The sequence below is a fragment of the Canis lupus genome, chromosome 6 (assembly GCF_003254725.2).
Source record: "Canis lupus dingo isolate Sandy chromosome 6, ASM325472v2, whole genome shotgun sequence".
NCBI classification, from domain to species: domain Eukaryota; kingdom Metazoa; phylum Chordata; class Mammalia; order Carnivora; family Canidae; genus Canis; species Canis lupus.
In genome coordinates, this window is record NC_064248.1 from 38,026,974 (window position 1) to 38,148,869 (window position 121,896).

At 58.1% G+C, this 121,896-nt stretch overlaps 12 protein-coding genes and 3 long non-coding RNA genes across 64 annotated transcripts; 7 read left to right on the plus strand and 8 right to left on the minus strand.

Moving 5' to 3' along the window:
* The first annotated feature begins 8,325 nt into the window (after positions 1-8,325).
* On the plus strand, positions 8,326-17,838 carry BICDL2 (BICD family like cargo adaptor 2). 4 transcript variants are annotated; one of them, XM_049111449.1, is made up of 13 exons: positions 8,326-8,368; positions 9,141-9,217; positions 9,311-9,437; positions 9,592-9,667; positions 11,764-12,059; positions 14,470-14,685; positions 14,818-14,934; positions 15,011-15,157; positions 15,977-16,168; positions 16,269-16,418; positions 16,801-16,931; positions 17,075-17,195; positions 17,293-17,838. In XM_049111449.1, exons 5-13 carry the CDS (start codon positions 11,778-11,780, stop codon positions 17,452-17,454), a joined length of 1,518 nt encoding a protein of 505 aa, XP_048967406.1. In that variant the 5' UTR covers positions 8,326-8,368; positions 9,141-9,217; positions 9,311-9,437; positions 9,592-9,667; positions 11,764-11,777; the 3' UTR covers positions 17,455-17,838. The 4 variants fall into 4 exon arrangements, with proteins under 4 accessions (XP_048967406.1, XP_048967405.1, XP_048967404.1 ...); XM_049111448.1 differs by lacking the exon at positions 8,326-8,368 and adding an exon at positions 8,510-8,871 and having other exon boundaries at positions 8,988-9,217; XM_049111447.1 differs by lacking the exon at positions 8,326-8,368 and having other exon boundaries at positions 8,510-9,217.
* On the minus strand, positions 17,802-20,585 carry THOC6 (THO complex 6). Its single transcript, XM_025416785.3, has 13 exons — positions 20,445-20,585; positions 19,769-19,884; positions 19,596-19,660; positions 19,402-19,505; positions 19,280-19,317; positions 19,141-19,189; positions 18,960-19,031; positions 18,767-18,869; positions 18,630-18,679; positions 18,474-18,536; positions 18,266-18,376; positions 18,048-18,182; positions 17,802-17,958 (listed from the first exon to the last, which is right to left on the minus strand). The coding sequence occupies exons 1-13, from the start codon at positions 20,481-20,483 to the stop codon at positions 17,878-17,880; spliced, it is 1,026 nt and encodes a 341-aa protein (XP_025272570.1). The 5' UTR covers positions 20,484-20,585; the 3' UTR covers positions 17,802-17,877.
* On the plus strand, positions 20,511-22,218 carry HCFC1R1 (host cell factor C1 regulator 1). Of its 2 annotated transcripts, XM_025416786.3 has the most exons (5): positions 20,511-20,645; positions 20,885-20,993; positions 21,293-21,349; positions 21,467-21,595; positions 21,833-22,218. In XM_025416786.3, the coding sequence occupies exons 2-5, from the start codon at positions 20,899-20,901 to the stop codon at positions 21,966-21,968; spliced, it is 417 nt and encodes a 138-aa protein (XP_025272571.1). In that variant the 5' UTR covers positions 20,511-20,645; positions 20,885-20,898; the 3' UTR covers positions 21,969-22,218. The 2 variants fall into 2 exon arrangements, with proteins under 2 accessions (XP_025272571.1, XP_025272573.1); XM_025416788.3 differs by lacking the exon at positions 21,293-21,349.
* A 240-nt stretch (positions 22,219-22,458) lies between these two features.
* On the minus strand, positions 22,459-24,493 carry TNFRSF12A (TNF receptor superfamily member 12A). The gene is made up of 4 exons (XM_025416789.3): positions 24,337-24,493; positions 23,515-23,619; positions 23,154-23,288; positions 22,459-23,072 (listed from the first exon to the last, which is right to left on the minus strand). Exons 1-4 carry the CDS (start codon positions 24,428-24,430, stop codon positions 23,017-23,019), a joined length of 390 nt encoding a protein of 129 aa, XP_025272574.1. The 5' UTR covers positions 24,431-24,493; the 3' UTR covers positions 22,459-23,016.
* Positions 24,494-24,627: 134 nt separating this feature from the next.
* Positions 24,628-28,135, plus strand: CLDN6 (claudin 6). Of its 3 annotated transcripts, none has more exons than XM_035717424.2 (2): positions 24,628-24,912; positions 26,892-28,135. In XM_035717424.2, the coding sequence occupies exon 2, from the start codon at positions 26,915-26,917 to the stop codon at positions 27,578-27,580; it is 666 nt and encodes a 221-aa protein (XP_035573317.1). In that variant the 5' UTR covers positions 24,628-24,912; positions 26,892-26,914; the 3' UTR covers positions 27,581-28,135. The 3 variants fall into 3 exon arrangements, with proteins under 3 accessions (XP_035573317.1, XP_025272576.1, XP_048967422.1); XM_025416791.3 differs by having other exon boundaries at positions 24,629-25,241; XM_049111465.1 differs by lacking the exon at positions 24,628-24,912 and adding an exon at positions 25,759-26,164.
* Positions 28,136-28,341: 206 nt separating this feature from the next.
* CLDN9 (claudin 9) lies at positions 28,342-31,743 on the minus strand. Its single transcript, XM_025416793.3, has one exon. The coding sequence runs from the start codon at positions 29,508-29,510 to the stop codon at positions 28,857-28,859; it is 654 nt and encodes a 217-aa protein (XP_025272578.1). The 5' UTR covers positions 29,511-31,743; the 3' UTR covers positions 28,342-28,856.
* A 2,056-nt stretch (positions 31,744-33,799) lies between these two features.
* LOC118354951 (uncharacterized) lies at positions 33,800-35,397 on the plus strand. The gene is made up of 2 exons (XR_004816442.1): positions 33,800-34,135; positions 35,086-35,397. It is a non-coding gene; the product is annotated as an uncharacterized LOC118354951 (long non-coding RNA).
* A 4,019-nt stretch (positions 35,398-39,416) lies between these two features.
* GREP1 (glycine rich extracellular protein 1) lies at positions 39,417-51,087 on the minus strand. Of its 19 annotated transcripts, none has more exons than XM_035717366.1 (32): positions 50,995-51,087; positions 50,758-50,790; positions 50,169-50,198; positions 50,022-50,051; positions 49,413-49,448; positions 49,066-49,098; positions 48,909-48,968; positions 48,605-48,637; positions 48,448-48,501; positions 47,795-47,827; positions 47,668-47,709; positions 46,757-46,789; positions 46,607-46,666; positions 45,754-45,786; positions 45,400-45,429; positions 45,286-45,318; positions 44,663-44,698; positions 44,198-44,227; positions 43,098-43,151; positions 42,930-42,962; positions 42,804-42,839; positions 42,536-42,571; positions 41,816-41,860; positions 41,488-41,517; positions 41,361-41,393; positions 40,927-40,974; positions 40,825-40,854; positions 40,679-40,738; positions 40,473-40,556; positions 40,131-40,175; positions 39,982-40,032; positions 39,417-39,761 (listed from the first exon to the last, which is right to left on the minus strand). In XM_035717366.1, the coding sequence occupies exons 1-32, from the start codon at positions 51,059-51,061 to the stop codon at positions 39,754-39,756; spliced, it is 1,299 nt and encodes a 432-aa protein (XP_035573259.1). In that variant the 5' UTR covers positions 51,062-51,087; the 3' UTR covers positions 39,417-39,753. The 19 variants fall into 19 exon arrangements, with proteins under 19 accessions (XP_035573259.1, XP_048967408.1, XP_048967415.1 ...); XM_049111451.1 differs by having other exon boundaries at positions 45,640-45,786; XM_049111458.1 differs by lacking the exon at positions 49,066-49,098 and having other exon boundaries at positions 45,640-45,786.
* On the plus strand, positions 43,099-54,392 carry LOC112640498 (uncharacterized). 3 transcript variants are annotated; one of them, XR_004816423.2, is made up of 5 exons: positions 43,099-43,387; positions 43,951-44,132; positions 50,290-50,659; positions 51,492-51,565; positions 51,892-54,392. It is a non-coding gene; the product is annotated as an uncharacterized LOC112640498 (long non-coding RNA). The 3 variants fall into 3 exon arrangements; XR_003124058.3 differs by lacking the exon at positions 51,492-51,565 and having other exon boundaries at positions 43,103-43,387; XR_003124059.3 differs by lacking the exon at positions 51,492-51,565 and having other exon boundaries at positions 43,104-43,387; positions 43,951-44,118.
* A 2,323-nt stretch (positions 54,393-56,715) lies between these two features.
* On the plus strand, positions 56,716-66,787 carry PKMYT1 (protein kinase, membrane associated tyrosine/threonine 1). 14 transcript variants are annotated; one of them, XM_049111466.1, is made up of 11 exons: positions 56,717-56,890; positions 57,204-57,310; positions 58,115-58,273; positions 58,955-58,996; positions 62,544-63,051; positions 63,863-64,356; positions 64,965-65,071; positions 65,197-65,369; positions 65,455-65,612; positions 66,263-66,460; positions 66,545-66,787. In XM_049111466.1, the coding sequence occupies exons 5-11, from the start codon at positions 62,701-62,703 to the stop codon at positions 66,654-66,656; spliced, it is 1,593 nt and encodes a 530-aa protein (XP_048967423.1). In that variant the 5' UTR covers positions 56,717-56,890; positions 57,204-57,310; positions 58,115-58,273; positions 58,955-58,996; positions 62,544-62,700; the 3' UTR covers positions 66,657-66,787. The 14 variants fall into 14 exon arrangements, with proteins under 14 accessions (XP_035573242.1, XP_048967423.1, XP_048967425.1 ...); XM_049111468.1 differs by having other exon boundaries at positions 62,547-63,051; XM_049111469.1 differs by lacking the exon at positions 58,115-58,273 and adding an exon at positions 61,816-61,880 and having other exon boundaries at positions 62,547-63,051.
* A 17-nt stretch (positions 66,788-66,804) lies between these two features.
* Positions 66,805-70,101, minus strand: PAQR4 (progestin and adipoQ receptor family member 4). Of its 2 annotated transcripts, none has more exons than XM_025416837.3 (3): positions 69,746-70,101; positions 68,219-68,440; positions 66,805-68,078 (listed from the first exon to the last, which is right to left on the minus strand). In XM_025416837.3, the coding sequence occupies exons 1-3, from the start codon at positions 69,909-69,911 to the stop codon at positions 67,645-67,647; spliced, it is 822 nt and encodes a 273-aa protein (XP_025272622.1). In that variant the 5' UTR covers positions 69,912-70,101; the 3' UTR covers positions 66,805-67,644. The 2 variants fall into 2 exon arrangements, with proteins under 2 accessions (XP_025272622.1, XP_025272621.1); XM_025416836.3 differs by having other exon boundaries at positions 66,805-67,707; positions 69,746-70,099.
* Positions 70,102-71,188: 1,087 nt separating this feature from the next.
* KREMEN2 (kringle containing transmembrane protein 2) lies at positions 71,189-75,027 on the minus strand. 2 transcript variants are annotated; one of them, XM_049111474.1, is made up of 9 exons: positions 74,535-75,027; positions 74,160-74,334; positions 73,326-73,417; positions 73,102-73,226; positions 72,743-72,896; positions 72,332-72,664; positions 72,112-72,252; positions 71,966-72,047; positions 71,189-71,760 (listed from the first exon to the last, which is right to left on the minus strand). In XM_049111474.1, exons 1-9 carry the CDS (start codon positions 74,626-74,628, stop codon positions 71,550-71,552), a joined length of 1,407 nt encoding a protein of 468 aa, XP_048967431.1. In that variant the 5' UTR covers positions 74,629-75,027; the 3' UTR covers positions 71,189-71,549. The 2 variants fall into 2 exon arrangements, with proteins under 2 accessions (XP_048967431.1, XP_025272624.1); XM_025416839.3 differs by lacking the exon at positions 71,966-72,047 and having other exon boundaries at positions 72,130-72,252.
* A 4,649-nt stretch (positions 75,028-79,676) lies between these two features.
* FLYWCH1 (FLYWCH-type zinc finger 1) lies at positions 79,677-116,781 on the minus strand. Of its 8 annotated transcripts, none has more exons than XM_025416843.3 (12): positions 103,013-103,277; positions 101,051-101,168; positions 95,512-95,594; positions 94,340-94,441; positions 92,856-93,299; positions 92,136-92,597; positions 90,651-91,100; positions 90,280-90,543; positions 87,074-87,337; positions 85,942-86,214; positions 84,272-84,344; positions 79,677-82,186 (listed from the first exon to the last, which is right to left on the minus strand). In XM_025416843.3, exons 5-12 carry the CDS (start codon positions 93,187-93,189, stop codon positions 82,147-82,149), a joined length of 2,160 nt encoding a protein of 719 aa, XP_025272628.1. In that variant the 5' UTR covers positions 93,190-93,299; positions 94,340-94,441; positions 95,512-95,594; positions 101,051-101,168; positions 103,013-103,277; the 3' UTR covers positions 79,677-82,146. The 8 variants fall into 8 exon arrangements, 7 of the variants coding, with proteins under 7 accessions (XP_025272628.1, XP_025272631.1, XP_025272630.1 ...); XM_025416846.3 differs by having other exon boundaries at positions 84,266-84,344; XM_025416845.3 differs by having other exon boundaries at positions 84,276-84,344; positions 92,136-92,600.
* Positions 103,407-109,362, plus strand: LOC112640505 (uncharacterized). Of its 2 annotated transcripts, XR_007411298.1 has the most exons (4): positions 103,407-104,112; positions 105,180-105,367; positions 106,859-106,932; positions 107,067-109,362. It is a non-coding gene; the product is annotated as an uncharacterized LOC112640505 (long non-coding RNA). The 2 variants fall into 2 exon arrangements; XR_007411297.1 differs by having other exon boundaries at positions 103,409-105,367.
* On the minus strand, positions 111,780-121,252 carry FLYWCH2 (FLYWCH family member 2). Its single transcript, XM_025416847.3, has 3 exons — positions 121,034-121,252; positions 114,477-114,926; positions 111,780-113,029 (listed from the first exon to the last, which is right to left on the minus strand). Exons 2-3 carry the CDS (start codon positions 114,835-114,837, stop codon positions 112,932-112,934), a joined length of 459 nt encoding a protein of 152 aa, XP_025272632.1. The 5' UTR covers positions 114,838-114,926; positions 121,034-121,252; the 3' UTR covers positions 111,780-112,931.
* Positions 121,253-121,896: the final 644 nt, after the last annotated feature.

Consider the following 121,896-nt stretch of genomic DNA (forward strand, 5'->3'; position numbering starts at 1 on the left):
CTTCATTGTTCACTTTCCTGCTTTCAGGAGCCAGATATTAAAAACTAGAACATTCAAAACAACTGCATATAATAGAGACAGAGACTAGAGTAGCATGGCCGTAACCAGGGGCGGGAGGTGGGGGAGTGGGGCTGGGAGATGCTGTGTAAGGGCACGAACTTGCAACTAGTGGATTAGTAAGTCCTGGGGAGCTAATGTCCAGTACAGGCACAGGCGTCAACAGTCCGGCCTTACAAACTGCAAAGCTGCCAGGTGACGAGATCTGACGTGTTCTCACCACCTGAAAAAATGATCATGATGTGGTGTGTTGCAGGTGTCTGCTAGCGCCACAGCGGTAGCCCCGTCGCTGTGTATTAATGTGTCAGATCCACACGTTGCACACTTTCAACTTACACAGGTCAGCTAAAAAAACACCCCGCCCCCGCCCCCAAAAAACCACACTGACACAAAACAATTGTGTGTGTGTGTGTGTTGGGGGGGGGTTTGCTGGTGAGAAAGCGACTGCACCTGTCCAAGGAAGGGCTCAGACAAGACCCAAGTGTACCCCGCAGGCTGCTCCCAGGCACAGAGACTGCCCGCGACACCAGCAAAAAACAAAACCACTCAACAAGCACAATAACAAAGGGGGAAGGAGACTCTGGTGTCCAGATCTATGGCATTATTAGACTCAAATGTCTAGTGTGCCACCAAACAATCACAATGCCGGCTGGCTGGCTCAGTAGGTGGAGCAGGTGACTGTTTTTTTTTTTTTTAAGATTGTATTTATTTGTTTGTTTTTAGAGCACGCAGTGGGGAGCGGCAGAGGGAAAGGGAGAGAGAATCTCAAGCAGACTGTGTGCCGAGTGCCAGGTGGGGTTTGATCTCACACTGAGATTAGGCGCCCCAGCAGGTGAGTCTTGATCTTGGGGTTATGACTTCAAGCCCCGCGGTGGGTGTGAAAAAAAAAGGGGGGTGGAGGGAAAAAAAAGGTGGAGAGAAAAATAAAAAATAAAAAGGGTGGAGGTGGCACCTGGGTGGCTCAGTCGGTTGAGAATCTGATTCCGCTCAGGTCATGAGCCCAGGGTCTTGGGATCGAGCCCCACATTGGGCTCCCTGCTTGGTGGGGCATCTGCTTCTCCCTCTGCCCTTCCTCCCACACTTGTCCTCACGCGCTCTCTCTCTCTGTGTGTGTCTCAAATAAATGAAATCTTAAACAAACAAACAAAAAGCAGGGGCGCCAGGGTGGCTCGGTTAAGCATCCACTCTTGACTTGGCTCAGGTCACCCTCTCAGGGTCATGAGACCCAGCCCTGTGTTGGGCTCCATGCTCAGCAGGGAGTCTACACTCCTTCTTCCTCTGCCCTTCCCCCACCTAAAAGAAACATATCTTTACCCAAAAAAGGCATACAAGGAAACAGGAAAATGTGGCCCACTCAAAGGGAGAAAAAATAAACCAACAGAAACTATACCTGAAAAGACCTAATGGCAGACAAATACTGTAAGATTCTACTTTAATGAGGTATTTAGTGTCATGAAAACCACAGGGACAGGGAGTAGATGGTGGGTACCAGGGGCCAAGGGACGAGAGCGGGGAGTCGGTATTTAATGGGGTCAGTCTCCATGTGGGAAGCTGAGGAGGTATCCGGGGGTGATGGGGCTGATGGCTGCCGCAAGATGTGAATGGCATCAGTACCACAGAAGAATGATCGAGATGGCAGGGCTCATGCGTGTGTATTTCACCTCAATGATAAAAAAAGACTGATGTGGAAAACCAACATAAGTAGCCAGACAATGGGGACACCTGGGTGGCTCAGTGGTTGAGCATCTGCCTTTGGCTCAGGGTGTGATCCTGGTTTGGGGATCAAGTCCTGCATCAGGCTTCCTGCTCCTCCCTCTGCCTGTGTCTCTGCCTCTCTCTGTGTGTTTCTCATGAATAAATAAATGAAATCTTTTAAAAAATTTTAAATTTCATGCAATCTCTTATATATGGGGCTTAAACTCACAACCCCAAGATCAACAGTCTCATGCCCTACTGACTGAGCTAGCTGGGTGCTCCACATTTTTACTTTTACCCATGAGAGGAAGTAGAGACAGCAAATGTAATAAGATTTCCCAAACTGCCCTATCCAAAAGGGCATCCCTTATTTTTTTTTTTACAGTTTTTAAATTTAGATTCAATTTGCCAAAATATAGTAAGACACCCAGTGCTCATCCCATCAAGTGAAGGGCATCCCTTAAACACAGCATTTACCGTGTCTGGGTAAAAAGCATATTCAGTGGGTGAATGTCCCTGCTAAGGCCGGTCCCGAGTGGCTTATGTACAGAGCTCATCCGCTGCATCATCTGGGGTGCTCCACTTGGCGTTTGTAGGGGGAAGCGGACAGCCCTCCTTGGGGCAAATGGACCTTACAGTGGCTTTTATCCCACCTGCCAGGCTGGCTCTTCCCTCCCGCGTGTCTGGATCATGTGCAGCCATCTGTGATTGTTTAATAGAGAGCTGTAGGTCCTGACTCACCCCAGCGTGCTCTTCCACTCTGCAGCATCCACAGCCAAAGGCACGGCCCCCACATGAATCATTCTCACAGTTGTGTCAGTAAGGGCTCCTCAGCCAGCCGATGATAGTGATCTATGAAACGAAACAACCCCTTCGCGCTGACCCCTGGTTTCAGTGGCTCCTCGGTTCTGCCCTCCCCTACATCGACTACCTCCTCGGCAAGCAGTGGTCTCGGGGTACTTTCTGTTGTCGCTGGGTAACTTCTCCCTGGGGGCGTGGCTTTTAAGCAATGGGCCAAAGCTTAGACTCACCAAAGTCCGAGCTTGTCTAGCACCAAGGGTTGTCCCAGCCTTCTCTTTTAATTGCATTTAACCATTACGAATAACCAAGGGATTGAATCTTTTGTCTTTTTCTTACTAGTTTGCATTTTCTTATGCATCCAGTGAACCAGCTCTCAGGGAGCTGGATGGATCTCTACATTCCTTTGGTAACTTTTACCTTGAGTCACTGGATGCAGAAAAGCTGCTGCTCCCTACCACATGGGGGACCACATACCCACTAGGACTCAGAGGCTCCTCATCACCCACCTTTTCCCCCTTTCTCTTCCCAAACCATGTTTCTGTCAGTAAAGTCCATTCTAGCAAATCCTATTTCCCTGACACCAACTGTAAGGAGAACCACGTGTCCCTGGCACCCCTATATACCCTACTTACAAGGGTTTTAGGAGCTTTGTGTCAACAACCAGGGGTCAGTAATAGATATATAGATATACATAGTTTTTTTTTCTCTATAATTTCACAGCATGTTTGCCATAAGACTGACAGAAGGTTTAAAGTCTGATAATGCCAAGTTTTAGCCAGGTGTGAGCCAGGTGCAATTCATGTGCTGCTGTCAGGAGTGTGTTTTGTGGTTGCCCCACTATGGGGTCAAATCTTCACTTAAAATTTGATTCAGATGTGAAGACTGATGAGGCTGCCCACACCAAGAGACTATGACAAGATTGATTACTCACATAATGAGGATTTCTATGGGGAGCAGGGCCAGACCCCAAGCAGGTCAGAAGTGGCTTGAGAGAGTAAGGAGGGGTTTCATTATGGTAAAGGGGTGAGGCTGGGCTGAGGGCCCCTCCACACTGGACAGGGGTCCCCTAATTTATTTTTTTTATTTTTATTTATTTATGATAGTCACAGAGAGAGAGAGAGGCAGAGACATAGGCAGAGGGAGAAGCAGGCTCCATGCACCGGGAGCCCGACGTGGGATTCGATCCCAGGTCTCCAGGATCGCGCCCTGGGCCAAAGGCAGGCGCTAAACCGCTGTGCCACCCAGGGATCCTGGGTCCCTTGATTTAAATTTCCCTCTAGTGCCAGAGAGAGAGAGCGTGCACCAGGGCCTTGTTATCAGCTTGCCCAGATGTGGAGCACAAGGCAAGAGGGAGGCATGTGGCTTTAAGGCTGTCAACCACCAAACATCAAGAATGGAGTCAGATTCTTTATTACAGAGTGTAAATTAATACCTACACTTTGCAAACCAGTTTGGCCATATTTCATAAAGCTAAAGAGCATAACCTCTGTGGTAGATAAAAGACGGCTGCAAATTCTTTGTTACTCCTCCCATTGAGAGGTGGAATCAAACCCTCTCCCCTGCAGCCTGGATTGGCCCCAGTGACTTGATCAATAGAATGCCACAGAAGTGATGCTCCTTGAGGTTGAGATTCTCAACCTCCAAGGCCGAGTCTTAAGAAGCATTGCAGCATCTTCCCAAGCCCCTTGGATCCTTACGCTGGGGAAGCGGCTACCATGTAGAAGTCTGGGATAGCCATACTGTGAGCACATCCATGCAGGCCACAGGCAGGGGCCATGTGGTGAGGGAAATGCTGACTGGCTCTAGTTGATCCAGTGACCCAACCATCCAGCCCAGGTGCCAGATGTGGGAGCCAAGAAGACTTCTGATTATCCTGGCCCCAGCCACTATTTACATACAATTGCATAGGAGCCCAGCAGAAAGAATCCCCAGCAGAACCCTGGCCGCCCTAAAACCTGTGAAACAGAAAATCAAATAATTGTTTTAAGCCTTCTAAGTTATGGGATGGTTGTTACACAGCAGGGGAACAATGGAACACCTCCCCTCTACTGATTCCACTTCTGGTTGGGTAAGAGCATAAGAATCCCATTCATGTTTCCATGGAAGTCTGTGTACAAAGATGTGCATTAGAACGTTGTTTAAACATTGAAAAAGTGCCAAAAGACTAAGTCCTTCACTGATAGAAAAGTAGAGAAATAAATTGGGCATAAACATTGGATGAAAAAAACCATACAGTTAGTAACAAACTACATCCAAATGCATCTTTGGGGATAAATCTTAGAAACATTCTGGAAAACAGCTGCCTGGAGTTTTTTTTTTTATTTTAGATGCTTTTATTCTTAAGTAATCTCTACACCCAACATGGGGCTCAACTTGACTCACAACCCCAAGATCAAGAGTCACACAGTCCATTGACTGAGCCAGCCAGGTGTCCCGTGGAGTCTTTAAAAAAAGAAAAATCAGGGCATTTTAAAAAAGATTTTATTTATTTATTCATGAGACACACACACACACAGAGAGAGAGAGAGAGAGGGAGACACAGGTAGAGAGAGAAGCAGGCTCCACTCAGGGAGCCCGATGTGGGACTCATGCCCTGGGCCAAAGGCAGGCGCTAAACTGCTGAGCCACCCAGGGACCCACCCATTTTTATTTTGGGGAAATTTCTTATTTAAAACAATCCTATCATTTTGGGGTGCCTAGGTGGCTCAGTCGGTTAAACATCTGCCTTCTGCTCAGGTTGTAATCCCAGCGTCCTGAGACTGAGCCCCACATAAGGCTCTCCCTCTGCTTCTGCCTCTGCCTTCTACTCCACTTGCTTGTGCTCTCTTTCTGTCAAATAAATAAATAAAATCTTAAAAAAAAAGAAAAGAAAAGAAAAGAAGAAAAATCAATGTCCTGAAAGACACATAAAAAAGTAAGTAGAGGGACGCCTGGGTGGCCCAGCAGTTTAGCGCCTGTCTTTGGCCCAGGGCCTGATCCTGGAGTCCCAGGATCTAGTTCCACATCAGGCTCCCTGCACGGACCCTGCTTCTCCCTCTGCCTGTGTCTCTGCCTCTCTCTGTGTGTGTCTCTCATGAATAAATAAATAGAAGCTTAGAAAAAAAAAAAAAAGGTCAAGTAGACTCTTTTTACTTTTGTTTTTTAAGGAGGCTTTACACCCAACATGGGGCTCGAACCCATGACTATAAGACCAAGAGTTGCACACTCTATAAACTGAGCAAGCCAGGCGTCCCAACAAGCGGACTATTTTTTTGTTTTAAGTTTGTGTATTTATGGGACACCTGGGTGTCTCAGTGATTGAGGGTCTGCCTTTGGCTCAGGTCATGATCCCAGGGTCCTGGGATTGAGTACCACATCGGGTTCCCCACAGGGAGCCTGCTTCTCCCTCTGCCTGTGTCTCTGCTTCTTTCTCTGTGTCTCTCATGAATAAATGAATAAAATCTTTTTTAAAAAGTTTATCTATTTATTGAGAGAGAGAGAGAGGGAGAGAGAACAAGAATGCAAGCACAGTGACGGGCAGAAGGAGAAAGAGAGAAGCAGACTCCCCATTGAGTGTGGAGTCTGATTGCAGTTGGGGAGGTGGGGGCGGGAGCTCTATCTCATGATCCTGAGATTGTGACCTGAGCTGAAATCAAGTCAGGCGCTTAACTGATAGAGCTACCCAGGCACCCAATGGACTATTTCACAGTAAAGAAGACTGAAGAGAAATGACAGCTAAATATAGTATGTGGTCTTCGATTTCATCCTGGATCAATGAAAACATCATCTAAAAAGGGCATTAAAAAAAAAAAAAAAGGGCATTACTGGGAACATTAGAACATGGGCTGTGGGCAGCCCCGGTGGCGCAGCGGTTTAGCGCCGCCTGCAGCCCAGGGCATGATCCTGGAGACCCGGGATCAAGTCCCATGTTGGGCTCCCTGCATAGAGCCTGCTTCTCCCTCTGCCTGTCTCTGCCTCTCATTCTCTCTCTGTGTTTCTATGAATAAATAAAAATCTTTAAAAAAAATTTTTAAAAACCATGGGCTGTATATTAGGTAGATTATTGTATGTATTTTATCACCGTTCAGTTTGTCACATGTGATAATGGTACATGATTACATAGAATATCTGTGCCCTCAGGAGATGACAGTTGAAGTAGCCAATTGGTTTAGAAAAATGTGTGCGGGTATGTGCCATGTAAGAGAGAGATAAAGCATATGTGGCAAAATGTTCACAATTGTGAGCCTACGTGGAGGTATTCTTTATATAATTCCCGCAATTTTTCTTTAGATTCGAAATTTGTCAAAACTATTGATTTCACTAATACATACAACATGGATGAATCTCAGAAACTAAGAGTTCTGCTAAGTCAAAGAAGCCAGGTGCAAAAGACCATGTACTATACATGATTCCATTTAGAGAGCATTCTGGAAAAGACAAAATGGTAGGGACAGTAAGCCGACCAGTGGTCGCCAGTTGCTAGGTATGGGAGAGAGGTTGACTGCAAAGGGTCATGGGGCTCTCTGGGATGAAGAAAGTGCTCCCTACTATGATTGTGGGAAGAGTTATACCATCACAGACATTTGTTAACTCATCAAATGAGGACACTAAACTTGGTGAATTTTATTCTATAAAAATTACTCCTGGGCCGCCTGGGTGGCTCAGCTGGTTGAGTGTCTGACTTTTGGTTTCAGCTCAGGTCATTCATGATCCTAGGGTCCTGAGATTGAGCTTGTGTTGGGCTCCTTGCCCAGCAGGGAATCTATTTGGGATTTTCTCTCCCTCTCCTGCTGTCCCTCCTTCCTGGACTTACATTTGTGTTCTCTTGAAAAAAAAAAAAAGAATTTATTCCTTGTAGTGGGTTGAATTGTGTTTCCAAACACAGATGTCCTAGTCCTAATTTCCACTCCCCGAGAATGTGCCGTTGTTTGGAAATAGAGGTTTTGCAGTTGAAAGTTAAAGATCTCAAGATGAGGGATCCCTGGGTGGCTCAGCAGTTGGGTGTCTGCCTTTGGCTCAGGGGTGATCCTGGAGTCCCAGGATCGAGTCCCACATCGGGCTCCCTGCTCCATGAGGAGCCTGCTTCTCTCTCTGTCTGTGTCTCTGCCTCTCTCTGTGTATCTCTCATGAATAACAAAATAAAATCTTAAAAAAAAAAAAAAACCAAAAACTCAAGATGAGACAATCGTGGGCTTTACATCAAGGGGTAGTGATAAGAGAAAGTAGAGAGAGATCTGAGACACAGAGACACAGAGACGACCCGGAGGGGGAGGCCAGGCCATGTGAGGAGGCAGGCAGAGATTGGAGTGCTGCTCTTCCTGGCCAAGGAACACCAAGGACCCCGGCAGCCACCGGAAGCTAGGAGAGGCATGGGACAGATTTCATCCTCAGAGCCTCTAGAAGGAACCAACCCTGCCCCCACTTTGATTTTGGACTTTTGGCCTCCAGAGCTGAGACAATAAATTGCTGTTGTTTCAGCCACCCGGTCTGTAGTACTTTGTCACAGCAGCCTTAGGAAAAAAATACCTACTTGAATGAAGCTGAATTTTTTTTGTGCGTTTTTCGTGATTTTTTTTTTTTTTTGGATGGGAAGAAACTTGGAAACATCAGGTTAAGTGGAAAAAGTAAGCTGAGGAACAACGCATCCAGTGTGAAACATTTTATATAGAGGCTTAAAACACTCCAAACAATACAACTAATTGTTGGTGGACCTTGTCTCTGTGTAGAAGCCTGGAGGCGCCTGGGTCTGGACCTGGGCCATTCCCACAGGCTTGCCTGCGTGGCAGGGTCCTTCTGCCGGCCTGGATGCCAGCCTTGGCTGCCCCAGCTCTGTGAGGTCTGTGAGGGCCTCCCGAGGCCGGAGGTGCTGGAGCCAAGGCTTGGCATGGCAGTGGCCCAGCAGCTGGGGGGAAGGGTGCTAGGGTGGGCATGGGCCCAGAGGCTGCAGGAAGCTGGATGCTTGAGCGCGGGCCTGGAGACCTGTAAGGCTGGGTTATCTCCCCTGCCCTCACTGGACGTGTCCCAGCCCTCCTAGGGCCTCCCTGGGGCCACTCTGGCCCTTCTATACATTTCCTTCCTGGAATGAGCAGGGAGGCTGGGGGAAAGGGGGTAGGGAGCAGGCAGGGAGGCCAGGCCTCAGGTCCAGTCTGGGCAGCTGGGTCCAGAGGAGGCAGGGCGCTGATCCAAACGACCAAAGAGTGACTGGGGCTGCCAAGCGGGGCTGGGGCCTCCGGTGTGGACACAGGTAGATCTCTGGGTCTCCATGAGCTGGTGTCTGCTCTGCGAACCATCGGACCTCACAGGGTGGCTGTGAGGAGGAGCTACACCAGAGCACACGTGGTGAGTCACCTCCATGGGCCTGCTCTGGCCCTGCTGAGGGCCACCACCAGGACTCGACCCTTCCTTTAGCCCCACAACCCTATAAGCTAACAATTATTATCACCCCCATTTTACAGACTGGTAAAGTGAGGGCTGCAGAGGTTAATCAGCTAACTGACACAGGTGTGCGACCAGACTGGGATTCAGCCCAAAGCCAGGTGATGCCAGTGCGCACGAGCCAAGCTCCTTTGCTGTGTGTACTGCTTTATCGGTCTGTTTCTGGTTTATAGATCTATGCCCCACCCCCACCCCAGCTCCTGGGTGGCTTTGGAACCTGGGAGTAAGGCCTTGACCACTTCATCACCAGGTGAGTCCAGCCCCCTACCTGGCAGAAGGGGGGTCAGGGAATGTGTGCTAAGAATGGGTGTGGGTGGGACTCACGGTGATCCTTGCATTTCAGGGGGTCAGATGGTGGTACCAAGAGGAGATGGAGGCATCCCCAAAGTCCACCCGGCTGTCGTCGCAGGTGCTATGGGAAAACATGGTGGCCTACCTTGGCCCTGCAGCCCTCAGACCTCTTTGCAAAGGTAACTGGCACCCCTACTCTATGTTGGCAGGAAACCTTGTCCCAGCCCTCCCAGGACCCAGAAGTCCCAGCCCCTAAACCACACGTCCAATGAGTCCTTGCACCGTTTTTCCCCAGGTCGGGAGTTCCAACTCCCATCTTTCTTATTTCTCTAGGACCAGGCAGCAAGGCCCCCAGGCCCCCCAGACTCGGGAGTCCTGGTGCCAGCCAGGGGTGTATGGGAGCCAGCCAGTAAGTACTAGCTGACAAAAGCCATAGTACACATCTCTGCCCAACTTCATGTTCCATAAGGTCATGTCCGTAGCTTGAAGTCAGCCATGCAGGGAGTCCTATACCTCGATATTGCCAAGTCAACAATCGGGGCTTTCTTTTTCCCCCTGAAAGCCTGCTATTAAAAACCAGCACACCACTGTTCCTTCCAGCCTTCCGTGTGCCCCGCCCACCAGGCCAGGAGGCCCCCCCCCCCCCCCCCCCCCCCCCCCCCCCCCCGTACCAGCCCCAGGGAGCCCTGGGAGTCTAGAGACTCCCCACCAGCCACAAGGCCATGGCCGGGGCAGCCCCACACATGTCCCGGCTGCCGGCCCTGAATCCTCCAGTCCTCTGTCCTTGGACGGGAGCATGGAGTCCAGCCTCGAGTCCAGTTCAGAACCACACAGGCCAAGGCCTCAGCGAGGGAATCTGCATAAGAGCATGCACCCCAAAGTCACACTGCTGTGGTTCCCATTCAAGTTCTGCCCAGTGAGCCCCAGCAAGTTAGGGCACCCCCTAGCCTCGGCTTCCGCACCTGTAAAATGGGGATCATAGTTCCTGCTTCATTAGGATGTTGTAAAAGTAAAGTAGTTGTGTCTATAAAAGAGCTTCCTTAGCAGGGTGCTTAATATGTTCTATTCGTCCCTGTCGTTCTCATGCTGTCCGATTCCGCAGGGCAGTGGGGGGGAGGGGGCGAAGTCTGTGCCCCGCGCGGGGTTCGCACCCTGCAGGCGCTCAGTCCACGGGGCGTGGCTTCCGACCGCAGCAGGTCGGTGGGTGCGGGGGAGCCCGCGGGAGGCCGCAGGCCGCAGCCCGGCCATTCGGGCCGCCAGGGGGCGCCCCAGTCCCGCCCGCGGCACCGCCCCCTCACCTGCGCCGGCCCGGCACCTGGCACCGCCTCCGGAAGAGGGGATTGGGGACCGCGGGGACCTTGGAGGGAGCGCGGCGGCGGCGGGTGAGAGCCTGGGGGGCGCCCCGGGCTGGCAGGGTCGGGGCGCGGGCGCCGGGGCACGGGGAGGCCCGGCCTGACTCCTGGGCCCCGCCAGCGGGGGCGGCGGCGGGAAGGCGGTGGTCGCTGCGCTTCAGGCGCGGGGGGGCTGGGGGCTGGGGGCTGAGGGGTCGAGGAGCTGGAGGCCCAGATGCCTGGGTCGGGGTGCCCACCGGCAGCTCGGTGCCGGAGGCGGGGGACAGGGGTCGCCCCCGGGACTCCGGAGCGGGTGGGGTCCACAGGGGCCGCGTCAGGGAGACTCGGGGTCCCCGCTGGGCTGGGACTACCCGGACCACGGGTCCCGCGGGTAGGGCTGGGCTCGGACACCTGGAGAGGCGAGAGGAGGAGGGACAGGTGTGTGCGTGTGTGTAGGGAGTGGGGGGCTTCCAGAGGGCTGGAGGGGGGCCCTGCCCTGGAAGTCTGCTGTGTGGTCTCCCCCTGAGACCCTGGACCGCTGGGCCCTGAGCAGCCCCCGGAGAGTGCCACCAGGCTGCCGTCCCCCGGGGCGGGCCGGGAAGTAAACAGAAACCTGGAGTGGCCGGGCAGCACTCTGCTGGCACAACCTGTTACCTGGCCCTGCCCTGGGCCTGCCACCTGGGCCCCGGAAAACTGGGGCCAACACTCCAGAATGGGAGGACCGGTTCTGCCCACCTGCGTTCCCAAGGCCGGTATTCTTGGGAGGGGAAGGGGCTGCGCTCATCTGAGTCCTGAGTCCCTGAGAACTTGGTTTCTAGGAAGAGTTTCCCTGCTGCTAAGGAGCTGGGAGCCAGAACAGCTGAGGCGTGGGAAGTGGGGGGGCACTCTCAGCACGGTGACCTGAGGTCCTGGGGCACCGGGGCACAGTTACCTGGGGGCAGAGGATGTCTGCCAAAGGCAGCTCGTTTCCTTGTGCTCCCTGCCTCAGTTTACCCCGGGGACATTAACGGAGCTGGGTGGCCAAGATACAGATCATTAACCCTTCGTGGCCCAGGGAAGCCCTGGCTGCAGGACGGAGAGGGCCAGGTCTTGACCAGCAGGGGGCAGGTCCCCCTGGCTGCAGAGTAGAGTGTGCTGTAGCTACCTGTCCCCACTGACCCACCTGTGCCCACAGACGCTGCAGGTGCCATGAGCTCCCCCCAAGGACCAAGCTTCCTGTCGGGGCTGCTCTCAGGAGGTGCCTCCCCCAGTGGCAATGAGGGCTTCTTCCCCTTTGTGCTGGAAAGGAGGGACTCCTTCCTGGGAGGGGGCCCAGGGCCAGAGGAGCCTGAGGACCTGGCCCTACAGCTGCAGCAGAAGGAGAAGGATGTGCTGTTGGCCGCGGAGCTTGGCAAGATGCTTCTGGAGCGCAATGAGGAGCTACAGCGGCAGCTGGAGACACTGAGCACCCAGCACGCTGAGCGTGAGGAAGTGAGCTGGCTGCAGGGGCAGGGCCGGGCGGGGGTGCGGGGAGCAGGCTGTGGACAGGGAGGAGGCTCCTGGCCGGTGGGCAGGGGGAGGACAGCCAGGCAGGGGGAGGACGGCCAGGCCGGGAATGCCTGCAACCACGTTCAGGACTGGACTGTCTTCCCGGGAGTATTCTCCGTGGTGTAGGACATGGGCTCTGAGGTCAAGTCCAGATGTGGGTTCAGACTCTGCCTGGCTGTGTGACCCTGGGCAAGCCACCGGCCTTCTGTGAATCCTGGGTCTGGCTCCTCAGCAGGATGGCAGAACCCCAGCCAGCAGTTACTGAACACCCGCCCTGCCTGGCTCTGGGTGAAGCCCTTTCCATGCATTACCTCCACCGCCTCTCACCTAATCCTGTGATGTAGGAAGAAATCCCCCCTCTGCCCAGGCTGTCCTCAGCCACAAAGTTATTCTGGGGGGTCACATCTGGCCCCCTAAACACCCCGGGCACCACTGATTCCAGCATCCAGGTAGCCCCAACCACTGTCCCGAGATGGGCCTGGGGAGCTTATGCCCCACACCCCCTCCCCAGGCCACCTAATGGGCATCTCAACATAAGCTGCAATCTTGATTCTCTGCCCCCATCACGTGTGGTCCTCATCCTGGCTTCCCACCTCAGGACCAGAGCCCGAGCAGCTCATGACCTCGCTTCTCCCGCGTGTGCAAGCGCTGTGGATCTTGCCTCTAAACTAGATTCTTTTTTTTTTTTTTAATTTATTTATTCATGAGAGACACGGGGTGGGAGGCAGAGACACAGGGAGAAGCAGACTCCACACAGGGAGCCCGATGTGCAACTCGATCCCGGGTCTCCAGGATCACGCCCTGAGCTGAAGGCAGCACTAAACCCCTGAGCCACCCGGGCTGCCCCTAAACTAGATTCTTAATCCTCCCACTTCTCATGGTCTCTCCAGCTACCAAGCTAGCCGCAGCCAACATTGACCCAGCCCCGCAGCCGCCTCCATAATTGTCCCCCCCTTCCACTCTCTGCCCCCTGGAGCCCATTCTCCGTGCTCCATTCTAAGGCAGCCAGAAGGATCTCCAAAAATTGCAAATATGATCACTTCGGTCCTTGCCTAAAATCTCCCGGCAGCTCCCCATCACATTTACAATGACACTGAGACTCTTCATCAAGGCCTGACAGTCCCCAAGTGCGGCCTCGGCTGCTGCGCCACTGTCCTCCCACAGGACCTCTTTGCAGGGCCTTGAGTAACCTGCGTGTTTTCTCAGGATCTTTGCACTTGCCATTCCTCGGTGTAGTCCTCTTCTTTCCTGTGCTTTAGGTGTGAATTCGAACATTGCTTCTCTTTAAAGGACCCCAACCTACCCCTGTCCGTTTGCCTGTGACTCTCTAGACTCAGCTGCTGGAGGCAGGGAGCTTGGTGGTCTCACTGACTGCAGATAGCCAGACCCCACAACAGGAGGAGCTCAGGAAACACTGGGCGGGTGGCTACATGGCTGGAACCTGGAGACATTAGGGGAGTTGTCTAACCACAAAGCAGCAGCAGAGCGGGGTACCGTCCAGGACAATTGGATCCTGACCCTGGGGAGTCCAATCCTAGAGCTGTGTTGCTCCCCGATATTTGCTTAAGAGTTTGGCCACCTGGGTTGGAATCCCTGCCTCACTAATTTACTGTGTGTCCTTGGGCAGGGCCTTCAACCTCTCTGAGCCCCAGGCTCTTCATATATAAAATAAGCACATTAACGATTCTAACTGTGGTTGATTAAATGAAATGATACCAGGAAAACAGTAACAACTGGCCCAGCAGGAGCGCCTGCTAATAATTGCAGCAGCGATATGGTCAGTACCACCTTCCTGCTTTGAGAGTTTATGGGGGCAGGGGCCGAAGCTGCCCCCCCACTTGCCGCCTCCCCAAGCGGGGGACCTGGGTGTGCCAAGAGCGTCCCCCTGCTGGTTGGACAGGTTTTGGAGAGGGCATGCAGAGGCACGGAGCCCAGGCGGGGCTGGCCAGGGTTAATTAGAGGGAGCTGGCCAAGAGGCGCTGGGGGTGAGGGGCTGAGCAGAGGCTGAACCTCCAGAGCCCCTGGAGCATCGGTGTGCGAGGCCATGGGCCGGGGCTTCCATTCTGCCAGACTCAGACGCCAAAAACGGCGCCTGCGATCTCGGCTCCAGAAGCCCAGGCAGCAGCCAGAGGTGAGTGGGCATCGGGGAGCCCCGCTCCACTCCGGTCCCGGTCAGCTCCTCCTGACCTGGAAACCCACCTCCCCGAGACTCTGCCTTAGGCTCCCTGCCTGCTCCTCCAGCTGGCTTCCCTGCATGGCGTGTCTGCGTGTCTCGGCCCGCTCGGACGCCCTCTGGGTCCGCGTGCTTACTGCCTCACCTCCCTGTCCCTGACTCTGTGTTGCGGCCCCACAGCGGCTGCAGCAGGAGAACCATGAGCTCCGCCAGGGCCTGGCAGCCCGGGGAGCCGAGTGGGAGGCCAGAGCGGTGGAGCTGGAGGGGGACGTGGAGGCCCTGCGGGCCCAGCTCGGGGAGCAGCGTTCAGAGCAGCAGGACAGCGGGCGTGAGCGGGCACGGGCCCTCACTGAACTCAGCGAGCAGAACCTCCGGCTCAGCCAGCAGCTCGCCCAGGTGGGAGCATGCTGACCCCACATCCCCAGGCAGGACCAGGGCAGATGGCTGTGTCCCCGTGTGGGGGTGGGTGCACTGGGCTTGGTGGTAAGGCTTGGACCAGCGAGGCCTCCCCCGCCTTCCCCTCTACAGGCCTCCCAGACTGAGCAGGAACTTCAGAGGGAACTGGATGGCCTTCGGGGGCAGTGCCAGGCTCAGGTCCTGGCAGGAGCAGAGCTGAGGATGCGGCTGGAGAGTCTGCAAGGGGAGGTGAGTCCCAGCTGGGGCTGGGGGCCGTCTGGGGCTGGCCCAGCACTTCCCCTCCAGCCCTGAGGTCTTTCCCCAGAACCAGATGCTGCAGAGCCGCCGGCAGGACCTGGAGGCCCAGATCCGGGACCTGCGCGAGGAGGTGGAGAAGGGCCAGGGCAGGCTACAGGCAACCCATGAAGAGCTGCTGCTGCTGAGGCGCGAGAAGCGAGAGCATAGCCTGGAGGTGACCAGTGGGGCTGGGCGGGGTGGGTGCATCTGACCAGGGCATTGACCACTGCCTCAGGGCTTCCTGGGAGATGAGGCCAAGCTGGATCACTGGGAGCCCCAGAAGCTGGGCCAGGAGAGCCTGGGCATTAGCCAAAGGGCAAGTGGGAGCCTCAGAAGGGTATTGAGCAGGGGTGGTATGCTTTTAGAGGGCATCAGAGCCTGGCACTTGGGAGGCCAGGGCGGAGGCTGGGGCCAGAGATGACCGGGACTTGGACTAGGTCTGGGGCAGTGGAGATGAGCAAAAGGAAATGACAAGAGGCAGCATGGGCCGATGTTCGAGGTCTTTGTGGTCAAATAATATGGGCTCTTATCCCAACACCCCTTCTTACTATTGTGGGACGCCCAGCCTCAGTTTCCTTGTCTGCGAGATGGGATGGGAATGGTAGAGCGCCGCGGTGAGGGTGAGACACGAGTAGGGCGCTGGATGACCCATTAACGATTTGGGCCAACAGGTCGGGGGAAGGGGAGGGACTCTGCCAGGTGACCTGATGGGGCGGGGCTGGAGGGAGGGTGATGGGAAAATTTAAAGCGAGGGCACCTGTCCGCACCCTACTTTATAGATGAGGAAATTGGTATCCGCCAGGGGCAACTGCGCGCCCAAGGCCGCCGGCCGTCGGCCGTCCAGAGAGGAGCCAGCTGCTGGGGCGCCACGGCGCGCGGGCTGCCCGGCTCTCGGTGGCGCGCCGGCGCCCCCAGCAGGTCGAGGCGGGATGAGGCCGCCGGGCGCACGGGGCGGACTGCGCATGCTCCTGTCCGCCTGTCTGTCCCTCCGCAGCTGGAGCGCGCGCGCTGCGAGGCGGGGGAGGCGTTGAGAGCGCTGCGGGGGCTGCAGAGGCGCGTCTCGGAGCTGGAGGAGGAGTCGCGCCTTCGGGACGCCGACTTGTCGGGAGCCTCACTGCAGTCGGAGCTGGCTCACAGCCTCGACAGCGGCCAGGACCCGAAGGCTGACGCCCGCGGAGCTGCCCCGGTGAGCTGGCGCCCCCCGGCCCCCGTGCCCTGCAGACTCCGCCGCGCCCCCTTCGCGCAGGAGGTCCGACACCTCGCTGACCCATCCCTTTGGTCAACAGAACACTCCGTCCCCCGAGATCCAAGAAGCGTTCAGCCACCAGCCTTCGCCCCAAGAGGAGAGCTTGGAGCCTCCCAAGAAGCGAGCATCCCTGAGGCCAGGGGATATACTAGAGGAGAAGGAGGCCGAAGTGGCCGGGCTTCAGGATGAGGTGTGGGAGTGGGAGCATAGCGCTGGACGCGGAGCCCATTCCAACGCCAGTTTCTCTTGCCCATCTACACCTCTGAGCCTGCGCCCCTCTACCTGGATCTATCTTCATCCCAACAAACCTGTAGTCATGCTTCAAGAGCTGGCCGTACGCCACCTCTTCCAGGAAGACTTCCTGGACCACATTCCCCTCCTTGGTCCCACCTCCTAGTGCTTCCACCAGCATCCTTTCTGCAGACTTACACCACCCAACCGACCCTGCCCCACCTCACCCTGCGCCAGCCCGGGGGCTCAGCTTGGTCTCCAGCACAGGCTGCGGCTGCGGGGAGGGTCTGTGGGGCTGGCGGAGGGCCTGGCTGCCCCTCCTCACCTTTCCCTGCCCACAGGTCGCGCTGCAGCGGGCAGAGCTACAGTCTCTGCGGGAGGAGCTGCAAAGGCAGAAGGAGCTGCGGACGCATGGCGACCCCGACGAGGCCCTCAGCGGCGCCCTCTCGGACCGGGACGAAGCTGTGAACAAGTGAGCCTCTCCACCGTCCACCCCGGCCTCCGCACCCACCAGCGGCCCTCCGACCCTGTTTTCGGTGTTAGCCGCACCGCTCCCGTCCGGGTCCGGCAGCTCCCGCCACCCCCGGGCCCACTCTCTGCCCCTCTTGCCCGCAGGGCGCTGGAACTGTCCCTGGAGCTCGGCCGCGTCTCTCTGGAGCGGGACTCGCTCTCCCGGGAGCTGCTTCGCACTATCCGCCAGAAGGTGGCGCTGACGCAAGAGCTGGAGGCCTGGCAGGTGAGGGGCGGGGCCGGCGGGGGCGGGGCCGGGGCCGGCGTCTGGGAGGCGCGGCCGACACGTGGCCACGCGGACCGACTGAGCCGCCCGCCCGCAGGACGACATGCAGGTGGTGATCGGCCAGCAGCTGCGCTCCCAACGACAGAAGGAGCTAAGTGCGGCGGGAGCCGTCCCGCGCCGCGCCGCCCCGCGCTTCTCGCTGCGCCTGGGTCCTGGGCCCGCCGGCGGCTTCCTAAGCAACCTCTTCCGAAGGACCTGAAGGCCGGGCCATGGGGGCCGCCGGTGCCTTCTGGCTTCCTTTCCTCTAATGGTCCTGAGCGTCTTCCAGAGGGGCCTGGTGCCCTCCCCACCCCGGGAAGCTGGGCAAAGGCTCGTTGGGAGCAGGGACCAGCTTTGGGGGCCAAGGGCCCCAGGTAGGTGGCGGGGCAGGTGAGGCAGAGCTGAGTTTTGAATCTCTATAGGTCTATATTTTCTAAGGGCCTGGCGCGCTGCAGGGCAGGGATGAGGGTGGGTATTTATGTATCAAGATCAAACAGAGTAATATATAAAAATCATGACACCAACTCAGCCTCCATTCTTGAGAAGAACATGCATGGAACAATAGCCTAAAAATTTACTTATTTAATAAAATAAAAAAAAGCAATCTAAATCCCTGGGATGATGGAAGGGGTGTTGCCAGAGGTCAGAAGGACAGGGAGAAGGCGCGGTAGCCGAGATTGGTGAAAACATCCACTCGGGAGCTGTTACCTGCGGCTGTCAGGACCTGGAAGCAGGAGGGCAGTGGCTGGCATGTCCACACACACGTGCCCTACCCCCCCCCATGGACCCCCCACAGCCCCTTGCAGGACCCACCTTGCACTCGGGTGCTGCTGGCTGCTGGTTGAGACTAAGGCTAAGCAGCCCTGGGGAGGAGCCAGGCACCTGCGCCTTGAGCTCCCCACTCAGCTGCCACTGGTTGACACAGCGGCCCTGGCCAGCTGACAGAATCTGGAGGGCAGGGAGGGAGTCGGGAGTCAGGATTGGAGAGGGATACTGGGCAAAGGTGGCAGAAGCAAGACAGAGGGCCTCACCAGGTCCTGGTAGAAGGTAACATGTTTCTGTGGCACCCGTATGGGGAAAATAGTCGTGGGTGTGGAGGATCGGAGGTGCCAGAGGGTGAGCGCTGGGCCTCCTCCGCAGACCTGGGCAGAAAGGTGGGGGGCCCCAACCACTGTGAGCATAGTCCCTCAGTTGGCAGGGCCCGGAGTGGTCACCCATTCTGCACCTTGCCCCGCTTACCATCCAGTCTGAGTCAGTTGCCAAACAGCTGATCCAACGCCCATTGTGTGGCCTCGAGCACTCCTAGGGGTGAGGAGGAGAAGAGAGGAGGAGATGAAGACACAGGGGATGCCCAGGGCGGTGAAAGGGAGGACGGGGCCTGGTACGTGCCCTCACCTCATGCTTATATACCTCGATGGTCTGGACTTCCTTGGCTGTGCGGAGGTCTGTGCGGGAAGAACCATGAGAAGCATCCTGCTCGCCCCAGTCTCCGTTGCCATGTTTCCCTCCAACCGGACACTACGCTAACCTACCCCAAAGTCGCACAGCTCCATCCTCTCCACCTGACAGCACCTCGGGACTCCGCTCCCGCAGCGCCAGGCAGTGGACATAGTCTGTGTGGCCCCGGAGGGCCCGCTGCAAGAGGAAGCCCAGTGTCAGGAGATCCAGGAAGAATGACCCTACGACCATCCAGCCCTGACCACCCCAGCTCCATGGCCTTCTCACTGTGAAGGTCCCAGTCTCAAGGTCCATTGTATGCAACTGACAGTCTCCCCCTGCCAGGATGAGAGAATTCTCCTGCAGAAGAGGGAAGGGTGGAATCGCAAGTCAGCATCAAATCAGGACAGGGAGAGGAAAAAGGCTTTAAGTTTGGGCAGGGCAGAGCCCCGGTACAAAGGGCTCAGACCTTGGGGACGAGAAGCAAAGCATTGATCTCAGGCACTTCTAGGCTGGTCCTGGGAGAGAGAAAACGAGGTGAGCTCTGGTGAGGCAGTCCCTTCACCCCCAAGTACCTTCTACCCATTACCCACATGGCTCTCACTCACCTGTATGGGGGCTGACGCCGCCACAGCTCCTTACAACCCTTGGTGGAGGGAAATGCTACATGAGGTCAGAGGCTCTCTGGGACCAGGCACCCCAGCCCATCCCCCAATTCCACACTCCTTACCTTCTTGAGGATCTCTGCCCAAAGCCAGGCCTTCACTTCCCCATCCCCAGCACTGAGCAGATGTCGATCTGTGGAGACCATGCTGTAGACCGGTCCATCATGGGCTAGATGGAAATGAAGACCCTGAGTGACCCTGTCCTGCTGCCCTCCCCTACCTGGGGGTTCTCTAAGCCAGACACAATGGCAGCACCCACCTTGGAATGTCACCACTGGCTTCTTACTTTCTTCTTTGGCCTCAGAACTCAGAGCAGCAGACAAGCTGAAGGAATAGGGGAGGGGAGCCTGAGAGTCAGAAGCCGAGGGCGCCAGTCCCAGAGAGTACAAGTGCTAGAACTACTACTGTGTGGTGAAGCAGGGGTGAGGGTACCTGAAGATGGCTATCTGCCCGTAATTGTTGCCAGCTGCCAGGAACTTCCCGCAGGGGGAGACACTCTGGGAAAAAATGGTCATGTGGAGCCGCTGCAGAGCCTGAAACACTTCCATCTGTGGGGAGAGACTGGATGAGGGCCACGTGGGATATCTAGGACTGGAGATTCTGACTCCCTCCTGCCTGCTCGGCTCTCCCACAGCCCAGATCTCACAGCCGGCCTTTGAGGTGCCCCACCAAGTGGGTGCCTGCCCGTATGGCCCAGGGGTTGGTCCAAGAACAGGGTGAGGAAGTGGGCAGGTGAGGCAAGACTTCTACCAGGACCCTGGCAAGAGCCCAGGCTGGCCCCCAAGGTTCAAGGTCATATGGAGCTCCCAGGGGACTTGGTCACAAGTGTCAGAGCTACTGCACCTAAAGCTTCGCAGACAACTGTCTCATACAAAGCGCTTAACACATGGCTCCGTTTCCCCAGAACAGAGAAACATACTGACTTCTAATCCCTACCCTCCCACTTTCATATTAGGTCCCTAAGATCCTACTGGGTTACCCTCCCGCTCCCGGGTCAGAGTCCGAGTCCCGCGCAAAACAGGGCTCAGGGCACAACTCCCTGCCTGCCCCTAACGAGCCGGGCATGGACTACAAACCCAGAAGGCGCCGCTCACCACGCCCGCCTCACCTGACCCAGAGGTACCGCGTGTGGCACAGCGCGCTCCATCTCGAGAACTACAAATCCCAGAGTGCTCAGCGCGACGTAGCTTCACGAGTCCGAACGTGCCCGCGAGCGGTTCCCCTTCTCGGCGCCACACGGCCCCAACACCGCCAGCCTGTCCGGCGCGAAGGCAACCGCCGAGTACTCCCCAGAGCCTCAGGAGCCCAGGTGACCGCCGCGAAAATTCCCAACACTAAGTGGGGCCCCACCACAGCCCCGCTACGCCAGATTCCCCTCCCCCACCCACCAACCCGAGCCGAGCCGATCCGCCTTCCAGCCGCGCGTCGCTCGTCTTCCGCGCCTGCGCGGAAGCTCGCCGTTGCGCGCGCCAAAACCCACGCCCCGCGCGCTGGACCACGCCCTCTGAGGCTCCGCCCTGTCCCCCGGATCCCACCCTCTGTTCGCAGGACCCCGAACCCAAATGATTCTGCAGCAACCCCTGGAACGAGGCCCCCCGGGCCGGGCCCAGCGAGACCCACGGGCCGCGTCGGGGACGCCCCGAGCCCAGGACGTGAGGTGTGTGTAGGGGCACCGGGTGGGCCTGGCTCAGGGACCCAGGAGCTTTGGCAGGGGGCTCAGGGCTGGTCTGCGAGATGACAGGCGGTGGGGCAAGTCGGCAAGGCTTGGGCATAAGCCGAGACTGGGCTGAGAGTTCCAAGGCAGGCTGCTGGCAGGCCTGGGAGAGGGAGGTGACTAGGTGTCAACTGAGACGAATGGCCTGGGGGCTTCTCGGCTTAGAACTGCAGGCACTGGAGAGCAGATCCTGGGGATGGGGCCAAGAGGGTGGGGTGCACCTGGATTTCTTTTCTTCCCAGCTCCCCTCTCCGAGGAGCTGTGCCCATGAGCACCAAGCGGCGCCTGGAGGAGGAGCAGTGAGTTTGGGGGCAGGGAGGGACTCCCAACAAGACCTCTGTCACCTTAGGTCCCCATCAGACTGTCACCCATGTGAATATCCCAGCCTGCCTGTCTTCCTTCCTGTCTCTCCCCAGGGAGCCCTTGCGCAAACAGTTTCTTTCTGAAGAGAACATGGCCACCCACTTCTCTCGACTCAGCCTGCACAATGACCACCCTTACTGCAGCCCCCCCATGGTATTCCCCCCATCTCTGCCCCCACTCAGGTAGGCACCATCCACTGACCACCGCCTGGGCCTTCTGGAGGATCACACCCGATCTTTGGAGCTAATGTCTAGGCCCTGCCTCATCCTGCTATTTTTAGCTTCTAGCCAACCTCTGTTGTTTCCCCTCTTGGCTCCTTGGAAGGTGCTGGCAGCCCAAAAGCTCTTAGGGACCTGGACCTGGTGGGAGGTGGCTCTTCCAGGCCAGCCTCAGCCCCATGCTGTTACTTCCTTTAACAGGAGCCCGTGCTCTGAGCTGCTTCTCTGGCGCTACCCTGGGAACCTGATCCCTGAGGCCCTCCGGCTGCTGAGGCTAGGGGACTCCCCTACCCCTCACTACCCTGCAACCCAAACTGGGGAGATGATGGAGCTCTGAGTGCTGGTGGACAGAAATACTGCCCACCCTCCCTCCCCACAACAGAGAAGACCAGCATTCCCACTAAGGGATCAGCTGTTCCGTATATTCTCCAGACCAGGCCTCTGGGCCCCAGGACCTACCCTCAACAGAGGAGGACACTGAATCCCACAGAGCCCTGGGGTGGGAGGGGCAGAAGGGACAGGAGCATGAGAAGGGGAGCACTCCCCCCCCCCCCTAGAAACTGAATAAAGATTGCTGAGCAAATAAAGGCTTCAGTCTGGAACCCTGGGGCCTTTGGGAAGGAAGGTGGGAAAGCTGGAGTGCTGATGGTTGGGGTTTCTCAAAATCTTCCCTGGAAAAAACGGTCAGGGCCTGGCCAGGTCCTGGCAGGCTGGGCTCAGGCATTGAGAATGTGTGAGTCAGAGCCTCACCCCCGCCCCCGCGGCTGACTCACTCCTCCCTCCAGCTCTGGGAAGTCGGGCTGGGGATCATGCCACGCTCCGAACCATTTAAAGTTAAAGATTCTTTTATTAATAAATTCTCCCTCCCCTCCAAACTCTCTCCCCAAAATAAATATTTCCCCCCCTTTGGGGGTTGGGGGGGACAGTGTCTTAGGGCCAGCCCCCCTAGAGGGCCAGCCCCCTAGTGTTAGCAACAGGTCCCTAACCCCCCAGACAGAGACCCCAGGGTGGAATTTCAGCACATCTGAGTGGGTGGGGCCTGGTGTTGTCTGGCCCTCAGGTCAGCCTGGCCCTGAGGCCATGGGAGCAGAGGGACCCTTTGTGCAAATGCTGCAGTTCCTTAGTGTCAGCTGTCTGGTGAACCAGGTGGTCTCCTTTCCTGTCCTAGAGCCAGAGACAGGGCAGTCAGACACCTTGGAAGCCTCCTCTGAAGCCTGGGCCGAGGCCTCAGAGAGGTGATTCACCAGTCCCCCATCTCCACACCCCTGTGGTTGGAAGAGTCTGGCTCTGTTACTGGGGTGAGGGGGCTGGCTCCAGAATGAATGAATCAATTAATCAATGAATGATGAGTGGGTGGGGCCTGGTGCTGGCAAGGGCTCTCACTGTCACTGGATCAGTGCGACGCCAGGACAGCCCTCACCGCCGGTCTCCTCGATGGGGGCTGCAAGATAAGAAGAGAGGTGGTCAAGAGCAGGGGCGATGTTGAGGAATGACGGGGGGTGGGGTGGGCTGGCACACTTACTGGTAAACTTCTCTCTCCTGCGGCACCGTCTCCAGACCAAGAAGCCAGAAAGCAGTCCCAGCACGAGGGCGAGGCTCAGAGCACCCCCCAAGATGGGCCACAGCAGAGGGAAGGAGGCTGGAGGGGCCGCAGCGCCTGGGGGCGGGGCTCCGAGTTAGACCTCGCCCCTATCGGTACCGGCCCCGCCCCCCCTTGAGCCCCAAGCCTTTCCCCGCCGCGGCTCCCGCCCGGATTCGCTCCCCACCCCACCCCGCCTCCCACCCCCCTTCCCGATTAACCCCCCAGATCTGAAGCCCACTGTTCCCCGTCCACCCTCCGCTCCCATCTGCGGCCCGCCTGCCCCGGACCCGCCCCCACTCACAGCCCAGGCAGAAGTCGCTGTGCGGTCGCGCCGGGCACGACGCGCAGTCCATGCACTTGTCGAGGTCCGCGCTCCAGGAGCTGCCGCGAGAGCAGGGGGTGGTGCCTGGGGAGGGGGCCGCGGGTCAGAGCTGGGGCGGGGCACGGCTATTCTGGGGGCTGAGGTCAGGGTCGGCCGGCTCGAATAACGTGAGTCACCGGCGCTCTCCCCGCGCATTCCTCACAGGTGACCGCACGGCCCGACCGGGACTCGGCAGCGCAGGGGAGAGGGGGGCCCAGCGCGAGACGCTGTGGGGGGGCGGTCAGGTCCCCGCACACACCCCCCCGCAGCCGGCGGGTGACTCACTCCTGGGCACCGGGCCCGACCCCGGTCCCTCCCCCCGCATAGCTGGGCACTGAAGTCACCGGATGGAAGGGGGCACCCCACATGGTATAGGGGGTACAGACCCCCGTGCTCTTCGACCCCTGGGGCTACACAGATCAGGCACTGAACAGGCTGGGGGCGTGCTCTCTCACCCAACGAGACGTGCCGCCCTCAAACTTTCTCCCGCTACTTCCGAGTCTGGACTTAGGACAGAAGCCGCCCCCACCCACCTCTGAACAGGGGGGAAACTGAGGCCAGGACTGCGGATGAAGTCCGGAGCAGGATGAGCCTCTCCTGGCCGGGGAGGCGGTGTCTGAAGACCGCCCAAGCCCGGATCCGCATGTCCGCCCAGTTCGCCCCAGTTCAGTCCAGTTCTCCGGCTCCCTGGCCCCGCGGCCTCCCGCCCGGCCCGGGCCCCGCGCCCCGCGCCCCGCGGTCCGCACCCCGCGGCCCGCGTACCTGGCACTCGCTCCCCGGCGGCCGCGCCCAGCAGGGCCAGCCCGAGCCCCAGCACCAGGAGCCGCGGTAGCGGACGCAGCGGGCCCAGAACCATGGTGCGCGTCCGGCGGCCGCGGCCGTCTGAACCCGCGGCGCGCGGGCCGGGACGGACAGCGGCCGCCCCGCCTCCGCCCCCGCCTTCCGGGGCGGCGCCCTCCCTCGGCCCGCCCGGCGCCCGGCTCCTGGACGCCCCGCCCCGCCCGGCAGGCCCGCTGCGTTCAGGCATTCGCTCAACAAACGCTAGCGCGGTGCGCCAGCGGCTGGGACCCCGCAGGTCCGCAGGCCCTGCCCTGCCCTGTGGATGCTGAAGTCCGGGAAGTTGCGGGGGGGGGGGGGGGGGGGGCTCGGGAATCAGACACGAAGCACCCGCCTCAACGATAACTGCAGCTTTCTTAGGGGCCCCGGGATATGATAACAACATAACCAATAATAATAATAAGGTCTTTAATTTCTACCTTAGGACATAGCTACACAGTAAAATGTGGGCTTGCTGTCTCCAATTTTGCCGAGTATGAAGCTGAAGCTTGGGCGGGTTAGGTGAGTTCCCGGGGTCCCCACTAGGAAGTAGCAGAGTCCGGAGCCAGCTCCGTCTGGCTCCAAGCCCCGGGCCCTGGGCCCTGAGCTCCTGCGGGCCCGGCCTCAGCCTGCTGAGGTCCCCGAGCCCGGGCCACAGGCAGGCGGGGCGGGCCCGGGCTCCAGCGACCCCAGCTGAAGAGGTTGGGATTCGCGCGCCCGCGGTCCGGAATGGGGTCTCTGCCCCTCCCCGGGGCGGTGGTCCAGTGACGTCACTGCCTCTTTAAGACCCCCGCCTCCGCCCGGGCCACACACTCGGCGGCTCCTACGAATCCCGGTGGGCCTCTTCGCAGGTGAGCCTGGGGGTGAGGGGAAGAGGCGGACTCCGCGAGGAGTGGGGTGCAGGGGGCGTGGCGGCGTGGGTGGGGGTGCGTGCAGAGAACCTAGACTAACCTGGTGGCGGACACCGGGCACAGCCCCCGGGCGGGGTCTGCCTGGAGCTGCGGAGCTCCTCAGGTCCTTCTGCAGCCACGGAAGGGTTAAACGCCCCTCCCCCCCGGACAAAGGCACCGAAACCCGGGCGCCCCTCCCCCACCTGCGCTGCTCTCCGGGGCGGGGCTCCCCTCCCCCTCCCCTCCGGGAGCGGACCCTGCTGATCAGGCGGCCATTAAGCCCGTCCCGCAGCGCGGCTCCGGGGCTGGGGGCTCGCGGACCCTTCCTCTGGTCGGACTCGCAAAGGAAATAGGGCTCGAGAGCAGGAGGGGGCGCCGTCGGCGCAAGCCGACCCCGCGGTGTGCGGAAAGAGAAGAGGTCGAGGGAAGGGGTAGGGTCTTGGAGGTGCGGGGCAGGTGCGGGGCGCGTGCGGGGCGCCTGGGTGGGCCTAACCCGGCCGGAGGCGCGGAGGGCCGACCCCAGGGTCGGGATGAGCGGGGTCTTGCCGTCCGATCTCCCCCGAGGTCATTACCGCGGGTTTGGGCGGGATGCACAGGAGGCGAGCCCGCTCCGGCCTCTGGCCACGCTGCTGGGACCCGCGCGAGGTTAAGTCCAAATCGTGCGCGGGAACTTTGGGTAATGGAGAGCCACAGCCGGACCCTGAACAGAACCGCCCCGAAGCCAGCCAGGGCACTAAGTGGGATGTGAGGGGGCCCGGGGCTGCCCCAGAGGGACCGGTTCACTGGACACACTCCAAGGGTTTAGGTCCTTTTAGCAGAATTGAGTCCTGAGACGATGGCATTTGGGGCGAGAAGGCACAAGAAAATGTTCCCAACTTTGGAGGGTATGCTCATTGTGACCCTGGGGGCGGGGGGGGGGGGGGGGGGGGGAGCACACAGCCTTGGGGAAGGAGTGATTTGGGGGGTGTTTTTTCCCTTTGGGGTGCTTTATTTCTCCTGCTTCTCTAGAGTTTGACTGCAGCAAGGCCAGGGAGGCAGGGTCACCTGAGACACAAATGTCCCTACCCGCCTGGGGATACAGAACCAGTGACGGGTTTGGACACTGCTATTGGGTAGTGGAAGGAAGCCTGGATCTCTGATCTTGATGTTGAAACTGACAGGTTTGGAGCCTGACAGTCATGGCCAGAGCCAACCCACCGTCTGAGTCCCAAGGAGGCCATCTGGAAATTGCCCTCTGTTGTTTCATCCTTTTTTTGCTACTTTGCTGTCTGATAAATGTACGCAAAGTGCAAAGTGGCTGGGGCCATGGACTAACATGGGTAAAGGCTTTGTGTCTCATTTGCCCTCAAAACGGCCAGGACTGGGTGACAATCGCATAACCAAGGTAAAAATTACACGCTAAACATTAAGTGTTCGTTTTGCCCATGAGAAAATGAGGCTCAAGGAGTGTGCCTTGCCCATGGTGTCCTTACTCCCTGGGTTTGTACTCTCTCGGTGCCCTGTGCGGTGGCCACGGCGTGTGGCATGAGAGTTAGCACTCACTGGGAACAAAGGGTCTGGACCAGCCTGTCCTCTCTCTCATGAATCTGCTTCCTTCGTCTCTCAATGCAGCTCCTGTCCCCCTCCACTTTGCCATGGCTTCTGCCGGCCTGCAAATCCTGGGGATCATCCTGACGCTGCTTGGCTGGGTGAATGCCCTGGTGTCCTGTGCCCTGCCCCTGTGGAAGGTGACGGCCTTCATCGGCAACAGCATCGTGGTGGCCCAGGTGGTGTGGGAGGGGCTGTGGATGTCCTGCGTGGTGCAGAGCACAGGCCAGATGCAGTGCAAGGTGTACGACTCCCTGCTGGCGCTGCCCCAGGACCTGCAGGCTGCCCGCGCCCTCTGCGTCGTCGCCCTCCTCTTGGCCCTGCTCGGGCTGCTAGTATACCTCGCGGGAGCCAAGTGCACCACCTGCGTGGAAGACAAGGACTCCAAGGCCCGTCTGGTGCTAGTCTCTGGGATCATCTTTGTCATCTCAGGGGTCCTGACCCTGATCCCTGTCTGCTGGACGGCCCACGCCATCATCCGGGATTTCTACAACCCCCTCGTGTCAGACGCCCAAAAGCGGGAGCTGGGAGCCTCCCTCTACTTGGGCTGGGCAGCCTCTGGCCTTTTGTTGTTGGGTGGGGGGCTGCTGTGCTGCACCTGCCCCTCTGGGGGGGGCCGGAGCTCAAGTCATTATATGGCCCGATACTCAGCATCTGCCGCACATGCCACCTCTCCGTGTGCCCCCGAGTACCCCACTAAGAATTATGTCTAATTCTCAGTCTAACCCCCTGAGCTGGAGAAATCGTGATGGTGATTTAGACAGCTTTGGGCTTGTTTTTTATCTTTTTTGCTTTTTGGGAGAGGGTTTTCTTTTCTTTTTTTTTTTTTTTTTTTAATTCATTTGATAACCAAGAAACCCAAGTCTCTCATGGGCTCTGCTGTTGGTATTTCTCACCTTTGGATGAGGGAACCAAGGAGGTGATGCTTCAGAGTTTCTGGATATTTCTCCGCCCTGGACATCCCCATCGTGGAGGCCAGCCTGGAGCTGTGGTCCAACATAAAGGCTGCCTGCTGTTCAGGTGCTTTCAGCCTGTCCCTTACTGGTTAGGCCTCTGGCTCTTGAGCATTTAGAAGAGCAGATGATAAGTCACCAGAGAACTGCCCGCCTTCAAGTCTTCTGACCTCTGACTCCACTATCTTGAGCCCTGTCCCAGCTGTGCTGTAGACCCCTGACCCTCTCACCTTCAGCCCCTGCACACTTCTGCCGTGCTTCCCCCACCACACACACGCACCAGTTTTGCTAAATAAAGCTTGTCTTATTTTGTTGCTTGCCTTGGGTGTTGCTGGGGGGCTGCTGAGTGCCAGCCTGGCAGGGGGAGGAGGGAAGCACAAATGACTCACCCACCTTATCTTTGGACCCCCCGTGGCAAGGGAGGGAGGGCACCCACTGGACAGGTCCTGGAGCGGGCCTTGGACTGACAGCCCAAGGGAAGACCACCTGGTCTTCCCTGCCTGACCACAGATCAGAAGAGCCAAGGTACAAAATTCTGTTTATTTCCAACTAGCAGGTGAGCAGAGAAGGTGGGGCAGGTGACTGGCTGGGACTCCTGGCCTGGATCTCTGGATGCAGGTGGTGGCCAGGCTGGAGAGGACCCACCCCAGGGCAGGGATCCCCTCCTTGGTTTGGAGCCAGAGACCTGCTGCCCTTGGGGTGAAGCCCAGGTGACCTCAGAGGAAGAGGAGGGCCAGCCCAAGTGTGGACCATGGAAGAAAGTAATCTGTCTGGGGATGGAGGCAGGGGCAGGCCAGTGTACCCCATCAGCTCTGGCTCTGCCTGGGTGGAGGCAGGAGAAGGACTTGTGGGAACCCCATTGGAGAGGGTCAGGTTTCAGCTCTGTAGTCAGGCCTGACTGGAGCTTCAGGGAAATGGGTTTCACCCGCAGGGGAATAGGTTGGCAGAATGGAGCCAGGGTGACAGCAGGGCATCCAGCACGAGGCCAGGGCTCATGAGGTCAGGGCTGGAACAGCGGGCTTCCAGGGACACCACCTCACACGTAGTCCCTCTTGTCCAGCCCAGATGCCCCTGAACGGGAGGGGATGGAGTAACCCAGCCTGGGGCCTCGGGGCCGGTCCATCTGGGGTGGAGGGCACGTGCAGCAGAGGAGGCCCCCACCCAGCATGAGCAGGGCGGCAGCGGCCCAGCCCAGGTAGAGGGAGGCCCCCAGCTCCCGCTTGAGGGCCTCGGCCACCAGGGGGTTGTAGAAGTCCTGGATGATGGCGTGCGCGGTCCAGCAGACAGGGATGAGCACCAGGAGGCCGGAGAGCAGCAGGAGGACCCCTGCGGTGAGCACGATTCGGGCCTTGGCGCCTTCATCCTCCACGCAGGTGGTGCACTGGGCCCCTGTGATGGCCACGAGCAGCCCGAGCAGGGCCAAGAGGAGGGCGACGACGCAGAGGGCGCGGGCAGCCTGCAGGTCCTGGGGCAGCGCCAGCAGGGAGTCGTACACCTTGCACTGCATCTGGCCTGTGCTCTGCACCACGCAGGACATCCACAGCCCCTCCCACACCACCTGGGCCACCACGATGCTGTTGCCGATGAAGGCCGTCACCTTCCACAGGGGCAGGGCACAGGACACCAGGGTGCCCAGCCAGCCCAGCACGGCCAGGGTCATGCCCAGGAGTTCAAGGGCTGTTGAAGCCATCTGTCCCCTCAGGTCTTCTGAACCTTGAACAACCTGGCTGACTCAGGGGTGGGTCGGATCCTGCAGGGTGGGCGTCTTGGCGCCCAGCGCAAGGAGAAGTCCGCGTCCTCGGCCGGACAGTCCTCACATCTGTGGGCCTCTTGCAAAGCACATCTCTCCAAGCCCCTCACGGGTGTCTCTCTCACCCCGACACGCACAGGTCAATCTCACAGTCCTGCTCCAGCCAAGTCGCAGTGTCCCCTCCAGGGGCCCGTTGCCTATCCGATGCCCAGTGGCTGCTGCTCCTGCCACCCTGCTGTCACGTCCTGGCCGCCGCCCGCCTGGCCCAGCTTGCAAAGACCCTCCAGACCCACCTTCAGGCTGAGGTCCCGCTGGCAGGTGCAGCTTCACACTGAGCAGCGCACCCTCTGTGGGTGTCACCTGGGGACTCAGCGGGCTCCCAGGTGCAGGCGGGGTTTTGAGGTGGAGGCAGAGGGAGGGGCGGCGAAGCGGAGACTGGCGGAGGCTGAGCTACTGGGAGAAGGAGGGGCTGGGGATGGGATGGGGAGCCTGGGAAGGGGTACTGCCACCGGGAACCAGACGAAAGGACATCCGTGCTTGTGGGGATGCAGGAACAAAAGAAAGGAGAGGCTGAGGACCAGCTGGGGAGTAGGCAAGGGTGAGGGCAGGGCTCCAGTCGGCGCCGAGAAGAGAAGGGAAGTGGAGGTTCAGCTGCCTCCTGAGCCACCGCCTCCGCCCCCAGCAACTCCTCCCTGTGGGCTTTTCATTTTGTGTTGCAAACACACCCAGCTCCCCCAGTATCCACACCCCCAGCCCAGCTCCCGTCCCCCTGCCTGCCCCAGGAACCCGATCTGTCTCCAGTCTCAGCCCAGTGGCCCCAGTTGCTCTCAGGGGACGGCCCCGCCCGCACTGTTCCCCTGGCAACAGGTGCCTGGCGCCCAGCTCAGGTAGCATCGCCCAGGCAACGGCCTAGAAACCCCCCCCCAACTTCAACCGCAGCTCAGGTGTGCCCTTCCTACCCCCCCAGATAATGAAACTGAAGGCTGAGCCGCCGAAGGTCTCCAGGGGCCGAGGCATAAAGAGTCGTCTGTGGAAGTAGGGGAGGGGCGTGCAGGGGTCTGTGGTGAAGGGAGGAGTGGCGGAGACAGGAACCCCAGATGGGGGTGAAGCCCCCAGGACCCAAGTCTTTTCCACGGGGAGTAAGTGATCGCTCTGCAAGAGACCCCACAGAGGAGGGCAAGGGGGAGAAGCCCAGGTGAACCCTGCCTCACAGTCCTCAGGAAAGACCCCCTCGGAGCCTGTGACTCCGTTTGTGGGGAGCAACCTGAGACTCATAGACGTCAGTTCAAATCCTGCCTCCAACAAGGGACAGATTATGGAAGGTCAAGGTCCTTAACCTCCTTAGGTCAAAGACCCTCTGTGAGAAACCTGATGGGACCCACAAACATGGGCCCCTCATTTGGGGGGTCATGAACCCCCTCAAGCCCTTTCCTAGGTGCTAGGAGCTGAAGGAAAAGGAATGAGGGGTAGGGGACACTCATGACAATTCCTTCCATTCATATACTTTCCTGGGTGGCTAACAGACTCTTCAAGGAGCTGGGCCCTTAATCTGGAAGAGCCTCTGGCCTCTACGCCTCCCCCAGGAGGGCCCACAGCCCATCTGCCCTATGAGGAGACAGCCCCTGATGGCCCGGGGGTTCCCCAGGCACACCTCATTCACTGCACTGCTCTAGGGCCCTGGGAGCCGTGCACACCGGGTGCCTCTTCACCTGCTCAGTGGGGCTTAGCCTATAAGAGATTTTCACTTCCAGTGCTTGCCTGCTTTTGGGAATGGGTTTTAGCACTTTTTGGAAGAGAGGCTTCTACTCTCATTAGATTTGCAAAAGGGTCAGTGACCAGAGGAAGCGGAGAGCCGCTCCCCCTAAAATGGAGACGGAGGCCAGCACCACGGAGTAGGACTGCAAGGTGAACTCTGGTGGCCCGGGCTCTTCCTGCACACACTACCTCCTCCAGGGCCGGGAGTGGGGGCGCCACTGGCAAGGGGCCGAGCCTAGATCTCTCGGAGGGGAGGGGCGGCTGAGAGGAAGGGCAAATAGAGGCAAGCCTGGGGCCTGGAGGAATCCAGACACACAGGTTCCAGCAGGTGTCAGGAGGCAGCGGCGCCCCGGGGGCGAGGGGCCCAGCGAGCCACCCATGGGGCCTCCAGCCGGGTCTGCCTCGGCGCCCCGAGGTGCCGGCGGCCGCTCAGCCTGCAGCGGCCCCCAGTCGCACAGGCAGGTGTAAACCCCCAGTGCCCGGCCCGGAGGAAGTGTCCTGCCCGGGGGCGGCACCGGGACCGTCGAGGTTGGAGATCCCAGTTGTCTTGGGCTCTGCGCTTGGGCCCTGCGCTCCGCGACATGGCCGCCCCTGGAGCCGCTGCTAGGGGGCCCACACGCGGCTGTCACCAGGCCTGTCACCCGCCTGTCCCCGCCGGCCCTCTGGGGGCCGCTGCAGCTTCCCACCTAAGTCTATTCTTTTCCGTGTTTGTAAGAGGAGGCACCGCGCGCCAGGCCCCCAGGGCGGCTGAAAGTGGGACAGGCCGTTGGGGACAAGGAGGGACGGCCGGCAGGAGGGGGCGGCCGCGGAGGAAGAGGCGCGGGCAGCCGGCAGGACGCGCGTCCCGCCCTCAGCCCTGCTCGGCCCTCCCGGGTCTCGGTCACCTGGACGCCGCTGGATCTGGGAGCCGAAGGGTTAAAGTTGGGGCCTGGCGGGGCCTGTAAATGGGGCTGGAATGCCATTGATATGGAGAGGTGGGGACTCCCTCTGCGCGGTCGCCGCCTCAAAGGCACTTCAACACGTCCGTCCGCAGGAATCCCCACCCCCACACCTCAGCCCGGAAAGAGGTGGGGGAGGGGAACCTGTCCCGCTGCACTGCTGTGGAGGGAAACTGAGGCACGGGGGAAGGGCCGCGCCCTGTTCACTGCTTCTGGTTGGGGCGAACTGGACGTGACCTTCGTTCTCTGGGTGGGGGGGGCACCCATGGGGGCAGAGGAAACCCGGATGGGGCTTAGATGGGGGAAGGGCAGTTGTGGGTTAGCTCTAGTCCTCACGTCCACCACGCTTTTATTTAAAAAAAATTTTTTTTAAATTTTATTTATTAGAGAGAGCACGCCAGAGAGCACAAGCAGGGGGACCGGCAGAGGGGGAGGGAGAAGCAGGCTCCCTGCTCAGTGGGAGCCCGATGTGGGGCTGGATCCCAGGACACAGGAGATCAGGGTCTGAGCCAAAGGCAGACATTCAACGGACTGAGCTGCCCAAGCACCCCTCTACCATGCTTTTAGAGAAAAGTGTGGCCCAAAGATAAAGGAGGGGAACTGAAGGTCGGGAGAGCCACCATGGTGCCAAGGAGTACAGGGGTGCACTGGGGAACAACCAGCCTCTGCTTTGCAGAGGTGCCCAAGGCCCCAGACTTTGTGGGTAGAAAAGCCAGATCCCTGGGCCCCTGAACCAAAAGGTGTAGATGAATCCTCAAGGTCCCTTGACAGTTCTTACTGGGTTACTACCCATTCTACATTTTACAGACAGGGAAACAAGCTCAGAGAGCTATGGGAACTTGGCCACAGGTACTTGTGAGAAACAGGACAAGCCTGAAAGAGCCCCAGACCCTGACTTCAAGGCCCAGAGCCCAGAGCCACAGGATGAGCTGGGCCTCCTGGTGCCTCTTTCCCCAAAGGCAGCCCAGTAGCCACCGCCCCCCACCCCCCAAATCCTGCCCCATTCCTCCCCAGCCGGCGATCCCTCCATCCCACACCAGGCACCCGCACAGGACTGCATCTGGATCTGCTTTCACCAGGAGCCACCCCCCACCTGCTGCACCTTCACCCTGTGTCCCGGGCACAGACCCACAGATTGCACCATCATTGCTCACCATCTGCTCTGGGCAGCCTAAGAGACTCTGGGCTAGACCTTCCTGGGCAAGTGACAATTGCAGTCATCTCAGGTGCCTCTTGGCTGGAAAATGAAGGAAGCAGTCTGCCTCGCCCACCTCCAGGGTCACTCTAAGAATTTGTGCAGGCAGGGAGCACCCCACGCACCTTGGGATGACTATAGGTATTGACTTGGCAGGAGAGTATTTTGTTAACAGTATCGTGGTGGTTTCACCTGTAAACCTGATCAGACTCCATGGATTGAGTAGCAAGCAATTAGCTTTATTATCTGTCCGGGGTTCTGAGGGTGGGGTCGCCCTTCCCCTCACTGTAGTGATGTCCTTCCTGTTTACTCTGATTTTTTGCAGGGAGAGGAGAGGAGAGGGAGAGGAGAGGGAGAGGAGAGGGGAGGGGAGGAGAGGAGAGCTCCGGAATGTAAAGGGGGTGGAGGAAGCAAGCCAGCATGAGTGGGAACTGGGCTGTGATTCAAGAAAGGGGAAGGGGAGTCATTAGTAAGGTACTTAGTGCCTTTGGCTCCTGCCCAGGACTGCTGGGCACCCAAGGCTCCAGGTCAGTGAGAGACAGGGTTTCAGACACAGTAGGAAGAGACACTGGGAAGACCGGTCTGGAGGTGGGCCAGCGCCCCAGGGGAGAGGACACTGCCTGTATGGATCGCATGGTGGCCCCCAACAGTATGCCTGGGCTTAAACCCTGGAATCTGTGAGTGTGGCCTTATTTGAAAACAGGGTCTTTGCAGTTGTAATTACATTAAGATAAATTTAAAACCTCAAGATGAGATCCTTCTGGATTCAGGGTGGACTCCACATCCAATGACAGGTGTCTGAGAGGGAAATAGGAAGATTGGAGACACAGGGTAAGGGCTGGTGAAGACAGAGGCCAAGGCTGGATGCCAGGGGCCACCAGAAGCTCCGAGAGGCCAGGAGGGATCCTCCCCTAGAGCCATGGGACAGCACAGCCCTGCAGCGCCTTGATTTGGGACTTCTGAGATGATAAATTCCTTTTTACTTTAAGCTGCCCAATTTGTGGCGATTTGCTACAGCAGTCACAGGAAATTCATATACTGCCTTTCTTGCTGATGGGTTCTCAGCTCTCAGAGGTCCCCCAAGGTCATGCTGGCTTCCTGATACCACTCCTGAGCTGCTGCAGAAGAGCACACTGAGATAGGGCTTGTGCCTGGTTACCTGAGCCGGAGCCACCTGAATAACAAAGGAAATGTTTATTCTGACTTGCACAGGCTGGGGAGAATCTGGCAATGTGGGGGTGGAGGAGAGGCCAAGCAAAGGTGGGGAGAGCAAAGGGGCTTCCTTTCATGAGTCACCTTGGGCGCTTTCCCAGCGGCGGGGGATGACCTAGCCCTTGCCTGTGATGCTGTGGCTCCAGGGCCCAGTATCGGTCGTCCATCAGCACCGCGGCTTTTCCGGGGCACCCAGGCCTGCAGAACCCTGGGCTCTATTTCAGTTCAGTGTGACTCAAGACTTGGAAGGCAGCGTATGGGTCTCGCAGAAGCCATCCACACATAGTGGGTCAGGACCTTAGTCATGCATCCAGACTCTTCGTTTTATAGTGGAAAATGCGACATTTTGCGAACGCAGACAGAGCATTTTATTTTATTTTATTTTTAGAATTTTTACTTATTTACTTATTCATAGAGACACACACAGAGAGGAGAGGCAGAAGCAGGCTCCACGCAGGGAGCCCGACGTGGGACTCGGTCTCCAGGATCACGCCCTGGGCCTAAGGCAAGCGCTAAACTGCTGCGCCACCGGGGCTGCCCAGACAGAGCATTTTAAACGCTTGTTTTAATTTCCTGGAGCCAAGTGCGCCCAACCCCCGCCCGCCCCGGCGGCTCTGATAAGCGGCCCACTTATCAGCACAGGGGATGAGTTACATTCTCAAATAACCAGGCAAGAGGCTTGCTGTAGGGCAGCAAAGTGGAATAAAGACCCTATTCTTAAAATGAACTTATTTTTAGACTTGCTCCCCCCCCCCCACCAAAGCTGGCCGGCTCCCCGGACACCGCTCCCGCCTCCCCAGCCCGGGCTCCGACCCTCGCTTTGCGCATCGGCCGGCCCCGCGCCCCAGGAGGCGCTGCTTACTCAGCCGCCCGCAGCCCGCCGGGGTCCAGACCTCGGAAGGGCCGGGCGGTCAGCAGGGCGGCGACAGGAAGAGGTGCGGCGGCGGCGGCGGCGGGAAGGCGGGCAGCAACCAGGGCGCGCGGGGCGCGGGTGGAGCCAGCAGGCCGGAGGGCGAGGGCCGCGCGGGCAGCGGCGGCAGCGGCCGCGGGGGCGGATCGGCCAGCAGGGGCGGGCGGCCGCGCGCGCCCACGGGCCCGGGCGTGGCGGCGACGGCGGCTGCGGGCAGCGGCGGCAGCGGCAGGTGCGCGGGCGGCGGCGCGGGCGCGGGCAGGCGCGGCAGGTCCTGCAGGGCGAGCGCGGCAGCGGGCGGCGCGGACACGCAGGCCTCCGGCGGCAGCTCGGGCAGCGCCAGGTGGGCGCCGGGGCCCCAGGGCGCCAGCGGCTCGGGCCGCAGCGGCAGCGCCGGCAGAGGCGGCAACTCCGCCAAGGCGAGCGCCGAGGGCGGCGGCGGCGGCGCGGGGGGCAGGCCGGGCGGGAGGCCGGGCAGCGGCGGGTGCGGCAGCGACGGGGCGGGCGGCGGGGTCAGCGACAGGGACGCACGGGCCTGGCCCAGCCGCGAGTGGGCGCGGGCGAGGCGCGGGCTCGAGCGGGAGCGGGGAAGCCGCGCCGCCAGCTTGGCCGCCGCTGCCACCCGGGGGCCCGGCGCCCGCCTCCAGCCGCTACCCGGTCCCTCCCCTCGGCGGCCACGCGCGGCGCGGGGACCGGCCCAGCCAATCACGGGCCGACGCGCCCGCCGCCTTCGCGTCCGTCCCGCCAGGCGGCACGAGCTACTCCTGGCGGCCAATCAGAGGCGGCAGCGCTTCTGTCAAGCTCTTCCTCCCGCCCTCCCGTGTCCCCAACCAATCACGGCGTCCCGCGGAGCGCAGGCCCCGCCCCCGCCGGCCCGGGGACCAGGCGCTGCACACGCGCGGTTGGCGCCCCCACCTGGCTGCAGGGCCCGCTGAGCCGCCGCTCCGCGGCCAACCACGATTGACCTTAGTGACTCCGGGATGAGGCGCCTGGCCTGGGTCAAGACCTGTGCAGGTTCTCGTTCAGTTATCTCAAAGAAAAAATAATTCGGAACCAGAATTTGATGATATGGAGCATTTACGCTATTGTTAACGGAGGATATAAACGATAGATGGGTGACAATTAGAAAAAAGGAGAGAATGGTCCATCTCTTTATAATCGGAATATAGGGGGCACCTGGGTGGCTCAGTGGTTGAGCGTCTTCTGCCTTTGGCTTCCCGGCATCCTGGGATCGAGTCTCACGTTCAGGCTCCTCGCAGGGAGCCTGCCTCTCTAGCTCTCATGAATAAATAAATAAAATCTTAAAAAAATAAAAATAAAATCGGAATATAGAAACTTTTATTAGAATATTAGAGGGGCACCTGGGTGGCTCAGTGGTTGAGCGTCTGCCTTCGCCTCAGGGGCCTGAGATGACCCACAGGGAGCCTGCTTCTCCCTCTGCCTGTGTCCCTGCCTCTGTCTCTGTCTCTCATGAATAAATAAATAAACTCTTTTTGAAAAAGAATAATATTAGAACATTTTTAGGTGGGTTAGGAAGGATATCACCCATCGCCCTCACTGAGACAGTCTGCTGGGTGGCCCTTGTGTCCAGAGGTTGGATTTTTTTCTTTTAAGATTTTATTTATTTACCTGATGGGTGGGGGAGAGAGAGAGAGAGAGAGAGAGTGCGCGTGCGAGCGCACACAGCAAGGGGAGGGGCAGAGGGAGAGGGAGAAGCAGGCTCCCTGATGAGCAGGGTGCTGGTTGACACAGAACTCCATCCCAGGACCCCGGGATCACGCCCTGAGCTGAAGGCAGACACCCAATCACTGAGCCACTCAGGCGTCCCCAGAGGTTGATTTCTAATCCTCTTTTCCAGAGTTAAAGAACAAAAATTCAACTGAGTAAATTTGCAGGTTTAATCGGCTTTAAGGATTCATGAATGGGGCAGCACCTGATCCACCAAGTAAAGAGAACTGCAAGTTGTGCAGCATGGAAGGTTTTTATAGGGAGGAGGAGGAGGGTGCAAGGACGTGATTAGCAAAAGAAAAGATTGTTGCAGGCAAGGTCACCTTGTCTTTAGGAGGTATGTGTGTGGGGCGTCTTAGGTGGTCTTAGGTGGATTACCTCATCTTCCTTTGGGGAGGGCAGATAGTGAAGGCCCATGTGACATCAACTCATTGGTGCTGACCTGAAAATTCTTAACTGACACCTTAAGACTTTCTGGGGGAGGTGGAAATTGTGATTAACTTGGGTGTTAAGCCTTTCATTTGGGGACTTGGCCTAAGTGGCTCCATTTTTGGCCTGTGGTTTTCTAACACCTGTAAAAAGACATAATTTATTCTATTATCTTGGGACAGAGAAAGGTGAGACTATTTGGACTTTTTTTTTTTAATTTTTATTTATTTATGATAGTCACACACACACACAGAGAGAGGCAGAGACACAGGCAGAGGGAGAAGCAGGCTCCATGCACCGGGAGCCCAACGTGGGATTCGATCCAGGGTCTCCAGGATCGCGCCCTGGGCCAAAGGCAGGCGCCAAACCGCCGCGCCACCCAGGGATCCCCTATTTGGACTTTAAAAAATTTTTTTAATATCTTATTTATTTGACGAGAGCTAGAGAGAGCCAGCCAGAACAAGTGAGAGGAATGGGAGAGGGAGCAGCAGACTCCCCACAGATCAGGGAGCCCCACGCAGGGCTCCATCCCAGGACCCTGAGGTCTGACCTGAGCCAAAGACAGATGCTTTACCCACTGAGCCACCCAGGCAACCCTATTTAGAGATTTTAAAACAATTAGTAGTTCTGTGAAAAAGGAAAAATCCAGGATTCTCAAACAGAGCAAATCAAATGAGGTTGGCTAAGAAAAATCAGGCTGGAATTCCAATGTGCACAGAATCTCCTACAAGCTGACAACCTTAAGCCTTGTGCCTATTGCACTGAGGTTTTGGTCTACACCTAAATCCCATCTTTGTAAATCAGGCTGTAAAAAAATGAGGGTTCCTCATAAGTTACCCAATCCTATCAAACTGGAAATGTCCACATAAGTACTTCTGTCAGGTGGCAAGAGGTATGGGCTTGGGAGGGCACAGGGAGAGAACAGAGGCCGAGAGGGATGGTTCTGGGCCTGGCCTGGCTCTGAGTAGTTCAGAATAGCAGGTCAGTCCCCAGTTGTGCAACTACCCCCACCCCTGAGCTCCCCACCCCCCTTTCTGGAGGAGGGCGGGGAGGATTTTGCTTCTGCATTTCTGGGAAAGCAGGATAAGAAAAAGCAGCCATCTAGTAGCACTAATATGGATACTGGATTAGTCACTGGCTTTTTGAGACGTTTGAAAGCGTTCAGTAATCTGAGCTATTATTATTATTATTATTATTTTTTTTTTTTTTTTATGATAGTCACACACAGAGAGAGAGAGAGGCAGAGACACAGGCAGAGGGAGAAGCAGGCTCTATGCACTGGGAGCCTGACATGGGATTTGATCCCGGGTCTCCAGGATCGCGCCCTGGGGCAAAGGCAGGCGCTAAACTGCTGCACCACCCAGGGATCCCCCAATCTGAGCTATTAAATGACTGATTTATTAATTTCCAAGAGCCCCTTAAGTGCTTAGGAAGAAGTAACTGGTTGGATTTGTAGATCAAGGAGATTCCGTGTGTAATTGAAGCGTATAAGGAAATTGAGTTAATCAGGTTTGTAAGGTGCGCTGAATGTTCAGGGGGAAGTCAGAACTGTTAAACTCATAATCTTTTTTTTTTTTCAAACTCATAATCTGAGCATTAATCAGAGAATGTGAAAGTGAGTTTTATATCCTAATTATAAAATTAATCAGTACAATAACACTGGGAAGCACGTGGAAGGCTTAAGAGAAAAAGATTTTTTGCTTTAATAGGTTGATTATAAACATGGACATCAATAATGCACAGGTCCCCTAACTGGGATGTGGCTCCCCCTCTGGATGGTGACAAAGCGCTGCCCCGTTAGGGAACAGGTGAATGAGGTGACGGCCCGCAGCAGCACACAGCACGCAGCCAAACAGGGAAGCACGTCGCCTTCATTAATACTTTCAGCCTGCAGGAGACCCCAGGCCAGAAGCACGCACCCGGGTCTGGGCGCCCTTGCCCAACACCCCAGGCTGCGTCCAGGGTGCTCAGGAGGGGTCAGCAGCAGGGCCTCAGGGCTCAGCGCCTCCCAAGAGGTCAGGGGCCTGGGGAGAGGCAGGGCGCTGGTGAGGTCTGGACCCCTCCTCGTCTCCCAGGGCCCCCAAACTGTCCCTCTTCCTCCTCTGGTCTCTAAGTCACTCAACAGATACCCACAGGCGACCTGAGAGCCCGCTGTCCCTCCAAGGGCTGGGGAGCCAGCCTGGAGGGGCAACAGTGGTAGCAGAGGGCGAGGGGGGGCGGGCAGGGCCACCATGACTGTCTCACCTCCATAGCCGTTTCCCAGGCCGCTGCTGCCTCTCTTCGCATCAGGGCTGCCTAAGGCACAGACAAGCCGGGGCGCCGGGTCATAAGGGACGTCAGAGTCCTTCTGCCCTGCCCGGCTTCACCCCAGGCCCTGGGAGACCACCACTCACCGAAGGGTCCGGGGCCCAGCTCTGGCCTCAGCTGTCCATAGGTCGCTGGGGGGAGGGACAAAAGGTGGGAGCACTGAGTCCCCGGTGGCCCTCACCCAGGGTCTTCACCGCCCCATCCTGATCTCGTGTCCAGGCTCCTGCTCAGGGTCCCCTGCTCTACCTGTCTCTCCTCAAACCCCATCCCTTCCCACCTAATCCCTCCTGTCCCTGTTCTACTCCTGCTCTCCGGGGCACTGGGTGGGCCTAGCCCAAGCCCCTGCTCCCGACAGGCACCCCTACAAGCCCATGATGCTCCTCCATGCACCCCATTACCTGGCTGGCTCCCGACCCCTGGATACGCACCTCCAGCCCCATATCCAGGCTTTGGGGCGAGGCCCCAGGGCTGGACAGAGGGCCAGGAAGAGCTGCGGAGGGCCCCGGCCTGACCTGCAGAGGAGGGCTGCTATGAGCACCCCGGCCCTCCGGAGCTGGACAACCAGGATGCCGCAACCTTCCCGGGACCTCAGAGGTCCCAGGCCGCAGTTCATCCCCTAAACACTCGTTCCTACCATTTCCTTCGGGGCCTGGAACTGCTGCTTTGGGGTAGGCAGGTGCTTCCTCCCCGTAGCCTGTAAAAGATCCAAGAGATTCCGGCCTGGCCCCTGGACATCCCTCTCCCTCATCCCCTGCCCTCTGCCCTCTGCCCCCCACTCACCGTTCCTAAGGCCATTGGCCCCAGGGAACTCTGGAGGAGGGAGGAGGAAGTCAGACAGGAGTAGCCCCTGGGCCCCCACCCCACCCCAGCACCCCCAGGCACCTGGCTGCAGGAAGACCCCGGCTCCCAGACCATTCCCATAAACAAAACCTGCAAGACAGAAGGAGAGGAGGGCTGGGTGGGCGGCGGGGGTGGGGGCTCAGGTGACCAGTTACTGGAAAGACAGGAGGCGGCAGGCAGACAGACAGACTGGCTCAGAGGCAACCCGGAGAGGGCCTCACACACTGTACCGCTCAACCAGCTGACCCTGTGCAAGGCCTACCTTCTGGAAGCCTCTCCTGGGCTCCCTGGGGGCAGCCTCCCTCTCGCCCAGGGCTGTATGTCAGTCTGCCCCTGTGCCCTCCCCAGATGCCACACCTGTCCCTGGCTGACCTGCTGGCCCAGTGGCGTGTGCCGGCTCAGTAAGGAGAGCCAAGCACAGGAGGGCTGGCCATGGGGAAGACAGCAGCTTGCGCCCAGGGGCCCAGGGGACTCACCGACTTTCTGAGGCTTGAGGCCACCACCAAAGCCTGAGAGGGAGGAATGGCAGAGACCGGGTCGGAGAGAGCTGAGCAAGGGCGCGGGAAGGGGGCAGGGGAAAGGCCTCCTCACCCAGTTCTGTACCTACTCCATAGCCATTCGGGAGCTGGGACCCTGTGAGGGGAATGGGGATCAGCTGAGAGTACCCAGACTTTCCCTAACTCACCAGGGAGCAAGTAGGAACCTGAGGGGTTGGGGGTGGGGGACAGAGGGACACCCCCTACCGACAGGGAATAGAACAGGAAAAAACAGACTTCGCATTCAGCGAGAGAGCCTGCGGGTAGACTGGGGGAGGGACTTCCTGGCCTTGAGGAGCCTGAGCAGCTAAGCCTACAGGGGCCCAAGGACAGTGGAGGAGTGACCCCAGGAGTGCCCCAGTGTCCTAGGACGTGGGGACAGAGAGCAGTCACACCTGCTTTCTGAGGCTTCAGTCCCCAGGAGATGCCCGGAGTCGGTGCTAGGAGGAAGGCCAAGGGACAGGAGTGAGCCAAGGGCCAGGAGGAGGCTGTGCTGCAGCCTGCCCTGGGGGCCGGGGCGGGGGCGCTGCCAACGGGGGTCACCCAGGGTCTCAGGGCCAGAGTCAGGCTTCCCCTCAGCTCGCTGTGACCTCAGTCCCGCTAGAGTGGCTGTGGGGGCTTCCGAGCAGCCCAGCTAGACCCAGCCCCTCCTGTGACCAGGCATCCCTGGTGCCACTCCTGGTGCCCCCCAACCCCCCACACTGACCTGGGAACTTGCCATTCTGCACTGGGGGAGAGGGCTGAGATTTGGGACCCCAGTTGCCCCCTTTATCAGAAGGGGCCCCCGAAGTGGGAGACTTGGGGAGAAGCAGTGGAGGGACCCTCCCATTGCAGGGACCTAGATCGGGGAGGAAGCGGGAGGGCAGTGAACCCAGGCGGCACCTTCCCCGGGTGCTCTCCTGGCCTGAGCCTGGCCAAGCCAGCAGCCTGCAGCGACCTCCAGGGCAGACAGCTTCCAGGGGGGCCACTGGCTAGGCCACACAAAGCCCCAGCCCCGTGGTGCTTGGGGACAAGGTGACCCCGCCATCTAGCACGGCTCCTCTGCCTTCCAACAACACCCTCCGGCCTCTCCTGATGTGCCTCCCTTCACCCCCAGCCCCACCTGGGAGCCTCACCTGACTGGGCCCTCAACCCATTTCCGTTGCCATATCCTGCAGAGAAAAAGCAGGGACGTGAGGGGGAGCTATACGGGGAGGGGTGGGTCCTGGAGGGAGGCAGGAGGAGGTGCAGGACCACAATGGGAGGGTTCTCACTTGCCTGGCTTTTGAAGTTTCACACCCCCTCCCAGAGCTGCAGGAGACAGGCGGCTTCGGACTTCAGACCTCAAGCCCCGGCAGAGCCCCCCCCCAGTCCCCCGTCCTCCCCAGCCCCCACTGCACTCACCTGCTGGGAGCTGCAGCCGGGGCCCTGGCAAGTATCCTGGGGGGAAGAGCAGGCATGAGGGCAGAGGCTGGGCGGCAGCAGCTGCAGGGCAGGGCAGAGGAGGGGCATGGGGTGGGGGGGGCTCACCTGGCTTTGGAGGGCTCAGGCCCCTTCCCAGGCCTGCGGAGAGACAGAAACAGGCTGAGTGACAAGTGGGCCTTCCCCAGGACCCCACTCTGCCCCAGGAGGCCCTGTGCCCCCTCCTCCCCCCGCCCCCTCTCCCCAGCACCCCAGGGCCCCCCCTGCCTCTCTCACCTGGCTGGGCCCCCTCTCCTGGGAAGGTTCCTGCTCCCAGCCCGTTCCTGTAGACTGGGAGACAGGGTGTGGGTTGTGAGGGGGAAAGGAGGGGTGGGTGGAGAGTTTCCTGGGGTAGAGAAGAGTAGGGCCCCATCCTGACACCGACCCCAATTCCCAAGTTTTCCCACAGCACCAAGTAATTCTCCCGACATCAGCTGGATGTCTGACTATGTCACTCAGTCCTGGCACCAGCCACCTGCAGACACCGGCACTTCTGACCCGCTGGCTATGAACCGCACTCCCTGGGGGTGAGTGATTTGCTACAGCAGCTCACAGAACTCAGGGAAACAGGTTACCTACTAGAACATAGGCCTCTTACAGGGCCAAGAGCTCAGGACCGGCAGATGAGAGGCATGCAGAGGGCAGACTTGGGGGAAGGCCTGAGGGGCCTCAGCCCTGCCCTTGGGTCCCCCCCCCCCCCCCCCCCCCCCCCCCCGCCTCTCCGCACCTCCAGGGCTCCAGGGGGCACCTCCAGGGGGCACCTCCAGGGGCAGCTCCGGGGGGGGGGCACCTCCAGGGGCAGCTCCACGGGGGTGGGCACCTCCATAGGAGGACAGCTCCATGGGGGCACCTCCAGGGGGCACCTCCACGGGGGGCACCTCCAGGGGGCAACCGTCCCAGTGGCTCTCCCAACCCAGCCCTTCTCAGGGTTTGGGGAGGCTTCCTTGCACTGGCCCGCTGGTGACTCTTTCAATCTCCAGCCCGCCCCCTCCCTAGAAGTCAAAGGGTGAACCCGGATCACAAGGTGGGTTCCCCTGGCAACTAGCTCCCCCCTTAGGTGACTTAGTTGCTCTGCAAGTCACTTCACTAGCCACAAAAGACACCTGCACCCCCTCACTGAGGAGAGTCCAAGACTGAGGAGCTCTGCGGGAACTAGAGACCCCACAGTTACTTCCTACTAGAAGTCACGGTATCACAGGGAGAGACTCCACCTGGCTTCAGCTTCCCGCCCTCACTGATGCCTGGAGAGATGCAGCAGGTGAGCCCCCGAAGGTGAGCGCCTGCCCCCATTTTGGCCCCTCCCCAGAACCCCTGGCGTCTGTCTGCCGCCTCCCTACCTGGTCTGTAGCCCATGGGAACCACAGGGCCTGTGGGGACAGGAGAGGCCCAGTAGGAAGGCCAGGGCTCAGACAAGGAACCCGGGCCTCCTGAGCCTCCTGCCACCTCTGCTCAGTCACCAGCCCCGCCCTTGCCCTTTCCTGGTCGGGCAGGACGCCTGATGGCAGCGCTCCTCTCCCCTCAGCACCTGCCCTGGGGCTGTGGGGAGCAGGGGGGCCCTGGGGGAGGAGGGATGGATGGGGGGTGGGGGGAGGCTGGATGAATGGGGGGTAGGGTGGGGGATGAGCAGGGGGCTAGGGTGGGGGAACCGCCTGTGGTCCCCCCTCAGAGTTTAGCAGAATCAGGGGTCCTGGAGGCCCTGTCAGCTGCTCCTAAGCCTTCACCAGCCCTGCCCCTGCAAGGCCTGGAGGGAGGGGGGTGAGGATGCCCAGACTTGTACCCCCCAGGCCCCTCCAGTCTCTCACCTGGCTGGGCTCCCAGCCCGTTGCCGTTCCCGAATCCTGGGGGGCAGATGGACAGGGGATGTAGTGGGGGCAGGGGAGCTCAGGTTTGGGGGAGGTGCAGAAAGGCAGGGGTGAGGCTGACCTGGCTTTGGGGTTTACTGCCCCACCTTGGCCTTGGCCGGGGGAGGTGGAGGCTGATGTTGCCCCTGCCCTGACCTCTCCTCAGGGTCCCCTATGCACCCCCCACACTCTGTTCCTGCTTTTCTCCCAACTCCTGGGACCCAAACCCAGCTATCCTCACATGGCTGGGCTCCTGGTCCATTTTCGTTACCACATCCAGGGAGGAGGAACAGACAGTGTTTGAGGGGTTCAGGAGGAGGCAGTGGGTGAAAGGCTGCCTCCTCCCTCCCCGGGTTTCAGGGGCTTCCCGCCCCTCCCGGCCACAGGCCAGGCTCTGCCCCCCGCACCACATGGAGGCCAGCCCTCTGCCTTCCTCTGGCCCCGGGAGAAGCCTGGGCCCCAGCCCTGGGAAGGCCATGCCCCGCAGCGGTTCCCAGACCCTAGGGAGTGACAGGGAGGCTGAGGAGGGGGTGCTCTGGCTTCAGGGGGTTCATGGATATAAATGAGTCCGGGGCAGGACCCACCTGGCTTCTGAGGCTTCGTGCCCACCCCAAAGCCTGGAGAAGACACAGGAGCAGGTGAGGCACCTGGGAGTCCTGTCCCAAGGCCTCCCCAGGGCCTCCCCACTTTGCTCCTACCTGCTCCATATCCATTCTGGGTTGCTAGGCCTGTGGGAAGAGGAAGGGTGGGTTGGGGTATTTGGGGTCCAGCTGAGGTAGATGTGAAGGGGCCCCCTTCAGAGCCAAGCCAGAAAGCTGGAATCCCAGAGGCCTCCTCTCAGCACTCCCTCAATTATTTACCAATCCTACCCCAACAAGGCCTGGAGGGAGGCAGGAGAGGAGCCCAGAGGCGGCTCCCCAGGCCCCCCAGTCTCTCACCTGGCTGGGCTCCCAGCCCGTTGCCATTCCCAAATCCTGGGGGGCAGTTGGGGGGCTGTATGAATGGGGTGGAGCTTAGGTTTGGGAGTGGAGATAGGCAGGGGCGAGGCTCACCTGGCTTCTGGGGCTTCATACCCCCTCCAAAGCCTGGTGGAGACAGGGAGCAGATGAGGGCCCAGTCCCCATCTCTGGGTGTCCCCAGAGCCCTGGGAAACCCCTACCTGGTCCGTAGCCATTTTGAGTCACAGGACCTTATGGGAGGTAAGAGGGGCTCTGGGCCAGTGTCTCTGAGGCTCCCCCTGGAACCTGGACCCTGTGGCTCTAAATCCACTGCCACCCCCACCCAGTTGAATCCCTGACCTGGAGCCCAGCTCCCTGGGGAGCCTGAATGCCACCCCCGCCGCCTGGGTCCCATCTGGTGGGGTGTCACGGCCACCACGGGCATCAGCCAGCCAGGGAGACGGGCTCTGTGCCACGGCTTCGCCTCACGGAGCACAGGGTTAGTGCAAGCTCCTGCCACCTGGCCTCTGAGCTGTTCCAGTGCCTGCGCCCTCTGTCCTCTGTCGGAGGCCCCAGCTCAAGGACCCCCAGATTTTTCAGTGGGCCCCAGCCAGCGGTCTTCCCCAGCCTCCTCTCCCCAAATGCTCCTGGCTCCCCCCAGGGGGCACCGCGGCCCCCTTCCTCAAGCTCCTTTCCCATCCCCCATCTCAGCGCACCCCAGGTCCTGCAGGTCTCCCACTCGGCTATGCTAGGGCAGCTCACAGCAGGTGGGAGAGGAGGCAGTGGCAAGGGGGTGTCACGTGGCTTCTGTGGCTTTAGTTCTCCCAGGCATGGGGAGGGCCAGGAGGCCAGCTGTGTGTCCACCTGGCCCCTCTTCCTCCCTCGGAACTGGGGGCAGGCCCCGAATCATAACTAGGCCTGGGCCGCCTCAGTGACCCCCCACGCACCTGGAACCCCAGAGCCTCACCTGGTTGGGCTCCTGCTTCTGGGAAGGCACCGCCTCCTAGCCCATTCCCATTCCTGAATCCTGGGGAGACAGAGCGAGAGGGAGTAAGGGGGTGTGGGGCTCAGGAGCACAGATGAAGACAGCTGACAGGGAGACAACTAGGGGGCTCACCTGGCTTCTGTGGACTTACACCTGCTCCCAGGCCTGGGGGAGAGGAGCCGGTGAGGGACCCAGAAGCTCAGCCCTGGCTTCCAGCTTCAACCCGCCCCCTCACTACCCCCCACTCCCAAAGCTGCATGATTTAGTGGCCAGGGGACCAGGGGGTGACACAGAAGAGCTGGGTGCCGCTGAAACAGGCCCCCACCCTCCTCCACTCTGCCGTCTGGATCCCAGCCCTCCCCTCACACATCCGTCCTCTCAGCCTGGCGACCAGAGTCGGGCAGGGGGTCGTGGGGCCTGTGACAGGAGAGGGGCTGAGGAGGTGAGGCAGCGAGGGACCCACCCCCCAGACCTGTCCCCACAGCTGCCCTCCATCCGCCTGGCCCCTGCCTAACCCCTGGTCTCCCTGCCACTGTGAAGCCAAGTCCAGCTTCCTGGAGCCCAGGGTGGTTCACCCCGGCTTAAAACCCCAAGGGTGTGCCCACTGCAAGGTCAGAGCCCCCCAGCCTCAGGCGGCAGGCTCCATCCTCCCTTACCAAGTCCCGGGTTGGATTCCCCAGGACGGGGCGTGGCCCAGGGCAGCTACTGGGGTGCTAGGGGAATGACTGGGCCCCTAAGAGCCCCTCTGCTGGGAATCAAGGCCGGGGATCCTGACCTCTCCATCCACGTGACACCGTCCCCCCCCCCCCCCCCCCCCGCCTGCCCCAGCTGCCCCAGCGATGGGCCCCCTGCATGGCCAGCTCCATGGCCTGGAGAGGAGAGGCTTGGATGGAGGACAGAGTCGGAGGGACAAGCCACATGTGGGCGTCATCCCATCCTATGCCCCAGACATCTCCCCTCCCCCCAGAAATCAATCTTCTGCCCTCCAGTCCCTGCCCTCCCTAGCTCCTCCCCAGACCCCAGCTTGGCCCAGGTGTCCTCACCTGGCTGGGCTCCGACTCCCATTCTGTTCCCATTGCCGAATGCTGGGAAGACAGCAAGAGGGAGTGAGGGGGAGGCCAGAGGCTGGGAGGAAGACGGCAGGTTGGGACAGAGGGGCGCGCGGCTCACCTGGCTTTTGAGGCTTCCCGCCCCCTCCAACTCCTGAGAAAGGGTCAGGGACCAGCTGAGGGGGCCTGGAGCTCCCCTGAACCCCCACACCCGTGCACATGCCCCGGCCCCCGCCCTACCTGGTCCCTGGCCGCCATTCTGAGTCATGGGGCCTGGGGAAACCAGGGGAGCAGGGCTGGAACAGCACAAACGTGGCTGCTCTGGGGAGCCCTCATCCTCTCCTGTGCTGCCCTCATAGGACCCCGTGTCCCTTAGCTGCTCGGAAGTCCCTCCCCCAGATGGCTCCCCCGCAGGAGTGACAGGGGCGTCCCTGCCCCAAGCCGGGGCCCCCTCTCCCCTCACCTGGCTTGAGGAGGCCTGGGGAGAGGCAGAGGCTTCCCCACCCCCTGCCCTGCCCCCCAACTTTCTCCCCCATTCATTCCCTCCTTCCTTTTTTTTTTTTTTAAAGAGTTTATTTATTTATTCACGAGGGAGACAGAGACACAGGCAGAGGGAGAAGCAGGCTCCCTGCGGGGAGCCCCAGTAGGACTGGATCCTGGATCCCAGGGTCATGCCCTGAGCCAAAAGCAGACACTCAACCGCTGAGCCACCCAGGCAGCCCTCCTTCCCTCCTTCCAACCCCACCCCCGGGCTCAGGCTCCAGGTGTCCTCACCTGGCTGGGCTCCCAGCCCTGGGAAGGCACCCATTCCCAGTCCATTTCCGTATTCTGGGGAGACAAAGCCAGAGGGAATAAAGAAGAGGGAGATGGGCGTCAGAGGGAGCCTGACAGAAGGCAGGCTGGGGGGGGCGGCATGCAGCGGTCATCTCACCTGGCTTCTGGGGTTGCACACCACCTCCAAAACCTGGGGACAGAGATGTGGTAGGTGAGGGGGTCCCAGGGACCCAGCCTCTTTCCGGCTCCGTAGCCATGCTGGGCTGAGGAGGAGGGCAGAGGGCTTCTGGGGTCCCAGCTGAAGTGGGGGTGAAACAGGGGTGCCCTTCCCCCCCTCCCCAAAACTTTTATGGCCTTTCTTTTCCATTTCCAAAGAGTCCCCAGGTCTGCCCTAGGGGAGCCTGGGAGACCTCCCAATGCTGACCCAGCCTCCTCAGCAACCCCCCCTTCCCCCGTCTCACCTGGCTGGGTGACAGCACCCGGGAAGGCCCCTGCTGCCAGCCCATTTCCGTTCCCAAACCCTGGGGAGACAGAGCGGGAAGCTGTCAGGCTGGAATAAGGGAATAATGCGGGAGGGCAGCAGAGCAGAGATGGGGGGTGACAGGGCGGGAGGCTCACCTGGCTTCTGGGCTCTCACACCCGCTCTGATGCCTGAGAGGGACATGGGGATCGAGTGGGGGTCTCAGCTCCCATTTCACAAATACCTCTGGCATCCTGACCCCAGCTCCCAATCACCCCGAGCCCACCTCTTCCTGTGGGTGGAGGACCCACGGGGAGAGGGAGGGATGAATGGGGTGATTTGGAGTCCTAGCTGGAGTGGGGGTACAGGACCCTTGGACCCAGCCAGAAACAGCAAACTGAAAAACTCCCTACCTGCCCCTCAATCATTAAAAAATCCTGATCCTCCCCCCTCAGGCCGGGGAGGAAGGCAGAGAGAACCAACCCCCAGAGTCTACCGATCTCACCTGGCTGTGTTCCCAGTCCATTCCCGTTCCCAAATCCTGGGGGGACAGATGGAGATAAGGGGTGTGAGAGAAAGGTGGGGAGCCAGAGCAGAGCTGGGGTGTGCCCACCTGGCTTCCGAGGTTTAATAGCCCCTCTGCAGCCAGGGGGTACCCAGGGAGTAGGTGAGGGTCCCAGGATTCCCTCCTGCGGGGTCTCCCGGGACACATCCCCCACAGCCATTCTGGCTCCGGTAGGTCCACCCCAGGGGGTGGAGGGCCCCGCTGGTGCCGGGCAGGGGCCCTGGAGCCCACTTCTAGCCGGCCCAGAGGGCGCGCAGCGAGCAGATTTGCGCCCCCCCCCCTCCGCACGGGGCCCCACGGGGTGGCACGGAGAACAAGCAGGGACAGGGAGGGGTTGGGGGTGCCCGGGTTGTGGCACACGGGTGAGATGGCGCCAGAACAGTCTTGGTGTCCTAGGTGGAGGGCAGTGTGCGCACGAGGGAAAGGAGACGCGGAAGGGGGCACCAGTTCGCTGCTCTGAGGGGGGTGGGGTGGAGTCAGCAGCGTCCCCACATATTGTTGAGGTGGCTGCTTCTCCTAACCCCAAGATCCCATTTGCCCGTCTCTCACCTGCTCCCAGGCCACCGAGGGGGCCATAGCCTGGCGGGGATGGGGGGAAGAGATAAGAAGTTGAGCCCTAAGGACCAAGAGCTGGGGTGCCTCCCCCTGTTCGGAGGACACAGCTGCTCCCGCCTGCCCACCCTCCCCCAGCTTTACCTGATCTGTAGCCATTGGGGCTCCCTAAGCCTGTGGGTTGTGGAGAAGGGGGTTAACTTCCTTCCCGGAAATCTCACCCTCCCAGTGCCTCACCCCCTGATCTTTCTTTCCTGCTGCTCAGGTGCATCAAGTCTCGGGAGAGAGCCCCTTGGACCCCACAGATCCCAGCGTGAAGACCCTTCTGTGCCACTCTGCGCCCACCAGCCCCAGCCCTTGGCCCGTCTTCTTCCCTCCTGCCGCACCTCCAGGCCTTTGCCCCTTCTCACTGCCAGGGGGTCCTTACCCTCCCTGTCACAGCTTGGCCCCCTTGAAGACCCACTTCCAAGCCTCTCCTCTGCAGTGTTCTCCCGCCCGGAGTTGGGGTTCTGCACATCTCACCCCGGTTCCAAAGACTCCCCACACCTGAGCTGACTACGGACAAGACTGTCTGCCATGAAGTCAGCGAGGGACCCTGACCCCTCCTGGGCCCTACATCTGGATCCCAGAACCAGGTAGCGAACATCTGGGGCCCTCCCTCAGAGATCTCCCAGACCCTAGGGGACAGACGAGGGCCTCTTCCTTGACCTCAGTGCCAGGAGGGACCACTTACCTTTCCCTAGGCCTGGAGACAACGGAGGTAGCCCTGGGGAGCAAGGAGGTGCAGACTCAGGGTGGGGACCCCAGAGATGGAGAGGGAGAAGGACCTAGGCATCTATCCCTAAGCTCCCAACACCCTGCCCAGGCCAGACCTCACATGCCCAACCCCCTCTCCAGAGCCCTGACACTGGCCCAATGCTATACCTCGACCTCCCAGCCCCCACCTCAGCTGCCCACCTCCCGCCCTCACCGCCTTGAAGGCTCTCAGAAGTCAAGCAGAGCAGGAAAAAGGCCGTGGGGAAGGCCCAGGTGCCCATGATGCCGAGTGCAGTGGGAGGGCACACACCCTTTGGACCTTTAAACACCTCTGCTGGGTGGGGGCTCTCACCCAGGCCCCCCAGCTGTGAGTGGAGAGGCTCTGTTGGCAGACCCAGGGGGCTGGCCCCCCACCTCCCTCTGTGGCAGGACTCCAGACCCTGGCCTTCTCCTGCCCCACCCCTCATCTATCATGAGTGCTGACAGCCGGGACAGGCCCCCACCTGGCCCCTGAGACTCCTCCACCCCTGTCAGGATTGGGGCCCTGGCGCCAGGCCTTGGGGGCTCAGATTCCCTCCCAGCAGCTGGCAAGGGGGAGGCAGGCACCCCAGGCCCAGCCCACATACAACTGGAGACAGGAGGGAAAGCCAGGCCCAGAAATGTGGGGGTGGCTGACAGGGGAGGCTCAGAATGACTTACTGTGTTACACAGAGAGCCGGGGGCAGAGGTCACCGAGTTCCAGAGGCATGTAGAGAAGCAAGAGCGAAGGAGATGAGGTCTGACAGGTCAGTTGTCCAAGAAGAGCCAGGCTATTGGCTTATCTAACCCTGGAGACTCCAGGACCACACCAGGAGGTGCCCTGGGCTTCCAGCTGAGACTCTGAGTAGAAGCGTGGGCCCCAGCCTCCCTCCCCTGAGAGGTGGTGATTCACAGGGAGCCTCTCCAGGGAGCCCTGCCATTGCTTGAAGGCTCACTGGGGCCCTCCTGCTGCAGGGCCCTCGTGTGTCACCTCCAGCTTCTGCTCCGCTGCAGCCGCAGTGACTCTAACTCTGGGGGAAATGGCGGGGGCACTGCTTAGGTGTGATGAGGACAGTGAGCACTTTGTTTCTAGGTGGTGGCAGATGAGCCTGCAGCCCGGGCCAGGAGCCAAGTACGGGAAGACAGAAGAGGCAGGCCTAGAAGTGCCAGGAGCGAACCCCACTGAGCTGGCTGGGGACAGCAGTGACTCAGGCCCCCCAGGCGCTAGTCCAGAAGGCTCCACACCCTGTCTGCTGATGGTCTGGCCCCTGCCCAGCGGGCCACTCCTGGCACCTCTGGCGAAGGTGGGCAGCCTGCCAGGTCAGGCTGGCTGACAGGGTGGCGCTACAGTGGGGAGTGGGCAACACAGGAGTCTGTTTGCACACACAAGAACCACACTCATGTGCACACACCCGGCCATCCCCATGGTGTCCACCATCGTCCTCTCCCTCCCCCCAGCACACACACACAAGGTCCCCTGTTCCCTGTTCCCACTGGGTCCCCTTGGCCCAACGCTCCAGTGCAGCCCCCCATAAGCCCACCACTTTCCCTGCCTGGCATAGAGCCGTGACCCAGAGTGCTGAGGACTGGACCTTTGACTGGCTGCTGGGAGGGGCCAGGGGCCACTCCACGAGAGCCCAGAACATCTGGAATAATCTATTCAGATTCCCTGGGAAGGGCTTTCCTGCCGGGCCACCTGCTCCACCGTATGACTGCAAGCACCCACTCCCTGGCCTCATTGAGGTCTTCAGAGTGGTCGTGCGGTTACAAGGCTGGGTGCCGGATTCAGATTCAGATTGGGTTCAAACACCCGCTCTATCTGCCTGGGATGCTGGAGCAGGAACCCAATCTCCCTGAACCTGTTCTCTTTCCTGTAAAATGATGACACTAACAGTTTTACTGTGTCAGGACTATTGGGGGAGCTGCTGCTCACACCACTTAACAGATGGGCAACAGGCAGAGAGAAGGAACATGCTTCAGAGGATACAACTCCTAAGCAGTGGGCCTGGCACTTGAAGCCAGGCGGTCTGCAGGCCCAGTCACCCCAGACACTGCATTGCTCTCTGCCTGCCCTATGTCAGTCTGGGCCCGAGATGTCTGCTTCAGACTTTGGAGAGCCCATGGCCCCCTATACAGACCCAGACACAAGGCTTGCCCCACAGGGTGCCAGGAAGCTTGGCCCAGGATGTGGGCACAGACTACGAGGGGCCGTGCAGGAGGTACACTGCTGCTAGGCTACTGCCAAAATGAATGCTGATGCCCACTGCCACTGCCAGGCTGCCTGGGTGCTGGCAGGGCCTGTGGAAATGCCTGCCAGCCTGGGGACTTGGGCCAGCTTGATGCTGCTCAGGGGCTCGGCCAAGCCCAGTTGGGCACCCCAGGCCCACGCAATGGCACCACCCCCACCCCAGCACATCCAATCCCTTCAGGTCATCCCTAGCTGTACCCAGGCCAAGCTGGCCTAAGAGCATATGAACCATTTGGGGGCTGGGAGAGTCCCTGGTGGAGCCCTGGCCTGGGGTACCCTTCCCCCTAGGGGTGAGGGGACATGGTGGCCCAGCTTCCAAGTAGAGGAGCAACTTTGAGAGGACAGAGCCCAGGGCAAGGCGACAGCTGGGTGTTGAAAGTGCAAGGCAGCGGCCCAGGAAGTATGTCGCCTCAAGGGCAGAGCCCAGAGCCATCAATAGACCCCCACCCAGCTGCTCAGAGCAGCACCTGCCAGGGTGGGAATTGAGGGAGGACAGCTGAAGGGGAGGGCAGGAGCCTTTGGGACCTGCAAGTGCACTGAAGTCCCCTCAGGTCACCCTCCTGGCCCTCTATCTGACAGCTCTTTTGCCCCATTCCTGCACTGGGACACCTTTGTCAGCACCCCCCAGGCACTTGCACGGTGCAAAGCTGACCTCTATTAACTCCCTCTCTCCACTCACCTACCAGTTGGTTAAAACCTACCCCAACGTGAAGTAGAGCACGTACAGAAGCGTGCACAAGACAGAAGTGTACAATTGAACAAATACCCACAAAATGAACACCTACAGTAGCTGGCACCAAGATCGAGGAACAGGACATAGAACATATCCAGCTCCCCAGAAGCACCCATCACAATCTCCTCCTCTGTTAGGGTGGCCATGTGTGTGCTTGGGGCCCTCATTTCCTTCTTTTCTTAAGTCACATCAGTCCTGTTCTGTGGCCGCAACCCAAGGGCTTCCCAGGTGAGCGGTGACTGTCTTCCTTGGGAGAGTCTGGGTGCTGCCACCGTGCTGCTGTGGCCGCGGGACACATGGGGGCGCCCGGGGCTCAGGCCGGCTCTCACCTGAGTGCAGGCAGGACCCGGAACCCCAACGTCTGGGCGGGGCGTTGGGGGGCCTTCCTCCCGGACAGAGCTCCAGGCCAGTTCTTTGGTCTCGGGACGTGCAGACCAGTGCCTCTGCCCCCGTGGTCCCGGGGCGGTGTGGGGTCTCGGTTCCTCTCCTCCAGGAACTTCCTTTTGGTCCAGGCACCTGCTTTGAAAACTGCAAAACACTATGTAAACGCGGTAATGTTACTGTTATTATTTAACAGTGAGTAAACTCTTACTGTGCGCCTGCTCAGCCTTGAGCTAAGCACTTCCCATTCATTTTTCTTATTTAGTTCTACCCTACAAGGAGGTAGGAACTATTCTTTTTTTTTTTTTTAAAGATTTTATTTATTTATTCATGGGAGACACAGAGAGAAAGCAAAGGGAGAAGCAGGCTCCTTGCGAGGAGCCCAATATGGGACTCTATCCCAGATCCCAGGATCACGCCCGGAGCAGAAGGCAGACACCCAACCACTGAGCCACCCAGGCATCCCGGAACTATTCTTTCTACTTTACAAACATGGAAATGGGTCCAGAGAGATAAAACAACTTGCTCGTGATTAGCACAGTTTCTGTGTGCGGCAAAGCAGCAAAGAGCCCTAATTTTCCTAACTCTACGGCCCATGCTCTTACCTACTATCTGTACTTAACTTCACATTACAGTCCTTCCACACAGTGAAACATCCATTGGAAGTATATTTTCAAACGTAAAACATATTTAAGTCATTGCAAATTAGGCCTTCAAGACTGGGCAGCTGGAAGAGGCCCTGGGTCCAGGACTCCTGGAGATGGGGCTGGCACGGGACACCTGCACCCCGATGTTTATAGCAGGAATGTCCACAATAGCCAAACTGTGGAAGGAACCTCGGTGTCCATCGAAAGATGAATGGATAAAGAAGATGTGGTCTATGTATACAATGGAATATTACTCAGCCATTAGAAACGACAAATACCCACCATTTGCTTCAATGTGGATGGAACTGGAGGGTATTATGCTGAGTGAAGTCAGTCAATCTGAGAAAGACAAACAGTGTATGTTCTCATTCATTTGTGGAATATAAATAATAGTGAAAGGGAATATAAGGGAAGGGAGAAGAAATGTGTGGGAAATATCAGAAAGGGAGACAGAACATAAAGACTCCTAACTCTGGGAAACGAACTAGGGGTGGTGGAAGGGGAGGAGGGCGGGGGGTGGGGGTGAGTGGGTGACAGGCACTGAGGGGGACACTTGACCGGATGAGCACTGGGTGTTATTCTGTATGTTGGTAAATTGAATACCAATAAAAAATTAATTTATTAAAAAAAAAAAAAAGAGAGAGAGATGGGGCTGGCAGCTGGAGAGGAGCCCGCCTGCTTCCCCAGGCCTCCTGGGGACGAGCTTGGGGGCTTTCACAGGATCCAGCCTGAGTCATAGGGGCTGTGGCTGCCAGAGATGCAAATGCAAAGAAAGGGTGCACGGAGGTGGGAGGGGGGGAATGCAGCCCCCAGAGAAGCTCTAGTCTAGGCTGTGGGCCTAACCTGGTGTGCCAGGCCCTCCTGTGCTGGCCCATGTACTGGAATGTTCGCACAAGGCGCAGGCACCACAGGGGGCTGGGAGCCCTAACCTGTCAGTAACTTGGGGGACTGGTGGTCAACACATAGACCCGTAGAAAGAGAACAGAGTTTCAGATGGAGATAAAAGTAATATGAAGATAAGGCGGAGGAAACGAGATGCAGTGAGATGGGCGGTGTTCTAGCGACGGTGGCCTGGAAGACGGACTCCCATCCACCCGGTCAAACGGATAAAAGCTGCAGCCGCGCAATTGTTAGGAAGCGGCGCTCGCTCCGCCCCGGCTCCCCGCTAAGAACTCGAAGGGGATCATCCAGTTTGAACTTCCAGCTCCGTATGGGAAGCTGCAGCAGCTCGGTTTTTGCAGAAGCGACTAATCCGAAGCTCAGCAAGGCCCAGAGCGTTCCCAAGGTCGTGCCCCAGGAAGGGGCCGAGGCAGGGCTGAGATGAGCTCAAATCTCAAATGCAAAGAATGGCCGGGGCTGCCTCGAAGGTGGCAGCGGTTTCTCCGGAGGACCTCGCGGGGGCGGGGAGAGGTGGCGTCCCGGGGCGGTGCGCGGCCGGCAGGACCGAGCCCGCGGGCCCGGGGCGCTCCACCCTGCACCCCGCGGGGACTTCCCGTCCGGTCCCGGGCACGTCCCCCAGGCACCTCGGGGCCCCCGCACGGAACGCCCCTTTATAGTCTCGGGGACTACGGCTGCGGGGCGAGGGCCGGGGCGCGGGGTCTGGGTCTGGATACAGGTCTGTCCGTATCCCGGGAACCGAGCGGGAGAGGCGCAGCCGCCAGCCCCGCCCGCGCCACGCCTTCGCGGGGACTCCGCACAGCGTAGCCGCCCCTGCCCGCGCGGGCGCAGAGGGGACGTCGCGCCTGCGCAGTGACAGGGTACGGCCTGAGGAGCCGGCGGCGACGCGCACGCAGGGCCGCGGGGGCGGGGCCGCGGTGCTCTGGGCGCCTCTGATAGGCTGCTTTGGAGAGAGGGCGGGGCCAGAGGCGTTCCTGGGCGGGGCCTCGAGGCCGGTTTGGAATTTTTGGCGCGAGCCGGTTCTGCGCGCGTTCACGGGCCGTTCCCCCTCCGAGAGTCCTCCCGCCCGGCGTCAGGAGCCGTCGGCCGCAGACCCCCGCCCGCCTGACCGCCCCAGCGGCTTCCGCGGCCTCTGCCCGCCCGGAGTCGGGGCCCCGGCCGAGCCGCGCCCCGCCCACCCGTCCAGGTGAGCCCAGGCCGGGGCCTGAGGGTCTTGGGCCGGGACGTCCCTCCCGGCCGCCCTCTGCCCCCTGACAGCCCGGTCCGGGGTCAGCCTCAAGCCCTCCGGGTCCCGCGGGGTCCCCGCCCACCGCCCCTCCGCCGCTCCGGGGCCGACCCGGGCCTCCGTCCTTCCCGGGCTTCCAGTGCCCGCCGGGAGCGCCCCTCCCCGGCGGCGGCCCCCCGCAGCCCCTCCCGCCCGGAGCCCCGCCCGCCTCTCCCCTTGCGCCCTCTCCCCCCGCCCCTCCCCGTGACAGCCGGCCTCTCCAATGGTTCGCCAGGGTTTCCCCGCGTCCACGGAGCTGAACCAGCTGTGGCCCTGCCCGGGAGGAGCTCACAGTCTAGCGCGGTAGACCGTGGTCAGCAATGTGTCCGGCGCAGCGAGAGGGTGAGGCCCCTGAGAGCTCCAGAGCTCCCGCAGGCCTGCTCGGGGCACCCCCTGTTCCTCCGCCCTCCTCTGTCCCCTGCAGGAGCTGGTTGGCCGGGCCAGCGGTATTCGAATGCAGGTGACACTGGGCTGGTCCCAGAGCTGGTTCAAGATGCAGGTGCCCGGTGTGCCAAATATGCTAGGACTGGGCCTGCAGGCTGTGCTTCTGCCGCGACCTAGGGGGTTCCCACACCCTGGCTGTGCACTTTAAGACGCCCTGAGATGGGAATCCTGACATGAATACCGGCAGGGGAAGGGTCCCCACGGGATGTAGGATGTCTTACAGGCCGGCCCCCATGGAGGTCCCTCCCGCAGCCCCTCCCTGTCCCAGCGACGGGAGGGCACACTTCAGACTGCTCCCTAGGCTTCTGTTACTGGTTCACTCCCGGCTGGGTATGGCATCTTTTGATACACTGTGGCTTCCTCTCAAAATTGGAGGACCCCTCCCTCCTCCTCTTTGGTTTTCTTGTTTTTGTTTCTCTTATAACATTATAGCAACACACCAGCCCTTTCTCTCCCAGCAAACACCCTTGGGACCACTGCACTTTGTTCTTTCATTACTGCTCAGAACAGTGTTTATTATATGTTACTTATTATGTAACAGCATTTATTGGAGGATGTGTATGCCTGTCCCAATTCAAAATGTCTCTGATTTTAGAAAGTTAATAGAGTACACATATCATTTCTATGTAACATCACCTGTGGGCCTAGGACATCATCCCATAATCAGGCACATAAATATTTTTTCTTTTTTTTTTTTTTAAGATTTTATTTATCAGTTTGAGAGAGAGATAGAGCAGAGGGCCGAGAGAGGGAGAAAGAGGCTCCCCACTGAGCAGAGAGCCTGATGCTGGAGCTGGATCCCAGGACCCTGGGATCATGACCTGAGCACAAGACAGGCGCTTCACTGACTGAGCCACCCAGGTGCCCCCACATTAATATTTCTGTCAAGAAATATATGAATATTGACACTTAGATGGAAAAATAAGTCAGATTTTTCTGCTAATTGATTTTTGGATGTAGAAATCCAGTTGTTCCAGCACTATTTATAGAGACTTTCCAACTGAATTGTTTTGGCACTCTTGTCAAAGTCAATTGTCTATAAATGTGAGGGTTTATTTCTAAACTCTCAGCTGTATTCTGTTGATCTATATGACTGTCCTTATGTGAATACCACACTGTTCTGATTCCTGTAGCTTTGTTTTTAAGATTTTATTTATTTATTCATGAGAGGTACAGACAGAGGCAGAGACACAGGCAGAGGTAGACTCCCCGAGGGGAGCCTAATGTGGGACTCCATCCTAGGACCCCTGGATCACAACCTGAGCCAAAGGCAGATGCTCAGCCACTGAGCCACCCAAGCGACCCTGATTCCTGTAGCTTTGAAATCAGGAAGTACAAGTCTTCCAACTTTATTTTGACTATTCTGGGTCCTGTGAATTTCCATATGAATTTTAGGATCAGTTTCTCAGTTTCTGCAAAGAAACCAGCTGGGATTCTGATTTGGATTTTACTGAATCTGTAGATCAACTTGGAGAGTATTGCCATTTGATCAATATTAAGTCTTTGGGTCTATGAACATGTCACATCTTTCCATTTATTTAGGTCGTCTTTAATTTCATTGAGAAGCTGAGGGAAGAATGGAAAGTAAGTATATATGTATATGTATATATGTATAAGTATATATGTATATATGTATAATGTTTCTCATATTGACTTTTCTTATTTATTGCTCTGGTTCTCTTCATTTGTTTCTGTGGATTCAAGTTACCTTCTGGTGTCATCTTCTAGTCCAGTATAGTTCTGTTCCCCCCCCCCCCCCCACCTCTTTTGGACTGGTATTTGTAAGTATGTTACATTTCTTTTTTTTTTTTTTTTTTTTTTTTTTTTTTTTTATAGTATGTTACATTTCTATACCTTATATGGCCAGTGTATAATTACATTGTATTGTTTTGTCCAATTGCCTTTTTTTTTTTAAGATTTTATTTATTTATTCATGAGCCACCCGGGCTGCCCAGTCCAATTGCTTTTTAAATCAGCTGGGTGAGGGGGGATATCCCTGTGTGGCTCAGTGGTTCAGCACCTGCCTTTGGCCCAGGGCGTGATCCTGGAGTCCTGGGATCAAGTCCCACGTTAGACTCCCGGCATGGAGCCTGCTTCTCCCTCTGCCTGTGTCTCTGCCTCTCTCTCTCTCCCTCTCTATGTCTGTCATGAATAAATAAATAAAAATCTTTTTAAAAAAATAAATCAGCTAAGGGAAGAAATATGTATTTACATTGTCTTTTGTATCACATAAGTATTTTTACCAATTACTGTTTGGGATCACTTGCTTTTTGCCTGGAGAATTACCTTTTACTTTTTCTTGTAAAAAACTAGAGCCTATTACCAATGAAGTTTTTGTTTTTACCCGGGAACGTCTTTATTTTACCTATGGTTTTTGAAAGATAGTTTTGTTGGATATAGGATTCTTGGTTGACAAAGGTCACCCTCCAACACTTTGAATATGCAACCCGACTGCCTTCTGGCCTTCACTGTTTCTGGTGAGAAGTCAGCAGTTAATCTCCTGGGGTGGGGGAGGCTTGTGAGTGATTAGTGCTTTTCCTTTTTTTTTTTTTTTTTTTTTTTAAGATTTCTATTTATTTATTCATGAGAGATAGAGGGAGGCAGAGGGAGAAGCAGGGTCCATGCAGGGAGCCCAATGCAGGACTTGATCCCAGGACTCCAGGATCACGCCCTGGGCCGAAGGCAGGTCCTAAACTGCTGAGCCACCCGGGACTCCCAGTGCTTTTCCTCTTAACACTCTCAAGATTATGTCCTTCTTTTTGGTTTTCAGCATTTTAAAAAAATATTTATTTGACAGAGAGACAGCACAAGCAGGGGGAACTGCAGAGGGAGAGGGAGAAGCAGGCTCCCCGCTGAGCAGGGAGCCCAACACAGGGCTAGATCCCAGGACCCTGGCATCATGACCTGAGCTGAACGCAGATGCTTAACTGACTGAGCCCCCGAGGGGCCCCTCTTTTGAGCATTTTTAATATGATGTGTCTGCGTGTGGATCTCTTCACTTATCCTACCTGAAGTTTACTGAGCTTATTGGCTAAGTTAATTCATTTTTCTTGGGGCAGGGAGGTTTTTCTGGGAATCACACTTGGGAAGCTTTCCTCTATTATTTCTTAGCATATTTTCCCTGCTGCTTCTCTTCTTTCCTTCAGTGTGCCATTCTGTACATGCTGGTGTATGTACTGGTATCCTACAATCCTCCAAGCATCTGTTCCCTCTCTTCATTCTTTGTTCCCTCTGTTCTTCAGACTGCATAATCTCTGTTGATCTATCTTCAAGTTTGCCAATCATCCTGGCAGTTCAAATCTACTGTTGAGCCCCTCCAGTGAGTATTTTTATTTCAGCATTATACCTTTCATTTTCATAATTTCCATTTGGTTCTTTATTTTTTTTTAATATTTTATTTATTTATTCATGAGAGGCAGAGGCATAGGCAGGGGGAGAAGCAGCTCCCTGTAGGGGGCCCAATGTGGGACTCGATCCCAGGACCCGGTGATCACACCTTAAGCCAAAGGCAGGTGCTCAACTGCTGAGCCACAAAGGCATCCCATCCACTTGGTTCTTTTTATAATTTCTATCTCATTATTAATATTCTTTATTTGGTGAGATGTTATCATCCTAATTCTCTTTGGTAAGCATGGTTTCCTTTAGTTCTTTGAAAATATTTATAGCAGCTACTTTGACGCCTTTATCTGTGAAACCTGGCATTTGGTCCCTCTTACAGGTAGTTTTTTGTCATCTGCTTTGTTCCTGTGTGTGGGTCACACTTTCCTATGTCTCTATATCTAGTAATTTTTTGTTGTCGAAAACTGGGCATTTCAGACAATGTTATAGCAACTGTGGCTCCTGGTTTCTCACCCCCCTCTGGGGATTGTGACTGTTGTTTGCTTGTTTATGTGCTTTGGATGGACAGGCTGGGCCTTTGGAGTGATGTCTCTTTTACCTGCAGTGTGAAGCCTCTGCTGCTACTCCTCAGAGGGCCCAGGCTTGGGCATGTGTGAGGTCACCTTGGAATGCCAGTGGTTTTACAGGGGCTTTCTTTATCCTTTTCCACACTTAACTGTTAGGCTCCACCAATTGTGGACTGATTGTTCTATTGCTTTTGACAATGCCTAGGGCATCAGTTGCTCCGTAGACTGAGCTAAGTAATTTGGGGCTCCTTAGACAAGGTAGCTTTTGAATTCAGTGTCTGAGGTTTGTTCTGACCCCAACAAAGCTCTTGTTAGCTATTTCTTTCCCCAGTTCTCTCTGCTAAACCAGCTGGCCTATAGGGTGCCTTGTTGCACTAATGAGATACCAGCTTCCTGCTATTTGCTTACCACCGAAACCTGCACTGACTTTGAGAGTGCCTTTAGGCTTGAACTTCCTACACATTGTTTGAAATCAAGTTTTTTGTTTTTTGTTTTCAGGGAGCGCTTCAGAACTTTCTTTCTCCATTGCCTGTTTCTCTGTAGGCGGAATCTTTGGGCCACAGGTCTGGAGCTGAGGGCAGGGACAGTGGTGCCCATCTCTCTGGGTGACACTGCTGCATTAGGGTGGGGACGGTAGCTTCTGGCCTTCTCTGCTCGCCCTTCCCATGGGGGAACTTCCTTTCTGTGAATGAGCCTGGGCTGGAGCGATCAGGCCTCAGTGTTCCCTGCCCTCTGGCTCTGAGCTAGAGCTTTTGCCCTGTGACGGGGACTGATGGAAGAGGGAGCCCCCAGCCTCTCTGCTGCACCTGCCTGGACCTTAGCATCTGTAACACGGAGCTGGAAGTGGAGCCCCACTAAAGGAGTTTTAGCCCTGCAGCAGGGAGAAAAAAGTCAGAAAAGAAACTTGGTTTCAGACCTTTGTTTTTACTTTTGAATTAGAGATAAGGGCTGGTGGGCCTGTGTTAATATTTCCACTTTCCATTTTTGGAAGAAGGTGCATATTTTAAAGCCAAACAGCTGGTTTGTTTGCCCTTATGTGGCCCTGGATGTGGCAGGGATACACATTCAGGCGGTCCAGCTCCAGAACGTGCCTCAGCTTAACCTCTGCTGGACTGTGGAAGTCTCTAGGACATGGCCGTGGGTTTTTCAGTTCATGCTTCTACGACCTCCAGGGTACAGACAACTCTGTCCAGGCCTATGTATATCTGTCCCCTGCCTTCTCCCAGCAGGTGCTCGTCCCTGTGGCCTCCATGTGTAAAGCAGAACGTGTGAGCAGAGTGGACGTGGCTGTCTTCCAAGGCCTCTTTGGGGCCACAGAACCAGGCACTGTTTGAGTGGACACACTGCTCCGTGCTGTGCACCTCAGGACCTCCTGCGCTGGTCATGCCTGTGCCCACAGAGGGCACCCCTCCACCCCTGAGTGGTACCCCTGTCCCAGTGCCAGCCTACTTCCGTCACGCAGAACCTGGCTTCTCCCTCAAGAGGCCTGGGGGGCTCAGTCGGAGCCTCCCGCCCCGGCCCCCTGCCAAAGGCAGCATCCCCATCAGCCGTCTCTTTCCTCCCCGGACGCCAGGCTGGCACCAGCCCCAGCCCCGGAGGGTGTCATTTCGAGGCAAAGCCTCTGAGACCCTACAGAGCCCCTCATATGACCCAAGCCGGCCAGAGTCCTTTTTCCAACAGAGCTTCCAGAGGCTTGGCCGCCTGGGCCATGGCTCTTATGGAGAGGTTTTCAAGGTGAGTGGGGAGACGACTCCTTGGGCTTGCTGGGGGATGCCCCCTGCCCCACCTCTCACCCCTGCCTGGATGGGACTGTCCTGGGCAGCCTGCTTCTCACAGGTTGACATGCTCCGTTCCTCAGTGCTTGATTCGACTGCTTTCGCCTTCCCCTCCCACAGGCCTCTCAATACACACTCACCCTTGTCCACAGTCTGGCACGCCTTACAGGCTCCTGGCTGCTTTCTCTCCTGCCCTGGAGCCAGCCCTGTCTGTAGGGCACACGCTTCCCCACCCCTTTGGCCGGCAGGCACTCAGGCTACCCCCTCCATGCCACTTTTTTTTTTTCTTAAAATATATTTCTAGTCATTTATATTTTCTTTAAAATGGTGATTCTGCTTACACAAGTACTACATGGAGATAATTTTGTGGTTAAAAAGTACAAACAACATAGGTCTGTAGACCAGTTCTTCCCAGAGGAAACTACTGTGCTTCTCAGGTGGGTGTCCCTCCTTCCAGACCCTTCTCTGTACATCTCCAGAGTTGACCATATAGAGACAAACTCATCTTCAACACAGCGGATCATACTGCCCACATGGTTCTGTAGCCAGCTTTCTTCACATAACTGCGTGCCACGGACACGCTTTTAGCCCAATGCTTAGAGCTCATAGTGGTTTATCCATTTATGCAATTGTGTGCGCGCGGGTCTCTCTAAGGTAGATGCCATGCTGCAACTTCCACACTTGTAAATTCTTAATAGAACCTGCCAGATAGTCATTCTAAGTGGTCATGCCACCTCCCGTCCCACCTGTGGGCACCGCCTCCCTTCCAGGTGCGCTCCAAGGAAGATGGCCGGCTCTATGCAATAAAGCGCTCGATGTCACCGTTCCGGGGCCCCAAGGACCGGGCCCGCAAGCTGGCTGAGGTTGGCGGCCACGAGAAGGTGGGGCAGCACCCGCGCTGTGTGCGGCTGGAGCAAGCCTGGGAGGAGGGCGGCATCCTGTACTTGCAGACCGAGCTGTGCGGGCCCAGCCTGCAGCAGCACTGTGAGGCCTGGGGCACCGGCCTGCCAGAGGCCCAGGTCTGGGGCTACCTGCGAGATACCCTGCTGGCCCTGGCTCACCTCCACGGCCAAGGTCTGGTCCACCTTGACGTCAAGCCTGCCAACATCTTCCTGGGGCCCCGGGGCCGTTGCAAGCTGGGTGACTTTGGGCTGCTGGTTGAGCTGGGTACGTCTGGAGCTGGTGAGGCCCAGGAGGGAGACCCCCGTTACATGGCCCCGGAGCTGCTGCAGGGCTCCTACGGGACAGCAGCCGACGTGTTCAGGTGAGGGCTGGGAGGGGGGCGGGGGGCGGTGCCGGGGGTGGGGGCTGCAGTTGCCCGAGGGAGGGAAGCCCCACCCTAGCCCAAAGTCAGGAACCCCGGCCTCGGGCTGAACATCCTGCCCCAAAGGGGTGGAGGCCTGCCCTGAGGCTGAGGGGGTTCTGCAGTCAGGCTGTCTAAGCAGCAAACCCTCTGGAGCCACTTTACATGAATCTATCCACTTCCTCACTGCACCTCCACAGGAGGGATGATTACTGCATTTACAGGGACTGGACCTGGCACTGGGCTCCCTTGTCCCTGCCAGTAATGCTGTTTGGCCTCTAGCAGCCATATCCAGCTTTATCAACAGAGTGGGGACAGGAACATGAGCAGACCCAGTGCCTGTCCAGTGAGCGGTGCAGGATGGCTCACCGGCTGGTGGGCAGCCTGTGCTGTGTGTGGGCTCCATGCCCCACACCATGGTCCCACCATTGGACCTCCTGGGGCCTTCTCAGGACCCCTCACTGCTCCCTCCCCACTTCCCTGGATCGGGGTGGAAGACAGCAGCCCTTCTGGAATCCGGGTCCCAAGGCCAACCTTGCCTCTTCTGTTCCTGTCCCCGTCCTTCCCAGTCTGGGTCTCACCGTCCTGGAAGTGGCATGCAATATGGAGCTGCCCCACGGTGGGGAGGGCTGGCAGCAGCTTCGCCAGGGCTACCTGCCCCCTGAGTTCACTGCTGGTAAGTGGAGGTCGGGGATGGTGCTACCTCCCACCAGGGGGGTCCTGGGGGATGGCATGGCTGGCGGTGGGGACCACTGGCCTCCAGGCCCAGTCGCCCCTGACACGGCCCTGCCCTGTGGACAGGCCTATCTTCCGAGCTGCGTTCTGTCCTCACCATGATGCTGGAACCTGACCCCAAGCTGCGGGCCACCGCTGAGGCCCTGCTGGCTCTGCCCATGCTCAGGCGGCCTCGGCCATGGAGCATTCTGTGGTACGTGGCTGCCGATGCCCTCAGCCGAGGGTGGGCCCTGTGGCAGGTAAGTCAGGCGATGGTGGCAGGATGCCCCACCCTGCTCCCCAGTGCCAGGGTCTGACCTGCCTCCACCATCCCTGTCCCCACAGGCCCTGCTTTCCTTGCTGTGCTGGCTCTGGCACGGATTGGCTCACCCCGCCAGCTGGCTGCAGCCGCCGAGCCCACCAGCCACCCCGCCTGGCTCCCCACCCTGCAGCCTCCTCCTGGATAGCAGCCTCTCCAGCAGCTGGGATGATGACAGCATAGGGTGGGTGAGAGCTGAGGGTGGGTGAGAGCTGAGGGTGCTGGGGGCGGGGGATAGGGGTGGTCAACAGCGCCAGGTCCCAGACCCAGGAGGATTAGCAGGGAGAGACCCCTCCCACAAACCTGGCCCCCATCATGCCCTGGGAAGGGAATCGAGGCCAGTGGGGGTACAGCCTGCCCTGTTTGAATGCAGCTGTCCCTTCCAAGCCCAGAGCAGGGAGCAGGGTGGGGGCCACAGCTCCCATGACAGCAGGGGCTGCCGGTGCTCACAGATGAGGTACTGTCCTCTCACAGCCTGGGGAGCTGCGCCCTGGGAAACTCCTCGGTTCTAGGTACCTGGTGGCCAGAGGAGAGGCTGTCATTAAGGAACTGTTACAAAAGAAAACCACAGGCTTGGGCACCACCCTCAGGAGGAACCATACCATTAACCCCTTCTTTAAGGAAATGTCACCCCTTTGCCATGGGGACACTTTATATCGACATGAAGTACCAGCTAAGCTTCATTTGCCACAAGGTCACTTCAAAGCCAGCTCTCCAAACCCATGTGTTCCAAAACGGAACAGAGGTGGCCTTTCAAAGTTGTGAAAGTGCTTTTCTCAAGGGGCACCTCGTTTCCGCTGGTCCTGACAGTGGTCCTGCTCCTGTCCATGGCAGGAGGAGCCTGGGGCTGGCTCCCTGCCCCGCCCAGCTGTGGTGGCCTCCGGGTGCACTCCCCACCCCTCGACACCTTACTTGTCTGGCTACCCGGTGCAGGCTCTCACTCTCTGCAGAGGCTGTCCTGGCCAGGGCTACTGGGAACACCTCCACCCCCCGCAGTGGCTCCCCCGCCCCCCGGAACAGGTACACACTGAGGTGAGCAGGCCCTGAGTCCAGGGGGGTGGGAGGTGGTGGCTCTCAGTCTCTGAGTGTCATCTGTCTCTCTTCCCTCCCACCCAGGGATGCCCTGGACCTGAGTGACATTGACTCCGAGCCCGCTCGGGGCTCCTTCCCCTCCTTCGAACCTCGGAACCTTCTCAGCCTGTTTGAGGACTCACTGGGCCCAGGCTGAGTCCACAAGCCAGCCTTGGCGCTTTTAACCTTTTAGCCACCCCCCCAATCCTCCTGGAGGTGGGGTTCCCTCTGGGAACTCCACTGGTGCCTCCTGCCTACCCATGTCTAATAAAATGTATTTGAATCTTGGGAGCGCCCAAGCTTGCTTGTGTGGCAACGCAGCGCTTCCTACCCTTTATTGATGTTGCCAGGGGTTTGTGACCCCAAGGCTGAGCCCTGATACAGGGCCCCAGGCCAGCTGACTGGAGGTAGGATCCAGGCGCTGTGTGGAGCAGAGATTTCCTGAGCAGGCACGTCCCCACTGTGTAGGTCGAGCCATCAGAGCATGGCACTCGAGGTGGAGGGAGGGCCCTCAGCCCAGTGGCCACTCAGTGCTTCATGTCTCTGTGCTAGCTGCCTGGAAAAAGCAGCTGCAGCCGCCCTCCTACCCCTTGGTCCTGGGATAAGAGACTAGTCCTGTTGCCCAAACCCCTCACTCCACAGTCTCTGGATGAAGGGAGAAGGGGTGGGTGAGCCTCAGGCTGCAGGGAGGGCTGGCATGCAGAGCAGAAAGGTCAGGAAATATGGGCTGAAGGCTGGGCAAGGCAGCCACGAGGTACCTTACATGTGGGGCAGGGTGGTGGGCTCACGGCTCTGGGCTGATAGCATCCCAACTGTCAGAGCCAGACGTGACCCCAGAGTCCCTCTGGCCACACCCTCACAGGTCACAGAGGAGGATAAACGGAGGCCTAGGAAGGAAGGTTTCCGTCTAGCCCACACAGACAGTACCCGGAAAGAAGGCAGGGAGGGAAGCCAGAGCTCTGAGACGTGCGTAGAAGAGGCTAGTCCACAGGGAAGATCAGACGAACGGGTGACGGCTTCCAGCTGGGAAGTCCAGTTTGCTGGAAGCATCCAGGGAGTCAGCCCCTCGCAGACCAGCAGGAGCGAAGGGCGATCGTCGGTCCCAGGTGACTGCAGAGAGGGTGACGTGGCAGGCAGGAGGTGGCTCAGTCTGGGGGGCAGGTGTGGTGGGCGGCCCAGAGCAGATCTGGCACGACGCCGGCGTGCAGCTGGAGGATGGAGCCCACACTGAGCAGGTGCATGATCTGGTGGGAGTTGCCCCAGTAGTCGAAGCGGCCAGGTCCCCAGCGCTCTGGCAGGCGGGCCACGTTCACCAGTCCCCCAAGCAGTGCCAGCGCATCCATGCGCAGGTAGCAGTGCAGGGAGCCAGGGGCGCCGGAGCCCAGCCCTACTCCCCGGGCCCCGAACACCAGGAGGCGGGCAGCAGCCTGCCAACCAAAGGCACGGAGCCGGGCACTGGTGGAGGGGGCAGTGAGGGCCCGCCAGCCAGCCACACCGGACAGCACGGTGTAGCCCACCAGGGCAGCTGGACGCAGCCAGGGCCTACAGGCCAGGGTGCAGTGGATGATGGGCAGCGCCCCTGTATGGAGAGAGGTGGGAGGCACGTCACCGGGGAACTGCCTGCCCTCTACTTCGGGGGCTCGTGTGAGTGACCCTCCCTCCACCTCCCTGGCGGCCACCCACCTCCCGTCCTTCAGGCCACCCCGTCGCGTGGCTCACCAAGGGTGTTGACAAGGCAGACGCCACACATGTCCAGGGCGAGGAGGCGGGTGTACACGGCGCTGCCCCCTTGGTGGCACATGAAGAGATGGTAGAGCACAGAGCCCGCGGGAGGGGCCAGGCAGGCCACACAGTGTGTCCCGCCCAGCCAGCCGTCCTGGCCCAGCTGGCCCCACGGCATGGTCATGGGCAGCAGCACCAGGAAGCCTAGCAAGGCCAGCCCTGGAGGAGGGAGACAATTATCCATCACGCGGCTTGAGCGCCGAGGACAAGCCATGTCCTCAGGGAGCCCACAGTCTAGAAATGATACAGGAGGGAGGAGGCAAGATGGGTCTTGATGATGCTCTTAGCATGCTCGTGGCTGGGCCCCCGGCAGGGGCAGGCCCTGTGCCTTCAGTAACTTCAGTGACTTAGCAGAGCTCCCAAGAGTTTCTGGAGGTAGAGACCGTTGTCCACACATTCAGTTGAAGAACCCAAGCCAGTGCCCCAGGTGACCCCAGCAATGAAAGCAGAGTAGAACCCAGCAGTCTTATCTCCTCCCTGCAGCATATTACCTCCCCAGAACACAGGTGGCCCCGATCCCCCAAACTTGGTGTGTCAGCAGAAGCCAGAAGGACGCATGATCTCATGCTGAATTTTATATAGGATATGTGGGCAATGATACTAGATCTGCGGGTCACTTAGCTTGCTTCTCTCAACCCCTGTGTCCTCTCTATAAGTGACCAGACGCAGGGAGGCTTTGGGTCTTTCTGTCTTCCAGAAAGGGCAGACTCAGGCAGGGGAGACCGGCTGCAGGAGCTCGTTTCCTACTTCCCCAGGGAGCTTTTCCTGCCCTCCATTCCTCTCAGCCCCAGCCAGGCCCTTCCCACCCTTTCCCCTGGGCACTCCGGCACTGCCCTCCCAGGGGTCAAAGACAGGCACAGCCTACTAGGCTGCTGGCTGCACATGGGCAAGGTCTGGCCAGGCCCCAGTCGGCCGGCGAGCCAGGTACCAAGGTTAGGCCCAGCGGGCTCAGGCCCCTCTCCTGGCCCGGACAGCCCAAGGAGTGGCAGGGCTGTGTCAGCAGATAAGGGCCGCGGAGGTGGGGAGGAGGGGCCGCCGCCAGGCGGAGCCCCGCGGCCGGGCGGAGGAGGGTGGCAAGACCGCCACCCAGGGAGGGGCTGGGGCCTGGCTTCTTTCCTGGGCCCCGAGGCCGAAGTTAACACCCATGTCCTGGACGAGCGCAGGCGGGGGAGGGTGCCCCGGACGCTGGGATTATGAAGGGGCGGGCACCAGGCTCCTCCCCGGGGCTCAGAGGGATTAAGCGGACTCGGTCCCCCACTCTGCGTCCCCCGTCTGCCCCGGGGGCCCCGCCCGGGAGCGGAAGGACAGTTCCGTCCGGGACAATGGCAGCTTTGTCACCAGGGCGCCCGGCCGTGCCAGGGCCCAGGCAGCCCGGGACCTGAACCCTGGGCCCTCGCCGGCCCCCGGGCCCCCGGGCCGGCTCGGGCAAGGCTGCCGCGGGTGCGGATGCGGGGCGCGGCTCACCGTGCGTGTAGATGTTGCCCAGCTCGTTGTGCAGGTAGAAGAGGCTGCGCAGACAGCCCGAGCCGCTGCTGGCCGGCCGGTAGCCCGTGAGCACGAACTTGTTGAACTGCAGGTGCGGCGGGGAGCTGGCCCAGTCCAGCAGGCGCGGCCCGGCCAGGAACGCCATGGCCCGCGCCGGGCGGGCGCCGCGCTCCTCTGGCCCGGCCTGCTGCTCACAGCTGCCGCGGCGCGCGGAGGCTCATCCCGGCGCCCGCCCGCCGCCCGGCGCTCCGTCCGCGCACGCGCCGCCGGGGGTCCTGGCCCGCGCCCCCTCCCGCGCTGCGCACGCGCGGCCGGGCGCCCCCACGCCGGGGCGGAGGCTGGGGCCGCGCGGGGCGCCGGAGCGCAGTGCGGCCGGCCTGGCAGGGGCGGGCGCGCCGCGGGGACAGCGCCTGGTGGCGGCGGCGGCGGCAGCGGCGACGGCCGGCTGTCTCTCCGCGGCCGGGAGGACGGGTGCGGCCGGACACTGGTGGGGACGCCAGACTCCGCCCCAGCGGCTCGCCCCCGCCATCCCGCCAGCGTTTCGCGCGCGGTGCCAGTGACGTCGACCCTGCGAGGGCCAATGGGCGCGGCTGGCGGGGAGGCCCCGCCCACGCCCAGACTTTGGCTCAATTAGCATAATATACGCGGTCCCAGCCTCATTTGCATGGGGCAGCTGTGGGCGAGGGCTCCGAGGTTCTGGGTCCCGGTGGCTCTGCTGGAGTGACCCCGGAGCCTTGTCTGCCTCGCGCGCCCCGGCTTTCCGCGCGACCCCCCAGGTCGACGCACCCTGGGGCACTCAGCCTCCCCGCCGCCCATCCCCACCCCTCACCCGGGCTCTGTCCAAGGTGCTGCCGGCCCCGGCCCTTCGGCCCAGGAAGGTCTAGACCCGGCGCGCCCCCACTCCAGGGGTGATCTCTCCAGTCGACTCAGCCCGAGCGCAGAGGGCCACGCTCAGATGCTCAGGCCTCTACAGGTGTGTCTGACGCGCCCCGCACCCTCGGGCGATGCCCTGCCCTTCGGACCAGTCTTCTGAGAACTTGGGCGCGGTCAGACTCGCTCCCTGTTATCGCCCATGGAGGGCACCTTCAGTTCCACCCGGAAAAGACAGGAATCGGAGGGGAAGAGAGTAGGCAGGAGGCCAAGGGAAAAAAGTCGGTCCCTGCCCGGGTTCATCCTAAAGCGGGTCCAGGAATGCATCCTCCTCCGGTTTAACCCCGCTCACCCCCGGCTTCCCCCTCCTCCCCTTCTCCCGGACCCCACCCACCCTTCTGCCTCTGCCTTTCTCAGTCCTCCGCCTTCCTGGCGGCCCCGAATCACTCCACGCTCCGACCAACCTTAATTTGCATGGACACACCCAACCCTGCTCCAATACCCTCATTAACATAACCCCTTTCATCACGCAGGAACTTGCAGAGCCCTGTATCAAAATAGGTCCTTTATTCAAAGTCTATGGTTGGTCTTTTGACTGCTTTCCTTGACCTCTCACATTTCACTTAGGGCAGCAGTCCAGGACCACCCCAAGAGGCTCTGGAAGCCAACTGAAATCAGAGACCCCTCTATCAAAGTTCATGAGGAAGGGGAGCTGGGATCCTCTTGCCCTTTGGCCTCTGCCATCTGGCCCCTGAGGGTCAGACCAAGTTCTCAACAGCACCAGATGCTTCCGGTCCAACGTCTGGCCTCCACGGGATGACCAGAGACCCAGCTGCCCTTAACGGGGCAGAAGGTCAGCGCTGAGTGCGGCATGGAGTCTCGGGTGTCCATCCCGCTTGCAGAGGGTCCGGAGTCAGAGAGCAGAGATGAGCGAGCGCAGGGAACTCTGGCTGGAGGCGCTCAGGGGCCGGTAACTCGCCGCTAGACCCTCAGCCTGAGGGTCCCCGGGGGGGCAGGGCAGGGCCACCCCTCGAGGCCGGCGGTACCACACAGCCCAGCTTCTCCCGGGGCCCCGCGAAGGCCCCAACGCCGGGGGCCCTTTTCCCGGAGCCAGCAGACAGCTCCTAGAGAAGGAGCAGACGTCAGCCGAACCCAACCAATCTTGCCTCCAGCGTCCTGCTTCGCCTGCGGTCGCCCGCGCGACTCCCTGTGTGGACGCAAGGCCTCGCCCCCGAGAACCCAGCCCGGCCCCCCTGGAGCTCCCAGCTTCCCAGCACCCCTCCCGCGCAGCGAGGCGTCCGCCCTCAGGCCCTGCCCCGGGGGGCGCACCGTCGGCGCAGCAGGCGCAGCAGCGACAGCAGCAGCAGCAGCAGCAGCACGGAGACGGCCGCGACCGTCGGGAAGACCCGGGCTGCGGGCACACGGTGCTGTGAGGAGCTGGTCTGGGCGGGGCGGCTCCCCAAACTCCCTCCCGCCTGGCACGCCCGCCTCACCCCCCATCGCGGCCTCCGGAGCCCCGGGCCGGGGGCTGCAGCTCGCGTTGGCCCCGTCGAGGGGCGCTGCGGGGGTCTGGGCCCAGCCCTCGGGCGCCGGGTTGTCAGCGGCGTCCTGCAGCCCTGCGGGGAGAGGGGTGAGGCGGGCCGGGGGTCGGGCCGGGGGCCGGGGGCGGGGCGGGGGCGCGGGCCGGGCTCTCACCGTGGAATGTGAGCGCGAAGCCCTGCGCGTGGCCGCGCGCGTCGCTGCGGAAGGTGAGCAGCAGCGCGGAGACCCGCAGGCGCAGCGGCCCGGGCGGCGGCCGGCGGGAGCCGTCGAAGGCGCGGAGCAGGCTGCCCGAGGCGGCGTCGCGCAGCTCCAGCCGGTCGCGCGGGTCGGCCAGCTCGAAGAGGCGGAAGGTGAGCTCCAGTGCGGCGCCCGGCGGGCGCAGCAGCCAGCTGCAGTTGCGGTCCGGACCGTACTCGTCGGGGAAGTCCGGGGAGTACACGACGCCCTGAGGCGCGGTCCAGTTGCCCTGGCAGGAGCCCACGGACACTGTGGGCGGAGCCGGCGTCAGAACCCCGGGCCGGGCTCCCCGCCCGCCCCAGGCCCCCCTGCCCGCTCACTCCTCACCTTCGTAGATGCCCAGGCGCCCATCGCCGCCACACAGCTGGCCTGGGTGGCCGAAGCAAATCTGGTCGCAGTCGGTAGCTGGGGCCGGGCGTCCCCGGTCCAGGTCGCTTTCGGAGCCACAGAAGCAGGCGTAGCCGGCCTCCACGCCCGCCAGCTGGGAGCACAGACTGGGTGACCCCCGAGGCAGGGGCGGGGGCAGGGGCAGGGGAGAGGGAGGCTGGGGCCTGGGCCGTAGGTGGGAGCCGGCCTGGAGCTTCCAAAATCAACGTCAGGGTTTGACGTCAGAGGTGGGAGTTGATTTGGGTCCTGAGATCAAGTTCAGGGGGTCACCGTTCTGGGCCGGAGGTGGGGGTCAGTACCTGGTAGCCCTTCATGCGGCAGAAGCGGAGGCACACCTGCACCGTGAGCTTTGTCGAGGTGCCGCTGGGGCCGCTGAGAGCCGGGGGGGCCCCCGAATCCACGAAGCAGCCCAGGTACCCCGGCACTGAGGAGCAGCAGAGTCAGGCTTGGTCCCTTCCCTCCAAGAGCCAACTCTACCCAGGCAGCCGGCCGTTCCCAGCCTTGCCCAGCCAGGCCCACTCACTGTGACACGTGGGGATGTCGCAATAGCGCCAGTATATGCCTTCCTCTGTCTCAGCTACATAGCACCATGGCTGCACGTCGCCGTCTGGGTTCCTGCCATTGGGGGAGAAGTGGTCCAGATCCCCCCACCGCAAGGGCTGCAAATCCCAGGCCCCATCCCACAACCTGTTCTCAAAACGGCCACCACCACGTGTGTTAGAACTTATTTGTTCGTTCCTCTCTGTTGTCCCACAAGTTCAGGTTTGTCCCACGTGCTTCTGGATGTCAACTTCCGACTGGGTGGGGGGTAAGGGGGAGATGTCCTTAAAGGGGCCCTGAGGACATATTTTGAGCTGCAGCTGTTGCTAGGACATGACCTTATACACAAGGACTTTGAGGCCACCAGGGGTTTCCCCAACCCTGTCTTGGGCCTCAGCCATTCTCTTGCCTTGGAACCCTACTTTAAGGCAAAAGTGGGGATCTCTGAGCTTTGTGTGTCCTCCCACTCCACTCCAGACAGCAGAGGGGGCTCTGAGCCCCCAATCCCTCCATCACGAGTAGAGCCTCTCAAGTAAGTTGTATGGCAAGGGCCCAGCCCCTTGCTCCAGGGCTCACCCCTGCCTGGGTTCCGCTGGCACGGGCTTCTGGGATGCCCAGGCCTGACCTGACACTGCAGAGTTTGGGCACCGAAGGCCAGTCCCCCACTGGAAAATGTTCAGCGCGTCCCGCCTGGCCCCTAGGAGGGGCTAGGCCAGGTCCCTCGTGCAGCTGCGCGCCCAGCCCCTCCAGGTGGACTTTGTGTCCCACGGGCCAAGACCTCCGCACAGCCCAGTCGGGCCCCCGGCCCTCCCCTCACCGGCAGAAGTTGTGCGGGCCCAGTCCCCAGCGGCCCTGGGGGTCGCTGGCGCTGCTGTAGCTGTGCTGCTGCGTCTGGTCCCAGAAGAGGCACGGGCGGCCAGCCCCGCGGGGCCCTGTGCGGTTCTGGTGGCCGCGGTAGTCGGCGCCATTCACCTGGAAGCACTCGGACAGGACTGCAGGACAACCGCAGGGGCCGGAGGTCAGACCTTCCCGCATCTCCACCACTGCGACCCCAACTGCCACCCTGCTTGCCAGCCAGCACCTCCGCGCCTATGGGGCCCTGGAGCTGCTCAGCTGCTCCAGCCACCGGCTCCGCCCCCTCCTCTGCCTCCGCCTGGGTGAGGCAAGGGACAGGAGTTGGGCCGAGACTCACCTGGGCTGTGCAGGCTCCCCGCCGAGGCCCTGAGGGGCGGCAGCAGCGGGAGGAAGAGGAGGAGGAGGAGGACCTGTGGGGTCCCCGTCTCCATCGTCCCCAACCAGAGAGAGGTTGCCTGGGCTGGAGCAGGGTCCAGGCCGCCCCCAGGGTCGCTCCGGGGTCTTCCAGGCCACCTGGGGGCCGTTGTCCTCTGACAGTCCGCTCTCCAGGCGCGCTCTCAGTCTGGACCGGTGAACTACCTCCCACGGGGATCTGCCTCCCCGGTTCCCGCCCCTGAAGGCGCCTCTCTGCCCCTGGTTCCCCCTGGCTGTATCCCTGGGGTCCTCTGGCCAGCAGCGCCCTCTGTCACTGCCTCTGGGGGCTCCAGGTCTCGCCTCCGCTTCCACGCCCACCCCCTCGGGAGGCGCCTTGCTCTCTGAGTCGCCCTCGCTCAGGTCTCTAACGCACTGGCTCCTGCCCCCCTCGCGTCCCTCTGTGGGTCCCTCCCCCTGGAATCCCTCCCTCCCCACCCCATCCCCCCCCTGAGGCCGGGAAGCCCCGCCCGAGACTGGAGCGGAGGCAGCAGGTCCAGACGCCTCCCACGCCAACACCCCCCTCCCCAACACCCTGCCCGGGGACCCCGGTGTCCCGGCCCGCGGCTCCCCTCCCCCCGCCCCCCGCTCGCTCCCAGGGTCCCCGCGGGCTCTAGGGCTGCGTGGAGCAGGCCAGGCCAGTCGGTGGACAGAAGGGCCCTAATGGGGCTGATACAAGACCCTGTCCCGAGGCCGCCCGCCGCCGGGACACCGCAGAGGCGCCCGTGAATCCGGCCCTCGCTCGCACTCCCGGTCACCCACCCAGCGCCACAAGCTCCAAAGCACACCCTCTTCGGATCCCCGCGCCCCTCTCCCCAAGTACCGAATGCCTCTGGTTTGACGAAGGAAGTGCCACTCCCTGCCCGCCCCCCCCCCCCCCGCCCCGCGCCCCCGAGACAAGCGGGACCGGTGGACGCTCAGTCCCGGACAGGCAGGGCCAGCTGGTGTCTGGGGACGGAGGCAGCTGCGCCCCTGGTCCCGGCCCGCCCCCTCCTCTCTTCCCCCTTCTTTCCGTAGGACCCCCGGCCCAGGCTCGCCGGGGCCCTCGCAGCGCCGTGGAATTCCCCCAGCGGAGCCCCCCCACCCCCACCCTGGCGGGGGAGGGGGAGGGGAGCAGGCCCGGGCAGGCGTGGGGGGAAATTCCCCGCCCCCTCCCCCCGGGCCGACTCCTCCGAATCCTCTGATCTCCCAGCGCCGCCCGCCGGCTGCCCCCAGGGCTTGGGGGGAGGCCAGCGCAGGTGCGTGGGAGGGCGGGGGCGGGCGCCGGGGCGGGGACGCGCGGCAGCGCCTCCCCTGCGGCCCCGCTCCGCGCGCAGCTCTGGCCGCTCAGTCCAGCCTCGCCCCCTGCCCAGGCCCTCGCCAAGCTGTTCAGCCCTGACAGAGCTGTCGGGGCCATTAGGATGGGAGGGGGAGCAGGAAGGATTCTAGAAGGGCCAAGATGTGGGCGGCGCCGGCGGGTCGGACACCTCGCAGTTGGTGCCCGGGTGAGCCTTCGGAGGAGCCGGGCTTGGCTTTCCGAAAGTAGGTGCCCAGGCGGGTGGCCTCCTGGGGAGTACCCCTCGGCCGCCAGGATGCCCAGGGCTCAGCTCCCGGACTCCTGGCCTTGCTGAGCACTGGACTGGGAGGCTCACCTGCGCAGGCCAGCCCAGCGCAGAGCACCTGTCTAATGCCCCCCTGGGCCAGGGGACAGCTGGAGGCCAGCCTTAGCTGCGGGTGGGAAAGAGGCAGTTGCTGCCAGGGCTCGTAGGTGCCCTCCCAAGTTTCTGGCCAGCAGGGAGCTGGGGTCTGCGGGCCGCGGCTCTGTGACCGAGTTGTGTGCAGAGCCTCACCACCAGGGTCACCGAATACCCAGGAAAGGGCTGGGTGGGGGATAGGGACAAGGGTCAGTAGGGAGAGTAGAGTAGGGACTGCCCCCGCCTGGCGGGCCAGGCTGTCGCGCAGTCTAATGTACTTCCTGAGGCCTCCGTCTCCTGCAAAGGGGAGGCTGGAGGACTGGGGGAGGGTGCTCCATTCCAGAACTGGGGCACCCACGTGAGGGGCAGTGTAGTGTGCTCCTTGCAGGCTCCAGTGCCAGATGACTCCCGGAACCTCAAACTAAAGAGGCCCTTGGCCCTCACCCTGCCACTTACAGGGAGTTCAGGAAAGTTGAAGGGCCTCACAGTCTCAGCCAGGACTTCCGCTTGGTCCCCCCAGACTGCCGTGGGGGGAGGGCTGGGTCCCTCCTACCTGCTCCGGCCCTCTACCTGTGTTTACTGACCCCGGTTCCTCCTGCTCCTGTGCAAACAGCTGAACTTCATTTTCCTGCCTCCCTTGCATCTGACTATGGGGGTGAGTTCGGGCCAACCGGGCGTGTGCAGGAGTGATGCCTCGGTACTCGAAGTAGGGGGGCCGCCCACCAGCAGCGGCATCCCTGAGGAGCTTGTTAGAAATGCAGGTTCCCAGGCTCCACCCCGGACATCCTTCATCAGGACCTCCAGGTTGGCAAAGCGCACACGTAGGCCCCTGCCAACTGGATGCGGAAGATGCCCAGGGCCTGGAGAGGGGAAGGAGCTGGATTGCCGGGTGACCTCGTGGAAGGTGGCCACCAGCCAGGAGAGTAGGGATGCGTGAGAAAGAAGCCCGTGTTGCCTGGCAGCTCCGCCGACACAGCCCTGCCCCGTCTAGTTCTGGTCGCCCGTGTTGCTTTCCCTGGCGTCCTAACGAAGTCCCACAGTCTGGGCGGCAGGGTGGCTTCCTTCTGGGAGCTGAGTGCAGGCTCCTTTGACGCCCCTCCACTAGCTTCAGGAGGCCACTGGGTCATCACTGGTGTGCCTTGGCCTGTGGAAGCATCACCACAGTCTGGCTTCATCTTCACGCGGCGTTCTCCCTGCGTGAGTCTGTGTCCAAATCTCCACCCCCCCGCCCACCCCGTTTTAAAAGATTTTATTTATTCATTTGAGAGACAGAGCACGAGCAGGAAGGAGAGGCAGACGCCATCCCAGGACCGGGATCATGACCTGAGCCCCCCGGGCGCCCTGTACTGCCAGACGCCCCCAGGAGTCCCAGATCTCTCTCTCTCTCTTTTTGAGGGTGCATAGTAGTCCATGGTGTGGCTAGACCACATTTTCTTTATCCCTTCATATGTCAGTGGACATGTGGGTCACTTCCACCAGCCAGCGTCCAACAGACTTGGGACAGGGACCTGAGCAGGACCCTGATTGGGTCCCCACTGCCCCCCGTCTTCACCTCCTCAATCACATTTAACAGAGATTGTTTGAGCCCTTGTAGGTGCTGGGCAAATACTCTTCCTTTCTCTAAAGCATTGGGGGTGAGAGGCCAGAGCCCAAGGGCCAAGCCAGGGCCTTATTGCCAAAGCCAAGGGGCCCTTCTAGAGCCTTCCAAATCCTCAGGGGAACAGTGGGATAGGCGGCCAGAAGGGTCTGGGCTCTGCAGGGCCGTGGTGAGGATATGGCCTAAGGCCAGGGACCTCCTGCCCCAGTACCTCTGGCTTTTGGTCCTTGGTTCATCATACTTGATGTGGAAACCAGACAGAGGACACCTGGGCCAGGTGCTGCGTGATAGGACTGCATTTTAGGGGCACCTGGGGGGCTCAGCAGTTGAGCGTCTACCTTCGGCTCAGGGTGTGATCCGGGGTCCTGGGATTGAGTCCCGCATGGGGCTCCCTGCATGGAGCCTGCTTCTCCTCTGCCTGTGTCTCTGCCTCTCTCTCTCTGTGTCTCTTGTGAACAAATAAATAAAATCTTTAAAAAAGAAAAAAAAAGACTGCATTTTAGAAAGCTCCTGGCGATCATGGGGATGGATTGCAGAAAGGGGGCAGTGGAGACTGCTGTAGCCATGCAGGCCAGTGGTTGGGGCTCTAGTGATTCTGGGGCCGGGACTGGGGGTGTTTACTCAGGCAAGGACCAGCGACACGGTTGTCTTCACTGTGTATGTGCCTTAGCTGGCGCCCTGGAGTGACTGTATCCCTCCGAAATTCGTATGTTGAAACTCGAATCAAATGTGATGCTATCAGGACGTGAAGCCCCTGGGAGGTGTTTAGGTCAGCATGGAGCTTCAGAATGGATCATGAGCGGCCAGAGAGTGAGCTAGTCACCCGCCCCAACGAGGACGCAGCAAGGAGGCTCTCATCAGAACGCACTCGGGCGTGCCCCCTCATCCCAGGCCTCCAGCCTCAGAGCCCTGAGGCGTGCACGTTGGTTGTGGAAGGGTCCCTCCATCTGTGGCATTTGTTAAGACACCTTGGATGGACTGACACCCGAATCCCCCAAAGCCTCTCAGCGCCAGGGAAAGAAACCCCTTCTGCTTCACCACGTGGGGAAAGTGGGCAGAGTGAGTGAGCCTAATGGGTCTGGGGCTTCTTTTTGGGGTGATGAATATTCTGGAATTAGATGGTGGTGATGGACGCAGCACTGGTGAATATACTAAGAGCCACTGAGTCACAGACTGAGTGGCGCGTGGATTAAGGACAGGGCGGCACGCAGCACAGCTCTGGGTTTCTCCTCGTGCGGTGGAACCACCACGAGGAGGACAACAGGTGGCTGTCCCCCTCTGCTGCTGTACCCCGTGCCCACGGGTCACCAGGGCTGAGGCCGTGGAGGCGGGTGGACACACGGGTCCAGTTCCGGAAGACAGGGCCAGGCTGATGCAGCAGACGGACAGACTAGGAGGCCTCAAAGCTGCTGGGCAGGAGCTGGGCAGGAGAGGGCGGAGGGCTAGTCCCCGCCACACCAACCACCCAGTTTTAGGGGCGGGTGGGGGCAGGGGAGCCCTCCAGGGAGGCCTGGGCCAGGAAGGGAGGCCCAGGACCGAGGTGTGACCTTGGGAGGGGGCGGGAGGGGCAGGCGGGGAGCTCTGAGAAGCACCCGCTGACTGTCGGCACAGGAGTTCCTGGGTGCCAGGGTCCTGCGGGAAGGATGTGGGGGCCAGAGGCGAGGGACCAAGGGGCCTGAGCCGTGAGTAGCCTTTCTGCGATGCTCACCTAACACCCCTGGGGGCAGGGACTGGGGGCCGGGGCTCCTACAGCTGGCCACTGCCCCCCAGTTTTAAGAGTTGAGTTCCTTGTTGATACTTCTGTTATTCCTAGTGAAGTTTTATTTTAATGCCATAATTGAAACGTAATTTCATAATTGTTGCTCACCATCACGCAGAGGGGGCGGGCACACTAATGACCTGCTCCGGTGGTGGAGACATCCTACAATGGGGCTTACTGGGGGAAAGTAGCAGCAGAGCAGGAGCAGGGAGGGAGCGGGCATTGCCCTGCCGATCCATCTCCATCCATCCACTGAGGCGCCAGCTTCCTGGGCACCTGCCCCTGTGCACTCTGCTCTGTGACGGGACAGGGCAGGGGACCTCTCCAGGGCTCTGGACTCTGGAGGAAGCAGACCTATGGGAGGAAGCCTGCGGAGCTCGGAGCAGCCGTGGGGCACCCAAGGGGACGGCGGTGTCAAAATTCCTGTCCATCTGGGAGTCGTCAGTCCAAGCGCCACAGAGCATCCGTGTGTCCTCTGAGGTCCAAGCAGGAGCAGAGAGGAGCACGCAGGCCCCTGTCAACACGAGTGTCCAGGAATGAAGAGAAGCCTAGGTCTCTCTGTGACTCTCCTTGTGCTGCATCCCAGAGCACAGCCAAGCTGAGGGCCATGGGACTTGAGAATGAGGAACTCAGTGTCCCTGCAGGTGGCTTTGCAGGTGGCAGCAGCTGTCGGGACTCAGCACTTCTTGCTGGAGCACCTCACGCCTGTGGGGGGGCTCCACTTCCACAGTGGAGCTGAGCAGACTCAACTGGTAGAGGCACAGACTCTCCTCCAGGTGTGGCCACTGCCCGTGGGCATGCGTATGTGTGACACGAAGATGGATCTGGGATTGGGTGTCTTATCTGTTCCCACAGGGCTGTGTCTGGCGTCGGCCGTGGGCAGCTCATTGTCTCAGGGCAGTATGCTGTGTGGCCAAGAGCATTGCTTGAAACGGCCCCCGTGTGGGGCGTCCACTGCTGAGGGCCGTCAGCACAGGGGTCCTCTGGCAGACACCTGCCTCCTACCTGCTATGTCCCTGCACCGTCCTCTCAACCGCTGCCAAGGCTGCGAGGCTATGGCCCCATGGGGCTGCAACTGGGTCAACTGATGGGGCACTTACTTGCCTGGGAGGGGAGCCAGGGTCTGATTGGGGGTCTAAGTGCCCTGTCCTTGGGGTAGTCATTCCATTTCCAGCTTGCCCCAGTTTCTGAGAGTGGGGTGGGGCTCAGGGTGAGGGGCAGCAGCAGAGAATCAAGGTGTTTCAGCGACACAAAGGCAATGGCCAGCTGGGGCTGCAGCCCTGTGTGCTTGGAGCGGACCCCTTGGCCACTGCTCCAGAGCACCCCCACCTGCTCCTGCTCCAGCTGACATCTGGGCCAGGTACCTGGTACTGCCTCCTGCGTGGGGGTCTCTTCTGGGGGTGCCTGGCCAAACTCCATCACTCCCGACCTTGCACGGAGACACAGTGCGTGTGGCTTCACAGCGGCCAACTGTCTTTGCAAAGGGGACATGGGCGTACATACCAGTTCTACACGGTGAGATATAAAAGAGGGTTTATTGGCAGCAAATCTACCCGTGGAGGGACAGTGGGGTCCCAAGCCATCGCTGCTCCAATGCCAGACAGCAGGCTCCACGGCCAGCTATGCGCTCTCTGTACCTACGGCTGGCGGCGAGGAACCCCGTGGGGAGGCCGCGGCCCAGTCAGCCAGCAGCGGCCTCTGGAGCTCTGGGCCACACCAGCCTGCTTCTCCTCGGGTCTGCGAGGCCAGCTCTCTGTTACGCAGCCAGATGGGAGAGGTGGGTGGGCCTCGCCGCCCCCTGGGCCTGCCTGTCGTCCTGCATCACACAAATGTGGGCGACCCAGACGTCGCTGGCCAGTAGCGTCTGTCCGGGACCGACTCCCGCTGTGGGGAACGCCACATGCTACGGTGATCGCGGACCCTGGCTTTAATTTCAGTTGGAAGAGAGCAAAGGAAAGAGGCGCTGAGAGGGTGTGGCAAGGCCTCTGCTCTGGCCTGCCCTGCTACTGTGAGGGGCGTGCGGACGCCGCCCTGGCACCCGTCCAGAAACATCTGGGGAGGCGACAGCTTCACGGGGCGCTTGGCTGGAAGCAGCAGGAGGCTCTCAGTGCGCCCTGGCCGAGGCAGGACCCTGGCAAACGGGAAAGTCCTGGGCAAAGTCCCGGGCTCTGGAAACAGGCGGGCGTTTGCGGCTCAGGGCAGCATAGCCGGGAGGAGGCGTCTCCGTGTCAAGAGGCTTCTTTGGACCGTCGCGGGCCGGGCCCATCCCCGCGTCATGCACACCTGCAGCTGCCAGCTCCTGGCGCTCCTGCCTGCCTGCCCGGAGACGCCGTCCAGGTATGAGGCCCTTGGAGAAACGTGAAGGCCAGTGCTTCGGACGAGTGGAAGAAAGTCTTTGTGAAGCAGGATCTAACTGGGAGGGTAACGCCAGGGGCCTGGGTACGCTCGGACGATCCCTGACGCCGGCAGCGTGGAGGCTCGGCCGCTCGAGTCGGGAAGGAGGCTGGCCTCACTGGGCCCCGCTGTCCAGCTTTGTACCATTCACCAGCCTGGTCACAAAGAAACACACGTTCATTATAAAAATCCAAACGCAGCAGAGGTGGGCAGTAGAGGAAGTGTCCTCCCGCCCGGAGATAACCAGCTGGTGCTCACACACGCTCAGGACACATGTCCTACCATTTCCTTTAAGAGGGGAGGCTGCTCTGGGTTCCCGGCTCTCTCTGCAAGCCTGTCCTGGGGGGAACCGACACTCCTGAAAAGTCGCATCTCCCACTCGGGGAGTGCTGGGACGTGCCCGGGCCTCTGAGATTCTTTTCCAAGAAACAAAAAGTTCTCTATTGCCGTGATGGCTTTGGAAAACGTGGCAAATTCTCTGATACCTGCCACTGCAGGGGAAAGGGCTGCCTGTGTCCCAGGGAACGGGGCAGGCAGGCAGGCCGTGGCCCCAAGTCACCGGGGCTCCCTCCTGGGCTCACTTGGCTCCACTGAGCAGTCATCCTCCTGCCACGTCACCTGCCCAGGTGGCTGTGGAACCAGGCGCCCACCCCCACAACCGCTCCGAGGATGTTCCCTCTCTCCCCGAAAGTGCTCCCCCTCCTTTCCTACTGTGGGGGGAGCTTATGAAGGGCCGGTGTTGATTCTTGGCCAAGCTTTGGTAGAGGGCACCATGGTCGCTGCCATCCGGCCAGGCTTTTCTGGGTGGGAAGTTGTCAAACAATTCCATCAGTCTCTACCTGGTACAGGTCTGCTCACATTTTCTTATTTCTTCCTGGGTTGGCCTTGGCAGCTGTTCTGCTACTGCTCGTGCCATTCCCTGACGACCCTCTGTGTGTGCGGCTCTTCCTGTGGAGTAGGCAGTCATGCCCCGCTTTCACTCTTGATTTTAATAACTTGAGTCTTCCCGATCTTATTTTATTTTACTCAAAGATTTTTTTTTAGTCATCTCTACACCCAACCTGAGGCTCGAACTCATGACACTGAGGTCAAGAGTCACATGCCCCTCTGACTGAGCCCACCGGGTGCCCCTGAGTCTTCTCTATCTTTACAGACCGATTTTTGGGAAATAAAATAAAAATAATAGAAAAGTAAAAACCAGTTTTGGGGATGATGGAGCTAAAGGTTTGGCAATTTTGTTGATCCTTTCCAAGAACCAACTTCTGGTCCTGTTCCTTTTATCTTCTCTCTTTCATTAATTTCTGTCTTTTTTTTTTTTTTTAAGAGAGAGAGGGAGAAAGAGAGAGAGAGCGAGTGCGCACAAGCATGGGGAGCAGCAGAGGCAGAGGGAGAAGCTGACTCCCCACAGAGCAGGGAGGCTGACACGGGGCTGGATCCCAGGACCCCGGGATCATGACCTGAGCTGAAGGCAGACGCCCAACCACTGAGCCACCCAGGCACCCCTCATTCATTTCTATTCTTTTTTCCCTCCTTTTGCTTTAGCATTGCTCCATTTCTCTATCCTAGTGTCTAACTAACGTAAGCGTAAGTTACGGACTTGGGATCTTTCTTCTTTTTTCATGTTAGTCTTTCCAGCTATACTTTAAGCTCTGCTCTGCTGCCCCCCGTGCATCTTGCTGTGCTGGGTCTCCATCTGCCTCGGGATTTCTTCTCAGAGTCTCAGTTATTCTGGATGTTGATTGTCCCATGTCTATGTTTCCAGCTTTCTCTGTGTTGCTGATTTCTGGTTTCATTCCACTCTGAACAGATAACGAGCTTTGTGTGATTCCAGTCCTTGCTGTTAGACGAGGCCTGTTTCGCAGCCTAGGTTCTGTCTCCCAGTGAGTTCTCCAGATGCTCCTAGGGGGACCACCAACTGCGCTTGCTGGTGGCCTCCTCCTGGCTCTGCTCACTCGCAGATCACTGTCTTGGGGGGAGAGAGCTGTCACGGTGGAGGAGCGGGGCACACAGCCCACAGGCGTGTGCGCAGTGAGGCACTGTGGGCCGCTCCTGGCCCACTCAGGCCTTCAGAGACGCAGCCCTGGCTGCCGTCCTTCCTCCAACCTCATGAGAGACCCCACGCCAAAACCGCCAGCCCAACCGCTCCTGCCCACAGACTCTGAGAGAGACAGTAAATGTTTGCCAACATAAGCCACTACGTGTTGGGGGGACTTGTGGTGCCCGAGACAACTCACAATTACCCACACAACTGCTGGCTTTCTGGAGAACCAGGCTGGACGCACAGCTGCACTTCCGGCAGAAGTTTCACCTTTTCTGAGGAAAGAAAATTGAAAACATGGATTAGTAATTCTGTTTTGTGTTTATGATTTTCTTTTTGTTATTATTATTTTTTTTTATGTAGGCTGTACACCCAGCACAGAGCCCAACACAGGGCCTGAATTCACAACCCTGATATCAAGACCCGAGCCGAGATCAGGAGTCAGACACTTAACACACAGAGCCGCCCAGGCACCACCCCCCCTTTCCTTTCTTAAGTCTTCTCTACACCCAGTGTGGGGCTTGAACTCACAACCTGGATATGAAGAGTCATGTGTTTCACTGACTGAGTCAGCTGGACGCCCCATTAATTCTTTTCATATTGAAGCTGCTAGAGCCAAAAGTGCATATTTTGTAACAATGACCTCACCTTGAGGATAAAGAAAACTGGGTAGAATGACTCTGATTTGGGCAGTCACTGGGAATTCTGGTTTTCTGAAGCCCCAAACTACCCGTGCCTGGTGAAAGAAGCTATTTGGGACTCTGAGGGTCAGCATTCAGCCCGTCATTCAGCAGAGCAGGACTGAACAAGTGCCCTCGACTGCGCCACAGGTGTCCCACAACTTCTCTTTCATATTGTCGTCAAACAGTGGCTTTCTCCCAGAAACCTCGTTTTTAAAAATTTTTAGTTATTTTTTTTAGCAGAGATCAAATTTCTTTCAGTTGTTTTATACAACTTGGATTCGTTTTTATAAGATATGGCCCTTATTATTCACACGAATTCATATGAAACACAAAAATGCAGGGCACCGGGGCGTCTGGGTAGCCCAGTGGTTGAGCATCTGCCTTTGGCTTAGAGCATGATCCCGGGATCCTGGATCACATCCCGCATCGTGCTCCCCACAGGGAGCCTGCTTCTCCCTCTGCCTGTGTCTCTGCCTCTCTCTGTGTCTCTCAGGAATAAATATAATCTTGAAAAAAAAATGCAGGGCACCTGGGTGGCTCAGTTGGTTAAGCGTCTGCCTTTGGCTTGGGTCATGACCTGGGATCAAGCTCGCATGCGGCTGGGCTCCCTGCTCAGGGGGCAGCCTGATTCTCCCTCTCCCTCTGCCCCTCTTCCCGCTCATGTGCTCTATCTCAAATAAGTCAATTAAATCTTAAAAAAACAAACAAACAGAAAAATGGTTCCTAAAGACTAGTTTTGTATTCTGTTTATATGAAGGAAACTCATTTTCAGCTCAATAAAATTAATTCTTGGCAAAACCTTGTGAGCATGCATGTGTACATGTGTGTGTGCATGTGTGTACACACAAATATTAGCTTGCTCTTTTTGGAGCAGTCTCTGTTTCTTCATCTGATTTTCAAGAGAGATTGATCTGTAACCAGTCAAGACCTCTTAGAATAAATGACAGGAGAGGAACTGAATTAGAAGGGAAGTCGTCTTGAGGATGGGAAGGATCTAGGGAAGGATTAGTTTTCAGGTTCCAGAGAAGGCATCAGTGGACAAGAGGTAGGAGAGTCTGGGGTCGAAAGGCTAGGGCACAAAGCTCCTCAGATGGTGCCTATCCCGAGGGGTCTGAGCCTTGGGCTGGCAGAGACGAAAGGCCCACGGCTCTTTTGTACTCCCAGCTCTGACCCCTGTCCCGGGCTGTACCTGGGTCCTCCTGCGGGGCCACGCTGGGGAGCCGCTCCCGCTGCCTCAGGGCCTCCAGGCCTGCCAGGTCGGGCAGGTGGCAGTGGCTACGCATCACCGTCACCAGCTGGCCCTGGGTGATGGCCCGGCTGCGGCAGCCCAGCCGGGCCTGGTCCCGGCACATCCAGTACACCTTCTCCCCCGCCGCCTTCTCCTTCCTGTAGAGGAAGGACTCGTACACCAGGAACCTGCCCCCAAGGGACGTCCTCAGGAACTCCAGAGGCTGGAGGGCTCCTGGAAGGAATGTGGCAGCATGAAAGGGGCATCTCGGAAGCAGGGTAAGAGCCCGGGCTCCAGGCTCAGAGGCTCTTTCCTTTGTGCCCCAGCCTGCCCCAGGAACTGCAATCCCCCCGCAGGACCCACTCTGTTGGCCGCCTCTCCACCAGCCCGTGCTGCGGGGCCCAGGGCCCTGACACCCTCCAGCACAGGCTGGCTGTGTCTTCCTCAGGGCTTTGGTGCAGCCCGGGAGGCTGGCCCCGTAACTGCCCAAAACCTGAGCTTTCCTGCAGGACTCTCCTGAGCTGGAGTGGATTCTACACCCGGGCCAGCCCCCCAGGTCAGAGGCTAGGCTGGAACATTCAGCCAGGCCCATGGTTGGGGCCATGCACCTGGGCCTCCTGGCTCCGTCCCCACCCTCCCCTTGTCTAGCTGGCAACCAATCAACTCTCTCTTGAGGCTTTTAACACTCTGAATTGAAAGGTCACACGATGTTGGGGTTTGGGTGGCCAGAGAGAACTGGGGCAGGGGAGGCAGGAAAACAGACATGAGATACCCAGAGAGGGGAGACAGAGGGTCCCTGAAGTCTAGGCGCATCGCCCCATAAACGATGCTGAGCACTTCCTGGAGGTGATGCCCTGCCACTCCCTGCCCTCCAGCTGTCTGAGTGGGCTCCTCTCTGCTGACGGCCAATCCCACACCAGCAGCGGGCATAACTGTGGAGCCCACGTGCAACCCTGCCCTTAGGGAGCTCACACGGGGGGGCAGATAGAACAATGTGCATGGGTGCCCGAGGCCACCAAGCATGGGCTGTGGATAGAATGTCTCAGCGGGGAGACCGGAGCACCTGACCCCCTCCACACCCTCTTACTCGCACCTGAGCCTTCCCTCTGGGCCGGGCTGGGGATCTGCTCCCGCTGCCTCAGGGCCTCCAGCCCCCCCAGGTCGGGCGGGTGGCAGTGCCTGCGCATCACCATCACCCGCTGGCCCTGGGTGATGGCCCGGCTGCGGCAGCCCATGCGGGCCTGGTCCCGGCACGTCCAGTACACCTTCTCCCCCGCTGCCTTCTCCCGCCTGTACAGGAAGGACTCATATACCAGGAAGCTGCCCCCGAGGGGGGTCCTCAGGAACTCAGGGCCTCCTGGGGAGAAACAGGAGAGGTGGGTGGGGAGGGAGAGCTGGGAGCTAGGTCTTGGAGTTGGGCAGTGAGGTGATGCGGGCCCCCATGTCAAAGCAGGAACAGCATGGCCCCTGGGGTGAGCCCCACCGCCCCATCCCAGTATGTCCTCCCAGGGAGAGGACATGGCTCTGGACTCCAGGGTGCAGGGCCCCCACTTCCCAAACCCAGCCTAGCCTCAGGTCCCAGGGGGCTCCCTTCTCAAGCCTAGGAGTGAAGGGAGGCGGGAGCCTGGTGAGGCGAAAGCCCCTGAAGGTGGGAATCTGTCTCCCTCCTTGTGGGGCCTGCAGGGAGGTGGTGGCCTTGCTATGACCGCTGACTTCTAGGTTCCTGCGATGGGTGGGGGTGCTCATGCAGGTCTGTTCGGTCCTGGCATAGTTGGAGGAATATGCACGGGCCCTCTGGGTCCAGGAGAGAGATGGGGGCCGGGGTGAAGGTGTGCATTGCAGCAAGAGGCTACGGCAGCATGAGGTCCCCAAGCTGAGCGGGGGTGTGACCCGAGATGCTGGGAGGAGGCAAGGAGTGGCAGGGCCAGTGGAGGGTGAGGACCCAGAAGGCGGCTGTGCCTTCCACCCTGAAAACATCCTCCCAGGCACGGGGACCACAGAGGAGCAGGTGACAGACTGGGGAGTCTATCGGGGCTGCAGAAGCCACTGGGGACGAGTACGTCCTGGAGACGCAGGCGGAGGAACTGAGTATGTGACCGCAGGGCTTGTCTTCGCTCCCTCTGCAGCCCATGACAACAGGCAGTGAAGAGTGACAAGAGCACAGCACTCCAGGCCGGGGACTTGGAGCGGAGAAGCCCCCAGAATTTCAGAGTTGTGGGGGGGGGGGTGGGCAACTTGGCAAAGCAGCCTGGGTGGGAAGCCAGTGAAGACATCAGAGCCCAGGGGCGAGCGCCAGGGGGAGGACATAGTCTTTCCACAAGTGGCATCCAGGGCAGGCCTCCACCCACAGGGACAGGATGGGGCTATTTGTGGGGAGAGCAAAGAGCCCAGGGGGCCGCGCCCAGGGGAAGGGGCAGCAGGTGCCTGTGTCCCCAAAGCTGGCACTTCCTGCCCATCGTGTCTGCCGGCTCCGAGAAGGCTGGCATTGGGTGAGACACCCAGCGGAAGGCTGGGTACTGGCCTACCCGCAGACCCATAGAGCCAAAGTCAGGGGTCTCAGGCCACAGTCACCACTCACACTCGCAGCCACCTGACTGCAGGCCCCTGCTCAGCACCCCATACAGAGCTTGTGAGCCTGGCCTTGAACAGGAGCAGCCAGGAAGGGTCACCAGACACGAGAGAAGCTCCACCCCGAGGGCAGAGGCCAAAGCAAATGCACCAAGCCACGGCACAGGGGGTGAGGGGGCGACACGGCCACCGCCACAGGCTAGACAGGATGACGGAGTGAGTGCAGAGATGTCCAAATACAACAGCAGAAACTTAGATGTTACATGGAAAGACCGGAAGGCAAAATGGAGGAGCTGTCCAGGGCAGGCACGCCGGGAGGACGGACGTCTGGCCAACAGGAGAAACGGAGAGAAGCGAGCAAGGAGCAGAAAGTGCCCGGGAACGGGAGAAAGAGTGCACGACTTGCGATTCCTGCCTCAAAGGCCCTCAGCCCAGCCAGGTGTCCCAGCGATGGAGACGTGACCCCAAAACTTCAACAAAGAAGCAGCACAGGCCTAGGACCCGTCCTCTGAAAGCTTTGGTCGGTTCGACATGGGGACCAAACAACCCCAGAAAAGGACTCACGACAGCCACTCTCCATCAGGCATCCTCGGATGCACGTGGTCCCCTAGGGTGGCCCCAGGGCCTCCGCAGGACAAGGGAGTAAACCGGGCAAGAGAAAGAGGGGCCCGGCGGCGGGGCACAGCCAAGGGGGTCCTGGGAGGACTGGAGCCAAAGCTGGAGCTGCCCCTGGCCCGGCCACCCCGTGCGTGAGGCCCACAGACTAAGCAGCTACTGGACGCTGGACGGCTGAGCAACAGCCTCATGAGAAGGACCGGAGCCGTGCGGGCCCGTGTGCCGCCCCGAACAAAGCTCCGCAGGGACCCCCCCGCCCCCAGGTCAACAGGCCAGCTGACAGAGGCGGTTTGGAATCAGGGCAGTGGACGCCCCGTGAGCAGATGGTATCTGGGGTAGGAGTCGGGGTGAGGACGGGGCCGGTGCTGCCACAAGCCTTGGAGCCTGCACCCCGCGGACGCAGTCACACGGAAATGGAATTAAAAAAAGAGAGTCAGAGGGAGTAAGACCAGAATGCTGGAGTTTGAGAGAACTTTGTGGCCAAGAAGACTGTAAAGGTGACTCCACTGACTTGGGAACCTAAGGGACAGGGGCCCCCGAAGGATGGGCAGAGTTGGGGGGGGGGTGGGTGGGCAACTTGGCAAAGCAGCCTGGGTGGGAAGCCAGTGAGGACATCAGAGCACAGGGGCGAGCGCCAGGGGGAGGACACAGTCTTTCCACAAGTGGCATCCAGGGCAGGCCTGCTGGGCGGGCAGGGAACACTCCAAAGCGCTCTTCTTGGCAAGATGAACACAGGAATATTGACCAGAGAGACAAAACGCCAGGTGGACAAAGATGAAGAGAGCAGGGCTCCGACTGTTGTCATGGGTCCCTTACAGACGATGCCGTTGAGGGAGCAGGGCTGGAGGAGGGAGGGAATGTCCCCTCCTGCAGGATGTGCCGGTTGCGGGCCCTGTGTCACCCATTCACACGGGGCATGCGGGCAGCCTGTGATGAGCTTCCTCCGGAAACCCTGCTGCCGAGGGGGGCCGGGGGCAGGGAGGCAGAGCACGAGGAGGGCGGCAACCACAGCGCCCCCGTGAGGACGGAGGATGCTTGCTGGGGGCCGCGGGGGTCAGAGGGTGAGGCTGGCCACCCGGGTTCCCTGCTGGCCCCGAGGCCCACCTGAAGTCCTACCTGGGCTCCCCCGCTGAGCTGCCCCCGGGTGCTTCTCCTGCTGCCTCAGGGCCTCCAGCCCCCCCAGGTCAGGCGGGTGGCAGTGGCCCCGCATCACCGTCACCCGCTGGCCCTGGGTGATGGCCCGGCTGCGGCAGCCCATGCGGGCCTGGTCCCGGCACGTCCAGTACACCTTCTCCCCCGCCGCCTTCTCCCGCCTGTACAGGAAGGACTCGTACACCAGGAAGCTGCCCCCCAGGGGGGTCCTCAAGAACTCAGGGCCTCCTGGGGAGAAACGGGAGAGGTGGGTGGGGAGGGAAGTGGGAATTCCAGGTCTTGGGCCCCCTCCTACCTCCCTGGGCCGGCTCTGGGCCGGCAGGTGAAGGACTCACCCAGGTCCTTGTCCTGGTCCTCAGCGGGGGATCCTGGCAGGGCTGGGGGCTGGGCTGGGAGGACTTTTGGGCGCTTTCTAGGCCGGGTTCTGCTGAGATTCAGGGTCCCGGGCCCCCTGCGGCAGAGCAGGCTGTCCACGCCTTGAGGCAGCTGGTCCGCCTGGCCCCCAGGCCCACCAGGCCTGGCCTGCAGCGTCTCCATGGCCTTCTCCTGCTGCCGCCGGGCCTCTAGGCCCTCCATGTCGGGCGGGTGGCAGTGGCCCCGCATCACGGTTACCCGCTGGCCCTGGGTGATGGCCCGGCTGCGGCAGCTGTGCAGTGCGTGGTCCCGGCATGTCCAGTACACCTTGTCCCCCACGGCCTTCTCCCGCTTGTAGAGGAAGGACTGGTGCACCAGGAAGCTGCCCCCATAGCATGTCCTTAGGAATTCCAGGGGGGGCCGGAGTTCTCCTGGAGGAGGAATCTAGGGCAGTCACGGCAGGCAGGCCGATAGGATAGGAGGCCGGGGAGGCAGGGGGTGGGCAGCGTGCTTCCCCTCTATGGGGACATTTCCTGTAGCTTCCCCCAAGCGGGGCGTGCATGGGCCCCTGTGCATTCCCACTGACCCCCACCCACTGACCCAGGCAGGAGGTGCAGTTCCTCTCCTGGAGGTCAGTGGGCGAGGCCACAGCTCTCAGTGGGTAAACATCACATCCAAGCTCATGCACCCGGGAAGGACAAGCTGGCTTTGACTTCACAGCCTATGTGTTCAGTCACTCTGGTCATTCTTTTTTTAGGGTTTGTTTGAAACTTTTATCTATTTTTGAATAACACATGGACACGCCATAAAATACAAATGGTGGCAAGAGACACGCAGTGAAAAACAAGTGTTTCCCTCCCCCTCTCCATCCAGTACCCAGCACAGCAGCTGCCCTAAGTCCTTAAACCCTCGAATCTGGGTCAGGAGGGAGCCAGCGCTTGGGACTGAGCCCACCTCCCACTTGCTGGTAATAAAAGCCTCCAAGAAGCCTGCGGCTTCCAGGCACTCAGCGCCACCATCACGGGACTGGCGCTGAGCGCTTCCCGTGCATCACACATCTAATCTCTCTGGCATCTGAGCCATCCCTGACAAAGCTCCCGACACCCCAGAGGTTCAGCACATGTTCTGACACCAGGTGGGGCTGGGCTGTGACTTGGCCCTGGCCCAAAGCTCTCCCCTAGGCTGACCTTCCCGAACCTCATGGGTTACTAGGACTACCTGGGCCTGTTAAAACTCAGGTTTCTGGACCTCACACAAGATCATGCTAAATCAGAAAGTTCCAAAAGGACTTGGGGCCCCTGGTTCTATCCCATGGGCTTAAGATATATTTATATCTTTTAAATATGATATCTTGACTTTGAGCACGTTAGAAAACCATGTGGGACCCCACATTTCCACCTGGGCACAGGAAAAGGCCCATGGGTACTCATTGGCCCCAGAGTGGAGCCCACGCGTGGGGCACTTACCGATCCCCAGTGTCGGGCGTTTCTTGGGGGGCAAGCTCAGCAGCGACAGGGCTCGTAGCCCCTCATCCTCCTCTGCAGCAGGCTTGCTCAGCACCAATGTGGGGGCAGGCTCTGGCTCCTCAGGGCACAGCCACGGGCCCACCCCCTCTAGCGGCTCTTCCACTCGGCCTCCTCCGGGACCCTCTGGGCCCCCCAAGCCTTCAGGCAGGGATGGGCTAGGCAGCTTCTGTCTCCGGCGCCGGGCCTCCAGGCCTTCCTCATCAGGTGGGTGGCAATGGCCCCGCATCACTGTGGCCCGGGGGCCTCGGGTGATGGCCCGGCCCCGGCAGCCCAGCTCACAGTGCTCACGGCACTTCCAGTACACCTTGTCCCCCACGGCCTTCTCCTGCTTGTATAGGAAGCACTCGAGCACCAGGAGGCGGCCCCCGAAAGGGGTCCTCAGGAACTCCAGGGGCTTGGGGGCTGCTGAGGGCAAGAGAGGGTGGGGTGAGCTGGGATGGAGCAAGGCTTCAGGTCCAGGGCATGGATGGGAGTGAGGGCGGATGCCCAGGGGTGATATCCTGAGATCATCACACCAGCCTAAGATGGTGTCCTGTGGTTAGCTCAGGTCAGGGATGGGACCCCAAGGCCGTCCCCCTAGAAAGGGGGTGCACAGAACCTCTGTCTGAGCATGTGAGGCCACAAAGAGGGCTGGGCCAGGAGCAGCAGCCTAGAACTCACCTGTGTCTGGCTTGCTGCGATACTGCTCAGGGGCCTGGAGGGTTGGCTGGACTGCCCCCACTTGCTCCTCCACTTGCAGGATCTGGGGCATCCTGGCCAGGGTGTCAGGGCCAGACATCTCCAGGGACACGACACAGTGTCCTCCTTCAGGCTGGGAGTCCACCCCATCCACGTTCTCTGTGGAGACTGTCAGCAGGACCAGTTTGGAGAACTCTTCAGGCTTCGTGGGGGCTGCGGGGACGACATCTGTGCCTGGTTCAGGGGACTCCGGGGACGGCTCCTGGCCAGCCTTCACACTCTCGCCCTTCTGCTCACTGGACTCTGGCAGGGGCATTCTGGGACGATGGCCTGTCCCGCAGGCCACGCTCAGGCCCTGGCAGAGGGATTTCTCTTCCTCCTCCTCCTCCTCCCTGGTGGGGAACCTGGCAGTCCAGGAGCTCTGTCCTAAGGAGGGAAGCAAAATCCATCAGTGGAGGCACCTTTGGGCCTGGTGCTCAGGAAAATGGATGTGGGTGGAGGTCGAGGCAGATGCGGCTGCCTCAGGGCCTGGGCCTGACAGCACGGAGTGGGAGCACCCCGGGGGGTCGGGCTTCTGTGGGGCTGCCCCCATCTCCCGCAGCCCTGGCTCGGTTACCTCCCCACCCACCCTGCACCTTCCTGTCTGTAAGATGTGCTGCCTGCAGGGCTATCCAGGGGCTGCAGGACGGAGGCAGGGGGAACCCTGAGCTTCTACAAAGAGAGGCCCGGGGGCAGCCCTGGTGGCTCAGCGGTTTAGCGCCTGCCTTCCGCCCAGGGCATGATCCTGGAGACCCAGGATTGAGTCCCACATCTGGCTCCCTGCATGGAGCCTGCTTCTCCCTCTGCCTGTGTCTCTGCCTCTCTCTCTCTCTCTGTCTCTCATGAATAAATAAATTAAAAATCTTTAAAAAAGAACTTATATAACTTAATTAAAAAAAAAAAAGAGAGAGAGAGAGAGGCCCGGGAATGCTGGAGCTGTGCATGGTGGGATGTGTCTTCATGGGTTTTCCCATTTAACCTAGCCCCGTGTTACAAAAGCCGATCATTCCTGGTGACCCAATGTACAGATGAGGACACCGAGGCACACCAGGATGGCCAACAGCCCTGAAGCGCAGAGCTGGGTGGCTGGCCGAGGGGGATCCAGAGCCCGTCCCCTCACGGTACCTGGTGTGCCTCGTCCAGGATGACAGTAGCTGACCTTCCCGGGCACCAAGCATCAGACAAGAGCACCAGACATTAGCTCAGCCACGGACCCCCCCAGAAGGCCCGGTGGCCTTCATCCTGACACTGTGTCACAGGCACACTGAGCCGGGCACCCGCTGGCACACTGCACACCACGAAGGGGAAGCGTGGCTCCAGGAGGTGGCACTCTCTGGCCTCACAACGAGACCTGTCCCCCATCCCGGGCCAGAGGCCCTGGACCACCCAGCACTCGGGAGGTGCCGGGGCCCCGGGAGGGCAGTGACCTTGTGTGTGAGCCAGTGCTGGCGCTGCCTCAGCTGGGAGGCAACAGGGCCGCAGAGGTGTCCAGAGACTCCACAGTCACTCAGGGCTCCGTGGCTTCTGGCCTGGAGAAGCAAGCGGGACGTTATTATGCGGGTAGAGCTAGCCTGGAGACAGGCCCTGGGGTGTGGGGTGAACTTTTTTGCTTTCTTGCGGAACTGGGTGGTGGGTGAGTGGCTGGGTCTCTCCCAGCTCTCCTCAAGAGCCCAGAGGAAGACTGGGGCCTCCCTCACATTTCAGCTCTCCCTTTGTGAGGGGTCACCCTCATTTCCAAGTTCTGCTACTCCAATGCCCTCTAATCCCCTACTCCTGCACCGAAGTTCCCTGGTTGGAGCCCACATTCAGCTCCCCAAAGTCTGGTCAGCCTAAGGGCAGGGCTGCAGCGTCCCTGCCAAGACACAGCCACGCCGAGGGGTGCCTCATCCCCGCCCCCCCCCCCCCCAGCAGTCCACGCCTGCCCATCCCAGGCGTCTGGCCCATCCCCAGGGGTCGGGGTGCCGAGACTCCAGGAAATCTTCCCGTAACGGGACAGCTGATGGGGAGTCCCGGCTGGCCTGCCCTCCCGCATCAAGCCCTGGACGAGCCAAGCCCCGCTGCCCCCGCGGGCCCTGCGCGTCTGCCCCCCAGCCAGAGGCCGCGCCGCAGAGCCGCTCGGGCGGGAGGCCCCGCCCCCGGCCCGCCCTGCCCCCGCGGATTGGCCGCGGCGCCCATCGCTCCGCCGGGAGCCCGCCCCTTGCTCGCGTGCCGGGGTCCCCACTTCCAGGTCCCCTGCACTGTCCAGTCCTGCAGACGCCCTCTGGGGTCCCCGCGGCCTCCGGCCGGGCGGGCGCCTCCCTCCCTCCCGCAGGAGGCCTCGGACACGTCGGGCCGGCCGGAGCGAGGCCGAGGCGCTGCTGTCCACACAGCGCGCACTCCTCCAGGCCTGGGCCCACCCCGCGGGGCGCCGGGGGGTGGGGGACGCTGCGGGGACTCCGACACGCCATCGGGTTCGGCCTCCTCGGCGCGGAGGGCGTTGGCGGGACCAAGAGCCCCCACACTCCCAGGGAACCGGGCCTGAGTCATGGGTACCTCGAGTCAGGAGACCGTGGAGTCTCAACTACAAGCTGTGCTTAAAAGGCTTCTAGGATCCACGCACCTCAAAGAATGGAAGGAGTTCCAGCGCGACAAACGAGCTATGGCCAACCCCCACCTGCAGAAAAGCGTGTGTCCAGCGGTGACCTAGAACGTGGATTGGACTGACCGTTACCATTCTCACCTATTAAAGGGCCCTGGGATGCAGATTGTCCCGTGACCACAAATCCTCCCATAAAGTACACAGGCCCCTTTGCAATGTGGTCTTGAATCTGGACTGGCTCCAGCCCAGATGGGTCGCTCCCGGGTGACTTGCTGAGTGTGGCAGAAGCAGGCTGTGGGGGTTTGGAAGTCCTCCCCCTCAGGCACCCGGCCCTGAGACTGCCCAGCTAGGAAGCTGTGGGAGAGGCCACACGCAGGGACGGAGGCACTGCCAGGCACCAAGGAAAATCATCCTGCACCGTTCAGTCCCGCAGGCCCCCCAGCTGAGGGTAGCTGCATGAAGGGGCCAGAAGAAACCAAGCCGGCCGGCGCCGATCCTGCGTGGTGGCCAGAGGAATGGCCTACCCATCTTCGAGAACACTGATCGGTGACAGACTGTTATTTTAATTTTTTATTTTATTTTTTTTAAGTTTTTTATTTATTTTCAGACTGTTATTTTAAGCCAGTGATACCAGGGTCATTTATTACTCAGCAGTAACTGATATTCTTGGGTGAACTTGGTGGGTTTTGGCTTTTTGATGGATGGAATACTAAAGATTGTGAAACACACACCAAAGTGCCTTTGAACTTCATGTGCCATGCTACACAAATGTTAAATCCCTCAGTTGATCATGTTTAAAGGGCTGATAATTCAGTGAGAATAAAAATAGTAAGCACAAAGGATAGCAATGAGAATTATGTATTTAAAAAGTCTGTAATGCAAAACGTAAAATAAGCCAGTCACAAAACACACACACACACACACACACACACACACACAAATAAATGCTCTATGATTCCACTTATGTGATGTCGCTATGCTTGTTAAATTCACAGAGGCAGAGTCAGGTGGTGGTTGCAGGGTGGGGGTGGGGCGGGGAGCTGTTCAGTGGGTGTGGAGTTTCAATTTGGGATGATGATGAGGTTCTGGCAGAGGATGGTGGTGATGGTGGCACACCCGTGTGGGGTGCCTCATGCCAGCGAGCTGTGCACTTAGAATGATTCAAGTTGTAAATTTCTGCGATATGTATTTTAACTCTCACACACACACACACACACACACGCACACACCTGTAACAAACTACATGTAGTAATGTTCCATTTACCGAACACCATGGGTGAATGAGGTTCTTCAAAAAAGGCAGATTTCAAACTAAAGTTACATCTCCATGATTCAGACTGTTACAATTTTATCTGTTTCACAGTTTACTCCTTGAGGGTGGATCTCTTCATAAGCTCTTACCACTCTTCACTATCTGGATGAAGCGCATACATATTTTATCCTGATTTGGAAATAAAAGGATATCCACCCAGATCCCCTGACACAGCCTCCACCCCTGCCTTGGGGCCCTTTCACCACCGTCTGTATCCTGCTGTCTTTGGTCACCAAACCTCTCTGCCTCCCGTAGTTCTTTGCATTGGGACCACCAAGGTTCTTCAGGCTCCTGTGTCCTCAAACACCTAACAAAAGCCCCTCCTTCCCTCAACAGTTTGACTTTGCAAGAACAGCCCACACCCCTTCCTTCTTACCCTGGCTGTCCGGGTCTGCCCGCCAGCTCTGCGGACACCACTCTCTTCTTCAGCCACCATGAGGATCAGTCCACACATCACCCCTCTGAACCATCTGCTCTGGCCTGTGCGTGGTCTACCCGTGCAATGGAATATTATTCGGCCATAGCAAGAAATCAAGTTCTGGCACGTGCTACAATGTGGATGAACCTTGAGAACATCATGCTCAGGGAAAGAAGCCTGGCACAGGAGTGCCTGAGTGGCTCAGATGGTTAAGTGTTTGCCTTCTGCTCAGCTAATCCCTGGGACCTGGGATCCAGCCCCATTTTGGGCTCCTGGCTCAGCAGGAAGTCTGCTTCTCCCTCTCTGCTCCTCCCCTGCTTCTGCTCTTTCTTTCTCAAATGAATTAAAAAAAAAAAAAAAAAAAAAGCCAGACACAAAAGATACCATACATATGACTCCATTTATATGACATGTTCAGAACGTGCAAATCCACGGAGATGGAAAGTAGATGAGAGGTTGCATAGGACTGGGGAAGGGAAGATTAGGAAGTGTTGATGCTAAGGGGTGTGGGGCTTCTTTTGGGGTAATGAAAATGTAAAACTGTTTGTGGTAATGGTTGTAATTGTAGGACTGTGAATACACTGGAAGCACTGAAGTCTACACTTGATAGGGGAGTTGTATGGTATGTAAATCATATCTCAATAAAACTTAGGGAAAAAAATCCTCATGGGGACTCAGGTCCGCAGGGTCACTTGGATGAAAAATAGTTGTTTTTTGTTTTGTTTTGTTTTGTTTTAAGATTTTAAATGCTTTTAAAGTAATCTCTGGGACGCCTGGGTGGCTCAGCAGTTGAGCGTCTGCCTTCATCTCTGGGTGTGATCCTAGGGTCGAGTCCCACATCAGGCTCCTTGCAGGGAGCCTGCTTCTCCCTCTGCCTATGTCTTTGCCTCTCTTTCTTTGTCTCTCATGAATAAATAAAATCTTAAAAAATAAATAAAGTAATCTCTACACCCAGTGTGGGGCTCAAACTTACAACCCTGAGATCAAGAATTGCACCCTCCACCAAAAACCAGTTTTCTACACCGCAAGCAAGCCTTTTGCTACTGCCCTTGGCTTCCGCATCATAGAAGAGGAGTGGCATGATTACATATGAGGATATTGTGTAAGTTGCTATTATATTGTAAAAACTACATAAAAATATTTTAAAAATATTTATTCATGAGAGAGAGAGAGAGAGAGGCAGAGGGAGAAGCAGGCTCCCTCCAGGGAGCCTGACGTGGGACTCTTCCCCAGACCCGGGGTCACGCCCTGAAGCGAAGGCAGACGCTTAACCACTGAGACCCCCAGGCGTCCCTATAAAAATATATTTTATTTTTTAAATATTTTATTTAGGGATCCCTGGGTGGCGCAGCAGTTTGGCACCTGCCTTTGGCCCAGGATGTGATCCTGGAGACCCGGGATCGAATCCCACGTCGGGCTCCCGGTGCATGGAGCCTGCTTCTCCCTCTGCCTGTGTCTCTGCCTGTCTCTGTGTGTGACTATCATAAATAAATAAAGGCATGTGCATTTAAAAAAAATAAAAAAATAAATATTTTATTTATTTATTCATGAGAGACACACAGAGAGAGAGGCAGAGACGCAGGCAGAGGGAGAAGCAGGCTCCATGCAGGGAGCCCGACATGGGACTCGATCCCGGGTCTCCAGGATCACATCCTGGGCTGAATGCAGGCGCTAAACCGCTGAGCCACCCAGGGATCCCCCTAAAAATATATTTTAAATGTTAACCTTTTACTACAACTTGCCCCTGATCCTGCCGCTCAGAGGCACAGCTCTTTCCACTCTTGGGTTAGAGCCCTCGGCGTACTTCGTGTTTTCTGCGGTGCACCCTGCGCTCACCGCGGTGTCTGCTATTTCACCCCCACTTCACCGAGCAGACGGGGGGGGGGGGGGGGGGGGGGGGGGGCGGTCGGGAGGGATCGCACCCCCAGGTGACAGAGGCCCAGAGCGGGCACGCCCGCCGACCGCAGAAGCAGCGCTCCAGGAGGACACGAGGTGGCGATGTCGCTCCTCACGCTGATCGTGGGGGGAAATGACCTGCCGGACACAGACACAGACGCTTCCGAATCAAGAATTCGGGAGCTCTCCCACACGGCAGAAATAACTAAAGGTTTCCAAAAATGCTTGCATTTACAGGACTTACCAGTTAGATGGCAGACGCGGTTAACAAGGTCTGCAAATGCTATCTTTTGGAAGCTAAGGTTTTCCCAAGATACAAACCCCAGTCGGGCTCAGACCGCCCTCTGCCCCCCCCCCCCCAAGCTCTGCTCAAGGCCTCCAGTTCCCGCCTGCTTTTCAGTACTCGTGGCTTTAAAAAAAAAAAAAAGCAAAATCTTAGATAACTAGTTAGAAATATCTCAAAGTGTTAAAAGTAGTAAGAACAGTGAATCTTTCTTTTTGCTCCTTACGTTTTCTTTTGTTTTCTTTTTTTTTAAGATTTTATTTCTTTATTCATGAGAGAGAGACAGAGAGGCAGAGACACAGGCTGAGGGAGAAGCAGGCTCCATGCAGGGAGCCTGACGTGGGACTCGATCCGGGGTCTCCAGGATCACGCCCTGGGCTGAAGGCAGCGCTAAATCTGGTGGAGACCTTCTCGAGCATGGCTTCCGTACCTTAGGAGAGCAAATACCAGACTTCTAAAAATCCCATCTGAGATTCCTTACGAAGGCTTCCAGCAAAGCAAACTCAAGAAGGCCTTTATGGTGAATTAACATGCCCGTACCTATGTAAACAACCAGGCCGAATCTAATGAGACCAGTCTTAGTTTATGATCAGCAGTAGCTTTCTTTCTTTCTTTCTTTTTTTTTTTTTTTTTTTAGCGGTAGCTTTCATTGAGGTTATGAGACTGTAAAGAAACTTTATGCCTCAACGAAAACGATGCATTGTCTAGAACACATCCTTCCAGGTTACAGGGTTCTAGCCTTCGAGCTATTTGTTCAACTCTGCACAGTGCAGATGACTGAGAATGATGCGAAATTATTCTAGTCTGTAGGCAATAAACTCTCTCCATGTAAGTAAGTACATGTAAATAATTCTTCCCACTTCAGAAGAAGCCAATTTTGCCTCCCTGTGCACATTTATTTCAATATCTATAGTCTTCTAGAATCTTCTTTGGCTTCTCTTGTTTGAGCTTTCTGGTTCTTTGGTTAATGAGTTAAGTAAAAGCTTCCATATGCGTTCATTTTACATCTGTATGAAACACCTTTATTTCCATTGTTTTCATCTAAGGTTATACTTTTCTAATTGCTTGCGTCATTGGTCCTATAATCTCTGGTTCCCGTCAGAATTTTTTAATTTTTTTTTCAGAAATTTTTAAAATTACACATGAAATACCAATCTGCATTGCATGCAGTAAAAATGGGTATTATGCTATGAAACTTTCATTTGTTATACATATATCTATTTATACTAGGTAAATTTAAATGCATTTTTTACTTTGAAAGGTCATTGCTTTGAGGTCAACACTTGGGTCCTTGCATTTGTTTTGTTAATATTCAATTTTTACTCACTAAAGATTTATTGACTGGAGTGTTTTTAAATCGGGCAGATGTAAATGGAGAGTTTGAAAACCTCACAGTTTATGCTTCATCACTCTCTTATCTTCTCTCCCCTCCCCCAGAATTGAGGCACAAAGGAATTTGAGTGCAATTCTCAAGCTGCCTGCTCTGATATTGCTGTCATGCTGGTGGTCACAAAGGGGTCACTGTAAGCCTAACACCCAAGAGACACACAGTAATATAAACTGCTAGGTGCCTCTCAGGCAAGCCCTAATCAGCAAGGACCCTGAAAGGCCGAGCCTCAGTCAGCATCTGATGGTGGATCAACAGAATTACCTTCACAAACAGAGAGGGAGAACCACCATCCCCATCCGCCAGTACCCAGGTCCTCACTGCTGGCTTGCTGGGTGCCACACCTGGGGCAAATTCCATCGATTCTCTGGATTGATTTTACCTGTTAAACAGGAAAAGTGGCAAATGAGACACTGTACGGGAAATGCTTCTGTAAACTGTAAATCATCACACAAGAACAGAGTTCTTTGTCCGGCCCAGGGATCCTGATGTTTGAAGAAGCTCCTGGCTGACCCCAATTGCTGCCCCCCTCCCCCACACACTAATGAACTATGAGGGGTCAGAGGTGTGCATTGACTGACTCATAGCTCTCCTATGAACTATGCATGCTCTCTGTGTGTGCACACGGGTAGCACTCCTGGGAGGTGCTGAGGGTGTGACCCACCCTCCCACCAGCCATTATGAATCTCTGTCCTAAAGCAGGGCTTCTCAACCCCAGCACCATTGGCCTTTTGCGCTGGCTACTTCTTTATTGGGGGCGGGGGGCTCTCCTGGACAATGAAGGATGTTCAGCATATCCCTGGCCTCTGCCTGCTGCATGCCAGTAGCACGCCTCAGCCCAACGATCGACATTGCTATACGTCCCCTGGGAACTACTGCTCCTGAGAGATGCACAGGGCACAAGAAGGAAGATTCTAGCTCCAGGTCCTCCCAGTCCCAAATCTTTCAATCACCAGATCAGAAACTTAACTTTTTTTTTTTTTTTTCCTCAAGTAATCTCTATGCCCAACGTGGGGCTGGAACTCACAATCTGGGCATCAAGAGTCACATGCTTTACCCAGTGGGCCAGCCAGCGCCCCAGAATCTTAGCTATATTTTTACTCCTTCCTTACCAGGCCTCGTGTGTCCTCAAATCTCATTCTCTGTACACCTGGTCACAGAGTGACCTTCCATTGCATTCTCACTGAACATCACTTCAGGGCTTTCATCCCCACCCATTCAAAGGTCTTCCCATCCAGCATCCATTCAGCCCAGTCAATTCTCCCTACACAGTGGACACCGCTTAATCTTTCTAAAGCTGAACTTTAATTATTTCTCTCTCCAGCAAAAATCGTCTCCTTCTCCATTATCAACACTCCACAATCCAGCCCCAACCTCACACACTCTTCTCTTCTCCAAGTCCGACTAGCTTTTGGAAGAAGAGCAAGATAAACCCGATGGCATCAAATTAGAAAATTCAAATCAAGTCCTCAAAGTGATTCTGGCCCTGAGAAGCAGAAACGTTAAAATCTTAAAAATATACCTTTTCTTTGGAATTGGAGGACACCCGTGATTATCTGATTATTGGAACTCAGCATCCCCCAAAGGCAGAGAAAGTGTGATGCTTGTTAAAAGCAAGGGTTTCAAAGTGTTGTCAGAACCATTAGGTCCTGAAATCAATTTCGTCGGTTAGCGAGAGTCATTTGGGAAGCAAAGAACAGAATGGGATTAGAACAAAGGTACAGCGGATCCGGCTGCATCGTGAGAGGCTGGGGTCATGTCTCCCTGGGAACTTATCTTTCAGGATCTACACCTGCGGGCACAAGTTATGCACCTAGGGCATATTTGTTAGTGTAGGTTGAGGCAAAAAAGTTTGAAAGTCACAACAGGCGAACTGCGTAACCAGAAGCGGGAGGAGGGGTCTAATAGGCAAAAGTGCAAGGTCACTGGGACCTACAGAACCGCACGGATGGGACGGGGCTGGGTGGACGAGGCGCGGGGCGGCGCCGGGGGCGGGGGCTGGGGCGGCAGGGAGGGGGCGGCGACCCTGGGGCTCCCGCTGCGGGGGTGGCCGGGTTGCGGCGAAGGAGGAGCCGGGAAGGAGGCGCGCCTGCGGTGAAGGACGAGGAGGCGGCCTGAGCGCCGGGACGCCGAACCGGGTGACATCCCCTCCGGCCTCAGCAGCCCTCGGGGCCGCGGCCACGCCGTGAGACCCGGGACCCCCCGCCCGCTGGGGCCCGTGCTCACCGGGCACCGGCCGGGCGGCGGCGGCGGCGGAGCCCTCCCTCTCCGGAGACCGAGCCGCGGCGGGTCCTCGGGCCTCGGCCGCCGCGGCCACAGCGTGCACCTCGGCCCCTGCGGCCGCCGCAAGCCTAGCGCTCGCTCCCCGCCCCCACTGCCCTCCCGCTGGCCGGGAGCGCGCCACCCCGCTGCGGAGCCCGCCTCTCGGAACGCCGGAGCGGATCGCAGCGAGCATGCGCAGCAGGGCCGCGGGGCCCCGTTCCTCGGGCGAACTCCGCTTCTCCGGCTCTTCCGGGAGCGGCGCCGAGCAGGCGGCCTGGCCAATCGGCGTGGGAGGGAGAGGGCAGGGGCGGGCGAAAGGGGCGGGGCGAGCGCGGGATTGGGCGGCGGCGGGCGGGGGCGGGGCGTCGGCCGCCCAGACGCGGGTTCGGGGCGGGGCCCCCCGAGACTAGTTAGTCGGGGGCTTAACTGAGGCCGCCCCCCGCCCAGCAGGCCTCGCCCGGGGCTCCGCTCGGTGCTCGCGGGGCGGGACGCGTGTTGAAATAGCGCTTGAGACCCTGCGTGTTCCTTAGCCGGCAGGAGGACATTTCCTATACACCTTCTTAAAACCTTCAGATGACCCCACCGCAAAGCCGGGCCAATTTGAGGTTCAAAACACAGGGAATAATCATAACGGATTATAACTTCGAATAAAATAAGAACCCACCAGTTGATACTGATCTAAATAAGCAGGAGCGCCTGGGTGGCTCAGTGGGTTAGGCATTTGATTCTTGGTTTTGGATGAGGTCATGACCTTGGGGTGCTGGGATTCAGCCCCTAATGGGGGCCTTTGCTGGGGTTAGAGTCTTCCTGAGATTCTCCCTCTCCCTCTGCCCTTCCTGCACCCCCACCCCGCTTAAGTACTCTCTTTTTCTTAAAAAAAAAAGGGATAAAAAAAAAGTGGGGAGAAGGGAAAGCTGTTTCTCACCAAAGAAGGCCAACTAAGAAGCGCAGAAGGGATGATGCAGAAAATCACCATTTGTCAACCATCCTGCTTAATAGCCTATGTGGGCGAAAAATCATCGATGGCCACTAAAACTGGAGGGTGAAAGCTTAGCAAGGAAATGGTATTTACATAATCCCAAGGATACTCTTTAAAATATATATTTTATTTATTTATTCATGAGAGACACACAGAGAGGCAAAGACACAGGCAGAGGGAGAAGCAGGCTCCATGCAGGGAGGCTGATGTGGGACTCCATCCCTGGACCCCAGGATCTCGCCCTGAGCTGAAATCAGAGGCTCAACCACTGAGCCACCCAGGAGTCCCCAAAGAAGGGGCGAGTGTGAATTTTACAGTAGAAGAATGGTTCTCAAAGTGTAGTCTGGGGTTCCTGGAGGTCCCTATGGAATATTGCAAAGGCGATGTGACATGATGTTGTAACAGGCTGATGGCCAAAGCACCCATGAGAACCTCTAGTATTTCTGTAGGCTTCCATTAAGGAGATTTGCAAAAATGTAAAACAGTTCCTGCTCTTCTCACTGAATTTCTTTGTTTTGAAAAATATAGCGATTTCTCATAAAAATATGTTATTATGTTAACACATAAAGGGTTTATTATTCACTTTTGAGAACAGCTTCATTGAGATATAATTCACGGACTATGTAATTCACCGGTTCAAAGTGTACAATTCAGTGTTTTTTATTTTTTTATTTATTTTTTATTTTTTAAAACTTTATTTATTTATTCATAGAGACACAGAGAGAGAGAGAGGCAGAGATACAGGCAGAGGGAGAAGCAGGCTCCACGCAGAGAGCCTGAGTGGGACTTGATCCAGGGTCTCCAGGATCATGCCCTGGGCTGCAGGCAGCGCTAAACCGCTGTGCCACCGGGGCTACACCTTCAGTGTTTTTTAGTATATTCATAAAGGTGCGCAAACATCACCACAATCTGTTTTAGAGCATTTTCTTTACTCCAGAAAGAAACCTGTGGCCATTGCTGTGAAATCCCTCATCCCCCAACCCTAGGCAACGGTTCATCTGCTCTCTGTATAGATGTGCCTATTTTGGACATTCATATAAATGGAGTCATACAATATGTGGTGTATTATGTCTGGCTTATTTCACCTAGCCTCATGTTTTCTTTTTTTTATATATATAAATTTTTTTTTTAATTTTTATTTATTTATGATAGTCACAGAGAGAGAGAGGCAGAGACACAGGCAGAGGGAGAAGCAGGCTCCATGCACCGGGAGCCCGACGTGGGATTCGATCCCGGGTCTCCAGGATCGCGCCCTGGGCCAAAGGCAGGCGCCAAACCGCTGCGCCACCCAGGGATCCCTAGCCTCATGTTTTCAAAGTTCATCCATGCTGCAGCCTGTAGTAAGACATCATTTTTTTTTTATGGCAAATAACATTGCATGGTATATATAGACTATGGTTTGTGTGCCCATTAATCTGTCGTTGGGCATTTGGGTTGTTTCCAGTTTTGGGCTACTATGACTCATGCTGCTATGAGCACTTATGTCCAGATTTCTGTGTGTACATGTTTTCAATTCTTTTTTCTTAGATATTTTATTTATTTATTTGAGAGAGAGAAAGAGAGCGTGCAAGAGCAGGGGGAGGGAGAAGCACGCTCCCCGTGAACAGGGAGCCCAATGTAGGGTTCAGTCCCATGATGCTAGGATCATGACCTGAGCCGAAGGCAGATGCGCAACCGACTGAGTCACCCAGGTGTCCCTGTGTTTTCAATTCTTTGAGATGTGCACTTAGGAGTGGAATTGCTGGGTCATATGGTAACCCTATGTTTAACCATTTGAGGAATTGCTAGACCGTTTTCTTTTTTTTTTTAAGATTTTATTTATTTATTTATTCATAGAGACACAGAGAGAGAGAGGCAGAGACACAGGCAGAGGGAGAAGCAGGCTCCATGCAGAGAGCCTGACGTGGGACTCGATCCAGGGTCCCCAGGATCACGCCCGGGGCTGCAGGCGGCGCTAAACCGCTGCGCCACCGGGGCTGCCCGCTAGACCGTATTCTACAAGGTGTTCACCATTTCGCATTTCCATCAGCAGCATATGAGGGTTTCAATTTCTCCACATCTTGTCAACACTTGTTATCATCTGAGTGTAGCCAAGCTGGTAGATATGAAATGGTATCTCATTGTGGTTTTGATTTGCATTTTTTCCTGATATTAAGATGTTGACCCTTTTCTCATGTGCTTCTTTGTCATTTGTATATCTTCTTTGGAGAAATGTCTATTTAGATCCTTTGCCAATTTATTTTTTTAGATTCTATTTATTTTTAGAGAGAGAGTGTGCGTGCTCAAGAAGGGAGAGGGGCAAAGAGAGAGGTAGAGAAAGAATTTCAAGCAGATTCTTGGCTGAGTGTGGAACCCATCAGGGGGCTCAGTCTCATGGCCCTGAGATCATGACCTGAGCTGAAATCAAGAGTCTGATGCTTAAGCACCCAGGTGCCCTGATTCTTTGTCAATTTTAAAATTGGGTTGTCATTTGATTTTGAGCATAAGTGTCATTTTATATAGTAGCACGTGGGTGGGTCAGTTGGTTAAGCATCTGCCTTTGGCTCAGGTCACGAACCCAGGGTCCTGGATGGAGTCCCACGTCAGGCTCCCTGCTCAACCGGGAGTTGACTTCTCCCTCTGCCCCTCCCCCACACTAGTACCTTCTCTGGTGCTTTCTCTCTCAAATCAATAAAATCTTTTTTTTTTAAGATTTTATTTATTTATTCATGAGAGACACAAAGAGGGAGAAATGAAAGCTAACTTAATGGACAGTTAAAACTAATAAATAAGTCTTCAGGTAATGCTAATGTATTTTTAATAACATTGGGACACTTTATCTTATATTCTAGGCATCAAAATTGGCATCTATGTACCCCAGCCTTGGAAAAGTGGTTTTAGTAAAGACAGTCATCTTTGTTGTGAGGTATGTTCAAACAGGAGCCTTGTAAGTTATTTAGCTTGCCAGAGCTAATTTCATTATTTATTTATTTATTTATTTATTTATTTATTTATTTATTTTTATTTTAATTTTTAAAAAAACTTTATTTTTTTTTAAAGATTTTATTTATTCACTCATGAGAGACACATAGAGAGAGAAAAAGAGGCAGAGACACAGGCAGAGGGAGAAGCAGGCTCCATGCAGGGAGCCCAACGTGGGACTCAATCCTGGGACCCCAGGATCACGCCCTGGGCTGAAGGTGGCGCCAAACCGCTGAGCCGCCCGGACTGTTCAATAAAATCTTTACATAAAAAGGAGTTGTTTATACATTGTAGACATATAAGTCCCCTATCAGATATATGATTTGTTAACTTTCTCGTGTTTTGTGGGTTGTCTACACTGCCCACAGTTGAGATGGCATCCTTTGAAGCATAAATGTTCCTAATTTTGACGGTGTCCAATTTATCTGTGTATTTCTTTTTTGTGTGGTTTTGCCTCATATACCTTTTGCATATTTACTGTTAATTGCTTGTTCTACACCTTGCTTTTCTTAGTGAGGTCTAGTTGACGAACAATGTTATATCAACGTCAGGTATACAACGGAGTGATCTGACAATTCTATATACTAGACAACACGCACCGCAATAGGCGTGGTCAGACCTGTCACCACACAACGTTATTACAGTATCACTGTATTCCCCAGGCTGCACTTTTCACCTCTGCGATTTAGCCAGCACATTCTGAAAGCACTGCATTTTGAATCCCCCAGCACCCAAACTGAACAGCAAAAAGAATGGAACTCATTTTTGTTGTTGTTGTTGTTGCTTGGGCTTTTGGTGTCACATCTAAGAAATTCCTACCTAATCCAAGTTCACAATGATTTACCTGTATGTATTTTAAGATTGTTGTCCTTTAACTCTTATATTTGAGTTATAGGCCCACGTTTAGTTATTTTTTGTATATGGGGTGAGGTAGGGCTCCAACTTCATTCTTTTGCATGTGGATATCCTAGTGGTCCTGCCACCACTATTGTTTCCCCAGTTTAGTGGTTTTGGCACCCTCGATGAGAATCAGTGGACCATAAACACCAGGGTTTATTTCTGGACTATCCATTTTATTTCATTGATCTATGGCTCTCCTTACACCAGTGCCACACCATCATTCCTGCTCCTTTGTAGTCAGTTTTGACATCAAAGTGTGAGTTCTCCAACTTTCTTCTTTTTTAGTATGATTTTGGCTGTTCTGGGTCCCTTCTATTCTCATGTGTCATCTTCTTTACAATTAATTTTTAAAAGTATTTTATTGATTGATTGATTGATTCATTCATTGATTCATTCATTCATTCATTCATTTAGAAAGTGTGCGGAGGGGCAGAGGGACAGGGAGAGAATCTCAAGCAGACTATGCTGAGTCCGGGACCCGACTTGGGGCTGGATCTCAGGATCCTGAGACCATGACCTGAGCGGAAATCAAGAATCCAAAGTTTAAGGCACCTGGGTGGCTCAGTGGTTGAGCATCTGCCTTTTGCTCATTGTGATCCTGGGGTCCTGGGATCGAGTCCCACATTGGGCTCCCCACAGGGAGCCTGCTTCTCCCTCTGCCTGTGTCTCTGCCTCTGTGTGTGTGTGTGTCTCATGAATAAATAAATAAAATATTTTTTAAAAAAAGAGTCCAAGATTTAACCACCACCCAGGCACCCCTCTTTTCAATCTTTTTGACCACAAATCTGTTTTAAATTTTACATCATTGTGGGACACCTGGGTGGCTTAGGGGTTAGGCGCCTGCCTTGGGCTCAGGTCGTGACCCGGGGGTCCTGGGATCAAGTCCCACGTTGAGCTCCCTGCAGAGAACCTGTTTCTCCCTCTGCCTGTATCTCTGCTTCTCTCTCTGTCTCTCATGAATAAATAAATAAAGTCTTAAAAAAATTTTTACATTGTTGAGAAAACAATGCATAGCAATTATTTGCGTGTGTCTCGCCTTTTCACTGAACTCTATATTGTAAACATCCCCTATGTTACAGGCTTATTTTACATATGATTAGCTACACAATTTGGCTGTTTTCTTGGTGGACATTGCATTTCTAAATCCTGCTATTATAAATACTGCTGCATGGCTGGCTTCATTCCTAACATTTGGGAAATCCGGGTGAAGATCATATAGGAATGCTTCCATACTTCTTGCAACTTTCCAGTAGGTGTGAAAAAAAATTTTTTAAAGAGTTTATGGGGATCCCTGGGTGGCGCAGCGGTTTGGCGCCTGCCTTTGGCCCAGGGCGCGATCCTGGAGACCCGGGATCGAATCCCACGTCGGGCTCCTGGTGCATGGAGCCTGCTTCTCCCTCTGCCTGTGTCTCTGCCTCTCTCTTTCTCTCTCTCTGTGACTATCATAAATAAATAAAAATTAAAAAAAAAAAAACTATGTTTCTTTAAAAAAAAAAAAAGAGTTTATGTATTCATGAGAGACACACCCCTGGGTGGCTCAGTGGTTAGGGACTCACTCTTGTTTTTGGCTCGGGTGGTAATTTCAGGGTCCTTTGAGACCTGGCCCCTCCCCTCTCCGCCCATCTGTCCCTCGCCCCCACCTACTGGCCCCTCCTCCCTCCCCCACCGGTGTCCCCCTTGCGCTTCGCGCCCCCCCCCCCCCCACAGCCCACGCCCCTGCACGATCGCTCTCCGACCACCCGGCGCAGTGGGGACCCGGACACAGCGGGGACCTGCGGGCTTGGGCGCTTCGGGCCCCTACACTTGGCGGGGGGCGGCTGGAGGCGCCCCAGCATCAGCCCGGCTGCCGCCCGCGAGCCCCCACCCCCAGGCTCCAGGCGCAGGGACGCCCCCGCCTCCACTCCGCACGGCGCCCCGGGCCTCCTCTCACAGCGACCCTCCCCAGCCCCGCGGGGACCCCTCGAGCCTCCCGCTCCCCTTCGCCAGGCCGGAGCCCCCGGTCTTCCGGCCGCGCGTCCTCGGCCTTTGCAGAGTGAAGACGCTGCTCCTTTCCAGAAACCTCCACGCTGCCCCGTCCCCCCGCCCCTGCGCCTCGCTCCCGTCTCCCTAAAGCTGCTGCTGGAAGTGCCCCCCACCCCACCCCCTCCCCGGGCTCCGGGCAGGTGCAGGTGCAGGTGCGGGTCCCGTGGGCCCAGCGGGTCCTCGGACTCCCGGCGTCTCTCTGCCCGGCCCCCCTCTGTTCCCCACCAGCCCAAATCCGCGGGGACGTCGAGGACCCCTGCTCGGGTGTGCTGGGGCTTCTGTCGGGAGGAGCGGGCGAGAAGCACTGGGTACGAACAATGAGTTGTGGGGTGTTACAGGTGGTGCGCGCGGTGGGGAAATGGGACGGGGCGTGGGGGGCGCAGCAGGTGGTTCCGGAGGGACACGGTGGGGAGGTCTCACTGGGTCCCCCGGGGTGGCCGGGACCGCCGAGCCGCGCGCGCCCCCTGCCGGCCACTGGCCGCCTCGGCCCGCGTGTGGGCGGTGGGAGCCCCCGGAGGTCGCAGGGTCGGAGGCAGCGGGGACTGTCGCTCTCACGATCACCATCTCCTCGGTGACAGCGCCGGTGCAGGTGGCACAGACCCTGAGAACAGATCCTCAGGGCCGTGGGGAGCATGGGGTTGCTGGTCCTCCCCGTAGGCAGCAGTCCCCCTCCTAGGGCTTTGTCCTAGGAAAACCCAGGGCTACTTGCGGGATTGTTGACCAGCTGGAAACGCGGGGTGCGGGGCGGGGCGGGGGGGGGGGGGGCAGGCCTGGAGGCGCAATCGCCCGCCGAGTGGCACGTTGCAGTCCTTATAGGGTCGGAAAGACGTTCGTAATGTATTAAGAGAAAATGAGCTGTATCCTCCCAACTTTCTGAATATGAAAAATGTTACAGCTTTATCTCTAGATGATAGAATAACTGCAGATATTTGTAATATTGTCTTGTTACCCGTATGTATTTATTTCAATGACCATGAACATTTTTTTTTTTTTTAGCTTGAAGTCCAGTAAATTATGTTTTGAAGGAAGAGTCTAGTCATCCTGTTTACTCTTCTTGGGGGGGACGGGGAGGGGCAGAGGGAGAGAATCCCAAGCAAGCTCCAGGCTCAGCGTGGAGCCCATCACCGGGCTGGATCTCACCGGCCTGAGGTCACAGTCTGAGCTGAAATCAAGAGTCCCATGCTCAACCTACTGAGCCACTCAGGCGCCTGTGACTCGACAAAGACCTCCCTTCATTCTGTAAAGAAGGCCCCCGCCCGCCCTCGCCCAGAGTGCGAAGACCCAGCGCTGGCATTGGTCTGTGACCTCTGAGGATTTTCTGCTCTCACCCAGGAGGGAAACACTCTTCACAGGAATCACGGACTTTCCTCCTGGAGGGTTGGCACTGTCCCTCCCAGAGGGATAACCTGTTACTGAGCAAGTCTCAGGTCTTGTTAGCGCCCCTCACCTTCCCTCTGTCTCCTCTCCCTCGAGGCAGTGGTGGCCTCCTCAGCACCTTTCAGTGCACACTTTGGATGCTTTCATGGTCCTTGTGGGCTTTGTAAAACAATGCTGACCACGTGCGTCTTCTGCATAAATCCTTCCCTGGCCTCCCCCTCCCCGTGGTGAGCCTGGAATCTTCCCTGTGGCCTGCAGGCCCACAGGCCCTGAGACCTGGCCACCACAGCCACTGGCCACCTGCACAGCAGGCCCCGCCATGCCAAGTCGCGCCTTGCCTGCCCTCTGTCCTCCTCATACCCCTTTTTCCCTCTGTTAGGGGGAGGGGACACCCCACCACCAACTCCTCATGCCTTCCTGTCATCTGACCAATCCGGCCCACCATGCGGATCACGATGGATGACACAGAGCGGCAGGAAAGGAGAAACGTGGTGAGGAGCAGGAATCTATTTAAATATAGAATTAAGACAAAGGAACATCTCAAATGATGGTTACAGAACATAAATGTTATAAACAACCAGGCTGGAGGAAAACAGTGAGGTGGACTGGGCAGGGAGGGGTGTGAGGAACTCACTTTTCCTAGGAGGGGTCCCTAGGTACAGGTTAAACTTGGGAAAATGATGTTCAAAAACATAAGGCCTCTAGTCTCAACTTTTTAGAAATAATCCATTTGTTTCCTTTGTCCAATGGCAGTTTTCACAAAATGAGGACCAGGCAAGGTGAAGCAACTGGAGGCCGAAGCCTTTCCTGTCGGGGGCCTCCAGGGAACCCTGACTTCCGCTTGCAGGGGGTAACTGTGCTTGGTCTGCGTCCTCCTCCAGCAGGGGTAGCACCCGAGGTGCCTGGGGAGGGGCTCAGATGCCCAGGAATCTCAGCCCCCAAAACACCCAGAAGGAACATGAAAGGGGCATCATATACTACTGTCGGGGTCCCCCTGCCGTACTGCAGGCCCACCCCTTCCCCAGCAGAACCCTGGGCAGCCGCGAACACGGGCCCCTATGCAGGGTGGGGGGAAGCTGCCAACTGGTGAGCTGCCTGGAGGAGACAAGCCTCCTGATGGTCCAGCAGGACAGACTGAGGCCTGCTGGGAAACAGGCCCTGGAGGGACGGCCAGGGTGGGGTGGGATAGGCTTCCCAGGGGCTGGGGCCTCAGCGTCCCACTGCCCCACTTTGAGGCCAAGAGCAGCAGGAAGGAGAAAGCTCAGAGACCCCACTGGTCTCTGGGGCCAGCAGTGGTCTCCAGGCCGAGGGCCAGGGGTCTGAGAGACGGCCCGGCCCGGCAGCCCCGGGAGCGGGCCCAGCGAGGGCTGGAGGGGTTGCAGCTGGGTCTCAAAGGACCCGGAACCATGGAAGGTTTTAAAACCTGTCCATCATGGGACCTAGCATACGGCTTCTTTTATTCTTTATGAGGTTTTTTGGTAGTTTTTTTTTTTTTCTATTTATAAAAGTAATTTGTGCTGGATTTGGAAAAAATTATACAGTGTTCGAGAATGAAAATCAGTTGGCGGCTGGGTCCCTGGGTCGAGCAGTCACAGGCAAGTTCACGGGCCGTAAGGGCAGACACGTGGGCAAGAGCTACAGGAGCTACAGGAGCGCGGGCCTGACAGCATCTGCAGTGGGCTCCCCCTCCGCCGGGGCACTGGGGGCGGGCTGCCCTGCCAAGCTTCCTTCTTCTTTTCCGTCTGGAAGAGAAGGCAGTGGGTCAGGCTGGCGTTAAAGGAAAAGGGAGGGGGGCACCCGGGGCCTGAGGCTCCCAGCCCAGCCAGGGGCTGCTCCAGGGTGCTGGTGGCTGACTACACAACATGCCCCCCAAGGCCACCAGCTCGGGACACAGAGGCTGCGACAGTCATTCCCAGGGAACTCTGGGCCAAACCTGGGCTAAGCACTGCTCTCCCCAGCACCTGGCCTGGGAGGAGAGAAGAGGTGGGAGAGTCTGTGGGCCAGGTATAGAGGTATACATGGGGCAGCGGGTTGAGGGCGTTGTTCACTGTGCAAGAGCACTGCTTAGGGGAGTCTATGGGGCTGACTCCCCTTGCTCTGCCCTCCAGCCCTCTGTTAGAGGAAGGGTGGCTTTGTTTTCATTCTCACCAAGGGGCCATGGGGTGGGGCCCACATGGTGCCGGGGCCCAGGCAGATCTGAGAAGTGCGCAGAGGTCTCAGTCGGGGTGGAAGGGACCAGGAGATGACCTGACCGGATCCTCCCGCTCCACCCTCTGCAGTGCCCAGCCGGTGGGCTTAGATGTCATCCCTCTTCACAAGTCATGGGGATGGTACCCTCGACCTTCGGACTGGTGGGTGGCAGGAGGTAGACATGAGGACACACTCGGGGGAGGACTGGCCGGGACACTCAAGGGTGAGCTGGACGTGCTGCAGAGGGGCTTCCGGGCTCTGGGCAATGGGGCGCCCCAACTCCTTAAGTGCAGCTCCTGTCCAGCAGTTGAGGGATGCTGAGGGTTCCCTTGGGTCCCCTGAAACTCCAGGCCTGTGGCTGGAGACACCCCCATCTCAGTGCCGCAGTGTCTCAGCTCCAGGGGAAGCAGCGGAGTTCCCTCCCCTAGGACTTCAGAGCATTCCTCTGCATTTCCATCAGGGCACAGCCCAGCTAACTGGAGGAAAACGAGGGCCCCCCACCTTTCCCAGGACTGACTGACAGGCCCAGTGCCCTGATGGCTCCAAGGGGGCCACCTGTTCATAGGCTGCAAGTGGAGGCCGATCCTTGTGGCTTTCCTTGTCTCCATGCCTCAGGGCACCGCACACCACACACACTCCAGTTGGGAAGAAGCCTAGCTCATCTCCTCCCAGACACCGGGCACCCCTTCAGGATTCCACGTTCCAAGAATGTAGTGCAGTGTCACCTGCACCAAGCTGAGTCGGGGTGGGGGCCTGCCAGGGACCTTAGACACACACGCAAGGGCCCACACGAATATACCCGGAGGGACACACGAAGGTGCCCTCCTAGGCAAATCCACACCCAGACACATGTGCGTGGAGGCATACACTGTGGTGGTATGTGCACAGCGCATACACACAATCCAGAGCTGGCCCAGTCTCTGCAATCCCGGGGGTCAGGGGGCCTCAGGCCCAAGGAGGGTCTTGCTCACACTGTGCTCGTTACAACCAGGGCCTCACCTTGGTCCAGCTTGCTGCGTTTCTGCTCAGGCTCCTGGGGTGGCGCCTCAATGGCCCTCTGAGCCTCAGGATGGATCTTGAGGAGGGCTTTGGCGAGGGTGGCAGGGCCGGGTACCCCCAGGGACATGATGCAGTGCACTCCTTTGCGCTTAGCTCCTGCCACCTTGGCACTGTCTTTAGAGGCCGTCAGCAGGACCAGTTTGGAGAACTTCCTCGGCTTCCTGGGGGCTGCGGGGACGACATCTGTGCCTGGCTCAGGGGACTCTGGGGATGGCTCCTGGCCAGCCTTCACACTCTCGCCCTCCTGCTCGCTGGGCTCTGACAGGGGCATTCTGGGACGATGGCCTGTCCCCCAGGCCATGCTCAGGCCCCAGCAGAGGGATTTTTCTTCCTCCTCCTCTTCCTCCTCCTCCTCCCTGGTGGGGAACCTGGCAGTCCAGGAGCTTTGTCCTAAGGAGGGAAGCAAAAGCCATCAGTGGAGGCACCTTCGGGCCTGGTGCTCAGGAAAATGGATGTGGGTGGAGGTCGAGGCAGATGTGGCTGCCTTAGGGCCTTGGGGCTGACAGCACAGAGCAGGAGCACCCCGGGGGATCGGGGCTTCTGTGGGGCTGCCCCCACCTCCCGCAGCCCTGGCTCGGTGACCTCCCTGCCCATCCTGCACCTTCCTGTCTGTAAGCTGTGCCACCTGCAGGGCTCTCCAGGGGTTGCAGGACGGAGGCAGGGGAAACCCTGAGCTTCTACAAAGAGAGCCCGGGGGTGCTGGAGCTGTGCATGGTGGGATGTGTCTTCACCGGTTTTCCCATTTAACCTGGCCCCATGTTACGAAAGCCGATCATCCCTGGTGACCCAATTTATGGATGAGGACACCGAGGCACACCAGGACAGCCAACACTGTGAAGTGCAGAGATGGGCAGCTGGCCGAGGGGGATCCAGAGCCCGTCCCCTCACGGTACCTGGTGTGCCTCGTCCAGGATGACAGTAGCTGACCTTCCCGGGCACCAAGCATCAGACAAGAGCACCAGACATTAGCTCAGCCACGGACCCCCCCAGAAGGCCCGGTGGCCTTCATCCTGACACTGTGTCACAGGCACACTGAGCCGGGCACCCGCTGGCACACTGCACACCACGAAGGGGAAGCGTGGCTCCAGGAGGTGGCACTCTCTGGCCTCACAACGAGACCTGTCCCCCATCCCGGGCCAGAGGCCCTGGACCACCCAGCACTCGGGAGGTGCCGGGGCCCCGGGAGGGCAGTGACCTTGTGTGTGAGCCAGTGCTGGCGCTGCCTCAGCTGGGAGGCGACAGGGCCGCAGAGGTGTCCAGAGACTCCACAGTCACTCAGGGCTCCCTGGCTTCTGGCCTGGAGAAGAAAGGACTACTCACAGAGGCCACCAGCAGTGCAGTGTAGAGTGGCCTTTTTGCCTGTTGGGGGTGATTGTGTGGTGGGCGGATGGCAGGGTCTTTCTCAGCATACAGTGGTAGCCCAGAATCATGACCTCATCCTTAGCAGACGTCTCCCCTATGCATCTCAGAACCCAGGCAATGGCAGGGGTCACAGACACCCACCTGCCCCCCAGCCCCGGCCCTATTTATCCAACCCGGTTTTCAGTTCTGTTTCCTGGGATCCCTCCCAATACATACGGCTTGAAGAGGCCATGCCCAGATATCCAAAGTTTTCCAAGACCCCATCCATGAGAGGAGTCAGGTGCAACGCCAAGGAGGGTTTGGGATGCCTTGTCCCCTGTAAGTCCTCCTCCCCAGTCTCTTGGCTATTAGACATAAAAGCAGAGACCTCCTGGACTGTGACAGATATGGAGCCCTCACCTCCAGGGTTGAGCCCTTAAGGAAATCTGCCTAATAACAAGGCACCCCGGGATCGGTGTCTCTGTAACCCTCTAACCCTCCTGCCCCTGGTCCCCCCAGTCAAGCCCTGGAACAAGCCAACCTCTGCTCCCCCAGTACAGTCCTTCCCTGCCCTGCCCATCCTGTCCCACAGGGTGACACAGTAGCCCTGGAGGAACACAGGGACCAGCTTTAGAAAGGACGTTGCCAAAGCATCCCCTGGTAGAGCCGCTCTGGGCAGAGAAAGGTTAGGGTGGGAGCCCCACCACCAGCGGACTGGCTTTAGCCCACGTCCCTCTTAGCCAGCCCCCCTTTCCTGCTCACAGAGTCTCCCTGGTCTGGGGCTGAAATCCCAGAGTGATCCTCTTCCTCACACCTTATATAAAAGTTAATTTTAAAATGCTCTTTAGATATAGGTCACAAAATAAATACCACTTAGAAAACAAATGAAAAGAGGAAAAATGAATTTGTATAATATATATATAAAATAAAATTTAATGAGAAAAATTAAGAATGAAATAATAATAAGAAGAAAGAGGGCAGCCCCGGCGGCGCAGCGGTTTGGCGCTGCCTGCAGCCTGGGGTGCGATCCTGGAGACCCGGGATCGAGTCCCACATTGAGCTCCTTGCATGGAGCCTGCTTGTGTCTCTGCCTCTCTCTCTGTGTGTCTCTCATGAATAAATAAATAAAATCTTTAAAAAAATAAAAAAATAAAAAAGAAGAAAGAATTATTGGAATATGAATAATAAAATAGAAGTAATCATTTAGAATAAAAGTAATAAGGGGAAAAAATAAAATAAAATGCTCTTTAAGGGGAAGCCTAGGTGGCTTAGCAGTTGAACGTCTGTCTTTGGCTCAGGGTGTGATCCTGGGTCCAGGGGTCGAGTCCCACTTCGGGCTCCCTGCGAGGAGCCTACTTCTCCCTCTGCCTCTGTCTCTGCCTCTCTCTGTGTGTCTCTCATGAATAAATAAAATCTTAAAAAAAAAAAAAACAAGAACTCTTCATGACCTTAAACCAAGGAGAGCGTTCTTCAATAAGGCACGATAAGTACAGGCAACCAAAGAAGAAATAGAGGGGACACCATCAAAATTTAAAACTTTTGTGAAAAATAAAATAAAATAAAACTTTTGTGCATCAGAGGACACCATCCAGAAAGTTTAAAAGACAGCCAGCAGAATGGGAAAGAGTTTTTGCAAATCATATCTCTGATGAGAGAATTATATCTGGAATTTATAAAGAACTCTTACAACTCAGTAACAAAAAGACCAACAACGCAATTTAAAAATAGGCAAAGGCTCTGAATAAGCCTTTCTCCAAAGAAGATATGCAGATGGCCAGTGAGCATATGCGATGCTCAACATCATGAGTCCTGAGAGAAACACAACAAAACCACCATGAGATACTACTTCACACCATCAGGGTGGATATAATAAAAGGAACACACCAAGAAACAGAACAAGTGTTGGTTTGGATGAGGAGAAACTCGAAGCCTCTTCCGCTGCAGGTGGGGATGTCCACAGTGCAGCCATGGTGGCAGTCTGGTGGCTCCTCAAAGGTGAAACTCAGAGTTATCATATGACTCAGCAATTCCCCTCCAAGTACATGCCCGAGAGAACTGGAAACAAATGTCTATATAACCACTCGTAGGTGAGGGGCGCCTGGGGGGCAGTCAGTTAAGCATCTGGTTTCAGCTGGGGTCATGATCTCAGGGTGTGAGATCGAGCCCCACATTGGGCTCCGTGCTCAGCGCAAGTCTGCTTAGGATTCTCTCTCCCTCTCCTCTGCCTCTCCCCACCCCCCCGCACTCTCAGTCTCTCTCTGAAATAAATAAAATCTGAAAAAAAATGTGTACATGAATGTTCACAACATTCACCGTCATCAAAAAGTGGAACCCATCCAAATACCCATCAACAGATGAATGGATAAAGATCACATATCCATACAATTGAATATTGTTTTGCAATTAAAAAAAAATTATGCTGGGATGCCTGGGTGGCTCAGTGGTTGAGTGTCTGCCTTCGGCTCAGGTCCTGATCCCGGGATCCGAGATTGAGTCCTGAATCAAGCTCCTTGCATGGAGCCTGTTTCTCCCTCTGCCTGTGTCTCTGCCTCTCTCTGTGTGTCTCTCATGAACAAATAAATAAAAGCTTTAAAAAAATTATGCTACAACTTGGATGAACCATTAAGAGATTATGCTACATGAAAGAAGCCAGTTATGAAAGACCACATCATAAAATTGGCCTTAGACACTAGACAATCTGTAGAGCAGAAAAATCTATCCTTGGAGATGGTAGCTGTGTGGCGGGCTAGGGGTGGGAGGGGCGGGGAGCGGGAGAATGAGGAGTGGCTGCTAGTGGGGATGGCTTCTAGGGTGATGGCAGGGCTCTAAAACTGACCATGGCGATGGTTGTGCAACTTTATGAATACATTGTGGGTGAGCTGCACAGTATGTGAATGAGCTCCCTAAAACTGTTATATATGAAGAAAAAGGGAAATGAAGTCTACAACCAGTGGCCCCCCAACTTCAATACATCCAAGAATCGCCAGGGTTCTTGTGACAAATACACAGTCCTGGACAACTCGACCCCCACCTCCACTCATAGGGTCTGGAGCAGGGCCTGAGAATCTACATTTTGTTGCCAGTACTTCCATCCATCTGATTCTGATACTTTGGGAGACACGGGTGATGCCATGCGCCCATCACTTCAGAGGTCTGTAACTTCTACTTCAGAGGTTGAACTGTTTGTCAGGGGTGCCTGGATGGGGCTCAGCAGGTTAAGTGTCTGCCTTTGGCTCAGGTCATGACTCCAGGAGAGTCCTGGGACCATGCATGGAGCCGGGCTCCAGGCTCAATGGGAAGTCGGCCTGTCCCTCTCGATCTTCTCCTCCCCCCCACTCGCACTCTCAATCTCTCTAATTAACAAATTAAATCTTTAAAAAAATGAATTGTTTATCAAGCTCTCCATGAACAGGAGTTGTCATGCCGTTCAGGCTGGATCAGCCTCTATTCTGGAGTCATCCTTAACCTTTTAGCGGTTTATTTTCTAGGTGTGGGGGGAAGACTTGAGAGGCAGCTATTTTAAGCCTAATATATAGGGTATCCCTGGGTGGTGCAGTGGTTTAGCGCCTGCCTTTGGCCCAGGGTGTGATCCTGGAGACCCGGGATCGAATCCCACGTTGGGCTCCCTGCATGGAGCCTGCTTCTCCCTCTGCCTCTCTCTCTGTGTGTGACTATCATGAATAAATGGATAAAATCCTTAAAAATATATTTTAAAAAATAAGCCTAATATATATTTGTTGAAAGTTTAATTTCACTCAATGAAAGTTCACTGAACAAACAGAATTTTCATTTTATTTTTTAATAACAAAATAAAAATAGAACACAAAGCTCACCACCCTGAGATCAAGATCTGAACTAAGATCGAGAGTCTGACACCTAACCCACTGAGCCACTCAGGCACCCTGAATGAATAGAATTTTTAACAGCAAAGCAGAAATTAATTAAAAAGAGCAAAGGGCTCAATAGTTCACTTCCCTCACTTGACAGCCTCCCTCTAACTCTGCAATCTGGTGATTTGATATCACCTTCAGTAGCCCACTCATCCCAACTCACCGACAGGACATCGGTCGGCCCGAAGCAGACCCAGAGGTGTAAAGATGGCTCAGTGTAAACCCCAAATCATACAATGTTAGGAACTGGCAGGAGAGTCTCAGTCTCAAAGCTGTGTTGTGTAAAGCCACCAAATTTGTGGTAATTTGTTACGGCAGCGAGTGACTAATTCAAGGTCCGATCCCTTGTTCCTGAAGCTCTGAAAGATAGGACCCTTGCCCGGACACTGATGAGGGCTCAAGAAAATTACCTCCACACTTATGGGAGAAAAGTGCCACCAAGCACCTGTGTCCTCAGCCACTAGGACATGTCCCTTACCCTCTCCGGGCTGGTCCCACCTGTGTAATGGGAATAGTGGTGAATCTGACAGAGGTCCTTCATAGCAGGTAGGTGAGGGTAAGCTGTTCTCAAAAGTCGTGGTGGTACTGGCAGCTGTGCCGGATAATCACTGTCCCTGGCCGTTCATGGACCACTGTCACTGGGCTGTCCGGTGGGATGACAGGCCCCCTCAGGCGTGCAGGTGCACATCCTTACACGGAGACTTCTCAAGGCAGCAGTAATCCGAAAAAGGTCAAGGATTGCTACCCTGTAGTAGGCAGGGAAGAGCCTGCCCACGTGGGAATGTTGCCTGGTGACACCTCCTGCCCCTAATCGCGGGCTCCTGGGAACAGGGGCTCCTACTCATACACTGTAATCGGCCATCACATCTGTGTGTGGGGCACCCCGACGGCCCCCCGTCCCGGCTCCCCTCCTCTCCAGTTAGTACCACCAGCTCGCCAGCAAGCCTCCGGGGTGTCTCCCCGCAAGATCTCACTCCAACTGCACAGTGGGACGAGGCTGACGAGGGCGCAGGGAGGGGGCAGGTCTGGGTGTGGTCAAGGAGAGGACACCGACGTGGGGACCCTTGACGGGGGGAGGGGGCGTCAGGGTTCAGGCCGGGATCCAATGGGATGGGGGGAGGAGCCAGGAGGAAAGAGGAGGCCTGAGCGCCCGGACGCCGAGCTGGTGACCCCCCTCCCAGCATCAGCAGCCTTTGGGACTCCCGGGAGGGCCGGACCACGGCGTGGGACCGCGGCCCTCCCCGGCCCCCTGGGGCCCGTCCTCACCGGGCACGGGCCGGGCGTCGGCGGCAGCGGAGCCCTTCCTCTCCGGACACCGGGCTGCGGCAGGTCCTGCAGCCTCTTGCCTCGGGCCCCCGCCTCGGTCGGGGCCGTCACCTCAAGTTGGGGTCACGGAGCGAGCATGCGCAGCAGGGCCGGGCGGGGGCATTCCTTGGGCGAATTTCGCTGCTCCGGGTCTTCGCCCAGCGGAGCCGAGCTGGCGGTCTGACCAATCCGCGTGCGGGGGCGTGGCCACGGCTCGCCGAGGGGGCGGGACCAGCCCGGGATTGGGCGGCGGCGCGGAGGGCGGGACGGCGGCGACCCCGCGGCCCGGAATAGTTTGGGCGGGGCTCTCCCGGCGCGGGCGGGTGGGCTTAAAGGGGACCGCGGGACCTGCCCGGGACGTGACGCCCACTGGCGGCTGAGGAACCAGGGCTGTCGGTTAAAGGCCTCGATCGCGTTCTGCCAGCGCCGTTCTCTCTGCTCATTGAAACCACTGGCTCGGCTAACCCAGCATCCTTGAAGCCTCAGCATCCTCAGCGCCCGCCCCGCCCTCGTCCACGGTCCCTCCTCCCGCCCACTGGCCCCGCCCACCGGCCCCGCCCATCCGTCCCTCCTCCCTCGCCCACCGGTGTCCCACTTGCGCTTCGCCCCCCCCCACAGCCCACGCCCCTGCACGATCGCTCTCCGACCACCCGGTGCAGTGGGGACCCGGACACAGCGGGGACCTGCGGGCTTGGGCGCTTCGGGCCCCTACACTTGGCGGGGGGCGGCCGGAGGCGCCCCAGCATCAGCCCGGCTGCTGCCCGCGAGCCCCCCCCCCCCAGGCTCCGGGCGCAGGGACGCCCCCGCCTCCACTCCGCACGGCG

Excerpts from the sequence above, each read along its gene's own strand:
- TNFRSF12A (XM_025416789.3), bottom strand. The coding sequence starts at position 24,430 with ATGGTTCTGGGCCCGCTGCGTCCGCTACCGCGGCTCCTGGTGCTGGGG. Across the intron at positions 23,289-23,514 it reads CAGCGACTTCTGCCTGGGCT|GCGCTGCGGCCCCTCCAGCC; the intron begins GTGAGTGGGGGC and ends CCCCGCCCCCAG. Across the intron at positions 23,073-23,153 it reads CAGGAGAGAGAAGTTTACCA|CCCCCATCGAGGAGACCGGC; the intron begins GTAAGTGTGCCA and ends CTTATCTTGCAG.
- PKMYT1 (XM_049111466.1), top strand. The coding sequence starts at position 62,701 with ATGCCTGTGCCCACAGAGGGCACCCCTCCACCCCTGAGTGGTACCCCT. Across the intron at positions 63,052-63,862 it reads CTTATGGAGAGGTTTTCAAG|GTGCGCTCCAAGGAAGATGG; the intron begins GTGAGTGGGGAG and ends CCTCCCTTCCAG. Across the intron at positions 65,370-65,454 it reads GAGGGTGGGCCCTGTGGCAG|GCCCTGCTTTCCTTGCTGTG; the intron begins GTAAGTCAGGCG and ends CTGTCCCCACAG.
- FLYWCH1 (XM_025416842.2), bottom strand. The coding sequence starts at position 93,189 with ATGCCCCTGCCAGAGTCCAGTGAGCAGAAGGGCGAGAGTGTGAAGGCT. Across the intron at positions 91,101-92,135 it reads ACGCCCGACACTGGGGATCG|GAGAACTCCGGCCCCCCCTG; the intron begins GTAAGTGCCCCA and ends TTCCTCCTCCAG. Across the intron at positions 82,187-84,271 it reads GAAAGCCAGCAGTTGTGTGG|GCTGGTGAATGGTACAAAGC; the intron begins GTAATTGTGAGT and ends CTTTGTGACCAG.
- PAQR4 (XM_025416836.3), bottom strand. The coding sequence starts at position 69,911 with ATGGCGTTCCTGGCCGGGCCGCGCCTGCTGGACTGGGCCAGCTCCCCG. Across the intron at positions 68,441-69,745 it reads GGGCAACATCTACACGCACG|GGCTGGCCTTGCTAGGCTTC; the intron begins GTGAGCCGCGCC and ends TCCCTCCTCCAG. Across the intron at positions 67,708-68,218 it reads CTGCCTTGTCAACACCCTTG|CTGCACGCCGGCGTCGTGCC; the intron begins GTGAGCCACGCG and ends TCCATCCTCCAG.
- FLYWCH2 (XM_025416847.3), bottom strand. The coding sequence starts at position 114,837 with ATGGCCTGGGGGACAGGCCATCGTCCCAGAATGCCCCTGTCAGAGCCC. Across the intron at positions 113,030-114,476 it reads ACGCAGCAAGCTGGACCAAG|ACGGAAAAGAAGAAGGAAGC; the intron begins GTGAGGCCCTGG and ends CTTCTCTTCCAG.
- CLDN6 (XM_049111465.1), top strand. The coding sequence starts at position 26,116 with ATGGCATTTGGGGCGAGAAGGCACAAGAAAATGTTCCCAACTTTGGAG. Across the intron at positions 26,165-26,891 it reads AATGTTCCCAACTTTGGAGG|CTCCTGTCCCCCTCCACTTT; the intron begins GTATGCTCATTG and ends CTCTCAATGCAG.
- THOC6 (XM_025416785.3), bottom strand. The coding sequence starts at position 20,483 with ATGGAGCGCGCTGTGCCACACGCGGTACCTCTGGGTCAG. Across the intron at positions 19,318-19,401 it reads GGGCAGAGATCCTCAAGAAG|GGTTGTAAGGAGCTGTGGCG; the intron begins GTAAGGAGTGTG and ends CCCTCCACCAAG. Across the intron at positions 19,190-19,279 it reads CGGCGTCAGCCCCCATACAG|GACCAGCCTAGAAGTGCCTG; the intron begins GTGAGTGAGAGC and ends TCTCTCTCCCAG.
- CLDN9 (XM_025416793.3), bottom strand. The coding sequence starts at position 29,510 with ATGGCTTCAACAGCCCTTGAACTCCTGGGCATGACCCTGGCCGTGCTG.
- HCFC1R1 (XM_025416786.3), top strand. The coding sequence starts at position 20,899 with ATGATTCTGCAGCAACCCCTGGAACGAGGCCCCCCGGGCCGGGCCCAG. Across the intron at positions 20,994-21,292 it reads CCCCGAGCCCAGGACGTGAG|CTCCCCTCTCCGAGGAGCTG; the intron begins GTGTGTGTAGGG and ends TTTTCTTCCCAG. Across the intron at positions 21,350-21,466 it reads CGGCGCCTGGAGGAGGAGCA|GGAGCCCTTGCGCAAACAGT; the intron begins GTGAGTTTGGGG and ends GTCTCTCCCCAG.
- BICDL2 (XM_049111449.1), top strand. The coding sequence starts at position 11,778 with ATGAGCTCCCCCCAAGGACCAAGCTTCCTGTCGGGGCTGCTCTCAGGA. Across the intron at positions 12,060-14,469 it reads AGCACGCTGAGCGTGAGGAA|CGGCTGCAGCAGGAGAACCA; the intron begins GTGAGCTGGCTG and ends GCGGCCCCACAG. Across the intron at positions 16,169-16,268 it reads ACGCCCGCGGAGCTGCCCCG|AACACTCCGTCCCCCGAGAT; the intron begins GTGAGCTGGCGC and ends TTTGGTCAACAG.
- GREP1 (XM_049111451.1), bottom strand. The coding sequence starts at position 51,061 with ATGGGCACCTGGGCCTTCCCCACGGCCTTTTTCCTGCTCTGCTTGACT. Across the intron at positions 46,790-47,667 it reads GGGAGTCGGAGCCCAGCCAG|GCCTGGGAGCAGGTGTAAGT; the intron begins GTGAGGACACCT and ends CCTCTCCCCCAG. Across the intron at positions 43,152-44,197 it reads TCCCATGGGCTACAGACCAG|TCTACAGGAACGGGCTGGGA; the intron begins GTAGGGAGGCGG and ends CCTGTCTCCCAG.
- KREMEN2 (XM_049111474.1), bottom strand. The coding sequence starts at position 74,628 with ATGGAGACGGGGACCCCACAGGTCCTCCTCCTCCTCCTCTTCCTCCCG. Across the intron at positions 73,418-74,159 it reads GGCCCGCACAACTTCTGCCG|GAACCCAGACGGCGACGTGC; the intron begins GTGAGGGGAGGG and ends CCCCAATGGCAG. Across the intron at positions 72,665-72,742 it reads GCGCCTGGGCATCTACGAAG|TGTCCGTGGGCTCCTGCCAG; the intron begins GTGAGGAGTGAG and ends CTCCGCCCACAG.